Genomic DNA, 132,552 nt, shown 5'->3' with positions numbered 1-132,552 from the left:
CTCTACTTTCATCTTCCATTCCCCTTGCACAAGATGCTCAAGTTCCATTTCCAACCCAGAAACCTGCTTTAGCTGCACACTAACATTTGCAATTCAAGTACCATGATACCCAAATCCCTTTGTACCACTGAAATCCACACAATCTCGCCAATTAAATAGTATGTTGCTTTTTACTCTTTGGGCCAAAGTGAAAATGTTCACATTTTCCTGTATTATTCTTTTTTTGCCAGATTTCGGGCCACTCACATAAGCTATATGTATTCCTATGTAATATCCCTGCCTCCCTTTTTACAGTGTACTTTTTTACTTGATGGCAGCTGAAAATGTAGCTACCATACATTTAGTCAAAGTCTGGTTGAAGATTTGTAGCTCGGGTGTCCGTTGTTGTGGTTCTGTTCGCCGAGCTGGAAGTTTTTGCTGCAAACGTTTCGTTCCCTGGCTAGGGAACATCATCAGTGCTATTGGAGCCTCCTGTGAAGCGCTGCTTTGATGTTTCTTCCGGTATTTATAGTGGTTTGTTCTTGCCGCTTCCGGGTGTCAGTTTCAGCTGTAGTAGTTTGTATGTGGGGTCCAGGTCGATGTGTCTGTTGATGGATGTTCTTGCCGCTTCCGGGTGTCAGTTTCAGCTGTAGTGGTTTGTATATGGGGTCCAGGTCTATGTGTCTGTTAATGGAGTTTGTGGATGAATGCCATGCCTCTAGGAATTCCCTGGCTGTTCTCTGTCTGGCTTGTCCTATGATGGTAGTGTTTTCCCAGTCAAATTCATGTTCCTGGTTGTCTGAGTGTATGGCTACTAGGGATAGCTGGTCGTGTCGTTTTGTGGCTAGCTGATGTTCATGGATGCGGATTGTTAGCTGTCTTCCTGTTTGTTCTATACAAGGACTGCACAAAACACTATATAGGACAAACAGGAAGACAGCTAACAATCCGCATCCATGAACATCAGCTAGCCACAAAACGACACGACCAGCTATCCCTAGTAGCCATACACTCAGACAACCAGGAACATGAATTTGACTGGGAAAACACTACCATCATAGGACAAGCCAGACAGAGAACAGCCAGGGAATTCCTAGAGGCATGGCATTCATCCACAAACTCCATTAACAGACACATAGACCTGGACCCCATATACAAACCACTACAGCTGAAACTGACACCCGGAAGCGGCAAGAACATCCATCAACAGACACATCGACCTGGACCCCACATACAAACTACTACAGCTGAAACTGACACCCGGAAGCGGCAAGAACAAACCACCATAAATACCGGAAGAAACATCAAAGCAGCGCTTCACAGGAGGCTCCAATAGCACTGATGATGTTCCCTAGCCAGGGAACGAAACGTTTGCAGCAAAAACTTCCAGCTCGGCGAACAGAACCACAACATACATTTAGTCACTTTATCCAAATCATTCATACAGATTGTAAATCAAATCATAGAGATGTACAGCATGGAAACAGACCCTTTGGTCCAATTTGTCCATGCCAAACAGATATCCTAACCAACTCTAGTTCCATTTACCAGCAATTGGTCCATATCCCTTTAACCCCTTCTTATTCATATAGGTAAAAAACAAGGACTGCAGATGCTGGAAACCAGAGTCTAGATTAGAGTGGTGCTGGAAAAGCACAACAGGTCAGGCAGCATCCGAGGAGCAGGAAAATTGATGTTTTGAGCAAAAGCCTTTCATCAGGAATAGAGGCAGAGTGCCTGCTGAGTGGAGAGATAAATGAGAGAGAGGTGGGGGTAGGGAGAAAGTAGCAGAGAGTGCTATAGGTGAATGGGGGTGGGAATGGAGGTGATAGGTCAGAGAGGAGAATGGGAAAAGGTAGCAAAGAGTACAATGGGTGAATGGGAGTGGGAATGAAGGTGATAGGTCAGAGAGGAGGGTGGAGTGGATCGGTGGAAAGGAAGGTAGGCAGGTTACAGGCACCCTGCCTCTATTCCTGGTGAAGGGCTTTTGCCCGAAACGTCAATTTTCCTGCTCCTCAGATGCTGCCTGACCTGCTGTGCTTTTCCAGCACCACTCTAATCTAGACCCTTTCTTATTCATAGACCCATCCAGATGCCATTTATATGTTGTAATTGTACCAGCCTCCACCACTTCCTCTGGCAGCTCATTCCATACACACGCCACTCTCTGTGTGAAAAAGTTGCCCCTTATTTCCATTTTAAATTTTTCCCCTCTCAACATTGATCTCTGTCATTAATGACTGCTTATCCACCAGAAAAAAAACATTTATCCGTGGTATAAAAACAGAAAATGCAAGAGAAACTCAATCGGTCTAGCAGTATCTGTGAAGAGAGAAAATTAACTAATGTGTCCAAGTGTTCTGAAACATTCCAAAGAACAGTCATTGGGCTTGACATGTTTGGCAGTATTGCCAGTGCCTCGTGAAGCAAAACCCATTTCTTCCATATGAGGCTTTGAGCCACATCTTCATTTCTCGAATCTTAATTATCCTATGCCATTATGCCCGCAGCTTTGGTAATAATTCAGAAATTATTACTTTTATGGTTCTGCTTTTCAATTTAGCTCCTAGCTACTCATCAAGACTACTTCCTTAATCCTGATGTGTCACTGTTACCATGACAACCAAATCCTTCCCTTCCCACACCAAGTTTCTCCACCCTGGAGGAGATATCCTTAACCCTGGTACTAGCCGGGCAGATGCTCTCACTCTCTCTCTCTCCCCCCCTATCCTTCCCCTTTCACACTTTTTTAAGTGAAGTCTCCAGCATTTTCTTTTTCCCATTGCAAACTATTTTAAATGAACTCCGGGTTTTCGGCATTGATATAATTTAATGTTTCTCTCAGCTTGGGCACCTGAAACAATTTAAAGCCACAGAATTGATTGGCAGAATGTCAAATGCTGGCAGCAACAAGAAAAGTTGTCAATCTTGCTGCCATTCTTTTTATGGATCAAGCTGGACCCATTCCATTTGCAAATATTAAATGTTTGTTGAGCGAAAGTTATAAGAACTTGTATTTTTGCTTTTTTTAGATAAAAAATAAGATAGAAACTGTTGAAAAGCAGGATTGCATTTCGAAATGCACAGTTTACCAATCACCATCTTTTTTCTTCCCAATTCCCACTCCGCACTTGCCACCCAGGACGTACATCAGGGCTGCTGGCAAGGTTATTAGCATAATTCATGCAAATTGTGACAATATGGACATATTGGATTTGCTTTTCATGCAGTGAGTGATACCATACTCCGTCATTAATTGTTGCAACACTTTCAGTCACAGGAAGAAACAACAAACTCATTTTTCCATAATCATTGCACTATTCGCAGGATTGCAACTAAAAGAAAAGTTGTGTGATTAAAATATTATTGCCGAATATCATCTACAGTCAGATTCCCCCGTTCATTATTTGAAAATTTGCTTGCCCACTCAAAGCATTCTATGCACCACATCACCCATTACAGCATAATTTGTCATGGGATACAATATTCTATACTAAGAGATTTTACCCATCTTTATCATCGTAAAGGATGTCTAAGGTTGCTCTTGTTTTGGTTAGAGGCATGGTATCATTTGATCATTGTTGCCAGATCAGAACACACCATAAAGTCATACCTTACCGAGTGTCATTTTTAAATCGACATACTATCACCACACAAGTGCTTGGTTCTTCCAGGCAATATTGGCCATGTGTCAATCCCCATATTACAACCAGTTTTTCCACTAACACCAACCTTTTCTGCCAGGATTCATTGCTTTTTCACCAAAATTACTATTTCATATGTGAACAGACGTTCTCGGACTGAACAAATTTACTTTTCCACAGTAATTGACAATCAGTTTGTTGCATACTACTAATAGCTGAACAGATCACTAAAGAAAAATGTTACTGTCCAGAGAGAATGAGGAAAGTAAATATTTACTTAGCCTTTACTGCATTCTGTTAAAACAGCTAATTTGTTGTCTGCTTCAAAGTGAGGCTATCCAGTCAGTCTAGTGTTCATGAGTAGCAGTTTTCATTGAACCTACATCAGAGATCTATTTTGGGGGTTGTTAATGTGCTCCTTAAAGGACACTTTTATTTACTGAAGCAACAGAAATAACTCCACAAAGGCCAGTATCCCATCACCAAGTCATCCTTTAATTACCCAAGTGCATGGTAGTTGACACTAGTCTGGCTCTTTCTGAGCCGGGTACCAGAGTGAGCAGAACCTTTGGCACACCTGTCAGCCAGGACTCCCTGATTGGACCAGATTAACAATCCCGATCAGGAAACTCATTTTATGAGGTCCACCTGACTGACCTCATTACAATCACAATACAACATGTATAGACATGTTCAGCTTGAAACCTATACAAATGAATCCAATTATAAAACACATTCACTATTTGTAAGGTTTTTTCCAGACATATTTCCTGTGTGAAAGGCAGCTCTTTGCGATAAATTGTAATATATTTGTGCCAAGACTAGAAATAATATTGAAGATAAAGCATTGAAATGTCAACTGACCAGAGTTGACGATGATTTCCTTTTTCCAAGAAGCTTGTTTGAATGCCAGAATAGAGTTACATGTGAAACAATACCTTTATTTAATGAAAATTTATTTTATTAATATCTGTATGTTGTGTCATTACATATTCATCAATGAGAACAAGTTCCAAATTATTGTTGAGGTTCACCATAGTTATGGGGCATTTCAGGTATGACATGAGTTAATCTGAAGGATTTGAGCTATAGAGAGAGGTTTAATAGGCTGGGGTTGTTTTCCCTGGAGCATCAGAGGCTGAGAGGTGACCTTATTGAGGTTTATAAAATCATGAGGGACATGGATAGATTGAATTCACAAAGTCTTTTCCCTGGGGTGTGGTGTCCAGAACTAGAGGGCATAGGTTTAGGGTGACAGGGGAAAAATATAAAAGAGACCTAAGAGGTAACTTTTTCATGCAGAGGGTGGTACGTGTATGGAATGAGCTGCCAGAGGAAGTGGTGGAGGCTAGTACAATTGCAACCTTTAAAAGGTATCTGATGAGTATATTAACAGAAAGCGGTTGGAGGGATATGGAACAGGTGCTAACAGGTGGGACCAGATTGGGTTGATATATCTGGTTGGCATGAACAACTTGGACAGAAGGGCCTGTTTCTATACTTACATCTCTATGACTCTATAAAGTTCCAGCTGGGGACTAGGTTGATTAAGAGTAAGATAGACCATTTCAGTTAACTTCATAAACAATGATCATATCAGTCATTTAAGATTCATTTCATTTATTCCTATTCATGAAAGTAGTCAGGTTAAAGAAAAGTTAGGTAAATTACAGAAACATAGATGCTGATACAATAGTGAGAGAGACTTTCTATGAAAATGCAACGTGGCCGAACCAGCATTAACCCTGAGGCCTGATTTGGAAATGGAATTTGAGAGTGGCTCTATTTCCAGGGAAACAAACAAAGCAATGGGCTTTAATCAAAGAGGGGATCAGAGAGGGGATAGCATGGCACCTGAGAAGATAGGGAGTGGTGAGACCAAGGGTAAAAGGCACCCCCTCACTTTTGGAATCTGGGAAAAACAAAACATTTGTCTAAAACAGAACATTTTATAAGGCAAATAACATACTGGCTTTCATAATGTACTGACTTAGAACATATAAATATCTGATGAATCCTCAATGAGTTAGAGTGCTGATCATTTTTGTGAATATTGACTGGTGTGGACTATCCCAACATTGGCTCAATAAATGATCGTTGACCTGTACCTCAACACTCCTGTGATTAGTTTGCAAGATAATCTATCGCAACACCACCTTTCAAGCAAGGTATTTTCTAATTAACAATATAGACATACTCCATTAGTTAAGTTATAGTGAAGCTGCTTTTCAATGTAGGCTTTTCCAGTGTTAAAATACAATGTTACACTTGTATTATATTAAATAACTCAAATGACACTGTCCAATCCTAGTAATACATTTCCATTATCTCATTCTTTGGTTTGGTTTGTCCTTTTTCTTCTGGTAATTATCCATCAGCAAATATTTCACATTTTAGCGTCAGAGGTAACTGCAAAGCAATTGTATTTTGCATTATACTGAAACTAAATTTTACTATGTCCCGATCCCTCCAATGCAATAATCATTCATCTTATTGGTATATTTTATCCATGCTAGATCATTGATTGGATGTACAAAGACCCAGATATTGTGATCAGCAATAAACAAACATCACCACCTATTCAATACACTTACATTAGTCAAAGAATGTTCGATGGATTTTGGAACTTTCAATGATTAAAGATCCATGACAGTCTATCTCCCTACCTAATATTCTTACTATGTTACATGGACCATAAAATTATTTAACACCCAAAGAAGGGTGCCAGGAGCATATTGGAGGATTTCCAACTCCTTCTAGATCCAATGAAGACAGTATGCAAAATTTCATGCTGCCTGCTTATTCAAATGGTTTAAATGTAAGTATCTGCACCTTGGAAAGGATGCAAAATCATGAAAGACTAGTGCAACATAAAACTAGTTACTGATTGATTAACATGAGATACATTGAAAAGATGACAGGCTAGCCTCATGATGGATCGATGCCTTTTGAAAATTAATTCACTGATTTGGAGCACTCCTGTTGAGTTATTAGGTCTATCATAATACTGCTGCCAAATTCTCTGGTCCGGATGCTGAGGGCTGACCACCTGTGGCCATCTGCTGTCAGTTCCTCTGGTTGTCAATAGTAACATTCTGGTCTCCTGGGGAAACACAGTATTTCTCCTCTAGCCAATAATGCTATCAGCACTGCACATCTTACTCTAAAGTCCTCTCTGCCCTGTTGCCCCATTGTCCTTGTTTTAAATGGTATTAATGTTTTCTTTCAAGAAGTGTAGGCTGACTCAATATCATTGAAAACACAAAAACCAAAGAACTACATTTCCTGGAAATAATTCTGAATGTTAACGTTGTTTTCTCTCTACAGATGCTGCCAGACCTGCTGAGTTTTCCAGCAATTTTTATTTTTCATTAAAACCTTCTTCTCAGTAAAAAGGTAGAGCCAATGCCATAAAGAGAAAGCCAGCAGGCAGAAATCTGTTCAGTGCCAGCTACAATCAAATAAGTGAGGTGAGAACATTATGTTCGCATGCCACCCATTTCAAAAGGAACGGTAAGGGTAGGTCACAAATCACAAAGACCAAGCAACAGGGCAGACAGATTTTAACTCTGTATCTTTAGTCATCCAGAGAATGCTATATTTAAATGCATTTCCTTTTTCCTCATTGGAATACCTCTAAGGTCATTTGAATACTCCACATTGTTCAGTTACAGCTTATGCGCAAAATTTTTATTCAAGTCCACCAAGTCTAGATCCTTCAACTTGTTGAAGTTAGTATTCTTCCAGTTTATTATTTCCACATTTGATTGCTTCGTGCCCTTTTCCAAAGGGAATGTTAACCTAACAGTATTGTAGTCATTGTTTCCATAATACAACTCTACGCAAACTCTGCCTTGCCCTAAAACCAACCCAACATTGTTTTGTTCTTCATTGAGCTTGAAAATATTCTCATAAAAACAAATTTAAAAAGCTAACCTCTCCAAATTTCTGGAATTGCTTTTTTTTGCTTTAACATTGTTATTTTTCCAATGTGTGTTTGAACAATGTTAATAATAACATTGATTATTAATAACATTAATAATCTCTAGTTCTATATTTCTACAATTTGGTGAAATTGGGCCCCACAAGCTCCTTCCTTTCTGATTCCAGGAATGAGATACTTTAGGTACACTGGTAGACTGGAGAAGATGCGATTGTTTTTCTTTGGACAAGAAAAGATTGAGATAACAATTCAGATTATGAGAAGCGTTAATGTCTTAAATGTAAATAAATGTAAATAAAAGAAAGCAGAGTTGGCCAAGATGAACTGGGAAAGTCAATTAACAGACAGGATAAGAAGGGAGCAGTAGCAGATATTTAAAGAGATATTTCAAACCTTTCAGCAAATAAGTGTTCCTTTAAGAAGAAACACTGTGGCTAACAAACCACTGTTATGACATGGCAGTGAACCCCTCTTAATTAAACCAAACATCCAGAAGAACTCACCTTGCCTCGTAATCTGTTAAAATATGAGAGATAGAGAACTTCCAAATTCCACTATAGAAAATAATATCAATGTATTCAATAACTCTAAAAGTGACCATTAACAAACAACTATTCACAACTCTAAGTCGCCCCTTTCTCTTATTATCTGCCTCCAACTCTACAACAATATACTGTTCCAATAAAACACTCATTAAAATTACGTCAGCTTAATTTCAAAACTATGCAGTGGCTGCCATCTCTGGTATCTTTCTTCTTTCAGCTGAGATCTCCCAGGGTCGTATTCTTTCTTTTAATGTGAAGATGTTTCATACAAAAAGGTACCTTTAATGGAGAGTGTTTCAATGCCAAGTGCTATCAATGGCAGTTCCTCTGTCTGACTTTCAAAATGCCTGTCTTTTTTGTCCTTCCAATATTGGATTGTCTCATTGGTTCAAGGTTGGCAAAACAATAAATTCAAACTCGATTGGGATTTAGTATCCTGAGGCATAGTTCAAACTGATTGGTTAAATTTGAGTTGTTGTTAAAACAGCAACTAACTCAGCTATCAACTTCACAGCAAAATGTTACATATTTTCAATTTTCAGTACACTCTGAGACTACTGACAGGTGCTTGTCAGCTCTAGGTGCAAAACAGCATTCACTCTCTCTTAAAGGTACAGTACATGCCTTCAATTTCATAACACAACATTAAAGGTAATTTCAAATGGAAAGAAAAACTAGACAGGATTGTAAAAATAGTGGTCAGAAGATTGGACTGATTTTAGAATCCAGCAAAGGAGAACAAAAAATAAGAAGAAAGGATAAATTAGAATAGGAGAGGAAGTTAACAAGAAAAATAAAAACAGTTGGTAAGAGATTCCTTAAGTGCTTAAAAAAAAGAGTAAAGTGAGAGTGGATAATTTAGAGGGTGAGAATTGGAAATTAATAGTAGGAAATAATTAAACAGTAGCAGCATAGTCATATTTTGACTTCACAGTAAAAAAAGACAAAAAAATTCCAATAATGCTAAAAGATGCAGAGCGAGAGTGAACGGGCCAAAAAGGGAGGAGAGAGAGAGAGAGAGGGAAGAAAGAGAAAGAAAGAGAGAGAGAGAAAAATGACCACAATGCTAATGTAAAGTTACAAAAAAAAACTGTTACATCTATAAGGTAGCAAGTCCCTTGGCTGCCCAAGTAATGAGATAGCTATGATCTTCCAAAATTCCCCAGATTCACAAAATATCCCAGTAGAATCCCGAACTATAGGCTAATGAGCTTAAAATTATTCATAGGAAAATGATAGAAGCCATTATTAAGGACATAATAGTATGATATTTAAAAGTTCAACATGGTTTTGTGGAGGGGAAATCATGTTTGACAAATGTATGAGTATTCTTTAAGGAACTAATAAGCAAGGTAGATAAAGAGGAGCCTAAAAAGGCACATAAACAGTAAAAAGATGGTAAAACTAGGAATGAGGCCAATTACGGGCCATAATGAGAATATCAACATTGATTTGTGGGGGCACCACAGAGCGATTAAATGAATACTTTGCATCTACCTTTACCAAGGAAACATATATTAACCCAACCCTTTAACAGAGAAAGATATTCGGTCACTAGAAGGTTTTGAAATTTGTAAGTGGAAGGTTTTGGATACACTGTCTGTGTTCAAAGTTGACAAGGCATCAGCATTGGATGAGATTCTGTATTCTTCAGTACAAGGGTACTAAAGAAAGAGAAAGTGGAATTACAGAGACACAGGTCCAAATTTTTCAGTCTTCTTTCGAGTTTGTGGCTAGGAGACTTCAGAATTGCAAACTTTGTGCTCTTGCTTTAAAAATGGTGTAAAGATAAATCCAGCTTACACACCAGTCAGTTTAACTTTGGTGGCAGAGAAACAATGGTTGGAATCTTATTGGGGCATAGATGATGTGGACTATGGTAGGATCTTAAGAGAAATCCAGCAACGCTAATCTCAATGTTGAGAAAAATTTGCTGCATCTTTTAAAGAAATTCCAGTCACGTACTCCTGTATATTTACTATATATACTCGTGTAAAAGTCATATTTTTTCAGCTATTTTTAAAAGGTTCAGTTTATAATACCCAGATACTAGTTTTGAGGGGCTGAAATTCATGCTGCAGTTCAAAATATCGTATTATGAGCAGAAGATCATTTGATCGCACAACTAATCCTAACTAAAGAAGAAAAGCAAAATGAATTATGGTAAAGGTAATTACCAGACAAACGCAAGAGAAACAAGAATGAATTACTGGTAGTAAATTTTATTCATATATACTGGTTCACAAATTTAGCATGTCAAAAATTAATTGAAATCCTTCAAAATCACACTGTTCAACATCGTCATGGCCTGGTTTAATGGCACACTTAAAATGAAATATTTATTAAAATCTGAATGTGTAAGTTCCTTGAACTTTCCCGCCAAATTCTTCAGTTTCCCTCTCATTTACTCCCATATGTTATGAACCTCAGCAACATTAACAAGTTTGTCAAAGAATTAAAGATATATGTAGCTAATAATTTTCATTTTTATTCAGATATAGTGGCACAATTAAAATGATTAACTTTTTAACGATATTAATTGTCAAAGTGCAATAAGTACTAATAGACTTAGTACTGGTCTGGATGAATGAATGAATCAATCAATCAAGCAAAAAGTGCCAAGTGGACTAAGTAAAGTTATGAATGAATGAATGAATAGGGACACAATATAGTAAACAAAGAGTAACGAGTACAGTTACCAGTATGAATGAGTGAATGTGATTTATTTTAGGTGGGTTAATGGGAACATGCCATTTCCTTTGTAAGAGGTTTATAATGCGATATAGTAGGGTCAACTTTTACAGGCATTATATGAAAAATACAAAGTTTTTGGCTAAAGATAAGGGGTCGACTTAGACATAAGATCAATTTTTACACTACTATTTACACAGTAGTTCCCAAATTAATCTCCTTGTAACGATGTTTTTATAAGATCATATCTATGAACTTGTTAATTCATTTTGTGTCTTCTGAATACTATGTGCCTTTAAATAAAGAGCCATTAATGTCACATTTCTGGAATCATTTTTCCACTTCTGACCCTATATGTTGCTGTTTCTTATGCTTGTACACTTTATCCCTTTCTGTCCTACTCTGGTTATCCATATCAAAACAGATGTGTTGCTGGAAAAGCGCAGCAGGTCAGGCAACATCCAAGGAGCAGGAGAATCGACGTTTCGGGCATAAGCCCTTCTTCAGGAATCGGGCTTATGCCCAAAATGTTGATTCTCCTGCTCCTTGGATGCTGCCTGACCTGCTGCGCTTTTTCAGTAACACATTTTTCAGCTCTGATCTCCAGCATCTGCAGTCCTCACTTTCTCCTATATCAAAACAGATGCCCAGTAATACACCATATTATTTTCCTTTGTAAGCTAATATATCCTTTACCACAACCCGTCCCCCACCAAAAACCTCAACTGGTTTAAGGCCCTCCCCTACCACACTAATGTTTGCTCAATTGGACAATGGTCCAACTGTTCTGAGTTTAGCAAGGACAGGCTGATTTGGCATGGTAAGCACATTACCCACTGCTGACAGTCAAAGGGGTGTAATGTTTAACATGGTCTATCAGTCACTGAGTTGTGTATCCTATCCATCTGGCATCATAATGTCACTCAGTCATATACTTCATTAATCAATTGGGTGGTAGGTAGAATATACATTTGGCTTGAGGACAGATCCAGTTAACGGAGAGTAGTTAACAGTCCTCACTAACAGGATGCCATTATAGCACATGCTCTAAGTTATTTAACTGACAAAACCACCACATAATATAATGCCTGATAGCCTACTCTTGCAGAAGAAGTTGGCATACAACAGGAGACAACAGGTACTAAAAGGAGGGTGCAGGTTGGGGTGGGGGGTGGTTGCATGTAAATGTTCCTGAATATTTTAGCCCCATTTTGGATGCAGTGTTGACCATCTTGGGGAAGGACATCAGTGAGACCATAATCACCAATAGGATTAAAAAGATTGATAGTAAGGGTATTAGTATGACTAATTCTCCAATAGTATTTCCATCAACCATGAATTAATGGACTGAGAAATTCCAAAGTTAAAATTCACACAACACCAGATTATAATCCAACAGCCTTATTTGGAAGCACAAGCTTTAGGAGCATTGCTCCTTCGTCAAGACAAACAGAGAGGACTTATACACTTAATGGTGAGGTCCTAAGGAGTGTTGCTGAACAAAGAGACCTTAGAGTGCAGGTTCATAATTTATTGAAAGTAGAGTTGCAGGTAGATAGAATAGTAAAGAAGGTGTTTGGTATGCTTTCCTTTATTGGTCAGAGCATTGAGTATAGGAGTTGGGAGGTCATGTTGTAACTGTACACATCATTGATTAGGCCACTTTGGGAATACCACATGCAATTTTGGTCTCCTTCCTATCAGAAGGATGTTGTGAAACTTGAAAAGGTTCAGAAAAGATTTACAAGGATGTGTCAGGGTTGGAGGGTTTGAGCCAAAGAGAGAGACGGAATAGGCTGTGGCTGTTTTCCCTGGAGCATCAGAGGTTGAGGGGTGACCTTTTGAGGTTTATAAAATCATGAGGGGTATGGATAAGATAAATAAACAAAGTCTTTTCCCTGGGGTGGGGAGTCCAGAACTAGAGGGCTCCATTCCTGATGAAGGCCTTTTGCCCGAAACATCGATTTTCCTGCTCCTTGGATGCTGCCTGACCTGCTGTGCTTTTCCAGCACCACTCGAGTCTAAACTCTGGTTTCCAGCATCTGCAGTCCTCACTTTTGCCTTAAAAGGCATCTGGATAAGTATGTGAATTGAAAGGGTTTAGAGATTTATGGGCCAAGTGGTGGCAAATGGAACTAGATTAGTTTAGGATATCTGGTCGTTATGGACAAGTTGGACCAAAGGGTCTGGTTCTGTGCTGTATGTCTCTATGACTCTCTGACTCTAAGTAGCTAAGTGACTTAGCTACCTAATAAAGGAGCAGGAGTCCAGAACTAGAGTGCATAAGTTTAGGGTGAGAGGAGAAAGATATAAAAAAGACCTAAGGGGCAACTTTTTCACGCAGAGGGTGGTACATGTATGGAATGAGCTGCCAGAGGATGTGGTGGAGGCCGGTACAATTGCAACATTTAAGAGGCATTTGGATGGGTAGATGAATAGGAAGGGTTTGGAGGGAGATGGGCCGGGTGCTGGCAGGTGGGACTAGATTGGGTTGGGATATCTGGTTGGCATGGATAGGTTGGACCGAAGGGTCTGTTTCCATGCTGTAGATCTCTATGACTCTATGTCTCTTCTAAATAAACCTGTTGAACTATAACCTGGTGTTGTCTGATTTTTAATTTTGTTCACCCCAATCCAGCACCAGCACCTCCACATCATGAGAAATTCTAGAGAGTGTAAATATATTCTTCTTACTTTCTCTTCTCCCCTCACCTTTAACCATTCCTTGTTCATTTTGTAAAAATTTCTGATACACAAGAGCTGGAATTTGCAAGGATGGTCAAAGAAGTGGAAGAAGTCAAGTCACCAACATCTGGCATTACAGTCACAGTTCCACTATGATCTCACTAGAGATCACTAACACTTCATTTTGGAATTTGAAAATCCAAATACTTATTTAAAGAATGAAGCCACAAGATTCACAGTTTAAAACAGAGATTTACTCTACTAAAATAAAAGAACATTACTCCTAATCACTACATGTGCTTTTTAAATTATGATAAATAATAACTGTTAATAAATCATACTGAAAATAAAAATCCATTTTTAATGGCATTGGTAGCAGAATGTTCTCAGTTAACCAAACTCCTTACATCCGTTATTAATAGTTCCAAAGTAACCTGGTCAAATGATCATTTACTGGAAATCAGTTACTGTTTACTAGAAATCAGTTCCTCGAGTAATCTGATTCTTAAAGGGATAAAATATACATATTTCCCCGCCATAAAAACACATGTTATCACACCAGCAACTGACACTCTAGATTAGGATGGAGGAGGTATTTGCATACATATAACAGGGGGTGAAGAGAAAAGGGAACATGCAGGTTCCCTAAAACCAACTCAAACTGCTACATGTAAAAAGTAGACAAACACCATCCAAAGATTCTACATCAGAAAGCAGCACTTTCTTTTTTCTCACCCTTTTCATTGCATTGTGAAATTCTTAGGAAAAAATAGTGAAATTCATTAAAAAGAATTCAAAGTCAGAAATACAAATGTTGTTCAAAATGCATTCCTTTATTCTCTTTGTAAATTCCCTTTGCTGCTATTGGGGCATATTAGTCTTTAGTGGACAAATTTAAAACACAACTTTCGAGAGCTATTAATTGTAGTTAAAGGAATACCTGATAGAATGACATCTTCACATGTGCGTCACAAAGGGTGTCACCAGTCCAGCTCTCTAACACTTTAAAATAATGGAAGCTGAATCTTAAAAGTCAGGAAATGTTGGCACAAGTTACTCAATTTTCATATTTCATTCTTAGAATACAGCATCTCCGATTTGGCCAGCATTTATTGCCCATCCTACTTCCCTTGAACTGGATGGTTTCTCAAGCAATTTCAGAGGGCAGTAAACAGTCAAACATATTGCTAGGGGTCTAGAGTCACAGGTAAGCCAGACCAGGAAAAGACAGCAGATTTCCTTTTCTAAAAGGCATTGTTGAACCAGATCAGTATTTACAACAATGGCTTCATGATCTTCATTGGACTTTTAGTTCGAGTTTTGTTTTCAATTCAAATTCCACCATTTGCTGTGATTGGAATTGACCTGGGTCCTTGGAATAATTTCTAGGTTGCTGGATTACTAGCCCAGTGATAATATCTTTAGGGCATCACTTATCCCTTGAATATAAACAGATATGCATAATATTTTTCATCAGAGGCTTAAATTGATGATGAATAACAAAAACAGAGGCAAGTCACAATCTATTTACTTTGATTTGATTTCAGTTAGATTAAGAATTACTGAAGAAGTACAAAGAAGTACTTTCGTGCTCAGCAATGAGCTAGGACAGGTCTCAGATCCTGTGGTGGGAGAACAGTTTGGTGACAGTGACCACAACTGCCTCAGATTTGCCATAGCCATATAGAGGGAAAAGAGCAGTTACCATGGGAAGCTAGTTAATTGGGGAAATAGAAATTATGACGAGATCAGACAGGAGCTGGGAACTACAGATTGGGAGCAATTGTTCCACAGAAAGGGCACAACAGACATGTGGAAACTGTTTAAGGAGCAATTGTTGTGAGTGATGCATAAATTTGTTCCTCTGAGACAGGCAAGAAGGGTTAAAATGAAGGAGCCTTGGATGACGAGAACAGAGGAGCTTCTCGGCAAAAGGAAGAAGGCAGCTTACATAAGGTGGAGCAAGCAAGGGTCCAGTACAGCTTTAGACGATTACAAGATTACTAGAAAGGAGATCAAAAATGGACTGAGGAGTGCCAGGAGGGGATATGAAAAAGACTGGGCAGGAAGACTTAGGGAGAACCCAAAGGCATTTTACTCATACGTGAGGAATAAGAGAATGATCAGGGAGAAGTTAGGGTCAGTCAGGGATAACGTACGGAACTTGTGCATTGAATCTGAGCAGATAGGAGGAGTCCTAAATGAGTTTTTTGCTTCAGTTTTTAGTAAGGAAAGTGACATTGTTGTGAATGAGAATTTTGAGGAGCCAGGAAGCAGGTTTGAACAGATCAAGATTGAGGAAATTGGTGTGCTGGAACTTTTGGCAAACATTAAATTGATAAGTCCCCAGGGGCAGACCAGATTTATCCTAGGCCACTCTGGGAAGCAAGAAAGGAAGATGCTAAGCCACTGCTGAAGATAGTTGCTTCCTCACTCTCCACGGAAATTGTACTGGAGGATTGGAGGGAAGCGGATGTTGTTCCTCTTTTCAAGAAGGGCAAACTTGATTGAGATTTTTGAAGAAGTAACAAAGAGGATTGATGAGGACAGAGCAGTAGATGCAGTCTATATGGACTTCAGTAAGACTTTTGACAAGGTTCCTCATGGGAGACTGGTTAGGAAGGTTAGATCTCATGGAATAAAGGGAGACTTAGCCATTTGGATACATAACTGGCTGAAAAGTAGGAGACAGAGGGTGGTGGTGGAGGGTTGTTTTTCAGAATGGAGGCCTGTAACCAGTGGAGTGCCACAAGGATTGATGCTGGGTCCCCTATATTTCATCATTTATATAAATGATTTGGATGCGAGCATAAGAGATATAGTTAGTAAGTTTGCAGATGACACCAAAATTGGCGGTGTGGTGGACATTGAAGAAGGTTACTTCAGATTACAACAGGATCTTGATCAGATGGTCCAATGGGCTGAGGAGTGGCAGTTAGAGTTTAATTCAGATAAATGCGTGGTGCTGCATTTTGGGAAAGCAAATCTTAGCAGGACTTGTACACTTAATGATAAGGTCCTAGGGAGTGTTGCTGAACAAAGAGACCTTGGAGTGCAGGCTCCTTGAAAGTGAAGTAGCAGGTAGACAGGATAGTGAAGAAGGCGTTTGATATGCTTTCCTTTATTGGTCAGAGTATTGTGTTACAGTAGTTGGGAAGTCATATTGCGGCCGTACAGGACATTGGTTAGGCCACTATTGGAATATTGCATGCAATTCTGATCTCCTTCCTATCCGAAAGATGTTGTGAAACTTGAAACCGTTCAGAAAAGATTTACAAGGATGTTGCCAGGGTTGGAGAATTTGAGCTCCAGGGAGAGGCTTAGCAGGCTGGGGCTGTTTTCCATGAAGCGTCGGAGGCTGAGGGGGTGACTTTATAGAGGTTTACAAAATTATGAGGGGCATGGATAGGATGAATAGACAAAGTATTTCCCCTGGGGGAGGGCATAGGTTCAAGGTGAGAGGGCAAAGATATAATAGAGAACTAAGCGGCAACCTTTTCATGCAGAGGGTCTATGGAATGAACTGCCAGAGGAAGTACTGGAGGCTGGTACAATTGCAACATTTAAAAGGCATTTGGATGGGTTTATGAAAAGGAAGGGTTTGGAGGGACATGGGCTGGGTGCTGGCAGGTGGGACTAGATTGGGTTGGGATATTTGGTCGGCATGGACAGGTTTGACCAAAGGGTCTGTTTCCATGTTGTATATCTCTATGATTGAATGACTCTAAGGATAATAGAGAAATCCCTGGCAAATACAGACCAGTTAATCTTGCATCTGTAGTCAGCAGTGTGGAGGAACAATGGGATCATGGTGTTCAAGCGCATTGACCCTCAAAGCTGCCACCCAAGTGGACAGGGTTGTTAAGAAAGCATATGGTATTTTGGTTTTCATTAACAGGGGGATCGAGTTTAAGAGTCATAAGATTTTTCTGCAGCTCTGCAAAACTTTGGTGAGACCACACTTGGAACATTGTGTCCAGTTCTGGTTGTCCTATTATAGGAAAGTTGCAGAGGCTTTGGAGAGGGTGTAAAGAATGTTTACCAGGATGCTGCCTGGACTGGAGGGCTTGTCTAAGCTAGAACATTTCTCTCTGGAAAGAAGAATGAAGAGAAGTGACCTGATTGAGGTGTACAAGATAATGAGAGGCATGGATAGAGTCAATAGCCAGAGACTTTTCCCCAGGGCAGGATTGACTGCCACGAGTGGTCATAGATTTAAGATGTTAGGAGAAAGGTATAGAGGAGATGTCAGAGGTAGGTTCTTTACGCAGAGAGTTGTGAACGCTTGGAATGCGTTGCCAGCTGTGGTGGTGGAAGCAGAGTCATTAAGGACATTTAAGCAACTGCTGGACATGCACATGGACAGTGGTGAATTGAGGGCTGCGTATTTTAGGTTATTTTATTTTAGATTAGGATTACTCCTCAGCACACTATTGTAGGCCGAAGGGCCTGTTCTGTGCTGTAATTTTCTATGTTTCATGTCCTTCAAGGGGAAAATGCAACCCAAAATTATACATCATCTCCAAAGTATTACAGTTTTGCAGAGTTAGGAATCTGGGTGACCTATGTGAAGTTCCAGCACTGCAGCCATTGTGAAAAAGCATATTGTAGACTATGGACCAGCAAGCCTTCTGCATTCATTGTTATAACGTCATAGAGTCAGACAGATGTGCAGCACAGAAACAGACCCTTAGGTCCAACTCGTCCATGCTTTCTGCAAAGTTGCTGTTTATTGTCACAAGGTACAGTGTGGGCTTTCACATAAACAAGTGTAATTATTTAAAATAATAATTAATCACATTTTCTAGAAAATAGCTATTTGATTAATTTGTTGAGAACTCACAGAAGTTAAACTTTGTACTTCATATGTCATGATTAATAGAATGGATGGAATGGAAGCATGTTGCTAATCACATTTCCTGCTACAATATAACAGGAAGAAAACTTATTCTTATGGTTCCTTCCATGCCTTATCAGATGACATCCTAAAACGTTCTACAACACCAACTTTGCAATATTGATATGTCTACAGATGTGAAAGTCAAGTTCCATAGAACAAGCTTTCACAAAAATTAAAATAAATTAGCAGTTAGTCTGTTTTTGATGATTGGTTGAGAGTTAGTGATTAACTAGAACACTTGGAAGATTCCCACGTGCTACGGCAATTTATGTCATGGTCTTTCTTATCTTCATTTGAGACAGTAGAAATGGACTTGCTTGAGGAATACAGAAATAGGAGAAGGCCATTAGCACTTGACCCTGTTCCACCATTCAGATAAATTTGGGTGCTCTCTACTTAAGGCCATTCATCTGCTTTTGTTCTACATTTCTTGACACTTTTACCCCTAAACTCAAAATCTATTGCTCTTGCTCTTAAAAAAATTAACTTGACTGAACAGCTACAGATCTTTGAGCAGTGAAATCCCATTTGTCTAGTACTATGTGAAAAAAAACAAATTTCATTAATCTATCTCTAATGTTGCCTTACTGAGGATTTCCCTATGAAAAGAAATAAAGTCTCTTTCCACATTATCAAAATTTCTTAATTATATTGCGTCACATAATTAGATGAAAAACCATCCAAGACTTTGGAACCGGTCCTCACAATAGAAGTCTTTATACGTGGTTAACATTAGCATCCAAAATTCAACCCTTCAAATAATCTTCCAATCACTATTGCACAGATATTTTAGTCAAGATTATGTGCAGAATGTGGCCTGAGTCAATGATCCATTGCCACTGAAACAAGGATTCTACCATTAAGTCATTCTTAGTCATTATTGGCCATTTGTTACAAATTCTGGTTCCTGCACTGGAGATCACAGTGGGTCGGACAGCATCCATGGAGAGAGAGAAAGTTAATATTTTGAGTCTAGATGTCTCTTCATCAGAGCTGATGTGAAGTGTGGAGTGGGCAGCATTTATACAATGGTGGAGGGATGGAGTACTGGGGGAGAAAGGATGTAGTTAGTCTAGATAAAGTACTTGGAATGTGAGAATGGCAGAACAATGGTGTGTCTAATTGCCAAACTGGAAAGAACAAACAGTTGTAAAGTGCCTAGTCTGAAAATGAAATGTTGTTCTTCCAGTTTGTGTTGTGATTCACTGGAGCATTGCAGCATACTGAGCGTAGACAAGTGGGCATGTGAGCAGGACACTGTGTTAAAATGACCGGCTACAGGAAGGTTAGGGTCATGCTTGGGCAAGGACCAGAGGTGTGCTGCAAAGCGGTCACCCAATCTACATTTGGTGTCTCCAATGTATGGTAGGCCACATTAGATGTAGTGAATGCAATATACCAGACTGGGGGTGGAGGTGGAGGGGGGGGTTGTGGGTGAGTGGGGGTACAGCCTAAATGCTGTTTCACCTGGAAAGACTGTTACTGCCCTTGGATAGTGTGCAGGGAGCAAGTGAAGGGGCAGGCATTGTATCTTCTGCGGTGACATGCGAAGGTGCCGTAGGAAGGGGATGTGGTGTTGGCAGTCAAGAAATGGACTAGGTGTTCCTGTGTTGTAATAGAGGAAATGACTAGTGAGGCTGAACGTTTTGAACTCATTCTCTTTTGCTTAATTGCAGTGAGATTCTGATTTGTCACTGGATTGATCAAGGACGCTTACCCATTTCAAAGTGAATATGTTAAGCCTCAGCGGTGACATAATTTACACAGGTGCTGATGAGCGTGATGATGAAATTCAAACAAAATGCCGATATAATTCACAAGAGCTGGTACAACTGTATGTCAGGTGACTGCACAAAAACTAAAATCAAAAATTTAACATATTATAACCACAAGAAGGTTATCTTCCAGAAATGAAAATAAATCAGTCATTCAATAATATTAATTTGTAGAAGGCCCACTGATCTTCTGAATCTGACCACCAACCACATTACATGGAATTAAAAGCATTTTTACTAATAATAGCTGGTCGGCATAATTTCTTGATCTTGGACAGAACTTGCTGGCAGCATGCCTGCTATGCTATTTCCTGTGAATCAGACTCCTTAAATGCCTGCCTTTGCTGTACGTTATCAAATTGACTGCAACCCTACAACCTGAGGGGATCTCCTACTGTGATTTGTGCTGTGTTGAATCCATTAGTGATGATTCCAATGAACCTACATGGGAAATGTGAGACACTGAACAGTCTGCTAATAAGGCGAGTACCACAATAGGAGCACACATGAATGGCAGTTGGCATTGTTCTTCTTACAATGGGACAGGCGGGTCTCCCACAAGGATAGATGTGGGATGCTTCAACATAGATCTTTGACATTGTAAAGTTTAATCAGCCAGATATTGCAAATACTGTAGACAATTATAATCTTATACAATTGCTGAAACCTTGAGCTTTCTATCCCAAGTCCCCATGATATTCAAGGAAAGCGGTATTGCATATAAGAACATGTTAAGGAACAGGTACAGTTCATATTGAGGACAAAGCAGCTCTGAGGCCCTTGTGCTGCCTATGAATGTTGGAATGTGTTTGAGATTTATGGAACGCAGGTTGTTTTTGTGGGTTGTCTGTCATTACTTCCAATTCAGAGAGATGGCTATAATTAATTTGTAATGGCATGGTCAAGATTGCTTCTGGCCAGGAGTTTAATTCCATACATTTAGTCACTGCATGAGATTCATGTGCAGAATTCTACAATCACAGATGTCTTAAACGTGTTTGGAGAAGTGCCTGATAAATGCAATTGTGTTTGAAGACCTCATATCATTTTGAAGTAGAGTCTGTTCCCCCAGACACAAAAGAAAACACTGCTCCACCAAAGCAGTGGATGTAGTGGCAGCCAACTTCCATTTCTAACATAACATTTGTCTTTCTGCAACTGCATGTTAGTTTTCAGTGGCTTTTGAAAAAGGATTCCCAAATCCCTTTGTATATCAACACACTCCTCTCATGCCATGTAACAAATACACTGCACCTCCATCCCTCGTACCAAAGTCAAGACCCTCACATCATATTCCATCTGCCACATTCTCATTCACTCAGTCTGTCAAATCCTATTGAAGCATCTTTGCATTTCCCCTCACAACTCCCATTCCCACCAATTATGTGTTAATGTGCAAACTTGGAACTATTGCAATTGGTCCTCATATTCAAATATAATAATTTTCGAACACATCTGTTCAATGATGTTATTGTGCACCCCTGAAGCAGGAGGGTTTGAACCTAGGTATTCTGGCCCTGATGTAGCAATACAGCTCCCACACTACAAGAACCCATTTCTCCATGCATTAAATTTATTTTTATTCAGGTGAAGCTTGATCGAGGCCTCAACCAATCTCCCCTCTCTTTAAAAAAATGTTGCCTAATGAACCTGCTTGATGTTGTACATTTCTGCAGCAGGTGGGATCTTGAGGCGGAAGACACTGCTGCTGTTCCATAAGAGCCCCTTTGTCTCCACATCCAGGTATTATTAATCAACCTGTTCAGAGATGTTATTACATACCTCTGGAGTAGGTGGGACTTGAAGCCAGGTCTCCTGGTTCAGAGAACACTACCGATGCACCAGAAGAGCATTTTTTGGAACACTCATTTCCTTTCTTTTCACTTAGTTTTCATTTTTATAGCCAGAAGTGCTCTTAAAGTCATAGAATCATAGAGATGTGCAGTGTGGAAACAGACCCTTCTGTCCCACCTGTCCATTCTGACCAGCTATCCCAACCCAATCTAGTCCTACGGGCCAGCACCCAGCCCCATATCCATCCAAACCCTTCCTATTCATATACCCATCCAAGTGTCTCTTAAATGTTGCAATTATACCAGCCTCCATCACATCCTCAAGCAGCTTATTCCATACACGCACCACCCTCTGCGTGAAAACGTTGCCCCTTAGGTCTCTTTTATATCTTTCCACTCTCAGCCTAAACCTATGCCCTCTAGTTTTGGACTCCCCAACCCCAGGGAAAAGACTTTGTCTATTTATTCTATCTATGCCCCTCATAATTTTGTAAACCTCCATAAGGTCACCCCTCAGCCTCCGACACTCCAGGGAAAACAGCCCCAGCCTTTTCAGTCTCTCCCTATAGCTCAAATCCTCCAACCCTGGCAACATACTTGTAAATCTTTTCTGAACCCTTTCAAGTTTCACAACATCGTTCCGATAGGAAGGAGACCAGAATTGCATGCAATATTCCAACAGTGGCCCAACCAATGTCCTGTACAGCCTCAACATGACCTCCCAATTCCTGTACTCAATACTCTGACCTATAAAGGAAAGCATACCAAATGTCTTCTTCACTATCCTATCTACCTGCGACTCCACTTTCAAGGAGCTATGAACCTGCACTCCAAGGTCTCTTTGTTCAGCAACACTCCCTAGGAACTTATCATTAAGCGTATAAGTCATGCTAAGATTTGCTTTCCCAAAATGCAGCTCCTCGCATTTATCTGAATTAAACTCCATCTGCCACTTCTCAGCCCATTAGTCCATCTGGTCAAGATCCTGTTGTAATCTGAGGTAATCCTCTTTGCTGTCCGCTACAACTCCAATTTTCGTCTCATCTGCAAACTTACTAACTGTACCTCTTATGCTTGCATCCAAATCATTTATGTAAATGGCAAAACGTAAAGGACCCAGCACCGATCCTTGTGACACTTCACTGGTCACAGGCCTCCAGTCTGAAAAACATCCCTCCACCACCACCTTCTACCTTTCAGCCAGTTCTCTATCCAAATGGCTAGGTCTCCCTTTATTCCATGAGATCTAACCTTGCTCACCAGTCTCCCATGGGGAACCTTGTTGAACGCCTTAGTGAAGTCCATATAGATCACATCTTACCACTCTGCCGTCATCAATCTTCTTTGCTACTTCCTCAAAAAACCCAATCAAGTTTGTGAGACATGATTTACCATGCACAAAGCCATGTTGAATATCCCGAATCAGACCCTGCCTTTCCAAATACAAGTACATCCTGTCCTTCAGGATTCCATCCAACAACTTGCCCACGACCGACTTCAGGCTCACTGGTTTGTAGTTCCCTGGCTTGTCCTTACCACTCTTCTTAAACAGAGGCACCACATTAGCCAACCTCCAGTCTTCCGGCACCTTACCTGTGACTATCGATGATACAAATATCTCAGCAACAGGCCCAGAAATAACTTCTCTAGCTTCCCACAGAAGTTTAGGGTCACCTGATCAGGTCCTGGGGATTCATCCACTTTTATGCATTTCAAGACATCTAGCACTTCCTCCTCTGCAATATGAACATTTTACAAGATTTCACCAACTATTTCCCTACAGTCTATATCTTCCATATCCCCTTCCATAGTAAATACTGATGCAAAATACTTATTTAGAATCTCCCCCATTTTCTGCGGCTCCACAGAAAGGCTGCCTTGCTGATCTTTGAGGGGCCCAATCTCTAGGAGAAAGTGAGGACTGCAGATGCTGGAGATCAGAGCTGAAAATGTGCTGCTGGAAAAGTGCTGGGGCACTATTCTCTCCCTAGTTATCCTTTTGTCCTTTATGTATTTGTAAAAACTCTTTGGATTCTCCTTAATTTTATTTGCCAAAGCTATTTCATGTCCCCTTTTTGCCCTCCTGATTTCCCACTTAAGTATACTCCTACTTCCTTTATAGTCTTCTAAGGATGCACTCGATCTATCCTGTCTATTCCTTACATATGCTTCCTTCTTTTTCTTAACCAAACCCTCAATTTCTTTCGTCATCCAGCATTCGCTATACCTACCAGCCTTCCCTTCCTAACAGGAATATACTTTCTCTGGATTCTCGTTATCTCATTTCTGAGGCTTCCCATTTTCCAGCCATCCCTTTACCTGCAAACATCTGCCCCCAATCAGCTTTCGAATGTTCTTGTCTAATACCGTCAACACTGGCCTTTCTCTGATTTAGAACTTCAACTTTTAGATCTGGTCTATTCTTTTCCGTCATTATTTTAAATCTAATAGAATTATGCTCGCTGGCCCCAAAGTGCTCCCCCACTGACACCTCAGTCACCTGCCCTGCCTTAGTTCCCAAGACGACGTCAAGTTTTGCACTTTCTCTCGTAGGTACATCCACATACTGAATCAGAAGATTGTCTTGTACACACTTAACAAATTCCTCCCCATCTAAATCTTTAACACTATGGCAGTGCCAGTCTGTGTTTGGAAAGTTAAAATCCCAACCATAACCATCCTATTATTCTTACAGATAACTGAGATCTCCTTACAAGTTTGTTTCTCAATTTCTCTCTGACTATTAGGGGGTCTATAATACAATCCCAATAAGGTTATCATCCCTTTCTTATTTCTCAGTTCCACCCAAATAACTTCCCTGGATGTATTTCCAGGAATATTCTCCCTCAGCACAGCTGTTATGCTATCCCTTATCAAAAATGCCATGCCCCCTCCTCTCTTGCCTCCCTTTCTATCCTTCCTGTAGCATTTGTGTACTGGAACATTAAGCTTCCAGTCCTGCCCATCCCTGAGCCATGTTTCTGTAATTGCTATGATATCCCAGTCCCATGTTCCTAACCATGTCCTGAGTTCATCTGCCTTCCCTGTTAGGCTCCTTGCATTGAAATAAATGCAATTTAATTTTTTAGTCCTACCTTATTCTGCCTGCCCGAACTGCTTGACTCACTTCTGTTCTCAACTGTACCAGTCTCAAATTGATCTCTTTCCTCACTATCTCCGTGGGTTCCAACCCTCGCCTTACTCGTTTAAATCCTCCTGAGCAGCTCTAGCAAATTTCCCTGCCTGTATATTGGTCCCCTTCCAATTTACGTGCAATCTGTCCTTCTTGTACAGGTCACTTCTACCCCAAAAGAGATTCCAATGATCCAAAAATGTGAATCCTTCTCCCTTACACAAGTTCCTCGGCCATGCATTCATCTGCTCTATCCTCTTATTCCTGTCCTCACTAGCTCTCTGCACTGGGAACAATCCAGATGTTACTACTCTCGAGGACCTCCTTTTTAAATTTCTGCCTAAGTCTCTGTAATCTCCCTTCAGAATCTCAACCTTTTCCCTTCCTATGGTTCCAATGTGGACAATGACCTCTTGCTCGCCCCTCTTCCCCATGAGAACATTCTGCACTCTCTCTGAGATATCCTTGATTCTGGAACCAGGGGAACAACACACCATTCTGCTTTTTCGCTGCTGGCCACAGTAATGTCTGTCCGTGCCTCTGACTAGAGAATTCCCAAGCACAATTGATCTCTTGGACACCGACGTACCCCTCGTTGCATTAGAGCCAGTCTCAATACCAGAAACTTGGCTGTTCGTGCCCCTGAGAATCCATCACCCCCTATGTTTTCCAAAACAGCATACCTGCTTGAAATGGGTATATCCACAAAAGACTCCTATACTAGCTGCCTATCTCTCTTACCTTTCCTGGAGTTAACCCATCTATATGACTGTATCTGCGACTTTTCCCCCTTCCTATAACTACCATCCATCATATACTGTTGCTTTTGCAAATTCCTCATTGCTTCTAACTGTCTCTCTAACTGATCCATTTAATCTGATAAGATTCACAGTATAATCCGCAGTAACCCTTTAACTCTCTTTAAACTCCCACATCTGACAAGAAGTACATATCACTCTATTAAAGACCATTTTTGCTCCTTCACAATCTACATATCCAGAAAATAACCCCGTCTTATTCCCTCTACAAACTCTGCCCCAGCTTAAACTAATAGGTATGGCTTATATTTTAAGCTTAATCAAGAGATATATCTCCAAAAACATATAATCAACAAAGAACCCACTCTACTTACTACTGCAGATTCTCTGTAGGCCACACTTAAAACAACAACTAACTTATCTGATTCTGTGCTGTGAACTTCGCCCAACAATTCCTCCAAGATCAGTTGTGAATTTCACTGTTTGTTAATTTTCCCAGATGCACTCCAATGTCCAGCGATACATGAATTCAAACAGCAAAGTCAGTAACTGTACAGGTTCTCTCTCTCTCTCTCTTTCTCTCCTGCACTGACCGCACCCTGTGCTTCCTTTGTCTTTTCTTATTTTTAAAACTGCTGTTGTTTTGGCTTTTTTTTCCCCGAAGTTCCAAAACACTGCATCAGCATAAAAAACAGTAATTGCTGCTCCTGGAATTTGTGGAAATCACCTCCAGCACCTAAAATACGGTTTGTGACTTACTGGTGTATCCTACATTGTCATAATGCAGTTTAATTTTTGTAAAACGCTTTGGAATGTTATGAAATGCACTAGACCTGCCTCCTCTCCAGGCTGACTGTTGCCTTCAATCTGAGACCAAGCCGCTGAGGCCAGAAAACCTTTGCTGATATCTCCAATGGAACAGGAAAGATGTCATCTCGGAAAGGTTTTACACACAACTGAACTATTTTTTTTCCAATCACAAAATCACCCATGGTATTTTTTTCACCTAGTAACCAAGACAAAAGGATAAGGCAGCTCTGAAGCAAATACCCAGAAGAGGCAAAGTATTCAAGCATAAAAATGGTGACAAATAGAGACAAAGGGAGAACAAAAGGTAATAAGGAAAAATAATTGATTTTTACTTGAATATATGTTGTATACAGATTAAGATAGACAAATCAATAGGACAAGTAGGAGTTAATGGATTTATAATTTATTGCCATTAAAGAGATATGGTTACAAGGAAATCAAAGCAGTAAGATGAACATTCAGAAGTATGGGACCTTTCAAAAGGCTAAACAAGAAGGGAAGGGTGATGGAATGGCTTTGTTACTACAAGGTGGAATTAATAAACTAGCAAGAAATAATTTTATATCAGATGATGTCAAATCCACATGGTTGGAAGTAAGAAATAACAAGGAAGGAAGGCACTAGTAGGTGTAGTCTTTAAACTCCTAACAGTAACTTCCATGTGAAGTGGTGGAAGCTAATACAATCGTAACATTTAAAAGGTGTCTGAATAGGTATATGAACAGGAAAGGTTTGGAGGGATATGGGGCATGTGCTGGCAGGTGTGACTAGATTGGGTTGGGATATCTGGTCAGCATTGACAAGTTGGACAGAAGGGTCTGTTTTTGTGCTGTTCATCTCTATGACTCCATGACTGTGACAGAGAATTAATCAGAAAGACTGAGGGTAAGGTAAATGAGTTTGTAGCACAGTTTGAAATTGCTGGCTAAAATTTTGTGAGTAAAACAGAGACATGGCTGCAAAAGGATCAGGATTGGGAAATAAATATCCAAGGATACATATCCTGTTGATATAGTAGCAGATGATTCCAGGGTCCCGTGCTCATTCCAGAAAAGTAAGTCAGGACTCGCTGTACGCCAGCATTTGGCCCACTCTCCCCTGCTTTGGGCTCACTTTCTGCACACATTGGGCTTGCTGACCCTCGCATTGGTCCCACACTCTCCCTACGCTGGGACAACTCTTCCCCTGAGCTGGGTTTGCTCTCCCTCACTTTCCTTGTTAGTAAGAAATAAAACTAAATCAATACTAAGAAGCATTGAATCTGTAGGTGAAAATTTGAGGAAACTCAAAGGAGCCAAGACCCTGATGAGAAATATGTACAGCTTCCTAGCAATAGCCAGGATGTGGGGAAGAAAATAAATAGGACATAAAAAAGGCATGTAAGAAAGACACTATTATAATAACAACGGGGAGCTCCAATATGCTAGTAGACTGGGAAAATCAGGTTGGCAGCAGATCTCAAGAAAACAAATATATGGAATGTCTCAGTTTTTTTTAAGAGCAGCTTGTGGTAGAACACACAAGGGAACAGGCAATTCTAGATTTGGTGATATGTAATGAAGCAGATTTGATTAAGGTGCTTAATGAGAATGAAATTCTAGGGTACAGTGACCATAATGCAATCATTTGAATCAAGATGGCGGCAGAGATGAAGGTTCCTGAGATGAAGGTTCATCCATTTTTATTTTAATTCTCTTTTGTTGTTTCTCATTTTTTTCCTTTTTTCCTTACCTCCTTACTTTACTTGCTTACTATGAAGAGTTTGGATAACATTAGTGAGGTGCTTTCTCCAAGCACAGCCACATGGCAGAGGAAAGTGAAGGAAAGCGAGCCCAGCATGGAGGGAGTTGAGCCCAACGCAGGAGAGAGCCAACCCAGCACTAGGAGAGAGTCAATCATTACATACTTTTCCAGAGTGAGCACAGGATCCCACAATTAACTGTTGCTCCAGTAGCAAATTCAATATCGGCGATTTAGGTCCAGTGAAGAAATTTCTAACCAACAGTTTAATCAATCTGTTTAACATGAAGTGTAAGAACTATCATGCATAGCAGAATGATAAGAGTTATAAGATGTGACTAACACATTCATGACAGTGTAATTTGTTCATGTTTATCATAATTTTTATCTCCTCTTCAGAACTTACTTCATTCCAGAAAACCATAAGATATAGGAGCAAAATTAGCTAATCAGCTATCAAGATTGCAATTCGATCATGGTTGATATGTTTCTCAATCCCATTCTCCTGCCTTCTCCCTGTAACCCTTGATTCCCTTACCAATCAAGACCATGCCTCTTTTCTTTGGGCAGTTCACCGTGTAATGACATTCAATTTACTTTTGAAGCACCTTATGATTTATCCTTAAGATTCTTGATTTAATTCATCTATTATTGCTGTTCCAAATTTGTCTTCTGCTGTCGTGACCATATCTACTAAAGGTGCTTTCATCGTCATTCTGCTAATCTTCAAGTTTTCATTCTAGTTTTTGCTTCTATTCAATACCTGGACTATTTCAAAATCTGGCAATTATTGGGCAGTCAATTCTTTGTGACATGGTACAGTAAACTCTCATCCACTATAAGAAGATAAAAGATTTAGATGACACAAATGAAAATCTCTTGCTGGCTTAATTTTAAAAATAAATTGTTAGATAATATGCTTTTTAATCACTCTACTTAAATTAATTTCAATATCACCTAGGATGCAACAAACATATAATTTTGCATTGAGTTTAGGTATCTCAACATTATAAAAGTGTGCTTGAAGGTTCTTGTCATAAATAAAAAGAGTTGAAGAAATCAACTGCTAAGCAGTTAATTAGACAATAATAGGACTGCTTTGACTTAATCTTATTTCAGTAGAAACTTTGTTTTGTAATTAAATAGAGTGCTTTGAATATTTATGCTAACCCTGTCTATCATATATGCCTGGTGTGTGCATTCATTGTACAATTAATATTAACTAAAATTATGAAGATAAGATTAGTAAACTTGCCTTATCACCAATCCCAAAATGCTACTAAAGTGCTACAGATTGTTACAATTTGTTACATCAAGTAAATGTACAAGATAATATATTCCCATATTTCAAAAAGTTAAAAAAAACTTTTTTTTCTATTCCTGAAAACACTCTTCCATGACATCTTCCATACACCCTAATCCATAAGTAGCCACAAACAGAACCACCAGACTATTTGATATTGAGCATATATCAACCCAATTCAGTCAAAATGCAACATCCATACTGTTGCATTATCACAGGATTTGCACAACAATCAGAAATAGGTAACTTGACTGATTGTCACACCCCCTTGGCAAGTGACACTGACGTCAACTGTTGTGATCCAATAATGCTGATGCTGAAATTTGCTAGTCATAGAATTGTTCTGGCACGGAAAGAGGTCATTCAGCCTATTGGATTTATTCCAGCACTTTTCATATGTACTTCCAAACACAAGACTGCGACAATGGAAATTTTGAATCATGACAAAAGTGAGAACTGATTTATGCTTGTGCACTCTGATCCAATTATTTCCCAGCATATAAATAAATCATAAATTGATGGAATAATTTAAATATACAATGAAGATTATTGCTATAAAACACATTCTGTCTAAAATATTTTGTTAGTTTCTGTGGTGCTCCTTACTTTCCGTGGTTACTTTTCAGAACTTGTTGGTATTACCCAATATGTAATTCATGTAATGCCATTAAAAGAGGTGCAATAGCAGCACCTCTTGGAAATATTAACTAAATATTTTTTAAAAACAGGCAAAAAACTGAGGTTGAAATCTAACTTGTACTCTAAACTAAGACTGGGCTTTATACTGAAATCTCAATAAGAGAGCTAAATGTGTGCAAGATTAATCCAGAGTAAGCCATGATTACAGATGTAATCCTATTCAATTTCTTTAAACTAAGCCAGCAAAGTACCTTGAGATTGTTTTTGTTGGTGCTGCAAAAGCATCGCCACAAAATGTTTTCTAAACTATGCGTTCGAAAAGTAACACCAAAACAGGAAGTGCTGGAAGACATTCAAAAGGTTACATCTCAGCAAAAAGACCAAAGATCAAAGGAACAGGTCAGTATATAACTAATTGATTTTTTCAATGGGTCCTGTTATCGCATAAATTATATTTCATTTTCTACCCCTTGTTTAACTCATTTTTTTGTAGGAAACTAAAGTAAGAGAAAATGATTCCTGGAAGGCTGAGGAAAAAGACACAGAATTCAAGTCAGTTTCTACGAACACTCAAGGTATAGACTGAACAGTAGATACATTGCAGTGTTAAAAGTATTATCATAAATACTGTTAATGTATTTAGGTCATTTGGCCAAATTTTACAAGCTCAGTACTGTGTTTGAAAAAGTACATGAAAGCAGTCAAACTAAATCCATGGGGAGAAATGTTCTGATTTGCAGTTGAAGTGTTTTGTTGATTGAGGTTGAAGATGTCTGATCTACTCAGGCTCACAGCGACTTTTCTCACACAACCTTCCTTTCTTCACCTGACTAATTATCCAAAACACCTGGACTGCATTCTTCCAGTGCAATCATGTGGCCAGAGAGATCAGTGCATTCACCATTGCCAGGATCTTCCTGTGTTCACATTGCTCCCGCCATGTTTAAAAACTAGCCACACATTACTTCAGGTGCTGCTGGCCAGGACCTGGTCCTAAACTGTGGTCCTCCCAGAAAGGTAAGTTCACTCCCCACTTTGTGAATGGCGAATTGAAACTGCTGGGAATGGTAGAGAGGAAGGTCATCCTTCTTCCTGTGGACTGCCAAAGAAGGCTACACCACCAGACAGAGCCAGTCTGAGCACAGATAGTGGTGCTATATGCTGAGTTAAACAGAATGCAACACCACTTGCAAGTTCCTTTCCAAACTATTCACCATCCAAACTTGGAAATACATTGTCATCCCTTTAGTGTCACTGGATCAAAATTCTGGAATTCCCTCCCTAAGAGCACAGTGGTCCACATACAGCTCATGGACTGCAGTGATTTAAAAAGGCTAGTCACCATCATATTCTCAAATGCAATCATGGATGGATAATAAATCCTGGCCAGGCCAGCAACACCCACATCTCATGAGCAAACAAAAAAACAGTTTTAAAAAATAAACAGAAGCAATATCCAGATTTAAATCATCACAGAATTACAAAGAAACTAAGATGTTTCCAATAGATGTGCATAGTTCCATCATCTTGTGGATCATATAACCTCTTTATGCAAGTAAGCTTGAGGAAGTTATCACCTTTCAGCAAACACCATTGGATGAAAACACCAGATTATCTTCATTAGAACACATATCATTATGTGAACACACATGGTAGTTGGTTGTTCTTCTAAACTTAGATGTGATAAAGATTATAGTGGTTAATGGTTATTCATCAAGTTCAAATTTAATTTCAGGGCAAATGTTACTGTGTTATCTGAAACCACACCTTGATTCAAGAGAAGTAAATTACAACTTGTTGACAGATATCTGCAGGGTGCAAGCAGGATACTGCTGAAAATCAAAAGAATGTTAACAGAAATCACAAAATTTAGAAATTGATGCAATGTGATACTGGTATGCATCATTAAAAACATATATCTCTCATGCCTGAGCACTCTTAAGACCTACAACACGTTGAAGAAATTTGAGCCATTAGAAGCCAAATGCTAGTGAACAACATAATATTTCCAAACAAGGGGAAGACTTCATAGGTCTCAGAAAAATGCCACTGACCCCAAGAAAAATGTTTGCACCTAACCAATGCCATCAAATATGATCTGTCTGTCAGACCTAAAGTTCTGTTCCATTGAGGAGCTGACTAGTGTTGTGATATTTTGGAAATTTGCTGAATTACTGCTTAAAATGTTAAATTCCATCTGACTAATGATAGAGTACAATTGTTTTTTAGTCAAGCTTGATGTTGCAGAAGAGAATATCATGAAACGTATACACAAAGTAATCAACTATTAATTACTATTTAACAAATCTATGCTATTTATTCAAGAATGTTTTTCTACCAAAGACTTTGTGTGGGACCCTTCTCCACTTGATCTCAGTACTCAGACTCATACCAATAGGAAAGATTCATAGTGGTGAATCTACTCAAGGCACCTGAGGTGGTTCCAGTAGACAAGACTAGAATGTATACTATGCTCACCATACTTCACTATAAATATCATATATAGGATTCTGAGGGGTTTGATTAGGTAGATGCTAAGAGAATTCTTCCCCACAAGGCAGAATCTGGAACTAAGGGACACAATTTTAAAAGAAGGGATTCAATATTTAAGATAGACATGAGGAATTATTTCTTCTCTCAGAGGGTTGTTAATTTTGGAATTCTCTTCTCTAGACAAAACATAGACTGACTAATTGATTATATTCAAGGCTAAGAGTTGTGGTCCCAGCAGACATGATTACCAGACAAGTAGATCCCAGACAGGAACCCAGCTTGATAGATCATGACCTTATTTGTTTTACTTTTAATTAAATTATCTCGTGCTGAAACATAAGTTCGCAACACTTAACAAGAAAATGGGAACACATTACAAAGGAACTAAGAAAAATAAAATAATCCAAACTGTCTACTTATAATACAATTCTAAAAGATTTTGAAACACACAGTAAAACAATAATCCTATTAATCACACAGCACCCCTCCATAAATCAAAAAGAAACAAAACAGTCATGGTACAGTTCTTAAAGCACCATTCGTATAATATTCATACCAATATTCCTGCATCTGGCAGCTCAGTAGGTTTAAGTCACTTGGACTTTAGGTGTTAAACAGAAACTATGATAGCTTCTCCTCAAGCTTCACTGCACTTATCGAACTAATCATTTTCAGGTCTTTATCTGAAACAACATTAACTCTTCACTCTAAGGACCTAACTCACTATAACCTTCTCTTCTCAGGAACATTACTCAATATAGTCCTATTGTTACAAGACCTTCCTAGCACTAAAATAAACTACCCAAACATTAATGGTCTCTCAGTAAAGGGGGTTTCCTTTATGCTTAAAAGAAGCAGATTCCAAAACTCCCCAAAAAACCTTTGAGGCTCCATTAGTTACCATGCTGAGTCACAAACAATTCAAAATAAACAGAAGCCCATTAGTGCACAAATTCATTCACTCTACAGCCAAACATTAACTTTTTCAAACCATTACATCCTTGTAGAACAAAAATTCTTCAAAGCTGCCCAGTTTTGAGCTGCCGGATCTGTTCAGCACAATGGTATTGACATACAATATATTAATGAGTATCTTGAATGTAAACTTGAAACTTTGGCTCCATAAGAACTGAGTGATGGTAGCTCCTCAAATTCTGTTGTGGACACTTGCATCTACAGCAGGTAGGTTAATGATGATGAAGTCGGATAGGTTTCTTTTCCCTCTCACTGTTTCTATATCTTTCACATGGCCCAATCCAGCAGATGTGTTCTTCAGGACTTGGCCTTTCAAGTCAATGGTGGTGCTACCAAGCTACTCTTGGTAATTAACTTTGAAGTAACCCAATCAGAGTGCATTCTGAGTCTTTGCTACCCACAGTGCTTCTTCAAATGATGTTTGATGCAGAGGAACACTCAATTATTTGAGTATGCCAGTTTTCACTTTCTTATGACACTTTATTAAATAATTAATCTTACAATATTGTCACTGGAGGGAAAACCATGCAATTAATATCAAATTCACCATATGGAACCAATTTGGAACAAGAGCAGTTACTATTTACGGATTTAACTGTTGGTATATTTAATACGTCCACTGCTGCAAGGCTTGGAAGCACTGATAGCTTTCAAAAGCTGTTTTACATTTAAAGGTTATAGCTGAATGTTCACAAAATTCCATAATTAGATTTTATTCTGTCTTTACGGATGCTTGAATGCTTGTCCACATTCTCTGTTCAAAAATAACCAAAGTGTGATGAGGTGTATTCCGAGCAGAATGTCTGTAAAACGTGACAGGAGTTCAATAAATTTAATGCATGACTGAAGCACAGAAAAGTGACTACAGCCAGAGGGCAGTGCTATTTAACCACTAACAGAATTGGTTTCTACATGATTATAAATCATTCTGAATCACAATGCTTTAAAAATATTGAGAAAAGAGGCCCATGTTGAGGGTATTTGCTGTATTTCACATCTGACTATCAAGTCAGAGGTCACATGACACTAGGTCATAGTCCAATAGGTTTATTTGAAATCACAAGCTTTCAGAGCACTGCTGCTTCGTCAGGTGAAGTCACTCCTGGTGCCATGTGAATTCTGACTTTGTCCACCCCAGGAGAAAGTGAGGAAGACAGATACTGGAGATCAGAGTCGAAAAGTGAGGTGCTGGAAAAGCACAGCAGGTGAGGCAGCATCCGAGAGCAGGAGAATCGACATTTCGGGCATAGGCCTTTCATCAGGAATGTGGGGAGAGGGAGGGGTGGAAGGGGGCTGAGAGATAGATAGGGGGATGGGGATGGGGGGAAGGTAGCTGGGAAGGCAATAGGTAGATACAGGTGGGGGGATGATGGTGATCGTTTGAAGCGGAGGGTGGAGATATTCTCTGAAGTGGTCCGCGAGTTGATGGAGACCATTTCTTCCATGACTCCCTCGTTATGTCCACACACCCCCACCAACCCACCCTCCACTCCCAGCACCTTCACTTGCCACCACAAGAAATGTAAAACATGTGATGACACCTCTCCCTGCACCTCCATCCAAGACCCCAAAGGATCCTTCCACATATGGCAGAGATTTTCCTGCACTTCCAAACACCTCATTTACTGTGCCCGTTGCTTTCGATTAGGTCTCCTCTACATTGAAGAGACAGGATGTCAATTGTCGAATATTTCAGAGAACATCTCTGGGACACACACCAAACAACCCCACTGCCCTGTGACCAACCACTTCAACACCCCCTCCCATTCCGCCAAGGACATGCAAGTTCTGGGCCTCTTCCATCGCCAAATCCTAGCCACCCGACACCTAGAGGAAGAGCACTTCATCTTCCACCTTGAGACCCTCCGACCACATGGATCAACATTGGTTTCACTAATTTCCTCATCTCCCCTCCACCTCATCCCAGCTCCAACCATCCAACATGGCATCGCCCTCTTGATCTGTCCCACCTGTCCATCTTCCTTCCCACCTATCCGTTCGAGCCTCCACTCTGACCTATTATCATCATTCACTGCCTGAAGCTACCCATCGCTTTCCCAACTACCTTACCCCCAACCCTGCCCCACTTCCTATTTATCTCTCAGACCTCTTCCTCTGCCCCCTGATGAAAGACTTAAGCTCCAAAATGTTGATTGTCCTGTTCCACAGTTGCTGCCTGACCTGTTGTGCTTTTCCATCGCCACACGTTTTGACTTTTTCCATCCCAGTCCAACATCTGACTACCAAGACTGGCATGGTCAAGTTAACAGTGGTCAGTTCTTCAGCTTTCATTCAAAACAAAGAGCTGAGTCTTTCAGAGAGGGAAAGATTACAACTAATGTGATCAGGCAAGAGAAGAAAGCTACAGGTTCTCTGGAAATTTTGTGGCAGAATATGGCAGGAGGACTATCTCCAAGGCAAATCCAGTGGTGATCCAAAGAACATTTATCCTGGTTATTTCCGGAAGGAGAAATCTTTGGAACAATCATTTAAGAAAGTTTTCAAAAACTGAAGGATGCACCTTACACTTGAAAGCATGACTCAAAACGATGGGGAAATTTGAAGTCATTGTAAGTCATGAATGGCTCTGGAATGTTTCTTATGTTCCTATAAGCCTGTGGGAGAGTTGTTTTGATATATACATATGAGCTGTGTGGTTATTAGCCATTTTAACATAATAATAATAAGTGTTGTGTTTTGATATTGATAGCATTGGAGAATGGGCCAGAATCTGACAGATAAAGCTTAATGCAGATTGTCCATTTTGGCCAGAAAAATATTCTTTAACTGGAAAGAGATTCAAAGTGCATCAGTGCAAAGGGAACTGGGTGTCCTGCATCAATCACACGAACTAGGTATACAAGTGCAATGTACAGTGAGAAAGGAATTCAAGCATTTAATGCAAAAGGACTGGATCATAAAAGTGTGGTTACAATTACATAAGGCATTGGTGAGACCGTACCTGAGGTATTGTGTTCAGTTGGTCTCTACTTGAGGAAGGATGTGGCAACATTGGAGGCAGTTTGAAGGAGGTTCACCAGGTTGATTACAAGGCTGAATGAACTGTTGCATGACGAGCAGGTGAATAGCTTGGGCTTGTACTCACTGGAGTTTAGAAGAATGAGGGGTTATCTGATTGAAGTGTATTAAATGTTAAAGGAGATTGAAAAGGTAGATGTTAAATAGATGTTTCCCTTGTGGGACAGTCTCAATCAAGAGCTCATGGATATAGAGTTAGAGGAGGTAGGTTCAAAACTAAGATGAGGAGAAACTAATTCTCTCAGGGGATTGTGAATCTGTGAAATTCACTGCCCCAGAGTACAGTGGAGGCAAAATCAATCAACAGATTCAAGAAATAAATAGATATGTATCTGAAAAGCAGGATAAAGAGCGATGGGGAGCTGGCTGAAGAGTGGACTAGAGACTAGGATAAGATTAGTCATGATCATGTTAAATGGCAGAATGGGCTTAAAGGGCTGAATTGCCTACTCCTGCTCCTAATTCCTATGTTCCTATGCTTTCTGTATATTAGAATATCAGTTGCTTACTTAATAATGGTTAGTCAATGTTGCTTTTCATTGCTTTTTTAAAGTAATGGCCTTAAAATTTGAAATGTTGTCATTCAATTTCTTTAAATTAGTTACTGAGAATTCAGATCTCTTGTTTAAAGTTACTTGACTCTATGAGGATCATATCAATATTCATATCAGAAATGTTATGTTTTAATTGAAACAAATTGCTTTTAATATTGTACATTTTTGAAACAATAATTTAAAATGATACATGTTGCACTGTATTATTTATTAACAAATATAAATGCTTTAATGAAAAAGGTTATATATTCCTGAGATGCTGCCTAACCTGCTGTGCTTTGACCAGCAACACATTTGCAGCTATATTTTTCAGCAGCAATGTCCCAGCCTCCTCCATGCTGGAATCGTACTAAAGAACCAAAGTCTCAGACAACAATTGCAACTGTCTCCAAACAAGGAGTTGAAACAAGCTTACAAATAGAACCTGCATCAATGGAAAAAGAAGTTGGACTTCAGTAAGTAGCATTCAATGAGAACAAATTAACACCTTATAATGCACAAACATTGAAATTGACATTAATACTCTAGTCTTATTCTTTAAAAAAATTTATTAAAATGTGAAACAGGACCATATAAAACTAAACTGACACCTTTACATTCTTCTCCCTTCATCATAAAAACCATTTTAAAACCGAATTCTAAAATATTAAACAAAAGGAACAACCTTGTTTTGCTTCAGAAGTAATTAAGTACAGGTTATGGGTTTACTGAAAGTTAAGAGTAAAAAGTGAGGTCTGCAGATGCTGGAGATCAGAGCTGAAAATTTGTTGCTGGTTAAAGCACAGCAGGTCAGGCAGCATCCAAGGAACAGGAAATTCGACATTTCGGGCCAGAGCCTTCATCAGGAATGAGGAGAATGTGCCAAGCAGGCTAAGATAAAAGGTAGGGAGGAGGGACTTGGGAGAGGGGCGATGGAGATGTGATAGGTGGAAGGAGGTCAAGGTGAGGGTGATAGGTTGGAGTGGGGTGGGGGCGGAGAGGTCAGGAAGAAGATTGCAGGTTAGGAGGGCGGTGCTGAGTTGAGGGAACCGACTGAGACAAGGTGGGGGGAGGGGAAATGAGGAAACTGGAGAAATCTGAGTTCATTCCTTGTGGTTGGAGGGTTCCCAGGCAGAAGATGAGGCACTCCTCCTCCAGCTGTCGTGTTGTTATGTTCTGCCGATGGAGGAGTTCAAGGACCTGCATGTCCTCGGTGGAGTGGGAGGGAGAGTTAAAGTGTTGAGCCATGGGGTGGTTGGGTTGGTTGGTCCGGGCGTCCCAGAGGTGTTCTCTGAAGCGTTCCGCAAGTAGGCGACCTGTCTCCCCAATGTAGAGGAGGTCACATCGGGTGCAGCGGATGCAATAGATGATGTGTGTGGAGGTGCAGGTGAACTTGTGGTGGATATGGAAGGATCCCTTGGGGCCTTGGAGGGAAGTGAGGGAGGAGGTGTGGGCGCAAGTTTTACATTTCCTGCGGTTGCAGGGGAAGGTGCCGGGAGTGGCACCCGCATGGGCACCAGCTATGCCTGTCTCTTCGTAGGATATGTGGAACAGTCCATCTTCCACAACTACACTGGCACCACCCCCCACCTTTTCCTCCGCTACATCGATGACTGTATCGGCACTGTCTCGTGTTCCCATGAGGAGGTTGAACAGTTCATCAACTTTACCAACACCTTCCATCCCGACCTCAAATTCACCTGGACTGTCTCAGACTCCTCCCTCCCCTTCCAGACCTTTCCATTTCTATCTCGGGCGACCGACTCAACACAGATATCTGGCTGACTGACTGACTCCCACCCTGCCCCCTGTAAAAACTCCATCCCATATTCCCAATTCCTTCGTCTCCGCCGCATCTGCTCCCAGGAGGACCAGTTCCAATACCGTACAGCCCAGATGGCCTCCTTCTTCAAGGACCGCAGATTCCCCCCAGACGTGATCGACGATGCCCTCCGCCGCATCTCCTCCACTTCCCGCTCCTCCGCCCTTGAGCCCCGCTCCTCCAACCGCCACCAAGACAGAACCCCACTGGTCCTCACCTACCACCCCACCAACCTCCGCATAGAGCGTATCATCCGCCGTCATTTCCGCCACCTCCAAACGGACCCCACCACCAGGGATATATTTCCCTCCCCTCCCCTATCAGCATTCCGCAAAGACCACTCCCTTCGTGACTCCCTCGTCAGGTCCACACCCCCCACCAACCCAACCTCCACTCCCGGCACCTTCCCCTGCAACCGCAGGAAATGTAAAACTTGCGCCCACACCTCCTCCCTCACTTCCCTCCAAGGCCCCATGGGATCCTTCCATATCCGCCACAAGTTCACCTGCACCTCCACACACATCATCTATTGCATCCGCTGCACCCGATGTGGCCTCCTCTACATTGGGGAGACGGGCCGCCTACTTGCGGAACGCTTCAGAGAACACCTCTGGGACGCCCGGACCAACCAACCCAACCACCCCGTGGCTCAACACTTTAACTCTCCCTCCCACTCCACCGAGGACATGCAGGTCCTTGGACTCCTCCATCGGCAGAACATAACAACACGACGGCTGGAGGAGGAGCGCCTCATCTTCCGCCTGGGAACCCTCCAACCACAAGGAATGAACTTAGATTTCTCCAGTTTCCTCATTTCCCCTCCCCTCACCTTGTCTCAGTCGGTTCCCTCAACTCAGCACCGCCCTCCTAACCTGCAATCTTCTTCCTGACCTCTCCGCCCCCACCCCACTCCAACCCCCCTCACCTTGACCTCCTTCCACCTATCACATCTCCATCGCCCCTCCCCCAAGTCCCTCCTCCCTACCTTTTATCTTAGCCTGCTTGGCACATTCTCCTCATTCCTGATGACGGCCTCTGGCCCGAAACTTCGAATTTCCTGTTCCTTGGATGCTGCCTTACTGAAAGCTAAGTAATATGTTGACTGTGATGAAACGCTCCACATTTCTAACACTTACAATGAATGCTCAAAATTCATTTGTGTCCTTGGATGTAAGATTTAAGGATGGTCTTGTTTCAGTAAACCAACTAAACCTAAACTCAGTTGTCGATTCATGATTTTTATCCTCTGAATATTCAGATTTGATAGATGTTGGGGGGGGGGGGGGAAGCAAAAGCTTTAAATGCAAACTGTCACAATAGTAACAGCTGACCCTGATTACATCGTGGTTAAGGATAATAATAATTCTAACGGGGAAATTCTGCAGTAGCAAGGGAATGTGCCAATGGGCTGTGGTCAGGGGATGTTGGGAATGAAAGAGGAGTGAACCACCATAACCCAAAATGAACAGCCTCTGTGGAAGGCTGACATGAGAGGGAAGGAGAATTTGTGTCTGGTGGTGGCATCTTGCTGGAGATGGCAGAAATAGTGGCTGATGATCCTCTGGATGTGGATGCTGGTGGGATGGTAGGTAATGGTTAAGACCATTACTTTAAAAAGTCAATAAAAACCCACATGACTAACCATTATTAAGTAAACAATGATATCACTGCTGTGAGAAAGAAAAGATGGGTGAAGACCAAAATGCAGGAGACATGTCAGACCCAACTGAGGGACCTGTCAACTATGATGCTGGGGAATCCTAAGTTGAGGAAGAAGGTGGACATTTCAGAGGCCTCTTTGTTGAAGTTGGCATTATCAGAATGGATGCAATGGTGAAAGAGGAACTGGGAGAATGGATTAGTCTTGACAGGAAGCAGGATATATTGTCAAGATAACTGTGGGATTCAGTTGGTTTTCAGTGGATATTGGTGGCCAATTTATCTCCAGTAATGTTTAGATTTGATTAGATTCCCTACAGTGTGGAAACAGGCCCTTCAGCCCAACCAGTCCATACCGTCCTTCCAAAGAGTAACCCACCCAGACCCATTTCCTTCTGACTAATGCACCTAACAGTATGGGCAATTTAACATGGCCAATTCACCTGAATTGCACATCTTTGTGGACTGTGGGAAGAAACCCGAGCACCTGGAGGAAACCCACACAGACACGGAGAGAACGTGCAAACTCCACACAGACAGTTGCCCGAGGCTGGAATCAAACCTGGAACCCTCATGCTGTGAGGCAGCAGTGCTAACCACTGAGTCAACATGCCGCCCTAATTTGTGGAAACAGAAATGTTGAGGAAGGGAAGTGAGGAGTCAGAGATGGTGAAGGTGAAGGTGAGAGCGGGGTGGATTTTGGAAGCAAAATTGTTATCACATGATCTTCTATTACACACAATTCATTGTTAGCCACTAATACACCCCACTAGTATCTACTTATTCTCGTGGGTTGGTCATTATCTATTCCTTCGTCTGTCCAGCTTTTCTCTGTCTTTGGGCTCTAACTTCACCTATCATTTACTCCTTATCCCCTCCACCACCCTATTCTCTGCATAAAAAATAATGTTTTCCTAGCTACCATCAGTCCTGAAGAAGAGTCACTGAACCCGAAATGTTAACTCTGATTCCTCTTTACAGATGTTGCCAGATGTGCTGAGCTTTTCCAGCAACTTCTAATTTTGTTTCAGATTAAAACTCCTTTTTAGAGGTTAACAAACACACAGCTTTCAAACAATATTCAGCACATTGAGCTGCTCCTTTTCAATTGGGAATTGTATCAGTGTACTTGTTGTCTGTTTCATTTTATTTTGTTGCAATTCTCTGCCAATGCAATTAGTTTGCTTTATGCATCTTCTCCTGTTCTTTTTCGATGCAGTGTTGAACTAAGGAAACTATTTTTGTGTGTTTGTGTAGAATCAAAGGAAGATCATTTAGTCTAATTATATTACATCATAACACAAAGCATCCTCCAAATATTGGGACCTATTTAATACTAATACTGCTGATTTCAAAGTTAGAGCCATCTACCAGAAGTATGTGCTGTCATCTGGATTGATGAATTGCTATTTTACTTGGCAGAGTGTAGTTATTTACATTCTTTATAAAAAGCTGCGAAACTCACATCTGGAGGGCCCATCATTCTGTTTGATTCTAAATTGACATCACAGAGTGAAAACAATTTTTGGTGCAAGCCACTCTCCACACCAACTTGGATCGTACATTAATGTAGACACGGAGTGTGCACTGAAAGTCTACAGAGGAGGAAGGTCATAGAACATAGAACATAGAAGGATACAGCGCAGTACAGGCCCTTCGGCCCTCGATGTTGCGCCGACCGAATCCTACCTAACCTATACTAGCCCAATAACTTCCAAATGCCTATCCAATGCCCGCTTAAATGACCATAAAGAAGGAGAGTTCACCACTGATACGGGCAGGGCATTCCATGAACTCACAACCCGCTGTGTGAAGAATCTACCCCTAACATCTGTCCTATACCTACCACCCCTTAATTTAAAGCTATGTCCCCTAGTAACACCTGACTCCATTAGCGGTAAAAGGTTCTTAGTATCTACCCTATCTAAACCCCTAATCATCTTATACACTTCTATCAGATCTCCCCTAAACCTTCTCTTCTCCAATGAGAACAGCCCCAAGTGCCTCAGCCTTTCCTCATAAGATTTTCCTACCATTCCAGGCAACATCCTGGTAAACCTCCTCTGCACTCGTTCTAAAGCTTCCACATCCTTCCTATAGTATGGCGACCAAAACTGCACACAATACTCCAGATGAGGCCGCACCAGAGTCTTATACAACTGCAACATGACCTCAGGACTCCGGAACTCAATTCCTCTGCCAATAAAGCCCAGTACACCATATGCCTTCCTCACAGCACTATTTACCTGGGTGGCAACTTTCAGAGATCTGTGTACATGGACACCAAGATCCCTCTGCTCATCCACACTACCAAGTAGCCTACCATTAGCCCAGTAATCCATCATCTTGTTATTCCTACCAAAGTGAACGACTTCGCACTTAGCTACATTGAATTCCATTTGCCACATTTCCGCCCAGCTCTGCAACTTATCTATATCCCGCTGTAACCTACCACTTCCTTCCTCACTATCCACAACTCCACCGACTTTTGTGTCATCCGCAAACTTGCTTACCCAGCTTTCAAGTCCTTCCTCTAGATCATTTATAAAGATAACAAAAAGCAATGGTCCCAAAACAGATCCTTGTGGTACACCGCTAGTAACTGCGCTCCAAGATGAACATAATCCATCAACTACTACCCTCTGTCTCCTTCCAGCCAGCCAATTCCTAATCCAAACCTCTAATGTATCCTCAATGCCATACCTCCGAAGTTTTAGCATTAGCCTACCATGGGGAACCTTATCGAACGCCTTACTAAAATCCATATACACAACATCTACTGCTTTACCCTCATCCACTTCCTTGGTCACCTTCTCAAAGAACTCAATAAGGTTTGTGAGGCACGACCTGCCCTTCACAAAACCATGCTGGCTATCCCTGATCACGTTATTCCTACCCAGATGTTCATAAATCTTATCCCTTACCATTCTCTCTAAGACTTTGCCCACCACTGAAGTCAGACTCACTGGCCTATAGTTGCTAGGGCTATCCCTACTCCCTTTCTTGAACAATGGGACCACATTCGCTATCCTCCAGTCCTCTGGTACTATTCCTGTTGACAACGACGACATAAAAATCCAGGCCAATGGCTCTGCTATCTCCTCCCTAGCTTCCCATAGGATCCTGGGGTAAATGCCATCAGGCCCAGGAGACTTATCTATATTCATCCTTTCCAATATTCCCAAAACCTCTTCCCTGCATATTTCCAGGGCATCCATTCTAATTATTTGTGATTCCATATTCACATCAGCAACAGTGTCCTGTTCCTGAGTGAATACTGAGGAAAAGTACTGATTTAATGTCTCTCCAATCTCCTCCGCCTCCACACACAACTTCCCACTACTATCCTTGACTGGACCGATACCTACCCTAGTCATCCTTTTATTCTTGACATACCTATAGAAAGCCTTTGGGTTTTCCCTAATCCTACCAGCTAAAGACTTTTCATGTCCCCTTCTCGCTTCTCTTAGCTCCCTCTTTAGCTCCTTCCTGGCTACCTTATAACACTCAATCGCCCCTACTGAACCTTCACGCCTCATCTTTACATATGCCGCCTTCTTCCCTTTCACAAGGGACTCCAATTCCTTACTAAACCACGGCTGCCTCACAAGGCCCTTTACACCATGCCTGACTGGTACATACCTATCGAGGACACGCAGTAGCTGCTCCTTGAACACTCCCCACATCTCATTAGTGTTCTTCTCTTGAAGCCTGTTTTTCCAATCCACACATCCTAAGTCATGCCTCACTGCATCATAATTTCCCTGCCCCCAGCTATAGCTCTTGCCCTGCGGCACACGATTATCCCTCTCCATCACTAAAGTAAAAGTCACCGAGTTGTGGTCACTGTCCCGAAGTGCTCACCTACCTCCAAGTCTAACACCTGGCCTGGTTCATTACCTAGAACCAAATCCAATATAGCCTCCCCTCTTGTTGGCCTGTCGACATATTGTGTCAGGAAACCCTCCTGCACACATTGTACAAACACCGACCCATCTAATGAACTCGAGCTATAGCTCTCCCAGTCAATATCTGGGAAGTTAAAGTCCCCCATAACAACCACCCTGCTACCTTCACTCTTTTCCTGAATCATCCTCGCAATATTATCCTCTACTTCTCTAGGACTATTAGGAGGCCTGTAGAAAACACCTAACAGGGTGACCTCACCTTTCCTATTTCTAACCTCAGCCCAAACTACCTCAGATGGCAAGTCCTCTTCCATCGTCCATTCCACTGCTGTGATACTGTCTTTGACAAGTAATGCCACGCCTCCCCCTTTTTTACCCCCATGTCTGATCCTACTAAAACATTTGAACCCTGGAACGTGCAACAGCCATTCTTGTCCCTGTTCTACCCACGATGTCAATCAGTGCATAATTTTGACTCTAGTTCTGCAACTTTAGTATTCAACAGTTCAGCAAAGGTTTTCCTTAAACATGCATAACTAAGTACGTATTTAACATTATGAAGGACTATTCACCAAGAATAGTTTATACAATCATTACTTCTAATTAATTAACTATCAGGTTAGTTGCTGATTGAATTCTATAGGCCACTGTTGAATTTAGAAGAATGAGTGTAGACCTTAGTGAAAGTTGTAAGAATCTTAGGGGATTTGACTGGATAAATATAGAGAGGTTGTTTCTGCTTGCAGGATAATTGGACCAAAGGGCATAATTCCAGAATAAGGGGTCACCTTTTTAAGACATCGGAGGATAGTGAATCTGTGGAATTTATTACCACGGAGAACTGTTGAAGCTGTGTCATTAAGTATATTCAAGATTGAGATAGACAGAGATTTAATCAGTAAGGGAATCAAGAATTTTCGGGATAAAGCAGGAAACTAGAGTTGAGGATTATCAGCTCAGCCATGATCTCAATGAACGGTAGAACAAATTTAATGGGCCAAATGGCTACTTCTGCTCCAACATCTTATGGCTTTATGATCACCTTCTTAAACCATCTGAAGTCCACAGCACTAATAGGGAGGTTGCTTCAGAATTTTCAACAAACAATTGTGAAGGAATAACAAAATACCTCCAAATTAAGATGGTGCTTGACTTGGAGAAGAACATAGAGATATAGTGATCTTATGTATCTTGAGCCCTTGACAACAGTGTAAAGCTCCTTAAGAACTATTCTTTCATGTCTGGAAAGGAGTGTAGCATTGGAACATCAACACTCCTAAAATTAACAGGCCCTGTTTGAATTGAGAGGTGGAGGGAGTGAACACATTCTGAACTATTTGACTGGGTTTCTGTTATCAAGAATGGCAAACTCCTGACAGGGAGGAGAAAGTGAGGACAGCAGATGCTGGAGATCAGAGTCGAGAGTGTGGTGCTGGAAAAGCACAGCAGGTCAGGCAGCATCCGAGGAGCAGGAGAATCGACATTTCCGGCATTAGCCCTTCATCAGGAAAGAGGATGAAGAACTTATGCCCAAAATGTCAATTTTCCTGCTTCTCGGATGCTGCCTGACCTGCTATGCTTTTCCAAGACCACACTCTCAACATGGATTCCTTATAGCAAAGTCTCATACGTTTCCTCTAAATTAGTTCCATGTCAAATGGAGATGTCATGTTTTCCTATCTGTGATTCACTCTTGTCAAGCCCAGGTGTCTTATAAGAACACTATGTCAATGTAGAACAAATGATGATAACTGCCAAGGATTCTTATAATCTTCAACAGAAAGTGTTGTCAACATCTGATTTCAGAACAAGAAACATGGCCATTGAAATTATAAGCTTGGTATACTGAATATGTATTCCACATCCCTGCCACAACTTGATGAACATAGCCACTAAGTTTTTAATTAAACAGTAAAAAGCCTGATAATACATTTTCGATATAGTTTAATGAATTGGTTCAGGATTGAACAATAAAGTGTTGATTTCAATTTCTACATTTATATTTTGCAGCAACACATCCTCTAGTGAATGCGAGCAAGAGCAACGAGTATTTCTCAGTGATAGAGCTGATGCACAGCTTCAAAGCTTAGTGTCACGTGTGCGGGAAAGGACATCATTATACAAAGAAAAGTTGATTAGTGAGGATGGTTCTTCATCAGATGAAACTCCACCAGCTTGTAAGTTCAATCCTTAGAGCCAAAAGGCTGATACCCAATGAATCACACAGCACTTGGTAATTAACATGCTGGGACTTTGGTCAACTGATGAGTAACATATCCAGAGCTAACGTAACTAATAACATACACTTGATTTCACAGACCAATGTTATTTTCATTATATTAATCAATTTAACATTACTTAGAAACATAAATATCTCAGAATATATCACAATGTTGGATTTTCAACATTAAGGAATGAGGTTCAAAAATGAAATAACATTCCTTTTGAATCTGTCTTGGGAATTAAATGATTCCAGTGGAGTACATGCTAGAGTAGATCCTTTAGATAAAACAGGCTTAATGATCTAAATAGACTTTTCTTATTCCATGAGCTTTTCCTTTCCTCAGAAAATGACTGGAGGATATGCAGCTTCACAACAACACAAAGCAAACTATCACCTATATTCAGAAATGTGATGGTTGCAATCAGATGTTTATTTGGGGTTCAGTATTGACATATACTAAAACATATTATATGCAAAAACATTCCTCTTCTTCTTAGTGCCTCAAAGTGAGGAAGCTGCTTACATTAGGAGCATTCATCCAAAAAAAAATCAGTATGACTTAAATATTAAAAGTCAGTGATTACCAGAAATGACAGGTAATTTCCTGAGTCTCCCTGTTTCACACTCCAGATTTCTGTGGTCGTGATGTTGTTATGTTATGTGACATTGACAATGTTTCTGTGACATTTATTACTACATTAAGGATAACAGTAATATCTGTTTCTATTTCTTTTAATATGTTACACAGTAACACCTGTATTAAATTCTCCCACTGGCATTGTGGCTTGAATTGCTAAACTCCACCTGTCAATTTCTTTTCTGCTTATTCTTCCATGATGAGCACAATAATTATAGCTCAAAGTCATACTAATTCCCGTGACTAACTTCTGAACAACATCACTGGAGATTCGCCGACAGCATTAAAATATTTCATACTTACAACTTGCCAAGAAATGTTTGCATCAAATTCCAAAATCACATTTGATAACAGAACAACCTCAGTCCTGGCTCCCTTACTTTGCACATGGTGCATCTCACACCTCAGATAACACCTAACAGAGTAACACCAAACAGCTCAATTTTCCCTTTCCATACCCAACCTATTTTATTTTAATGTGCCAAGTTTTAAGTCTGTTGTCTGTGAAACTGTGAATAAATTCAGCATATGCAATAACCAATTTAACAGAGAGAATTCAAGTATGGAAATCACATCAGCAAGGACTGTAACAGGACATCCATGGTAAACATTATGAATGTTTGTGTTCAAATCTGGGCAGAGAGCACTTGGGATATTCCAAGGAGCACTTCACGCAGAGCAACAAGTAGCAAGTGTACAAAGAGGCCAGGTGGATGACAGAGAACAATTTCTTGAGGCAGTCTCATTTGAAGCAGAAAAGTAAGAGGCTGGAGCTTTTTTGGAATTTGATTTATTGTTGTCACATGTAACGAGATACGGTGGAAAGTGTTGTTTCGTATGCTATATAGGCAGATTGTACCATATCAAGTGTATTAGGATAGCAGAACAGAGTGCAGATTACAGCTTATTGTCAATTTGGAAGGTTAGGCTCAAACAAGGAGATTAAACTGAAAATATACAAGGAAGGTAGCTGGGAGCAAATTGGTGTTTTAATATGAATCAAGTTCACATATTTGATCCAAAGGTCTGTAAAAAACATTAAAACATAAGACCTAGGGGCGGGCATTGGAAATTCAGCAATCAGATGCTTTTTTGGGATCATTTGATATGATCATAGCTAATCTCATTTCAACATCAACTCCACTATCCCGCCTACTCTCCGTAAAGCTTCAACCCATTACTAATTAAAAATCTGGCTATCTCCATCCTAAATTTACTCAATATCTCAGCGTCAACCATACTCTAGGGTAGTGTGTTCCATAGATTCATGACCCTTTGAGACAAATCATTTCTCCTCATCTCTATTTTAAATCTGCTGTCCCTTTATCCTAAAATGATGACATCTCCTTCTCAAAGTCTTCACCTGACTTTTAATTGTTGACTTGCTGCTCATTACAAAAGAAAATATATTTTTAAAAAGTAACTGCTACTCGCAAATTTCCTGTTCTTTGTCATTTATCCATTGCAAATATGCTTTATTCCTTTTATCTTCTATCTTCCTTAAGAATTTTAAAAATATTTTACCTTGTTTAGTATTTGACACTATCACAATAGTTACTTGTAGCACAACTCAAAGTCCTCTATGAATCTTTTACTATAGTTCCTGCTCTAGCCGCTTATTTCAGATTTACCCTTCCTTCCTATATTGTTTTTGCTGTCAATTTTTTGTTGATGATGGTGAAGTACCATGGAATGCTTTATTTGTTAAAAGCATTGTATAAATTTAGATCCATTCTCTGAAACTCTCCCCCTAACATTATGCAAAGGTTTAATTACTTTTCGAGTTCAATGATTCATTGTTCAATTAATTATTCAATTTGAATCTACCAATTGATTATTGTCAAAGTTCATTTAACTGATTTCCATTCCTGTTAATTCTTCATGCATGATGGCATTTAGTGAAACCCAATTCACCATGTCCCAAGCACAAGCAAGTGTATTTATTGCACTTCACACATTTCATTGATGTCACTTTTTTTAAATAACAGACCAATAACTTAAAGGAAATCCATATCTAAAACTTGCAATCTCTCATCTTTGCGTCTTTATAAAGCAAAGTATGAAAATAGTCCTTTTTGGACATTATAGAATGTATAAACCAAAACCAAATTTATCATTTAAATTGAATAATGGAATGTTACTGAAGACTTTTAAAATATCTTCTCAAGTTTTAATCAAGTTGCTTCTTAGTCTTCTAACTCCAATGGATATAAGCCTAGCATGTCCAGTCATTCCTCAAAAGATTCCATGTATTGGTTTAGTAAGCCTTCTCTGAACTGTTGCTACTTTATTTACATCCTTCCTTAAAGAAGATCAGTGTGGTGTCTTTAATGCCCTTTATAACTGAAACATAACCTTTCAACTTTTATAATCACCTCCCATCTGAATAAAAGATAACATTTCATTCTGTTAGCTTTTGTAATTTCTTGCTGCACCAGCACACTAACGTTTTGTTAATAATTCCCTCGGGTATCCAGATCCTCTGCATCTCAGAATTTAATTTCTCATTGTTAAATAATATGTTTTGATCTTACTCTTCTCACCAACTGGACAATTCTACACTTTATTATACTCTATTTTAAGAACATAGAGCAGAGAACAGAATAGCACATTACAGGCTCTTTGACTCTCCATGTTGTGCTGGCCTTTTATCCTACTCTAAGATCAGACTAACCTACATACACTTCATTATACTATCTTCCATGTGCCTATCCAAGAGTCACTTAAATGCCCCTACTGTATCTGAGTCTACTACCACTGCTGGCAGTGCATTCCACGCACCCACTGCACTCTGCGTAAAGAACCTACCACTGATACCTCCCTTTAACCTTCCTCTAATCACTTTAAAATTTTGCCCCTTTGTGATAGACATTTCCGCCATGGGATAAAGTCTCTGGCTATCCACTCTAACTGTACCTCTCATCATCTTATAAACCTCTATCAAGTCATCTCTCTCTCTTCTTTGCTCCAATGAGAAAAGCCCTAGCTGCCTCAACCTTTCTTCATAAGACATGCCCTCTAGTACAGGCAGCATTCTAGTAAATCTCCTCTGCACCCTCTCTAAAGCTTCCAAATCTTTCCTATAATGAGGTAACCAGAACTGAGTACGGAATTCCAAATGTGGTTTAACTAGGGCTCTATAGAGTTGCAGCATAACCTCACAGCTGTTAAATTTAATCCCCTGCTAATGAAAGCCAACACACCTATCAACTTAGGTGGCAACTTTGAGGGATCAATGGACATGGACCCAAGATCTCGCTGTTCCTCCACACTGCCAAGAATCCTGCTTTTAACCCTGTATTTTGCATTCACATTTGACCTTCTAAGGTTAATGACTTCACACTTTTCCAAGTTGAACTCCAACTGCCACACATCAGCCCAGTTCTGCATCCTATCAATGTCCCATTGCAACCTACAACAGCCCTCCACACTATCCACAATTCCAACAACCTTTGTGTCATTGGCAAACGTAATACCCACCATTCCACATCCTCATCCTCATTTATAAAAATCACAAAAATTATCCAGATTTTTTTCCTCTCATTTAACCTATCTATGACCATGTGTAGCCAACTTATGTCTATTCACTTTCCTACCTATTTTTATGTCATCAGCAAATTTAGCAATGATACTTTTAGTCCCTTCATTCAAGTAAAAACCTTGAGTCCCAGCACTGATCCCTGTGAGACATGATTGGTTACATCTTGCCAGTCAAAAATGATCCACTTATGCCTACTCTTTTTCCAATCTTCTATAGTCAATATGGTACCAACTGCACCATGAACTTTTCTGAGATGACACCTTATCAAATACCTTCTAGAAATCTAAGAACAGTATATCCACCAGATCCCTTTATCCATTGTACATGTTATTTTCTCAAAGAACTCAAATAAACTTGCCAATGTAATTTTTCTTTCAAAACATTATTTTGATTCTGCCTCAATGCCTTGAACTTTCTAGTATTTTAATGACATCTTCCATATTATATCTTCCATATGACAGATAAAACCAAAATAACTGCAGATACTGTAAATCAGAAACAAATGTAGAAATTGCTGGAAAAGCTAAGCAGTTCTGAGGAATGGTCATCAGATCCAAGATGTTAACTTTGATTTCTCTTCCCAGATGCTGCAAGATCTGCTGAGCTTTTCCAGCTATTTCTGTTTTTGTTTCCATATGACAGATATGAAGCTAACTACCTATAGTTTCCTATTTCCTGTCTTCTTTGAGTAAAAGAGTTATACTTGCTATGTCCCATTCTAATGAAACCTTCACTGAATCTAAGAAACTTCGAAAACTTAGAACTATTGCATCAACTATCTAAGTTATTTTAAGATCTTAGGATGAAGTCCATCAGGAGCTAGAGACTTGCTGGACCAAAATTCCAACAGAGTGTTTATAGAATCATCATACAATCATAGATTCCCGACAGTATGGAAACAGGACATTCGGCTCATCGAGTCCACACCAACACTCAAAAAAGCATCCCACCCAGATCCAACCCATACCCTGCATTTCCCATGACTAATCCACTTAAGCTGCACATCTTTGGACTGTGGAAACAAACCTGAACACCAGGAGGAAACCCACACAGACACAGGGAGAATATGTAAACTCCACACAGACAGTCATTCAAGGCTGGTATCAGTCCCAGGTTCTTGGTGCTGTGAGGCAGCAGTGCTAGCCACAAAGCCACCGTGCCACCATCCCACCCCATATTGCTTGCTATTGCTTAATACTGCTGTCCCAAATTACACCCTCACTTCCATTTATTGATTTCCAATCATTTCAGGGTTGTTACTTGTATCTTCTACAGTAAAGACTGATAAAAAGTTTCAATTTCTTTATTTTCTGTTATTAGGAGCTACATTCATTTTGTTAACTTTCTTTAATGTGTAAATATCCAAACAAACTCTTACTATATGTATTTACATTTCTGGCTAGCTTTCTCTAATGCTTTAATTTTTCTGTCATGAATTTTAAAATAATTCTTTGCTGTTTATTATATTCAGTCTAGTCTTTTGAACTGTCAACAATTTTTGCACAATGATATCCTTTCTCTTTCAGTTTGATGATGTATTCCTCCCAGAGAAATATTATTGCTTGTTGGAATATAATTATTCTTATATTCTAAAGTATTCCCTTGAATATCTTACACTGTATCCCTATTCACCTATCCGTTATTTAGATTGGCAGTTTACTCTAGCTAGCTCTGCTGTCATGCTTTCATAATTGCCTCACTTCAAGTTTAAAAATATTATTCTTAGATCCACTGATCTCAGTCACAAACTGAATCTAAAATTCAATCATATGTGATCACTGTTACCTAGAGGCATCTTCATGAGTTCATTAATTAATCCTATCTTGTTAGATAATACCCATTCTAGTGTAACCGTCTCCCTTGTTTCATGCACCCTTTCTAATTTAATATTATCCTCTCTGTAGAAGGGCTACCAGAACTGAGTTTTCACAGGACTACAGGCCTCAACACAATTCAAGTGTAGACCATCCTGAAAGTACAGATTCAATTTTCTGATGCCAATGCCCCAAAAGCCCACACCTACTTCTCGCACACCAACCTTAAAACATGAATTCATTTCTGTTTCAGTTGGTTGATACCAATTTGCTTGTGGCTCAAGTAATCATCCAGAGATTGTTATTTTTGAAAATCTTCTTCTTAAATTGATGTCTAGCTCCTCAAACAGTCTGTGCAGATTCTCTTTCCTTATTCTGCCTTTGTTGTTGGCACCTACATGAACCACAATGACACGGTCCTCTCCATGTCACTCCAAATTCCTTTCCAGCCTTGAGCAGATGGCCTGAGCCCTGGTATTAGACAGTCAATACAATTTCCTGGTCTCTCACTCTTTACTGAAAAGAACACTATCAATACCCCTCACTACAGCCTCCACTACAACTACCGTATCTATTTTGACTCGTCCCACTTGAATGGCTACCGTTAGGTAGCTCTTCCATCCTGAAGATTATTTGACTTTCAGTCGAAACTTTCTGTAATATCTATCCCATCTCAATACTCATTTTCTTTAAATTAGATTCCAGCTCAAACAATTTTGGTAATTTCATGAGATAATATAAAAACTGTTTCATATTGAAATATGTTTCTCTTTTGCTTAGCTCCAATCAAAAAGGTTCCTGCACCAAAGGATGATGAAGAAAAACAACAACAAGAAATAAGTCATGATGAGACCAAAACCGAAGAGGCATATTACTGTGACATGGTTTGCTTTGAATTCAAGAGACTTTCAATTAAAAAGATCATTCACAAGTTAAGAATCCCTGAAAGCATTGAAAACTCAGGTACTTTATTATCATTAAATAATTTTTATCATTATAGTTTGAAAGATGAACCAAATTTAGAATAGGTGTCCTATGTTCTTTGATGTTTAAAAAGTGTATAGTGCTGAAATTTACATCCTCCAATGGGCTTCATTGATTGTTGCATTTTGATGGAGGCATTAATATTTGATATTCAAGTGAAGAGTTTTGGTATACTTCAGTCTAGTGTTAGCCTAAGGAAAATCATAACAAGAAGGCAATTCATTATCACCTTCTCAAAGACAGTTAGACTTGGAAAATAGATATTGGTCTTGTCAGTGACATCTCTATCCCAGGAATTAATCAGGCCCAGATCTTCCAGCCTCCATACTCTAACCTGGTGAGTTAACTAACCTTACCCATTGATCACCATACCATCCTATCCAGCTGCCACCCCACCCCCCTCACCACACCCAACTTAATGTCTTATTGTTGGAGCAATGAAATGAAGATGGTAGGCTATTGCTAATGTCAATGGATAGCTGATCTAGAGGCCAAAGACAATGCTTTGCAGACATGAGTTCAAATCCAAATAATAAATCTGGAATTGACAGGTAGTCTCACTAACAGTTATCATGAAGTAACTATTGAATGTCATGATTAAAAAAAAGTCTGGATCACTGTTGAACTTTAGTAATGGAGATCTGTCATCCTTACCTGGTCTGGTCTGCATGTGACAATAGTTGACACTTATCTCACCTCTGAAATAGCAAAGAAATCCATACAGTCCACAGGCAATTAGAGATAGGAAACAAATGTTTGCCAATGACATCCTCATCCCATGAAAGAATTAAAATATTCATTTACATCACTCACCCCAATGTCCCAAAACCTTTCTATGTGATATGAACATAACAGACAATGTTAAAAATCACACAACACCAGGTTATAATCCAACAGGTTTAATTGGAAGCACACTAGCTTTCGGAGCAGCACTCCTTCATCAGGTGATTGTGGAAGGCTCGATTGTAACACAGAATTTACAGCATCGATCGAGCCCTCCACAATCACCTGATGAAGGAGCGTCGCTCCGAAAGCTAGTGTGCTTCCAATTAAACCTGTTGGACTATAACCTGGTGTTGTGTGATTTTTAACTTTGTACATCCCAGTCCAACACCGGCATCACCAAATCATGACAATAGACTACGTCAGCTAGTGCCACCTAAAGGTGATATGACCTCCACACAGATTCCTTTCACTGATGACTCAAAGGTTTCCTTTGTCGGCTTAGGATCTTCCATCAGAAGATTGGTCAATTAAATGGGAGAAAGGTCATATTTAATGTTTTGACTGATCAGGATCAAAAATTGGTGTTTTGATGCTGGTCATAAGATTTCTTGCTGAGATCTTTGTATTATTGATAGTCACAGGTGAGGTGCTGGAAGACTGGAGGTTGGCAAACGTGGTGCCACCGTTTAAGAAGGGTGGTAATGACAAGCCAGGGAACTATAGACCAGTGAGCCTGACCTCGGTGGTGGGCAAGTTGTTGGAGGGAATCCTGAGGGATAGGACACCCATGTATTTGGAAAGGCAGGGACTGATTGGGGATAGTCAACATGGCTTTGTGTGTGGGAAACCATGTCTCACAAACTTGATTGAATTTTTTGAAGTAACAAAGAAGATTGATGAGGGCAGAGCAGTAGATGTGATCTATATGGACTTCAGTAAGGCATTCAACAAGGTTCCCCATGGGAGACTGATTAGCAAGGTTAGATCTCATGGAATACAGGGAGAACTAGCCATTTGGATACAGATTGGCTGAAAGGTAGAAGTCAGAGGGTGGTGGTGGAGGGTTGTTTTTAAGACTGGAGGACTGTGACCAGTGGAGTGCCACAAGGATCGGTGCTGGGCCCTCTACTTTTTGTCATTTACATAAATGTTTTGGATGCAAGCATAAGAGGTACAGTTAGTAAGTTTGCAGATGACACCATAATTGGAGATGTAGTGAACAGCAAAGAGGGTTACCTCAGATTACAACAGGATCTGGACTAGATGGGCCAATGGGCTGAGAAGTGGCAGATGGAGTTTAATTCAGATAAATGCGAGGTGTTGTATTTTGGGAAAGCAAATCTTAGCAGGACTTATCCACTTAATGGTAAGGTCTAGGAAGTGTTGCTGAACAAAGACACCTTGGAGTGCAGGTTCATAGCTCCTTGAAAGTGGAGTCGCAGATACATAAGATAGTGAAGAAAGCGTTTGGTATGCTTTTCTTTATTGGTCAGAGTATTGAATACAGGAGTTGGGAGGTCATGTTGCGGCTGTACAGGACATTGGTTAGGCCACTGTTGGAATATTGCATGCAATTCTGGTCTCCTCCCTATCAGAAAGATGTTGTGAAACTTGAAAGGGTTCAGAAAAGATTTACAAGGATGTTGCCAGGGTTAAAGGACCTGAGCTACAGGGAGAGGCTGAACAGGCTGGGGCTGTTTTCCCTGGAGCGTCGGAGACTGAGGGGTGACCTTATAGAGGTTTACAAAATTATGAGGGGCATGGATAGGATAAATAGACAAAGTCTTTTCCCTGGGGTCGGGCAGTCCAGACTAGAGGGCATAGCTTTAGGGTGAGAGGGGAAAGATAACAAAGAGACCTAAGGGGCAACTTTTTCACGCAGAGGGTGTTACATGTATGGAATGAGCTGCCAGAGGATGTGGTGGAGGCTGGTACATTTGCAACATTTAAGAGGCATCTGGATGGGTATATGAATAGGAAGGGTTTGGCGGGATATGGGCCGGGTGCTGGCAGGTGGGACTAGATTGGGTTGGGATATCTGGTTGGCATGGATGGGTTAGTCTGTTTCCATGCTGTACATCTCTATGACTCTATGATTCTACTTGAGCCAATTTGTAGCTGCTAAGTGCCAGAGCAAGTAATTATGTTAGATACTTTATTATACTGTGCTGTTTTAATCCAAACTGTGTCATACTACTTCTTTTGTAATCATCTACAAATACAAAAGCAGATATATCTACCAGTACATAAGTGAACATTACCAATTTAGTATTACCTTTTGAAGTAATGGTATGGAAAATGATTAAGCCATTCATGTTTATTGACCCCCACATCAAGAGAGATAAGCACGAACATCCTCTTTCCTCTTACTTGGATGTATTTTTGCTGAGGACCATGAATTACCTCCTTAATGTCTGCCACTGCTTACTTACTGTACACATGCATCTCTCACTCAACTCCTCAAGAGCCTTTAATGGGCTCCTATTCATTTTTGCCTTTAACTTTTGATCAAAAATTGTTTGAAGTTAATTTGTGTTACAAACCATGTTTTGCATCACTGACCAGTCCACACCGCCCCGCCGAAGCGCAACCCACCCATACCCCTTTACCTAACACTACGGGCAATTTAGCATGGCCAATTCACCTGACCTGCACATCTTTGGACTGTGGGAGGAAACTGGAGCACCCGGAGGAAACCCATGCAGACACGGGGAGAATGTGCAAACTCCACACAGTCAGTCGCCTGAGTCGGGAATTGAACCCTGGTCTCTGGCGCTGTGAGGCAGCAGTGCTAACCACTGTGCCACCGTGCCGCCCACTCACTTGTTTCCAACCTAAGTTTCTCACTCTCAAAAAAGATATTACATTCTATCATGTTATGATCACTACTTCCTCGGGTGTCTTTTACTCAGAGGTCATTTATTAAACCTGTCTCATTACTCATTACCGAATCCAAGATACCCTGCTCACTGGTTGGGTCCATGACATTTTGTAATGGATATAGAATTCCAGAAGGCTTTTGATGAGATGCTGTATAAAAGGCTACTATGAAAAGAGTTCTCATACAGAAATTAACATATTATCATGGATAGAAGACTGGTCAGCTTGCAGAAAGTAGAATATGCATAAATGTATCATTTTTAAATTATCAGGATATGATGAGTACATTGGCTCAGACGTTAGTGCTGGAACCTTTGTTTTTTACAATTTATGTATGTAACTTAGATGAGGGAGTGAAGGAAAGGAGCTAAATTTTCAGATAACATTGAAGTATGTGCGAGAGGACTTAAGGAGATTGCAGCTGGATATATATAGGTTGAGTGAGTGACAAAAATCTGGCAGCTGGAGCATAATATGAGAAAATGTGATAAAAGTAGAACATTACTTTAAGAAAGAACCACTGCAGAATTTTGAGATGCAAAGAGATCAAAGTGGTCTGGTTCACAAGCCACAATTTGTTAATTATAGCAGGCAATGGACCCATCTTCTTTATTACGAGAGGAAAATAGCATGAAAATAAGGGCATTCTGTTTCAGTTATACAGACAATTGGTAAAATCATACAAGTTTCCTGACTGGTGTAAAAGGTCGTCCAACTTTGGAACTGTACTTTGGAAGACAATGGAAGTAAGGTCATTGACATGTTTTTAAGGTTGGGGTAAGTAGATTTTTATTCGGCAAAGGAATAAAAACTGTGGTGGGTACCTGGAAATGTGGAATTCAACACAAACAGATCAACTATGGTCTTGACGAATGACAATGCATTGTGGAGTGGCAAATGACTTACTTCTACTTGTATTTCTTATGTTTGGATGTTCATACATTCCGGGAAAGCTGTGTCAATACTGGTTTGTGTGGCAAAGTGAACATGTGGGGAATTTTCATTGGAATTTCACCCCTACCCTTAGCAATAATAATCCATTTCTGTATCATTTCTGATGAAAATGTCTTCTTTTAAGCTTTAAGAGTTTTAAAACAGTAATAAATAGATTAGAAATAATGTCTTCCATTTATTTTCATAATCACCAGATAGTTTCACTTCGCAGTCAATAAAGTACTTTTTGAAGTGTAGCCGTTGTAATGTAGGGACCACAGCCAATAATTTGTGCACGCTGAATGCCCTCAGACATCAATGTGATAATGATCAGATTTGTCACTGTCATTGTAGCATATTTATTGGGCAGGACACTGGGGATAGCACCCTGCACTTTTTAGAAATAGTGCCACAGGATATTTTATATCCAACTGAGCAGACAGATGGGGCCTCAGTTTCATGTATCATCTGAAAGGCAGCACCTCTGACAGTGCAATGCTCCTTCAGTGCTGCAATAAAATGTCAGCTTTGATTTTGTGCTCAAGACTTTGACTTTCAGAGACATGTGAGTGAAAGTACGCTGAACCATTACTGGCCTGCACATGCTAAAATGTGATGGTTACGGGTCTATTTCCACATTTCTTTGGTGATTATTTCTTATAAACATCCAGGCAATTCTAAACCATAAACCCCAGAAATGTCCACCATTCTGTTTATCCCCAACCATGTGAGGTAAGTAATACTCATTTAAGTTGTCTTCCCAAAGCTTGACAATATGGCTCTGTAAACTGCTTATTTATCCTGTTGTAAACATACCTGCCACAGACTGGATTAAAGAATAGGGATTAAATTGAGAACAAAAGTCTGTAGGTTTACCAAACCTAAGACATATAAGTATCGTCGCATGAGACATCTCACCATCGCAGCTTCAAGATTAATGTTAACCAAGATGTTGATACAGTATTGTGCAGAAATATTTCTTCCTTGTAATATTCTCTAAGTAATACACATTATGTTTCAGATTGGCGCTACGTGTTGTGGTTGTTTTTGGTGGCACTTGCATGGAACTGGAGTTGCTGGTTTATTCCTGTGCGCTGGGCTTTCAACTTTCAGACACTGGACACTCTTCCCTATTGGTTAACCATTGATTATATCTGTGATTTCATCTATCTACTCGATATGTTAGTATTCCAGACCCGACTGCAGTTCATTAAACAAGGAGACATAATAGTAAGTTTATTATTCATCAACCAATTTCAAGCAATCAAGCAAAAATTTTGTTGACCTGGACATGTGTTAATGATGAATGAGCTGTCACTGTAAATGCATTAGATATGCCATATTGAAATGGAAGGTCCCTTTATTTGAATCAGTTGCTCCTATTTTATGTAGAAATGGAGGTGCTTCAATCGGTTTTCATCTTCCTGAGGTGGGGAAGAAAAATTAAACTGGAATTCCTGGTCCTGATCACCATCTAGTGATAAATGCTGGAATATCTTTGAATTTCCGCTGCTGCATTTGCTCAGTAAAGGATTACAGCGCTTAAAGAAGAACATTTGCCATCACTTTCTCAAGGGTAACTAGGGATCAGTAATCAATGCTATCTTTGTCAGCAAAGTCCTGACAATGAATTTGCAAAAATGACATCGAAAAATTGAGAAATTAATGTAATAGATCGATCTAATTTTCCATTCATTTAGGAGAAAAATCTGGCTTCAAAATCATTAACAGTTGGCCAATATTCATTGCCAAATTTAACACAAACTTTAAGGGAGTTCCTGGAAGATTTCCAATACACATCGAGCTATATTTCAACTTTAATTATCAGCTTTATAGAAGGGAGACAATTAGGTATAGAAGTGAGGAAAGAATGAAAGAAAGATAATGGCCTTAATATCTTTCATTGAATAGCTGCTGAATGTGGAAAGTGTTCAGGGGCATCACTGCTGGAACACTTTCCTGTTTTGCTCGAATTGAATTAATTACAAGTTCAGAGATGTCTCCCAGTCATATTCCTTTCAAATCTTCCGTTCTGAAGGGTTTGATTGTTTTCACCTTTGGTGTCATATTTGACATTGAGATGTGTTTCTGTCAATACATCCACCTCCATGATATTGTTCTCTTCAGTTCCTGCCTCAATTTGTCTGCAACTGAGACCCTCATGCTTCCCTTTCTAAGATCATAAGAGCATAAAATTGAGGAGCAGAACCATGCCATTCAGTCATTGAATCTGCTCTACCATTCAATCATTGTTAATATGTTTCTCAATCCCATTCTCCTGCCTTCTCCCTATAACCCTTGATCCTCTTACCAATCAATAATCTATCTATCTATCTCTATATTCAACACATTCAATGACTTGGCCTCCAGGGCCCTCTGCAGAATGAGTTTGACAAATTTATCAGCCATTAGCTGAAGGAATTCTGCCTCATCTCAATTCCAAAGAGTTGTCCCTTCACTCTGTGTCTGTGCCATCGGGTCCTAGTCTTTCCTACTAATAGAAATATATTCTCAATTTCCACTCTATCCAGGCCTCTCAGTATTTTGTAAGCTTCATTCAGATCCCTCTTCGTCCTTAGAAACTCCAATGACTGCAGACCCAGAGTCCTGAACTGCTTCTCAGATGGCAAGCCCCTCATCCCTAGGATCACTCTTGTAAATCTCCTCTGAACTCCTCCAATGCCAATGCATCCTTCTTTGATATGGGGCACAAAATCGCTCACAATATTCCAAATATGGTCTGACCAATGTCTTTTACAATCTCAGCAGTACATCTCTGCTCTTATATTCCAGCCCTCTTGAAATGAATTCTAGCATTGCATTTGCCTTCCAAACTGTTAATTGAACCTACTTGTTAATTGTAAGAGAACCCTGAATCACAACCCTCAAGTTGGATTTTGTGCTTCAGATTTCCAAAATCCCTCCCCATTTAGAAAATAGTCTATTCTTCTATTCTTCCTACCTTGCATAACTTTCCAACATTGGATGCCACCTGATGCCTTTTATTCAACTCCACTGATTAATTTTAGCCTCCCACACTACACCCTTCATAAACTTGAGATCACTAAAACTCTGCAATCTATGACCTTATTCACACCAAATCCAGCTCACTGACCACCAGGCATCCTTTTAAGCAACACGCCCAATTCATTATCATCATAGAATCCCTAACAATATGGAAACAGGTCATTTAGCCCAACAAGTCCACACCAACCTTCCAAAGAGTATCCCGCCCAGACCCATTTCCCCTACGCTATTACTTTACATTTCCTCTGACTAATGCACCTAACCTACACATCCCTGAACATAATGGGCAATTTCCATGGCCAATTCACCTAACCTGCAAAACTTTGGACTGTGGGGAAAACCAGAGCACCCAAAGGAAACCCGCACAGACATGGGGAGAATGTGCAAACTCCACACAGTCACCCAAAGCTGAAGACATGGTTATGCCCGAATCGTCGATTCTCCTCCTCTTCGGATGCTGCCTGACCTGCTGTGCTTTTCCAGCACTACACAGATGTCACTGTCTGTGGACATGAGGTGCATGGGGCTGGTGCCCATCAAATGTGTCCTGAGATTTTAGTGACTGGTTGGCAACATGGAAATCCTTCAGAGCAAGAGGTGACTTGCAGTCATCAGGACCTGCTCTAACTTGCATGACGAGGATTCTTGGCTTCTCGTTTGTTTGCAGAGTCTGTAGTGTCAAAAAAAGCTGTGTATTAATGAGTTGAGTTGTGCAGTTAATAAGGTTGTTAGCAGGCAATAATTCCCCTGAATTGACAATTGTCACTGCTTAGCAAGAATCTCACTTCAATGCCTGAAATTTATTTGAAAGAAATAACAAGTTGTTTCTGACATCAAGAAAAACGTCATTGGAATCCTTATATGATTCTGCCACATTTCTCACCATCACCCATATTTTTCAGGTCCCTGTAAGCTCCTGTAGGATGCATACATTCTCTATGAAATTTTAGCTCTTATTGCAAAAAGTTCAGGTTTATCCATCTACTGTGTTGCTTCCTTTAAATTTTCTTACTAAATATCCTTTAATACCAGAACTCCCTTTCACTGTGAGTATTGCACTACACACTGTATCATGACCCACTTGGAAAAATGCAATGATACATAAGTCTCACTTCTCCTGGAATAGTCCCAGAAGTGCTGTGTTTACTGGTTTGCTGAACTAAGGTTAACAGAAATTATTGACCATGTTTTGTACTTCACTATTATTTATGACAAAAAAATCCTAACAACTGGCAAATAAAACTATGAATTATCAACATTAGCTTTACGATGTAAAACTCTAACCTTCTTCCTAAACTCCTACGTGCACTTACAGAAAAACAGACAGACAAGCAAGCATAAATGTTACAGGTGGAGAAAAATACTGGGAAAACATAGTTCAACAGATCAATCCACAGAATTTCATGAAGCATGCCTTTTGCATCTTCCAAATATTTCTGATCTGTGAGCTTCTTATACTTTCCAAGTTCTTTTTGTTTCTTACTGGAAGCGCAGGAGAATTGGCTCATAAATTGTTGAGTTTTCCCATCACTGGTTAGAGGCAACAGCTTATAGCAAATAGTGGTGGAGACTAGGTTTTGGTTACTTCACAGCAAAGAAAGAGAGAAAGAGAGAGAGAGAGAGATGTTTTTTCCGTCACATTTTGGAGGCTTCTGCCTCTGTATTATTCACACACACTCTTTTTACCTGACAGTCACAGGCATGTTATTGTTTAATGAGTCCTGGCCTCTGCAATTAATCCTAACTGCACTACTCAATCATCAATCTGTCTCTGGGTAAAGCTCACTCAGCTTGAATAAAGCAACAGTGTAAACACAACTCACACTGAGTTCCAGAAACTTGTTTTTAAGAATGCAGCAACTCCTTCCACAATCCTTAGTTTAAAATAGTCTTTTTCCTATTTTTGGTCCACAATCCTAAATAAAAAGATGAAGTCTTTCTGACTGCTTCCTCAATCTTCAGAGCAATCAAGTGTTCCAGCCTCCATTAACTTCTGACAAACTAGTCTTCAAATTGTATTAAATATTCCCTTAGTTCTGTATTGTGAATGATAGAGTCAGCATTTCCTCTGATTAAAATGTTAGCTTGCTAGTTCTATCTCTTCATATCTCTATTCTCAGTTGGCTACATACCATAATATGTAAAAAATTGAAACAACTTTCTATTTGTGATATCCTTGGGTTTAAAGGGAAGCCTTTAACCTGGTCTGAAAGTAGATTCCACAATGCTCTTCCCAATGGCAACAGAAATACATTAGATCAAGTAACAATGCTAATCAGTTACCCTTGTTTCCATGTTCCTTTCATGTATAAACAGTGGGGCTCAGTTTGCTCAGTTGACTGGGTTACAATGCAGAGTGATGCTAACATCTTGGGTTGAGTTCCCACACTGCTGAGGTTACCATGAAAGACTTTCTTTCTTACCCTGAGGTATAGTGACACTCAAGGTAAGCCAACAACAAATGTCTATCTCTCTTTCTAACAAAAGAGTAGGAATATGGTGACTTTACCTATGAAGGCATAGTAAATTACAATGTTGTAAATTAGCTATATTGCATTTCAGGGATTTGAGGAAACTCGGTGTTTATTTTTGAATTTGGAAACTGCTTTCATTATTGTCAAAAATAAATGCCTTGCACTTCCCTCTCAATCGAACACCAAGTCTTCCTCAGCTCTCTAACAATTAAACTACCCAGTTTACTCTCAGACGGAATCCAGCACAGATCACCTGACCCATTTCATATATATCAGAATTAAAGCTTTGATAGCAACATATTGTAATCTTAGAGGCAGAGTTAGGGTAATGATGAAAGAAGACAACCCAGCAGATATAACCCCATCTTCTTACGGTTGTTAACTTGTGATAGAGTGAACTAATAACCACTGGATTCCTCCACTCCAAAAGACCTGTGATAAATTTGAAGAAAAAAATTTTGACAGCTTTTCCATCCTAATTTACCTCTAATTTCTTCCTCTGCACCAGTCAGAAACAATCCAGTCCCATGACTTAATATTTTCAAATTTAAAATAGTTCACTTTTGTGATAAGTTAAGATAGTTGAATTGTAAGAAAGTATTTGCTTTTCAGAATGCAATTTGAACAGAACTGAAAAGTCTAAACTGTTCTAATACTTAATTCTATTTTTCTGTTAAGCTGTTCATTTTTTTTCTTACCTCCCCACTTGACAGAGTGGGGAACATTCAGGAGAGCCATTCAGTAATTGGTTTACAATTCCAGTAAGTAATACTGAGGGTTAACCGAAAGCAGTTGACGAACAAACTTTCCCTTCCCACAAACCACATCATTGAGGGGCTGTGAAGTTAGTGGTCAGATGAATTCTCTATTCCTGAGATGCTGCCTAACCTGCTGTGCTTTGACCAGCAACACATTTGCAGCTGTGATCTCCAGCATCTGCAGACCTCATTTTTTACTGAAATAATTACATTTCAATCTTAGCAATAGATTAAAGTCCAGGAAACAATATCTCATCTACAGCAAACTGCTGGAGTACTCAGTAAATCTGGCAGCATCTGTGGAGAGAGAAACAGAGTTTTGAATCCTACATGATCCGTATGAAGTTCAGTTCTGAAGAAAAGTCAGATTGACTGGAAACATTAGCTCTGTTTCTCTCTTCTTAAATGCTGCCAGTCCTGCTGAGCATTTTCAGCTTTAGTTTCAGGTTTCCAATATCTACAAGTACTTTGCTTATAATTCATCCAGAGCCATGTGATTGCAAGCTTGTTTTCATAATGCGGGTTCACAAAATAAAAGTAAGTTTTACTGGTCTTTTCCTTCCTATGGGTACAAAGTAACAATTGTATGAAATATGCAAAGAAGAGAGCTTGTGCAAGTTTAATGACCTGATAGAAATGAAAATATTTTGTTAGTAATAAACTTCAGCAATATCCTTAACATTTATACAAATATATTTATACAGAGACTCTTTACAACACACAGACCCTATCCATACCTTTTACTTTGTTGAAACATTTAACAGCTAAATTGTTTTAAGCTGAAGTCTCCAAAGTGCACGTCACTCAAACCTATCTGTCAAGACATAAATTTTGTTTTGTTTTGGGCCAGCTAACTAAATTGAGAGCTTTTACTACGTGGGCAACTTTATCAAGGGAAAGAAAGAACTAAAGACACTTACTCAGCTCTAAATGCATCTGGTCTCAATGAATCATACAACAACAATGACAGCTATGGGACAAAAACAGAAATTCCATAAAAAGAAGTACACATCAATCAGTTCCAATTCAGTAACGAGTCACAGTATGGAACAAGCAAGTTTAATAACTCATTCACTTCAGATCACCACTAAGCTATTATGACAACCCACAGCCATTATGTGCAGCTTCACAACTGCTGCTATTTGGTGCACTCTTAGTTCCATGGTCCATATTGAGAATGATGTGACACAGTCCCTTCAGCAGATATGAGACAACAGTAAAAAGAAATATCAGATACAGCTTTACAATAAATAGACAATGCAGCATAACTAAAGATCAAAAAATGAGGTATTAAATGTGTTAACTCTTTTTGAATAATATAAGCTATCTGGCCACTAAAATCTAGGGAGTAATTATTTGCACCAACCACTTCATTGTTTCCTCCAAAATGTGTTGTGTCATAATAACATGTGATAATAACCACTGCCTCCATCCTTCTTTTCTGACTGGACCTATCATACCTACTCAATCTAAAGTAGTAAAGAAAAACTACAAGGTGGTCGAATAAGAACAGGTTCTTGTCTTGAACAAGATACAGCTTATCACTTGATAGCAATTAGGTAGAAATTACATTAGTGAGAGAACCAATGTACTTACTAAGACTACTGGGCAGGATAATAGGTGTGTTATAGAGTTACAGAAACCTACAGCACAGAGGAAAAGCTGTCCAGCCCATCACAGCAATCAAAAACAACCACCTGATTAGTCTATTCTCATTTTGTAGTATTTGGCCCATAGTCCTGTAAGTTTTGACATCACAAATGCACATCTAATTACTTCTTAAATGTTTGAGGGTTTCTGCCTCCATTACCCTTACAGGCAGATTTTCAACAAGCTTTGGGTGACAAGGTTTTTACTCACATCACCTCTAAAGTTCTGCCCCTTACCTTAAATCTATGCCCTTGGTCATTGGTCCTTCCACCAAGGGGAAAAGTTTCTTTCTGTCTACCTTACCAGTAACTCTCATAATTTTATACATCTCAATCTTGTCCCCTGTCAGTCTCCTCTGCTCTAAGGAAAACAACCTCAGTCTGTCCAATCCTCCTTCATATCCAAAACTTTCTAGGCCAGACAATATCCTTTACATCCTCTCCAGTGCTATTACATTCTTCATATAATATGTGTTTCAAAACTGCACACAGTAACCCTTCAAGACCAAAGATGTTCTGTCTTTCCCAACCAATTCCTTATGACATCATATCAACAGTTTCAGCATTAACCCTTTTTAAAATCATTACCTTATACTGTACAACATGTTGGGTCAAGATATCAGATCTCCAGTAGTGAGATGTTTGCAGTTCGGATACAATGTTGCTCAATTGCAACAAACATCCGGGAAATGAAATGATTACACTGTGACCTTCATGAAGGAGAAAGTGAGGACTGCAGATGCTGGAGATCAGAGCTGAAAATGTGTTGCTGGAAAAGCACAGCAGGTCAGGCAGCATCCAAGGAGCAGGAGATTCGAGGTTTCGGGCATGAGCCCTTCTTCCTGAAGAAGGGCTCATGCCCGAAATGTCGATTCTCCTGCTCCTTGGATGCTGCCTGACCTGCTGTGCTTTTCCAGCAACACATTTTCAACCTTAATGAAGGAATCTTAGATTAAAAATGAAAAATGTTAAAAGTCCTCCACAATATTTGGTGTTCATGCCCTCTTGGCCTGTTCACTTCAAAGGCTAGTTTTAGCTCATTTAACTCAGAATTCCAACCTACCACATGATAGCATCATAGAGTTTCACAGCACAGCCTTAGCCTATTGTGTCCATGCTAATCATCAAATAGCCATCTACTCTAATCATATTTTATAGCACTTGACCCATAACTTTGCGTGCTTCAATCAAGATAGTTCAATCAAGAGGGCGTGCACCTAAATATTCTTACATGTCTTCAGGGTTCCCACCCCTACCAGCCTTTCAGGCAGTGAGTTCCAAATGTGTACAACTCTCTGGAGGAAATACCTTTTCCTCAAATCTCCTCCAAACCTTCAGCTCCTCCCATTAAATCTGTGCCCTCAGGTTATTGACACACCACCCCCCCCCACCCCATTTAGAAAAAGTATTTCTCCCTATCTACAATGTTGATGCCCCTAAGAACTTTGTAAACCTCAATCACATCAACCAGCGCCCCCCTCCCCAACCACCTTCTCTGCTCAAAGGAAAACAGCTCTAACCTATTTAGTCTCTCTTAATCACTGAATCACTTCAGCCCGGGGAGCATCTTGGTGAATCTCTTTTGCATCCTGTCTAGTATAACCACATCCTTCATATAATGTGGCAACCAGAACTATACACGATAGCAATGTGCTAACTAACATTATTTAGAGCGCCATGATAACCTCCCCTGTTCATGCATTCAGCGTCGTGACTGATAAAGCAAACATCCCATCTCTTTAAGTACATTAGCCCACTGTTTACGTTAATAGATTATTAATCTGGAGGCCTGAGCTAATGATCTGAAGGTGTGGCTTTAAATTCCACTGTAATAGCTCATAAATTTAAACTCGGTTGATTTTTTGCTTACTCATACAGATGATTCTGCGATAACATGTATTCTTCAATGCGAATTGGCTTTAACACAATTGAAGAATTTGGACCGTTATTTGAAGAATGCAAACTTTCCTAACCTTATTGGTTATAGTATGATTCTGGTCCAAATAGTTAAAAGGGACACCCGTTGTGCGGTTTTCTTATAATGTGAGATTGGATGAGAATGGAACTATTGTATCATATCAAAACCGACTGTATGGTGGGGTGAGTAGTTATAGTTCAACGTCAAGATTAATATTCTATTCAACAGCCTCATCTACCGTGATGTAAATGGTTGCAATGCCACCATGACTGGCCTTTTCAGAGCAGAGGTTCAGTATATGGGATTAGTCTGACTTGGATGGACATAGTCATAACTTGTTAATTGCTCCTCACATTTCGCCTGTGAAGCAAATAGCTTCATCATGTTTTCAACTGACCTATAATTCAGATTATGGTTGGATCCGTCGAGATTTTCCAGAGCCAGTATCAAAATACTGTCTATGATTTGAGTAGACAGTGGTGACTTTATTTTCCTGAAATTACCAGTATGTTCTACTGCTTTATTTAAACATGTTGAATGGTTTAAATATTCAGCTCCATGCTTTGAACAAAATTGAACAGGGTAATCACAAAATTCCAAAAGGCCAGCCTGACTGTGAGTTAACAACAGGCCATGTGTGGAATGAGCTGCCAGAGGAAGTGGTGGAGGCTGGTACAATTGCAACATTTAAGAGGCATCTGGCTGGGGTAGATGAATAGGATGGATTTAGAGGGATATGGGCCAAGTACTGGCAAATGGGACTAGATTAGGTTGGGATATCTGGTCAGCATGAACGAGTTGGACCGAAGGTTTGTTTCCGTGCTGTACATCTCTGTGACTCTATGTTCTTGTCAGATACATTTTACAGAATGCTAAAGCTTATGGTCAGAATATTCAGTATTAAATAATAGCAAATTGCTGTGTTTCCTAGATGTCTAAAATAAAAACAAGAAATATGAGAAATGCCGAAGAAGTTAGGCATCTGCAGAAATAGAAACAGAGGTGTTCTGATGTCAGGCCATTTATGTGAATCATAATTTTAGCACGACCTATCCTTTTTCTTGAGCTAATAGATAATACATTTTCTTTGAACAATTACATCAATGTGAATTCAAATCACTTGTTCATACAAGAATGACATGAATAACTGATTTTCTTTTATTTCTGATTTACATGGTGCGACTCTTGCAACAAACTTTCTCATTTCATTTTCTTTTGTTACAGTACATGTTCCTTCTCTAATTATCTTTAGACTTATATAACCTACATAAAAATATAAAACAACAATGTCCTCTCAGGCGTTACAAACCAATAAACAAAATGCTTAACTATTCATTATGTATTTGCAGAAGAGGTGTGACTGCTGTTGCTTTGACAACGAACTTGTCAATGAGACCTGCTTATTCACAGCATCCAATTTTTCCACTGAGATAGGGCTTTCCCAGTTTGCATGTCATCTCAAAGCATTCAGAACAAGAAAAACAACTGATATTTATATGATGCCTTTCTTCACAGAACCTCACAAGAGTGAAGTTCTCTTTCATTGAATTGTAGGTGTAGGAAACACAACAGGGAGCCAACTTGGATTGAATAACACTTTTGTCATTATGACTTAATGTCTCTTTGGGTTGTTGTGACAATGCTGTCACTTTAAGAAGGTTATTTTGTCCTGGGTTTTTTATTGAAGAGATCATAAAGGCAGAGGTGCCAAAGAGTCTGCTTTAATAATGGAAGGAGAGTGGCCAGTTCTCCCAGTTCAGTTTTTTTCTAGTTTGATTTTAGCTGTAGCAGTTTCAAGATGTGTGAGTCCAGGGGAGTTGCAAGCTTCAGTAAAGAATACCTCTGACTTTCTTCTGAAATCTCTCACTTGAAAGTTGTTCCCTCCTGCCTATAAGAATCTGTGTTTGAATTTACCTTTTTGCCAAAGGGTGTGTTTATGGGATGTTACTATATTGGAACAGTTAATTAGTCAAGTTGCTATGTCAGGCTTGTTAAGTTTTCCAATAGTTCAGTTTTTTCTAAATTCTGTTTTCTTTTGTTCATGGTTCAACTGTACTGTTTAAGTAAATTTTGTTTTGCTTAAAGCCAAATGGTTTGACCAGCTGCATCACACCTGGAACACCCACTCACATCTACCTTTAAAACAAGATAACGTTAGGGTCTAGACTACCTTCTTAAAATATTTTGAGGGGGTCTAGCCTAGTCCATTACAGCTGGTGAAAGTGGCCTTGCTACTCAGACCAAAAGCCTGGTTAGGAGTGAGTACAGATCATCCATAATCAGGGTCTGGGCTACGTCTATTTGAGAAAGCCAATTAATTAGCTGCCAGTGGGGCAGGTCTTCCTTTGTAGGGATGGTGGCATGCCCCATAAGCTGCCAGTCCAATCAGATAATTCTCAGCAAATTAAAGTGGTGGCAAAGAAAGTGGTGGCACTGTTGAAGCTGCATCTGGAAGATAAGGGTGCACCAACAGATGTGCAGCTTCAGGGTCAGGTGTAACAAGTGTAAGAATACCGAGATCAGTCAGACAGTCTGGGCCAATGGGAGCCCAAAACATAGAGCCACCTTCCCCAGATTCTACTGGGAGGCCACTCGGGTTATACCTGGTGCTCTTCCCACAAGTAAGCTGGACCTTCCAATCGTGGGTAAAAAGCCTTATGGGGGCAGGAAGAGTACTCAAGCAGTTCAATTCGATTATGGGTGGGTCATGAACTGTCTTTTCTTGTGGACAAAATGGTAGGCAGGATGATAATGGGAATGCAACCTATCACCTTCTTGCATCATAGATTCAGTGATTATGGTGTATTGCACTCAAGCACTCATGGATTCACAGTTTTGTACTGTGAAATATATCTTCAGCCTATTCCAAACTGTGAAGATGAAGTGCCAGACCATCTAATGGAAGATGTCTTCATTGTCAAAACAAAACTTCACAAGCATCTTTGCCAGTCACTCCTGCCAATTCTATCATTGATAGATGTGTCTGCAATATGTAAGTCAATAACAATGAGATCAAGTAAATTACACCCTTAGTTTGATTTATTGATAACTTGAAGTGGGCCTAATGTGGCAATATTGTCCTTCAGGATTCATTCAGACTGGCATTTCACAGGAACATTTCAATTAACAGTATCAAGCAGAATTTGACACGAAGCCACACAAGGAGATAATAGGATGGTTAACCAAAAGCTTGGTTAAAAGGTAGTTTTTAAATAGTTGGCTTAAATAAGAAGAGAATATTAACTATCCAGACTGGACTTGATAGTCTGGCAGCTGTGCATTCTGAAACGGTGCTTCCTCTGTTTGTTATTAAGGATGAAAATGATGATGAATCATCCTTTTGAAGTGGGAGAGCAGTGGTGATTGAGGGATGTGTCTTTCACTGTGTTTGACTTGAAAGCAGGAGTTCAATAGCATTCAGAGTCACAATGAGTACTCCCTTCTGGGATACTACCCTTGTCTCACTTCCAGTTGACCCAACATCCTAATGATGTATTACACACCCAGTTATCATCAGGAAGAACAATGTGAGGTTGGCTAATTAATGTAAAAATCTTGTATGCTTCAAGAGCAGTTCGCCTAATTTGGACAGCAGCCCTCTGATGTTAATAAGAAGAATTGATATGGAGGGGCAGGTGTTGAACTGCACAAAGTCAGAAGTCACATGACACCAGGCATGATATGTCGGTGAGACCTTGGAGGTGCTACAACAGTGGATGATCGGCGACGAAGCAACAATCGCGAGGCAGGAATGTTCCGTCCCAGTCAGGGAACATTGCAGTGGTCAAGTACATTCAGCCTCCGGTCTTTGAGTAGGTGTCATTTAAGGCGGACTTCAAGATACACAAGAAAGCAGAATCACCAAGCAGAAACTGGTGGCTAAGTTCCCTAGCCATGAGGAAGGCCTCAACTGTGACCTTAGGTTCATGTCATGCTTGTGTACATGTAACCCCACCAAATTGGTCTGTGTTTGTAAAATCTTCCTTACTGTGCTATTTTGACATAATCACCATGATAAAGATTAGATTAGACTTACAGTGTGGAAACAGGCCCTTCGGCCCAACAAGCCCACACCGACCCGCCGAAGCGCAACCCACCCATACCCCTACATTTACCCCTTACCTAACACTACGGGCAATTTTAGCTTGACCAATTCACCTGACCCGCACATCTTTGTGACTGTGGGAGGAAACCGGAGCACCCGGAGGAAACCCACGCAGACACGGGGAGAACGTGCAAACTCCACACAGTCAGTCGCCTGAGTCGGGAATTGAACCCGGGTCTACAGGCGCTGTGAGGCAGCAGTGCTAACCACTGTGCCACCATGCCACCCACTTAAGTTTTAGTATATCTGGCAAGCCAATGTGGGAGGATCTTAGATTAGATGAGATTCCATACAGTGTGGAAATAGGCCCTTTGGCACAACCCACCTATTCTCCTACATTTACCCCTTTACCTAATACTACAGGCAATTTAGTATGGCCAATTCACCTGACCTGCACATCTTTAGACTGTGGGATGAAACTGGAGCACACAGAGGAAACCCACACAGATACAGGGAGAATGTGCAAACTCCATACAGTCAGTCGCCTGAGTCAGGAATTGAACCCAGGTCTCTGGCGCTGTGAGGCAGCAGTGTTAACCACTGTGCCACCGTGCCGACTAAACTGAACACAAACTCCACGATCGACCCTGAACCATTTGCTTGGCAGATCATATCACAAACTCCACCTAAAGAGGGACAGCACAATCAGTCAATGCTCAACAGCCAACACTAACCTACAGCACCCCAGGTTGGACTCGAGCCCACAATCCCTGGCTCTGGAGGCCAATGCCTTATCCATTAGGCCACTGGGGCTGTCCTTATCTCTACCTTAATTAATTTGAATTGTTCTGGATTACTTCATCATGCGACCCTGTTACCTATCATGTTATTCCAACCATTTGGTTTGTCTCTAGCACAATCTTATTTTTGATTCTTTTGTAATTATCTCTCTGACTGAATTAATCAGTTCATAGGTCATCCCTTCCCTTGCTACTCAGACACTTTGATGCTTTTGATCACCTGCAAAGACTTGTTATTCAGGTTGAGCATGTGATGCTGGAAAAGCACAGCATCCAAGCAGCAGGAGAGTCAACGTTTTGGGCAAAAGCCCTTCATCAGGAACATTCCTGATGAGGCAGTAGTGCAGAGGCTCAAAAAAATAGCTCTGCAAACAATCCAACCAAACTTTGGGTCCACTACATGGATGGCATCTTTGTCATCACTAAACAAAACAAATTAGAGGAAATCTTCAAGACTATCAATAATACCCTTACTGGCATAAAATTCATTAAAGAGGAGGAAAACAACAACAAACTGCCATTCCTAGATGTCGCAGTAGAGCGAACAGCCAATGGGGAACTTCAAACCAGCATCTACAGGAAAACAACACATATGGACCAAATACTGAACTACGGAAGCAATCAACCCAACACCCACAAAAAAAGCTGCATTAGAACATTATTTCAATGAGCCACCCCACACTGCAGCACAGAAGAACTACACAGAGCAAAGGAAAGTCAACTATACAGCATATTCAAAAAGAATGGGTACCCAATGAATACAGTCCACCAATTTCTCATCAACAAACCCCTGCAAGCAGACAAAACACGTCCAGAAACTCTAGCCACTCTCCCCTACATCAAAGACATCTCAGAAATGGCTGCCAGACTACTCAGACCTCTTAACATCATGGTAGCCCACAAACAAACCAACACACTAAAACAACAGCTAATGAACTTGAAAGACCCTATACAGACAACAAGCAAAGCTAATGCCATTTACAAAATACCGTGCAAGAACTGTAACAAACACTACATTGTGCATATATGCAGGAAACTAGCCACCAGGATACATGAACATCAACTAGCCACAAAAAGACATGACCCACTCTCACTAGTATCTTTACACATGGATGATGGAGGACACCACTTTGACTGGGACAACACATCCATCCTAGGACAAGCCAAACAGAGGCACGCACAAGAATTCCTAGAAGCATGGCATTCCAACTGGATCTCTATCAACAAGCACATTGACTTCGATCCCATTTACCATCCCCTGAGAAAAAGAACAGGAAATGATGTCATCACAGGAAATGGTGTAACCACAGGACATGACATCACCAAGGAGGAGAAAGTGAGGACTGCAGATGCTGGAGATCCGAGCTGAAAAATGCGTTGCTGGAAAAGCGCAGCAGGTCAGGCAGCATCAAAGGAGCAGGAGAATCAACGTTTCGGGCATAAGCCCTTCTTCAGGAATCACCAACCCAATAAAACCTAAACACATAAATAGAAAGCGTGCCAAGCCACCAGTGCTTCATCAGGAGGCTCACAGATGATGTTACCTAGTATGGTGACGAAATGTCTGAAAACAAACCTTCCAGCTCAGTGAGCAAACCTACATCCAGAACCCATTCCTACTTCTATGTGTTGGTGTCTTACAAGTTTTCATAAGGAGTCACCGTCCAATAAGTTTATAGTTGATCTTCTCACTTTGTTAGCAGATTCCATCATAGATATCTTAGATTGAAATCAGTATGCTTGACACATTCACACTTAATACAAATTTAACACAGGAAGTGCAAAATGCTTGCATGATATTCCCAAATCATGACCTAATGAATTTTTAATGTTTAAATCAAATCAGACTAAAAAATGACTCAAAATATTTGAAGAATAACATATGTATTTATGCACAGTCAAAACAAGTAACTAACTTATGACAAGACATGTTTGTAGAAAAGGTATTGATTAAAATACTCAGAACATAACCTTCAAAGACAAAAGATCATAGGGCTAAACTACTTCTAGTTGCAACACTCATAGGTACACAAGCATCGATCTATATATTCACACTTTTTAAACTCTCCTGTAATTCATAGCTGCCTTTGACAGTTTAAATATGGGCCTCGGGTGTCTTTACTGTTTTGCCAGTTTCCCAGGTGCTGTTTCATAACCCTGTAGAAGGCATTGCTTAGCTCTTCCATCTATTTTTATTTTCAAGTTGAAATATCTTCCTCTCTTGGTTTTACACTTTTTCACCACGTCTGGATTGTAGAGGATATCCCAGCTGTGCATTTATTTTGATTCTGTTTTGAATCTAAGAAACCACTATCTGCCCAACTTAGACTTGAAAGCTCCTAATGAGTTAGCCACATATCACAAAATCATGAAGAGTTAGACCATAGAAGAAGGTAATTTGGCTCACGATATCTGCACTACCTCTCTGCAAGAGCATTTCAGCTTATTCTATTGCAGTTCGTCCCATTAGTTCTATCCAATGTATAAAGCCTAGGATTCGAATAGCCTTATTCTCAGTTTGCTCAATCACTTTCATTCCCTTTGCTCCTGCACCTCTTTTAGAAGTATCTCTTTTCCTTTACTTTGCCTTCTCATTGCTAACAAATCATAATTTGAATTCATCCTTTCTTTTCCTATATTAGACTTCAACTTAGCCCAACTTCCATTGTAAACCAGTCAAACTATGAGGTCATCTTCACAACGAAGCCCACTCAGGAGAGACCAGGATTGATAGATTATATCATAGCTACCAGTGTAGCAAGAGATCATTCAACTAGAGACAATAACTCTTCCTATGATTGATGGACAACAAATCAGCATAAATATTGTGAGCAATTTGGGCCCCATATCTCAGGAAGGATGTATTGGCCCTGAAGCGGGTCCAGAGGTTTACGAGAATGCTTCCAAGAATGAAAGACTTAATGTCTGAGGAATGTTTGAGGACACTGGAACTATACTCAATGGAGGTTAAAAGGAGGAGGGAGGATCCGATTGAAACTTACAGAATTCTGAACAACCCGGACAGAGTGGGATGTTGGGAAGATGTTTTCATTGGCAGGAGAGCTGAGGACCCGAGGGCACAGCCTTAGAATAAAGGGAAGACTGTTACAGAGATAAGGAGAAACGTCTTTAGCCAGAGTGTGGTGAAACTGAGGATTTCATTGCCACAGAGTGCTGTGGAGGCCAGGTCATTTAATACATTTAAAACAGAGATAGATAACTTCTTGATTGCCAAGGGGATCAAAGATTATGGCAGGAAAGCGGGAAAATGGGGTTGGAAAACCTATCAGCCGTGATCAAATACCAGAACAACCCCGATAGGTCGAATGACCTTATTTCTGCTCCTTTGTCTTATGATCTTATAACATTGATTGAATTTGTCTTCCATTTATACTAATTGGTATGCAACAGATGTGACACCCACATTCTAGAATGTTTGTAAGGATGCTGCTGCTAGTTACACACTAGCCATGTAAACATTAACAATAAGATTTTAGACATGATAATCAGGGAAACAAAACAGTTTAGTTTGTTAAGAATTTGTAAAAAGTAGATCATGCTTAACTAATCTTATTGTTTTATTTTTGTTGAAGTAATACAAGGTTAACGAGAGAATGTAATGTGTGCCATATATATGGATTTTTAGAACAAGCTGACAAAGTACTGCATAAAAAGCTGGTTAACAATATTGTTGTCAATATTGTGGACTAGGAGAATCAATGGGTACAAGAATTGACTTAAGGACAGAGAACAGCGAAGTATGGAAAATGGTGTTTTTCAAATTGGAGGATGGAAAACCATTGTGTTCCCCATGGTTCAGTGCTTGGCCAGCTCTAAACATTCTGATGGTGTGTGGTGTTCATCAGCATTGACCTTTGACAATGGTTAGAGCATATCAGAGAGAATGCAAACAATGCCAGAAGGTGGGTAAAGCCAGTGAAACAAAGGAAATTTGCATTGGATAGGTACTTGATGCTGCACTACTATTAGGGAACTTTACAGATGACAGAGCTGATTTCCAATGAATCTTCTATCTCAAGGAGGTAAGGACCAAATTTAAACATGGAGATTGTAATTTTACCACATCATCAACAGTTTGCTAACAGCAAATCGACCTCCATCTGGTGGTGAGGCTTCCAGCACATTGTAGGCAATTGTTAACAGTCTGGATGAGGGAAGTAGTTTTTATTTCAAAGAGGGAGCCATGTGTAAACACAGCACTTAATCCAAAAGGACTTTGCTCCAAAGATTAAATTTTACTCAATTTTAAATGGTCTGTTATGGTATGGAATTTGCTGACAAAACACCCAATTTGTTAATGCTTTGGTTTTTGCATTCAACAGGACAATTCACAAGAATGACAATCTAGGGCAAAAAACATTGCCAAAGAGAAAGTAAGCAATGCTGATTGAGAGCTAGTTTCCAGAATTTATTTAAATTTTAAACCAGGCAGGTTGACTCTGATTAGTCAAGGCCATCACTCTAAGAAATAAATCAGCAAATGACTGTCATCCAGTTTCATAGAATCATATAGTACAGCAGACGCTGTTTGGCCAATCAAATTTGTACCAGTAAAAATACACAGAACCTGCATTTGTCCCAGTTGCTGAGTTGAGACAGACAAAGAACAAGGCCCTGTGTATTAATATATGTAGGTGCAAAACAGTTCAAGTCATAGAGTCATAGAGATGTACAGCATGGAAATAGACCCTTCAGTCCAACTCATCCATGCTGACCAGAGTCCAGTAGGCAATCTGAATGTCAGCATAATTCATCACACATTCAAGATTGTCCTGCAAATGTTATCAATTGTGGAATCACTTCTAATGTTAGACATGGTGGTGTGAGTTTTGCAAGGATGCACTGGGTAGATATGGTGAGCACCTGACTTGATGTGTCCATCTGAAAGGATATGCTCAATATATTATATATATTGTGAAAGTGAGCAATGGGATATACATCCGAAAGGCTGGAAGATCATAACAAGCATAGCCCTCCTGACTACAGCTCAATTCACAAAATTCTGTCCCTTGAACTAGGCCAGAACTAGAACATTGCATTGTTTGTGGTCACTGCACTTCTGAAAAGAAGTGAAGAGGAAGCAAGGGAAGTTTATAGTGGACAGTGGTAATCAGAAGTGAAATACTCTAGTCATCTAAATTCACTGCATCCAGGACTTTAGGCAAAGGTTTACTTAACTAAACAAAACAAAGTACTTCACAGCAATCAAACCAAAAATAGTAATTGCACAAATAGATTATTTATTTTAGGCTGTTATATTGTGACAGTCATCATAAGTCATAATTCTAGAGTTATGTATATTGGACTGTGTTTGAATATCCTCATTTGACATCATTAGTCCTAGTGATATTATCATACTGATGAATGTAACAAACCATAATTTATACAGCAGCAGTACCTTTGAAAATGCCAGTTCTCATTTGGTTGATGATTGCACTCTTTTCCCCTAGTAAGCAGAAGTTGTATTTTTTTAAAGATTGTGCCTTAATAAAGTTATATTAATATTTACAGCAGTGTTTCTGTTTGTGCATAAATATTAAACCGACATATATTTGAATACATCTAAAAAAGGTTCATCCGTAATAGTGTTGCACATTTCAATGTGACAATCAATTAATTGAGCACAGCTGACTAAGGACTTGTTTTGCTGTTGTCTTACAAGAGAAAAGTATGTTGTCACTCTATTTGCCCACTATCTCTGACATTTATAAGAAACAAATAAAATCATTGTTTGCATTTGACTACATTTCCCTGAAGAGCAGTGGCATTGATTAACAAATGTATATATGTAAAAACAATCAAAGCTATCTTTGCAAATTGTACTGATGGAAATGGGTTACTCGCTGTAGAAGATTGTTGACATGCGTGACTTTATTCAACTGGCACAAATCCTTACTGTATTTCTGTAGGCTTATCTTATCCACTCTTTTTTGGATCATTGAACATTTTTGCTGATCGCTTTCCATATCTAGGAGCTGCAAACAGTCTCCGCATGCACCCTGCCTGTGGGCTTTGTCGTTCTGAGTGCTGACCAGCAAAATACAGCTGTCTTTCTTTCCACAGTCGCATGCATCACCTCCTTTATGGCATAAGATCTGAAATACAATTCATGAGAAAGCTGCTAAATGATTACTATGCCTTGTTTCCGCAAAGCATACCTTCCTGGAAAACCCAAGGCATTGTTTAATATATTGTGCAATCATTGTAGACATTGAAAAGATACAAAATTAGCATTAACAACACTGATTCCTGACTGGCCAGTTTTCTGTAAGTAGCAATGAAGGACAAATCCTGGTGTGTATATCACAGACTGGCATTAGAACCTAGTTCCTTACAGTCAAAAGGAATTCATCCATACATTGAATCGGTTTAATTCAGAAAGGGGTCATGGAGTTTGCTGCTGCAATCCCTAAGGCAACACATTGACCAATCAGATTCTCTGTGCTTGGGACGGAATTTTCGCTTCCTTGTTTGGTGTGGCATGAGCAATGATGAGAAGGTTGGGTGAGTACGGAAAGAATTAGAAAGTCAGAATTTCAACATGACAAAAAATGTCCTTTTAAGCCATAAATGGTGATTTCAGAATTCACATCCGGTAAGATGACAGTGAAGTAGGGCTTCTGTTATATCCACTTTTCTTTTCATTCCTTTTCTTTCTTTTTTCTCTTTTCTCATTTTTAAATCTTGTCTATCTCTTTTATTTTACTTACTTTGTCTTGAAGAGCTTAGTTGCAGTGAGGTAATCAGCAATGGTGAGTGAGCCTAGCGTGGACTCGCGTGGGCCCAGCGTGGATCCACAGCAGCAGCAGCAGAGATGAGTTTGGGTTCCCAGGTTCTGCATCAATAAGGCTGTCCTAACAACTACTCAGAGCTGCTGTGACATAGGCATGTTAGGGTAAACAATACGACCTCTGTTGAGCGTTGATTCATGGAGTTAGTGGCAGAAGTGGCCTTAGGCCCAATACAAGAACCGGTGGCATCGACATGGCTGCATTGGTGAGGTAGGCCACAAGCAGACTCATGGCAGAGGTGGAGTTGTGTTTGGGCTAGTTCAGTACCTGGCAGCATTAGTGGCATCTGTATTGGCGAGAACCCATAGTGGCGAAGGCTTCAGTGGAGACAAGATGGCACTGAAGAGTGGCGACCTTGGTTCCAGCGGCAATGGCGGGGCATTAAAGGAGACATGTCCCTGGCCACCAGGCCCATGGCCAATAGCAGAGCACTTAAAATTAATCACTTTTTTATTTTTCTGTGCTTGTCTTCTATGTTTTGGTTTTATTTGTGTTTAAGGTAGCACTGGACAGTGGCGACACTATACAGCACTTTTCACTGTATTTTGTAACAAAATGCATGTGACAATAAATAAATGAAATAAAATCAGAATCTCATTTATTTCAACATATTTTTATCTTGTTAACACCCCAACTTACCTTATTTATGTGACACTTCCAATTCTCTTCTCCTCCCCTATAAACTAGACAATGCAAACTCCCAACTTGCAAATCAGTATTGGTATGTAACAGCTGCAGCTCATCTATTTCTTGTTCTGACCATAATCCAACCGTGTCTTCAATGTAATGTCAGAACATGCTCCTTGGATACCATCCTTCTCAATCCTTTGTCCACACAAGTCAGCATCAGCAAAGCTACCCGCCTCACTTCATCATCATGCCTGCTCTTGGAGTAATTCTCACACCACTTCAGGCCTTTAATACTTTACTTCAGAATTTAGGGATGCATGCTTCAGTCAGGTTGTTTTGGCTGCAGTAACACACACAAATAATGATGCCAGAGGGGGAGAAGCGATGAGGTGACTCCAGTGAGTGAGTAGGAAGCTCAGAGGGAAGAAGAGTTAGTACTTTGGGAGAATGAGGTGCCTAAGACCAATTGAGTGGGATATGATGCAAGTCCTAGTGAGAGCTGTAGTCCATGAGCCTTGGTAAAAAGAATATATATTGGCATAGCTTGAGTGAGTGGCCATCTTTGTGTGTGAAATAGCACTTTGTTGGGCACAGAAGAGTTGTGTTATTTTTCTGCACCACTGGGTGTCTCACTTTCTCCTGGACACAGCATGAACTCATGATGTAAATTGTGTACAGGCTGGCTGTGTCTGGTGGCAAGACCTTTTATGGCAGACTGCTAGACAATGGATGAACCTCCTCTCCACCACCCCACTCACCAGCAACTCTGTGTACCTGTCCACAGAGCAGGATATGAGCTGCCCTTTTTGCACCAATAATGTTCCAGAACTTTAGTGAGGGGAGGCGTTCCTGACTTGCAGCATCTGAAATGTTGTGCAGTTGGCCTCTAAATATGATGCCAGCAGCATTATCACTGGAAGATGTTGGCAGTGGCAAATACTTCTACCTCTCCTGCCATGCAATTGCACAAGAATTTCACCAAAGCATCATTGATGAGGTGAGGAACAGATTTTTGTGAGAAAAATTGTTATGAGCAAATGAGTAAAAAGCTAATAAAAAGAGATCAAACTGATTATGAGCATAAATTGACAAGAAATGTAAAATTTGCTCTGAGCAGACCAGATGCCTTGAATCTCACTGAACAAAACACTTTCAACTGCAAATATGAAATTATTCAATATCTTTTTTAATCAGCTAACTAAGTTTGACAGTTAACAGTTCCAGCTATATCTCCACATGAACCATTGCTGAACCAGTCAGCACCCTCTTCACATACTGTACAAATTGATATTCATATATTTGGCTTCTTGCATCTAAGTCCTAAAGAGATCCAAAGGAAAAGCTTTCACATTGTGTTCCTTGCTAGCAGGGTTTTAGCTCTGAACTACCAAGAACTTTGATGATCATATTATAAAAGCATGCATTCCCCGACGACAAATTAAAGCTAATGGATCTAGTATTACATGTGATTTGATCCTCCAGTACTTTGCAAAGATGGGATTTCCACTTGATCCTTGCATTGCAACTCATTAATTCCCCAACTTAGCTTGTGGAGTACATCAAAGATATTGCAGGGAGCAATGTTTTGCACAACCAACCTGGAGACAGACTATTTTAAATCTAGTAGTGTGTAATGAGATAGGATTAATAGGAGATCTTATAGCTGAGCGTCCTCTTGGGGTTGTAGTCACAGATGATAGGATTTCAAATTCAGTTTGAGAGAGAGCAAGTTTAGTCTCAAAATGGTCCCCTCAACTAAAATAAGGGAAATGAAAGTTATGATAAAAAAAGTTTTCTAAAGCTGAATGGGAAAAATGACTAAGGGGAAGGTGAGTGGATGAGCAGTATCAGACATTAAGCTAATATTTCATAACACTAAGTAAAAATTTACTTCAATTGCAGTGAAGGACTTGATGAGAAAGGTTTAGCACTCATTATTAACAAAGGTAGTTGAGGAGAGTATCAAATCTCAAACTAAGGCTGACAAAGTGACGAAATCTCATATACATCAAAGTACTGTGGGTGCTGGAGATCTGAAACATAAACCAAAATTGCTAGAGAAACTCAGCAAGTCTGGCAGCATCTATCAAGAGAAAGCAAAGCGAATGTTTTGAGTCTGGTTACTCTTCTTCAGAATCCTTCATCAGAGTCAACATCAGCAGTTTCTCCAGCAATTTGAGTTTTTGTGACAAAATCTAATAATAGATCAGCGAGGTCAGAATTGTTTAGGATCCAGCAGAGAATGACTAAAAAGCTAACAAAAAGAGAGAAAGCTGATTATGAACATAAATTTGCAAGAAATAGAAAAACAAGAGCTTCTGTGACTGTAGAACAGAGTGGCTAAAGTGAGTGTGGGACCTTTGGAGGATATGACTGCAGAACTGATAATGAGGAACAAGGAAATAGCTGACAATTTAAATCAATATTTTACGTCGCTTTTCTCAGTGGAGGATATTATAAATATCTCAGGGATTACAGATATGTAAGCTGCTAATGGAAGGAAAGATCTTATACAGTCTAGTGGCATGGTGGCTCAGTGGTTAGCACTGCTGCCTCATTGCTGGGTTCAATTCCTAGCTTGGGTGACTGTCTGTGCGGATGTGTGGAGCTTACACATTGTCCTCATGTCTATGTGGGTTTCCTCTGGGTGCTCCCATTTCCTCCCACGGTTCAAAGATGTGCAGGTTAGGTGGACTGGTCATGGGAAATGCAGGGTTACAGGGATAGTAGAGGGGTGTATCTAGATGGGATGTTCTTCAGATAATGAGAATCCCCAAGAAGGTTGGTATTAACTCAATGGGCTGAATGGTCTGCTTCCACACTGTAGGGAATCCATGAGTCTCCATCATGAGTTCCAGTTATTGCACTAACTGCGTTAGAAAGTGTTTATTCACAATCCAGCCTAAATCTACTACGTAAAACCTTCAATTTGTGGCCCTTAGTCATTGTATTATCAGCTAATGGCAATAGCTTTTCTTTATATTGCTTACCAAAACCTGTCATAATCTCATAGACATCTATCAAATCTCTTTTGCTCCAAGGAGAATAAGCTCAGCTTCTCTAACCTAACTTTGTAACTAAACTCATTCATTGCCTCTGCATTCCCATGTGGAGCCTCACTTCCTTCAAAAAAACTGAAAGAACTGCAGATGCTAGAAATCTGAAACAAAACCAGAAATGGCTAGAAAATCTCAGCAGGTCTAGAAACATCAGTGGAGAGAAATCAGAGTTAACCTTTCAGATCCAATGATCATTCTTCAGAACTTCCCTCAATTGTGGTGATCAGAAATGAATGCAATCGGTTCAAGTATGGCTTCTTCCTCATTGCTATTAGACTTCTGAATGGACCGCTCAAATTTCAAATCTAATGTTGATTTTGTTTTTTTGTGCACCTTCTTTGAGGCCTTAACCTTGTATTCCCCACTTTGTTCAATCACCCTACGATCTTTATGTCCTTGCATGTGATGCTTTCTTGTACTGCAGACAAAATAAACATTTTAACTGTAACCAGGTACATATGACAAATCAATAACCAAATCAAATCAATATTCCAATTGCAGCTTAATCACAATCAGTTCAGCAGCATTTTACTGCATTTCTACTGAACAACTTCATTTAAGAAATCAAAATAATATTCTTTATTATATACATTTAGCTATGGAAATGCCACCAATATTATGAAATTCTTTAATAACTGCTCCCGCAAGTCCTGCCATCTCCAAGTTTTGACCTGTCCCGAACTCCTGAGAAAATAATTGGGATGAATACTAACAAAACCAAATTGTATTTCATAGGAACAGAATAAGGATTTTTACACAAATAAGCTAATTGCAAATTATTACAGTAACTTAGACTGCACTTTCTAAATTCAAACCACTACCGTCGAGAATGTCAAGTGAAACAGACACATGGGAACATGCAAGGTCACCTCCAGGCCACTCACCATCCTGGCTTTGAAATAAATTGCCACTCCTTCAGAATCGCTGAGTCAAAATCCTGGCACTCCCTCCTCAACAGCATTGTTGGTGCCTTGCAGTTCAAGAAGGCAATTCAGTACTACCTTCTCAAGAGCAGTTAGAGATGGCCAATAAATGTTGGCCCAGCCAGCAAATCTCAAGTCTGCTGAGTGAATAATATAAAAAGCATGTCAATCTATCTGTCATATATTTTCAATATTTTCACTTGATGCTATACTAATCCAGTAATTAGTAATGTTCCAAAGAGGAGTCATATCAGACTCATAGGGCTTTCCAATCTCTGTTTATTTTTCAGCTAAAATCGATCCATGATAATTTTACTTCAAAGTAAGCTAATGTCTTTTAATCTTTTCTTTCTTGTGTCTTAAACATCCACAACATAAAATAAAACTTCCATTAACACTTCAGGATGCCTTGCAGTCATCTACTTTCTGACAAAAACTGGTATAAAATCATGGCTCTAGGTAGGAAGACAGATCTAGGTAATTATTATACCCCTTCATAAAAATTAGGCCTAAATTATATGTCACTAGTTTGAAATCCAAACTCTTAAAAAAACAATATTAACATATAAATCACACACCACCCAACACAAATATACATTAAACTTGCACCAAAACATGAATGTGAGGGACTTTGGATGGAAAATCATGGGAAGAAAATTAAATGAGCATTTGTGGCACACCAGGACTTGGAACACTTCAACAATACCAGCCAATTGTATTATTACTCACAATGGGAAACACAAAATCTCAGTGTTATTTTCATTCACATTTAATACTCCAGAAAGTAGAAAATGCTAACTCTTATTTGAACAAAAAATGCAAAGGGTAACAATTTTACCCTGTATCTGGGTAAACCTAATCAATAAAAGTGGAAAGTGTTCTATTTCCAAATGATATCCTTACTCATTCGATGTACAAACCAACAAATAAAAAATCAAAAGTTAAAAAATATTTTAATTGTATGATATTGATCTTTTATTTTACACTTTATCTTGTTTAGAATAATAAAGAAGAAATGAAAAAGAATTACATGCAATCATTGAAATTCAAGGTAAGCACACATTTAGCTATGAATATCCAGCAATTAGCAAATATATTTTTTGACAGTTACGTTTGGTGTTTAAGAGTGTGCTTTCAGATTTAAATTCTGTTTTCTTAGCTTGATCTGGCATCAGTAATTCCATTTGATTTATTCTACTTGGTGTTTGAGTGCAATCCCCTGTTTCGACTGAATCGTTTACTTAAGGTAAGTACACTTTGGTTATTGGCTTCATAGTGGTCAGGGTTCAATTTAACTCATGCTGTAAATCTCATCCTTTCTCTATTTTATGAGTCTGTAGAATGTGTATGAATTACAAGGTTTGGTAAGATCTACAAATCATATTCGTGACGGGTAAAGTTTAACTACCTATTGACTAAATTGGAATACACAATCTTAGATCATTGGGCAGGCAAGTGAAAATATTGGTTTACACATGGGAGTGATATGATGTAACCATTTATTTCAATTAATGTATTCATATAAAATCTCCATTCTGATCCATTAAATTACAATTTTCATAATATACAAAAATATACATAATATACTCATATTTTATAGGTATATATCACCAAGACAAATATAAGCTCCTAAGGCTCCTCTTTTTATTGTTTTCTCAACATGTCAAACCTATTACGAACCTATTTATAAAAGGGAAATCATGCTTGACAAAACTACTGGAATCCTTTCTGGATGTGACTCATAGAATTGATGAGTGGGAGCCAGATGATGTAGTTTATTTGGACTTTCAGAAATCTTTCAAAAGCATGGAAATAATAGCATGTAAAATTAAAGCAAATGAAACAGGGGATAATATATTAAGATGGACCGAGAATTGTCTGGCAGACAGGAAACAAAGAGGAAGAGTCAACAGGTCTTTCTTTGGATGGTAGGCAGTAAAAGTGAGGTACCGCAGAGATCATTGCTGGGGCTCCAGCTGTTCACAATATATATTTTAATGACTCTGACGTGGGAAATGTACTACAATGTCTTCAAATTTGCAGGTGAAACAAAGATGGGTGGAGGGGTGAGTTGTGCAGAGGATGCAGAGTTGCTTCATTGTGATTTAGACAAACTGAGTGAATGGGAAAATGCATGGCAGATGCAGTATAATATGGATAACTGAGGAGTAAATACAGAAAGGCAGATTATTATCTGAATGGCTATAATTTGAGAGAGGGGAACATACAACAAAACCTTGGTGTCTTTGTACATTAGTCATTGAAGGTAAACATGTAAGTAAAGCAAGTGGTTAAGAAGGCCAATCATAGCAAAATAATTTGAGGACAAGAGTAGGGATGCCTTGCTGCAATTATAAAAGAACATAGTGAGGCCACACATGTAATATTGTGTACAGTTTAGGTTTCCTTATCTGAGGAAGGATGTTCTTGCTATGGAGGGAATGCAGCAGTAGTTTACCAGACTGTTCTGGAATGGTAGGACTGATGTAAGAGGAGAGATTGAATTAGTTAGGATTTTATTCGCTGGCGTTCATAAAAATGAGGAGTAGCTCATAAAAATGCATAAAATTCTAACAGGACTAGACAAGGTAGGTGCAGGAAGAATGTTCCAATGACTGGGAAGTCCAGAACTGGGGGTCACAGTCTCAAGATATGGGGTTGACCACTTAAGACTAAGTTGAGGAGAATTTTTTTTCACCCAGAGAGTGATGAGTCTGGTGAATTTCCTATTTCAGAAAGCAGTCAAGGCCAAAATATTGAATGATTTGAAGATGTTAGATCGAGCACTTCAGGCTAAAGGGATCAAAGGATAAGATGGAAAAGCAGACACAATCTAGTGAATTGATTGCTCAGCCATGATCATAATGAATGGTAGAGCAAGCTTGAAGGGCTGAATGGCCTATTACTGCTCCTGTTTTCTAGGTTTCGATGTTTATATTAATTGGAAGTAAAGTGATAGATCTTTTTTGCTGTCCTTTTTCCTTGTGTCATACTGTGGTGGGGCTGCAAGCTATGTACATATCAGCATACATTCAATCACTACTGTACTAAAATTGGCTGAAAGGGATTATCTGCATCAAATTTTCCTTTGGTTTGTGAAGTGTTTGAACTCATTGATAAAGTTGGCAGTGAAGGAATGCTAAAACTAGCCAATGATTTGAACTCACAGGAAGAGAAGTTTAACTACATTTGTCCAAATCTCAGTCATAAAATCATTATTGGAGCCTCCAGATTTGTTGGCAAACTGTGAATTAATGTTATGAGAAAAACTGACAGCTCACCAATTTTAATCACATGAGCCACAGGTCCCAATTTTGCACATGCCTCTGCCAACACCATTGAACACATTTTGCACTGTTGGCGCTGGCTGAATTTTTCCCCATAATGTCAAGTCAATCAAAAGTTCTGTATTCAGGTTGATTGGAAATTATAAATCAATTTTAATTATCTAATGCATTGAACATTATTGCACCAATACAACATACCCACTAACAATACTCATTGCTTGACATTGGCAAATAGGGTCATGATTTAGTCATCTTCCTTTGACAACAAAGCACAGTTCAGTTCTGTGGAACATTTTGAATAGCTGGAAGCAAAATAAAAGTAGTCTTGTCCCTTGCTGAGCACTCTAGAATCACAAGAACCATAACTAATATCTTCAATGCATCCTGCAATAGGAAGCAAAACATAAATATTATAGAGATTTAAATTGGAGCCCCAGAGAGGCAGAATGGAACTGTGGGTATTAAATATTTAAAACTATAAAATCTTATCTTTGCCCAATCTTTAACTAAGCTACTTCTGGTTTGACCCTAGTTGAGTTGATGTTGAGTTGAGTCGATGATAACTAACTTGATCTTAGGAAGCAGGCATGTCATTAAAATATAATAATGAATTTGCATCCTTTCACCTTAAACTTTGTACCGCACACGGTCTGGGTGGCATGGGGCACAATTGTTAGCACAACTGCCTCACAGCACCCGGGACCCAGATTTACTTTCAACTTCAGACGACGGTCTGTGTGGGGTTTACACGTTCTCCCTGCATCTGTGTGGATTTCCTCTGGGTGCTCCAGTTTCGTCCCACAGTCCAAAGATGTGGAAGTTAGATGGATTGGCCATGCTAAATTACCCATAGCATCCTGGGATGTGTAGGGTAGGTGGAATAGCTAATGAATATGCAGGGTTATAAGGATATGGTTGACAGAGGGGTGAGTGGTTCTGGGTGGGTTGCTTTTTGGAGGGTCAGTGTGTACTTAACGGGCCAAATGGCCTGCTTGCACACTTGGGGATTCTATGATTCTGTTTAAGATGGATATGAGGAGAAATTCCTTCTCAGGTAGCATTAGTCTGGCAAGTCACTTCCTCAGAAGGAAAGGCCAAATATATATTGAATATATTAATTGCGTTTGAAAGATTTTGAATCAACATGGAAGGCAAGCTTTCCCAAATAGAAAATGATGGTACTGTTTGATTCATTTTGATGGTACTCCAAATGTATCAGTAATTCATTTGAAAACATGTTGCATAATTTGGAACCACTCTTGATCACAGATATTCATGATCCAGGATTAAAGCATTCAAAAGTAATCCCAGCTTGTTAGGGCTGTGGGAGCAATCATAAGCATTTTTAACTCACCCATCCCATTCCAATTGGCTTGCTATCTTTCCTTCTGGTGCTTCTGTGCCCACTCCACCAGACTGACCTCTCTGCCATTCCACCAGGTTGACCAATTCTGTGGAAAAACAAGGAATATTTTCCCAACGGAGCAGGGATGTCATAGGTTCTAATGGCACAGTGCAGAAGTATCCTGACAAAATAAAAGGATGGTACTGACAAACCTGGAGGACCTTGGTTATGCAGAAGCATACCAGTTAAGATAAAGATGTTGGGAAACTTGAAAGGGTTCAGAAAAGATTTACAAGGATGTTGCCAGGGTTGGAGGATTTGAGCTACAGGGAGACGCTGAACAGACTGGGGCTGTTTTCCCTGGAGTGTCGGAGGCTGAGGGGTGACCTTATAGAGGTTTACAAAATTATGAGGGGCATGGATAGGATAAATAGACAAAGTCTTTTCCCTGGGGTCGGGGAGTCCAGAACTAGAGGGCATAGGTTTAGGGTGAGAAGGGAAAGATATAAAAGAGACTTAGGGGGCAACGATTTCACGCAGAGGGTGGTACGTGTATGGAATGAGCTGCTAAAGGATGTGGTGGAGGCTGGTACAATTGCAACATTTTAAGAGGTATTTGGATGGGTATATGAATAGGAAGGGTTTGGAAGGATATGGGCCGGGCACTGGCAGGTGGGACGAGATTGGGTTGGGATATCTGGTCAGCATGGACGGGTTGGACCGAAGGGTCTGTTTCCATGCTGTACATCTCTAAGACTCTATGACTCTATAAAATGCAGCTTATTGGCAATTTCAGGAAAAGTAATACTTTAGGAAGCTCAAATACTTATGAAATGTACAGAGGTGAACTGAGAGATTGAAATTAGGAAATCAAAGACAAGATATGAAATTGTATTGTCAGGTAAAATTGAGGAAAATCCAAATGTATTAAGAGTAAGAGAATGACTTGGGACAGGGCAGTAAAATTATACCTGTAACTATATCATAAAAAATTAAAACTCGCAACTCACCAAGGGTACTCACAGAACAACTTCGAAACCAACATTGTCCACCATATGGAAAGATTATGGTAGCAAATACCACTGTTATCTTCCCCTCCAAGATCCTGACTTGGAAATATAGCACTGTAACTTCAGTGTTGATGGGTCACAAATATGGAATTCACTTCCTCATTGCTCCTATCTACTTTGCTACATTGAGTCCTTATAGGGCAGAAGCAGACCATTTGGCCCATAGAGTCCGTGCTAACCATCCAAAGGGCAGCCCACTCAGATTAACCCCCCTACCTTATCCCTATAACCCTGCATTTCCCATGGCCAATCCACCTGTTGGAGGAAACCAGAGCACCTGAGACTAGAATTGAACCCAGATCCCTGGCACTGTGAAGCAGAAGTGCTAACCACTGAGTCACTGTGCCTCATATCTTACGGACCTGACCATCAGTGTTTTGGGATTATAGGGACAACATAACTCAGGATGACAATGATAGATGCATTGACCCACCACTTTAGCTCATCATCTGCAGTGATAAGGGGCTAAACAGACTTGATTGAGTAATGATAAAAAGATGGAAAAAGAAGGAAAAATAAAAGACTGAACTATGAACATTTATTATGTAATTTAAAAAATGGAAAAGAAAACAATGAGCCTCATACCCTCCTGCATTTCAGGGACCCCTCGATCATAGGCTGGTCTAGAGGCTTAGGTTTGTTCCTGGAACCATTCGCGATTCCAAGATGAAGTTCAACAACTTAGAATGAAACTCTCTCTCTCTCTTATAGTGTTCCAAACATCCAGCCCAGAGGAAAAACAGATACAGAAGACAAAATTATTTGCTAGTACTGAAAACAAGTTTTGATTGTGCTGCCTGTGGCAAGTTCATTAAGGTCATGCAGCTTGTTGAGTGTCATCAACAATTTCAGCCCTTCAGCCCATCCAATGCAATCTATTTTCTCATGCAGCTGTCAAATAGGATCACTAACTTTTAGCCATTTGGCCCATCCTACACAGTGGGCAGTAATGATATTGTAAGGCAAGTGTTTTCCAATGTGAATGGAGGTTGGGGTCAGTCGCTGTGCCAACATGAATACGAGGAATCTAGCAAGCTGCAGCTGCAAGGTAACTACTCAGACATTCAACTGGCACCTTTTAATTTTTCACTGGTACCTGGGCAAATCACAAACTGCATAGAAATAGGCAAAATTAGCTAGTAGTGAGATGCTAATGAATGCAACCGGGGTCTTCATTCATTTACTAGTGAGGTTCTGATCTAGTTATTGATACTTTAAGGAGAAATTCTCCCAAATTTCTCACTATTTCCCTGCCACTCGAGGACTGGGAAAATACTATTAGTCAAAACAGAATACACCCTGCTCTAGAAAACAGTCTACTTTATAGCTCCATGATGCTATGATACAGAGATTCATAGAATCATAACATTATCAAATAATAAAGTCATAGTAGCTTAAAAGAAAAATATTCAGCTCACAGACTCCAGGCTGGCTCTCTGTAAAGCAATCTAATCAATCCCATTCCCCAGCTATAGCCTCTTTATCCTGTAAGGTTATCTTCCTCAAGTTCTGATCTGATTTACTTTAAGACCATATCCCCCGATGCTCTTGCAAAGTTGACACTGCGTATGCAGCAGGTTCCGCACATACACACTTAGTGAAACACCCTGACAGTAAAAATAAAATGGCTGCACCAAAATAAGCATCGCCAATATAAGCAAATGAGATTGACTAACATTACTAGCTCTATTGACAGAGGTACTCCACAGGCCTGCTTTTCATATATAAATTGTGAGAGCATTTTGGGGATATCAGCAGACATGCTCTCATTTTAAAATCACTCATTGCTGCTGTTCCATTACCCTCATAGGAAGTGAGCACCACATATTGGCGCTAGTTATTTTTAAAAAGTTTGTATTTACATCCCCTTGATATCTATTGTATGAGACCTTAAATCTGTGTCCCCTGGTCCTTGTACTTTCAATAATACTACTATATCTAAACCTGTCACAATGTTGTAAACCTTTATCAAATCCTCCTCAACATTTGCTCCAAGGAGAATAAATTCTCTAACCTTACTTTGCAACCAAAATCACCTATCCCTGAAAACACTTTGGAATTGCCTTTGTATCCTCACAATGAACCTCACTTCCTTCCTGGAGTGAGGTGACCAGAAAAGAATGCAATATTCTACTTATGGCTACAGCACAGCTTTATATCAGTTCAGCATAACTTTCCTAGATTTCTACTGAATAGCTCTATTTATAAATAGAGGTCCCACATGCTTGAATAGTTTACTTACCTACTGCAGATATGATGGGCTGAATGGCCTTTTTCTGTGGTCCTAGGTGAAAACTAAATAGCCAACAATATAAGTGACAATGTAAAGGCAGTAACCTTGGAAGAATCTCAGGACTGCATCTTTCCAGCCCTGTGTCTCTTCCACCTTTCCCGAAGTACATGTTCATGTCATTTCAGGAAAACTAAGCTATACTTCCATAGTCAAGAAAACAATAAGACAAGGGTGTACTCAATGAATGGAGGACGCTAGAAATGTAGAGGAATAGAAGGATTTTAGGGTATTTGTCCACATATCCCTGAAGGTGACAGGACGGGTTAATAGGGTAATTGAGAAGGCATATTAAGAAGCCAGATACACTTGTCTTTGTCAGTCTTGGCATAGATTAAATCAGGGAGTCATTGAGTCATACAATTTTACAGGATGGAAATAGGTCATTCGGTGCAACTCATCTATGCTGACTAGATATCCTAAACTGATCTTGTCCCATTTACCAGCATTTAGCCCATATCCCTCTCAACTCTGCCTCTTCATATACCCAAGCAGATGCCTTTTAAATGTTGTATTTGTACCAATCTCCACCACTTCCTCTGGCAGCTCATTCCATAAACGCACCACCCTCTGCGTGAAAAGGTTGTCCCTTAGGTCTCTTTTACATCATTTCCCTCTTAAATATATGCCCTCTACTTTTGGAATTCTCTGGGAAAAAGACCTTGGCTATTCATCCTATCACGAGTTTATAAACCTCTATAAGGTCACCCCTAAGCTTCTGACATTCCAGGGAAAATAGTCCCAGCCTATTCACCCTCTCCCTATAGTTCAAATTCTCCAATCCCAACAATGTCCTTGTAAATCGTTTCTGAAGCCTTTCAAGTTGAACAACATCATTCATATAGCAGGGAGACAAGAACTGAACACAGTATTGTAAAAATGGCCTAACCAAACTCTGTACTCAATGCGGAGACCAATAAAGGGAAGCATGCAAATACCTTCTTCACCAGCCTATCTACTTACAACTCCACTTTCAAGGAACTATGCATCTGCACCTCTATGTCTCTATGTTCAGCAATACTCTCCAGGGCCCAACTATTAACTATATAAGTCCTGTCCTGATTTGCCTTACCAAAATGCAACACCTCACATTTATCTAAAAGAAACTCCACTTGCCACCCCTCAGCCCATTGGCCCATGCTCAATACAAGGCAACATCTTTGTGAATATATTCTGGACCCCATGTCATGTAAACACATCAATCCCATAATGAGGCAACAGAACTGCACACGATACTCCTGCTGCAGATTAAGATCCCATTGTACTCTGAGATAACCTGCTGCACTGTCCACTACTCCACCAATTTTGGTGTCATCTGCAAACTTGCGAACCATGCTTCCCATATGCACATCCAAATCATTCATATAAATGACAAAAAGCAGTGGGCCCAGCACCAATCTTGTGGCACACCACTGGTCACAGACCTCCAGTCCAACAAACAACCATCTACCACCATCCTCTGCATGCTATCTTCAAGCCAATTTTAGAGCCGAACAAAACTTTGATACATCTGCAGCAGGAGTATTGTGTGCAGTTCTGTCGCCTCACTATGGGATTGATGTGTTTACGTGACATGGGGTGCAGAAGAGATTCACAAAGATGTTGCCTTGGATTGAGCATGTTAACAATGAAGAGAAACTGAATAGGTTCCATTTTTGTTTGAAGCAGAAAAGGCTGACTGGGGATCTACTTGGAGTCATTGCCCATATGTTACAGTTTGATGTATAAATATAGACAATGAATAATGATAATTGATCTGTCCACTGTAAACGAGGGCCTGTCTTCATCTAAAACCCACTTGTGCACACCATTCAGCAAAATTAATTTTCATCATTAGGAATATTTATTCTTCCTAATTTTCTTCACCCCAGGCCAACATTCTTCAGCCAAAATATCATTTACATGGAAGTAATGAATAGTGTTCAAAATGAATTCAAACTGAAAAGGCCTGGTGCATATTTGACTGATGCACCACAGTCATAAAGCCTAACTTTTGTCTGAGATGTTCAGGACTTGTTTTCTTGGTGCAATTATTAACCAGTAAAGCAATAATTGGACTATGCAGCAGTCACAAATTTATTGTGATATTCACGAGACTTGGGTTACTGTCAATTAGTTGCAAATGGACAGTCCATTCTTTCAGTTGGGTAACCAGAAATCACTGAATTGCAAACCAGACAACAATGGTTAATTCGTCCATTTTATACTCCCAGCAAGTATAGGGACTGCAAATCAAGAATTGGGTGTGGAGTTCAGCACATTTGGTTTTCCAGGAATTAATTTTAATCTACTCCCATTAAGAGAGAGTGTAAACCAGCTGGGTAGAGTCATTCAAGTTACCTTCAGATATCCTTGTATTTTGTACAACAGTGATTTACTTCATCCATCCTTTTGTGTCTCAGGATGAAGTGATTTCAATTTTTAATTGCTAATGTTTCCAAGTAATTTTCTTGTTAACAGCAAATAAAATATTGCATGGTGCAATTCATCTATAAGCTATTTTAAACACATTTCCGGGCATTTGGACTTCATTCTGTGCACAAAACTTTGATAAATTAAGAACTTTTTTTTAAATGTGTCACTGTAAAATTCACAAATGCTTACACTTAATGCCAACTCAATGTGCAAGCTCTTCCTAGACCATGTGTAGTTTTGGATATGGCAAAGGGTGATATAAACTTAAGCAATAGTACTCATTCCTTTTGCTGCTGATTTCAGTTGTTAAACTCTTTTTCATGGTGAGATCAATTAGCCATCTGGAATGAGCAGTCTTCACAACCTTTAAAGAGAAGTGGCAGGGGATAGAATATTTTATCTCCCCTTTCTGTGATGATTGTAATGAGGTCAGTCAGGGGGACCTAATAGAATATGAGTTATCTGATTGGGGCTCTTAATCTGGTCCAATTAGGGACCCCTGGCTGAAAGACAAGAACAGGAGTGTCACTCTGTTCATTCTGTTCATCCTGTTCACTCTGAGAGCTGTGATTTGGAGATGTTGGTGTTGGACTGGGGTGTACAACCACCTGATGAAGGAGCAGTGCTCTGTAAGCTAGTGCTTCCAAATAAACTTGGTGGACTATAACCTGGTGTTTTGTGATTGTTTTCTGACAGCTGCTGTGGGGAAGCTGGGTCAGTGTCAAGGACTGCCCACATGTAAATAAAGGGTCACTCGGTTTTTGGGATATCGATCTCTGTGGAGTTAGTTCACCTTCCAACTCCATTTTAATTTAGCCCCCTCCTTTTTTCCCTACCTCTCCCTCACATTGTATGGTCCCCATTGTCCTTAATAGGCTTTGCATGTAAATTAATCCATTAGAAAACACAGTGGTGCTTAATAGATGAACAAATACCATATGTGATGGAAAAAGCTATTCAGTTATGTGTAAGAGCACTTCTAGATATAAAAGTAAACAGCCTTCACTCAACCAAGGGTTTATCCACTCTCATATGGTGTTTTTTTTTCAGTATAACTAATTTAATGCATAACAATAATGATTGCACATCAACAGTATCTAATTAAATTTGGAGTACTTGGAATCTCTTGGAGACATAATAAGGTGCATTAAAATATCAATATTGTAGATAAATAACAACACCAACAATGAAACTTCTACATAGCTAAACACTGCAGCTACCAGAAAATGTTTGAATAGAAATAATCAATAGCATTGTTCTGATTTCTTCACTTTTTATTGGTCCAGTATTTAGCATTCTTCGAATTTAATTATCGATTGGAGACGATAATGGAAAAAGCCTATATATACAGGTAAGCAACCATCTAAATGACAAATAAATATACATTTTTTGTGAAAGTCTTTGGTAATAAAATGCCATGTTTATTGAATCAATATTAAAAAATGCAGTAGATTTTGGCACGAAAGACGTAATTGAAATTTGCCTCTCTTTTAAATCAAAATAAATTGTGTTAATATATTTTTGCAGTGAAACTAGCAGTTTGCATTGGAGTATAATTTACTAGGTATATCTCATACTCTAAGATTATGTCTCCTCCTTGGTTTTCACTAGCAGTGGAATCATTTTACCCACTCTTGCTAAGCTTTACATGATGTCATTTTCCAGAAACTTTCAGGGCAATAGTTCTGCCCATATCCTCTGGAATATGTCCAACCAGAGTTAGCAATCCCTATTACTTTAATACCAAGTTCATCATGGTTCAATATGCTGCTGCCATAGTGTGATATATACTTCTGTGTATCCCAGGCATTGGGTGTCTACCCATATAGGTTGTACCTCGCTAATCTGGCGCTCTCTGTTCTGGCAATCTTGGTGCTCTGGCACCTCCAATCCGGTATTCTGAAGAACCCTCTGTGTCTCCAGTTTCTGACATCCTGAAATGTTTCAGATTTTCTAAAGAAGACACATTTTACAGGCAGCACTGAAAATTTCAAGGTATTTAACTGCTGTAAAGGTGATTTGATGGACAGAAAACAAAGTTCCCCTCATTTAAATGTCATCATTCCCAGCATTGAAGAACGTAAGAACTAAGAGTGGGAGTAGGCAATTCAGCTCCTCCAAGCCTGCTTTGTCATTTATTACAATCATGGCTGATCTCATCTTGGTCTCAATACCATTTTTTCTGCCCACTCGCTTCAAACTTCCAACCTATTACTAATTAAAAACATATGTCCTCCTTAAATTTAGTCAATGTACCAACATTCATCACCCTCTGAGTTGTGAATTCCACAGATTTATAACCTTTTGAGAGAAGAAATTCACTCTCATCTCTGTTTTAAATCTTCCACCTTGAGTCTAAAACTATGACATCTTGTTAGAAAGTGCTTCACATGAGAAAACACCCTGTCTACGGCTACATTGACAATCCCATTTAGTATCTTGTATAACTCAACTGGATCTTCTCTCATTCTTGTAAACTTTGCAAATAACGGCCAAAACTGCTCAACCTCTCCTCAGGACAAGCCTTTCATCTCTGGACTTAATCTGGTGAACATTCTCTGAACTGCCTCCAATGCAGTTACATCAAGTGAGGGGTCCAAAACTGTACACCACACTCCAGATTGAAGGGCTGAAAAGGGACTTCAAAACACAGAAAGGTGATAGATCCCAGAAATCACACTTTAAAGAGCAGGCAGCAAATAAATATTTCCAGCAGTTAATACCTGTCACACTTCTTGGCTTTTCACCATTGAAGAGTTTGAAACAGCATTAAAGAGACTAGCAAAGCATAGACATAGCCTGATCAACACAGCAATAGAATCATTGACAAAGTTAGATCGAGACTCATCGGTATCGGCACTGTGTGAGGCTTATAATGTCAGATTAGCCATACTGCATGAATTAAAGACCCAAAAGGATCAAATCATTTATTTTTTTGACAAAGTGGAAGTGAGAAAGTTACAGCAGTTCATAAGACATTAAAGGAAGGAGAGTTTAATAATTTAAATAATTAACTCATGCATTGGCTCAGGATTTGTCAAAATCATGGAATGAGCACTTCTGGTGAGATGTTAACTGCCCAAACAAAAATATTCATTTAGGTAATGGGGGTGGCACGGTGGCTCAGTGGTTAGCACTGCTGCTTCACAGCACCAGGGATCCAGGTTCGATTCCAGCCTCAAGCAACTGGCTGCGTGGAGCTTGCACACTCTCCCTGTGTCTGTGTGGGTTTCCTCTGGGTGCTCCGGTTTCCTCCCACAGTCCAAACATGTGCAGATCAGATGAATTGGCCATGCTAAATTGCCCATAGTGTTAGGTGCATTAGTCAGAGGGAGATGGGTCTGGGTGGGTTACTGTTCGGAGGGTTGGTGTGGACTTGTTGGGCCAAAGTGCATGTTTCCACACTGTAGGGAATCTAATCAATCTAATCTAATAAATTGCCCTTCTTTAAGCATTAAATGGTAGATCAGAACAATGTAAAGGCTTCCCTAATAGTAAATTATAGATCAGAGTGATCTCTCCTGTTCTTTATCAACATTAGAGCCAGATGATATTATCCATTGCTAATATTGAGTATTACATTACCATTCTCTTCAATATTGTGTGGAATGTTAAGTGACAAACCTGGCATTACAGGATGATGAATTCCAGTACCTAGGGAATCATAACATTTATCCCTAAAAGGTTGTCAAAGATTTATTGAGACATTATGATACAATTATGAAGGTAAAGCAAAATAGAAAATTATAACAATATGCAAATCATTAAATAAATATTGAAAAAGCAGGTTCATAGTGTAACCAAATGGCATTTGAAACTGACAAGTAAGAAAGCTGTTTATGATGCTCTTATAAGCATGAGGTTTTCTCTAGTCATCAGAACGTCATGGTCGGACATGATTATTGTTTTGTAATCCATTTCCTAATCAAAGGCAGCCAATAGAAAGATAGTTTGGATGTCAGGCTGGTGACTCAAGGAGCGTGAAGGATGTTTGGATGGAAATATTGTGGAGTCATCAGTGGAGGAGGAGTTTCTGGGGAGCTCAAAGGCCAATTAGAAGATGCAAGTTGACAGGAGGGAGGAGGGAGGATATCTAGGAAAGTGATCATGGGGTGGGGTGTACCAGCCAAAAGTCAAGGGCCCTAGAGCATATTGGAGAAGACTAGTTTACAGAGTAAAAAGATTGATTGCAGAGTGTGGTCCAATAGATGGTGCAGTTAAAACGTTCCTGCTCCTTCTGGTACACAAGCAATGAGAAAAGCTATCCTCATGTCCCTTTTCGTGCTGACCAGTTCTACAGCTGAACCAGAGATCCTGAGTGAGGTTTTATCGCACTCAGAACCCATTCACTTTTACAGAGTTAAAACTGAGCCCAAACTTTGAAACAAACAGCCCAATTAAAAAACATAAATAAAAGATACATCTCCTGAGAGCATGTTGGTCACCCACCCCTTTGATAATAATGGAAGTGAATGGATTTGACATTGCTGGAGTTCTCAGATTTGAAATTTTTAACACTTTCACTTAACACACAAATTAAACTTAGTCCCAATCTGGGTTATAATATTTATCCTTTGTATATGCTTGTATGTATAATATTTAAATAAAAGGTGCTCAGTATAATTGCTCCTCAGTGCTGTCCCAGTGATTTTACTATAATGAGAATACTCAGATAAATAAATAGCAAATCAGAAAACCAATGCTGCAGCTAATTTGTTGCAAAGCAAGTGATTCATTAACTAGCTAACTAGCACACTAATTTCATTCTGCTTACAGAATTGCACGAACAACAGGATACCTGCTTTACCTTTTGCATATAAATGCTTGCATTTATTACTGGGCATCAGTGTATGAAGGTATTAGCAGCACTAAATGGGTCTACAATGGCAAAGGAAATAGGTAAAAAAAATTTTCATTTTGAGTTAGCTGCAAAATTGGAAAAGAGTAAGGTGTGTTTTAAAATTCAAACCTATTCATGTTTAATATTTGCTACCTTTCTCTCTTCCTTGTTTCACTTGCTCATAGATCCTGGAATTATCTTCCAGAGATAGAAAAAGAGAGTGGCGAGGGGACCCTGACAAACAAAAATATTGAAGTCCACTGTACAAGAACAATTTATAATGTTTTTGGCTGCATTACATTACTTCACTGAGCTTGAAACCATCGCTTCTGTGTACAATTATAACTTGTTCATTTTTTAACACTGAAGATTTTACTGTTTCAATTCTGCAGTTAAAATCTAGAATGCAAACATTATATTAATACTCCATGTTAAAAAGAAGGCTGGACAAATTTAAACAATTATCTGACTTTGTAGATTAATAAAACCGTTTTCCAGTTTTGGGGTCCAGGTGATCTCTGTTTCAGAGCTGCTAATTGCAGTTTCAATTCAGTACATTGCCTCATAATCACACTGAGAGATTCATGGGCAGAATGTAGAAATGCAATTCAATAATTTATTAAAATCATTACAATCAGGATCAAGTTCAAATCATATATTATTTATTTTTCAAAATCTGACTGTCAATTGGCTTTTATTTTCAATTAAGTTCTGATTGTTTCATCTCTGCGTATCGAATTGTTTCTTCTCTTTAACCATGCAGAGTGCTTAAAGCTTATTAAGAACAGTGTTTATATATTTTCTTCACATTTTAACATGGAACTTTGACGGTAACTTAGTTTGAAATATTGACATCCATTTAGATTTATACTAGAAGCTGAAAATTTTTTACTGTTTTCCTTTTTCAATTATTTATTTTTTCCTTCTTGGCCTGTTGGTTTTTTTTTGAAGACATCAGCTGTTTTCTTTATACCCAGAAATCCCTTCTGAGGCTTGCTAAGATTCCAAATGGATTTGAGCAAGTATTGTACATGTGCAATTATATTTTGGGGTTAGCTGCACTTAATAACTTTGGCACTTTATTCAAATTACAGAATTTGTTTTCTTTAAACTGCTTATTATTTGATGAACAAAGTCCTTTTGGAACTGATTTTTATTTGTTGTTTGTGTTCTTAGTTCTTTATAAGTTGGCAGATCTCCAGTTTAGTTTCAACCAACTCAGCTAAAAATCAGCAACTGATGAGGGATAGAGATCAACTGCAGATATGTGGAGAAATAGCAGATGGAGTTTAATCTATGTATGTGTGAGGTGCTGTACTTTGGGAGACCAAATATTAAGGAAAAGTATACAGTTAATGGCAGGATCCTGAACAGCGTTGATGTACAGAGAGATCTTGGGATTCAAGTCCGAAGTTCTCTCAAAGTGGCCATGCAAGTAGATAGGGTAGCAACGAAAGCATATTTTGCACGTTCTGGAAGGATCTGCATGGGTTTCCTCTTGGTGCTCTGGTCTCCTCCCACAGTATGAAGATGTGCAAGTTAGGTGGATTGATCATGCTAAATTGCCCATTGTGTCTAGGGATGTGAAGACTAGCCATGGGAAATGCAACATGACAGGGATGAAGTGGGTCTGATTGGGATGATCTTTGGAGGTTCGGTGTGGACTTAGTGGGCTGAATGGCCAGCTCCTGCACACTGTAGGGATTCTACGATTATGTGAATATCTCACGAAAAATTCACTGAATAATTATTATAGGGATAAACTGATTCTTGTTACACAATCAAGTGGATATTGCCCAAACAACACTGTGAATGACTTTATAGAGTCATATAAAATGCACAGCATGGAAATAAACCCTTCTGTCCAACTCATCAATGCTAACTAGATGTTATAACTTAATCTTGTCCCATTTGCCAGCACGTGGCTCATATTCCTCTAAACCCTTACTATTCATATACCTATCCTGATGCCTTTTAAATGTAGTAATTGTGCCAGCTTCCACCTCTTCCTTTGACAGCTCATTCCATACATTTACCACCCTCTGTGTGAAAAAGTTGCTCCTTGGGTCTCTTTTAAAATTTTCCCCCTCTCACCCTAAACCTATGCCCTCTAGTTCTGGACTCTCCCACCCCAGGGAAAAAACCTTGTCTATTTACTATATCCATGCCCCTCATGATTTTATAAACCTCTATAAGGTCACCCTTCAAACTCATAATTGATCTGGTTTTTTAAGTTATGTATTGTATTTTGCTCAATGGAAATGAGGAAGGGTTTTTTTGCGCCTATATTTAGTTATCTTGACATGGTGGCCTCTCTTTTGTACTTTTGCAGTTCTTTAGTGTGGGTACTTCTGTACTTTAATTATGTAAAATGCCAACTTAAGTAATTAAGTGCTTATAATGTGCAATGAACATCTGAGAGAATGAGGAAGGCATGATGTAAAAGCAACATTTTTTTTAATCCTTCTTGTTTCTAGAAATACTGTTGTTCTAACCAACAACTTTCATTCCAAAATTTTCCCTTAATTTAAGCAAAGTTTCAACTACTAAAACATATTTGTGTTCTCCAGGTACCTGAGATGTTACTATTGGGCAGTCCGCTCTTTGATCACTATTGGTGGTATTTCCGAACCCGTCACCCTCTTTGAAATAATCTTTCAGGGGTGCAATTATTTCATAGGTGTCTTTGTTTTCTCCAGCTTACTTGGTCAGGTAAATGGACACACCTCAAAATGAATCACTGTTCACTACAGTGTATTCATTGTATCATTTATCAGTTATGGATTAGGATAAAGAATGAAAGTTATGGATTAGGATAAAGAATGAAAGAAGGAAAGATTTGAAGCTAATGATCCCTTAGTCAAAGACTATGAAGTAATTTGTTTTCAAAACTTTATTGCACTATATTAGAAAACTTTGTTTCAGAAGTTTGACATGAGGCAGAATTGTTTTCCAACAAACTAGTGTGCCTTTGAACTTACATAGCAAAATTACAATGGATTTTTCAATGTTGAATCGATATATTCAACAAAATTAAAAGACTTTTTTTAGTTGGAAGGGGTATCTCACCCAAAATATGTTAGTAAACGCCTCAACTATTTGACAGTTAAAAGAACAGATGGGAAATAGGATTATTTCTTCTGTTTTTTTTTATAATCTGTGACACATTTTCTGAAATGGTGTTGAAATGGAGTCAACAAAACTTTCAAAAAGAAAGTGAATATATAAATAAAACAAAAACATTTGTAAGGAGGCATGGAAGGACAGAACTGTGTGACTAATATTAAAGAGCTGTTACACGCAGAATGGGCCAATTGACCTCCTTCAGTGCTGTGTGCTTCTCAGTGCAAAGACCTCACAGGAGGTTAAATGGTAAGATTGGAGCCACATAGTCTTGGAGATAGTATATTGGCACGAATAGAGAAGTAGCAAATCTGCAGGAAACAGCGAGTTGGGATAGGGGGTACTTTTTCAGGCTTGTAACCTATAACCAGCGGAGTTCCACAGGGATCAGTGTTGGTACTGCAACTGTTAACAATATATATTAATGACTTGGAGGAAGGAAGCAAATGTATTGTAGCCAAATTTGCAAACAACACAATAAGAAGTAGAAAGGCACGTTGCAAGAGGGATATAGATGTTTAACAGAGAGATGTTGATAGGTCAAGTAAGTGACCAATAAGTTGACAAATGGAATATAATCTGGAAAAATGTGAAGTTTTTCATTTTGGAGGGATAACAAATGGGCAGAATATTATTGAAATGGAGAAAAATTGCAGAAAGCTGCAATACAAAGTCACGTGAATATACTTATACAAGAAACAGGTGCAGCTGGTAATCAGGAAGGCTAATGGAATGTTGGACTATATTTCAAGGATGTTGGATGATAAGAGTAGGGAAGTCTTACTGCAACTTTACGAGGTGCTATTTGAGACCACAACTGGAGTACTGAGAGCAGTTTAGTCATTTTACTTAAGGAAAGGTATTTCATTGGAGGCAGTTCAGACAAGGTTCACTAAGATGATGCCTGTTTTGGAGGGATTGCCTTGGGAGCACAGGCTAAACAGGTTTGGATTCAACTCACCGGAGTTTAGAAGAATGAGAGGTGATCTTATTGAAACATGTAGGACTCTTCAAGGGTTTGATAGGGTAAATGCTGAAAGCATGTTTCACCTCATAGGGAAGTCTAGAACCAGATGGCATACTCTCAGAGAAAAGGGGTGCCAATTTCAGACTGAGATTCGAAGAAATTTCTTCACTCAGAGGGTTGAGAGTCTTCAGAATTTTTTGCCACAGAGAGCTGATGGGGGAGAGATTTTTGATCAGTAGGGAAATCTAGGGTCATTAGGCATGAAGAATGTTGGATCAGCCATGATCCTATTGAATGATGGAGCAAGCTCTCGGGGTTATTTCTATTTCTATTTCTTATGGTCTTATGACCTTATGACCTTATGATCTTATTTTTTTCCTATCTTTGACACTTTTTGCTGCATTCCATCCAAATCCAAATTCATGTTAAAAGTCAACCCTGCAATATAATCCACTATAAAGTAGACTTGCTGGACTCCTCACACCTGCAAAGTTCAATTATACTTTTCTAAAGTGAACCTTCTTATTGGATGCACAGAACTGGGAAGAAAATGTTCATTCTGTATTTTCCTTTTCAAACAATCATTTGATTATTCTTTTAACCATAGGTAAATTATCTGATCTAAATTACTTGAGTAAATCATCCAAATTTATCAAAGTGATTTCAATTTCAGAAGAACTGATGGCTAGTTTTGATGGCCTTACATAAGCAAATGCTTAGCATTTATCGAAAATGTGGCCATCAGAACATTTTTCCACATTTCCATAATAGAGATAGCATGTGATCTTACATCAATCCCACCACACCACCCCACAGCCACCCCTCCATCCACTGATCAGTGTGAGCAATAAAAATTAAAATAGAGAGACACTGAACAGGTAACATCCATTTTCCAACATTGCTCAAAGTCAAAATTACCCTATTGCATGTGGGCTGAAAAATACAAAATATTTGCTTTTAACAATATTGACAAGTTCATATAGACAGAGCAAACAATATAGTAATTATTAAGTAGTCTCTGAGATATTCTGTTGAAGAGTAAAATGGGCTATCCTGACAACAGAGAATGTAGCAAGCTCACCGTAGCAATTAATGGAAATGTTTAATGAATTGCTTTTTTTCCCCCATTTTCAGATGCGTGATATCATTGGCAAAGCCACTACGGAATTTAGTTATTACCAAAGTTCAATTGACAACACAATGAATTACATGAATGCATATTCAGTTTCAAAATGTGTGCAAAATCGTGTGCGTAAGTGGTATGAATACACTTGGGAATCACAAGGCCTGCTGGGTATGTAAACTAAGCTTACCCCTTGCTTGTTTTTTGGAAATTTCTCTGGTACCTTCTTCAACATTAAAAATGAACTCTATTTCCTTCAGCATCATCTGAGCTATTGGAAAATTTGCCAGTAAAGATGCAACTATCAATTGCTATTGATCAAAACTATGCAATAGTCAGCAAAGTTGACCTGTTTAAGGTATGTATATTTTAATTAAGTAAGCTATTGACAATGTGCTTTGAAATTCACCAGTGTTATTTTTAAGAACTGTTTTACATGTTTGCTTTAGTTTCCTTGCTGTGTCTTTTTCATCTATTTCTTAACTCAGTTAAAATAATAGAGTATACAAAAGTTTGATGCAAACATTTTAACAAGTCTGTTAAAAATCAGCATTTGTATATGACAGGTACCTCTAAAGTTAATATGTTTCAAGAGACAGAACCTTGCCAACTGTGACTGATGATTCAGTTGGCATTGGTGACACAGTTGAGAAAATAGAGAGAGAAATTGAATTCGCAGTGTTAAAAAAGACTGATTCTCCAACCAAATTTTGATCGGCGAGATGAAAAGGACCCTTAATCCTGACTGTCTTCTGTGTGTTAACCAGTCACAAGCCATTCTAATAGATTACCCCCAATACCATGAGCTTAGATCTTGTGCAATATCAATTCTGCTTGTACATCCTCAATGAACTCTAGCAAATTTGTCGATCATGATTTCCCTTGCACAAATCCATGTTGACCCTGTTTGACTGTGATAAACTTTTCTAAATTTTCTACCATTTTATCCATAATAATAGATAGATTATGACAGATGTTAAATAAACTTGCTTATAGTTTTCTGTATCACATTAACAGTTTTCCAAACCACTGGTACCCTTCCAGAATCCAGTGAGTTCTGGAATATTTCAACCAATGCTTCTACTATCTCTCCAGCCACTTGCTTTAAAACTCTGGAATGCAGACCATTAGGCCCTGGTGATTTGTCTGCCTTTAGACCCATGACATTGTCCCTCGTGATAGAGACTGATATAAGATTATTTTGTCCCATTAACACCTTGCTTATCTGATATCTTTGGAGTGTTTATAGGATCCTGCTACATGAAGGTTGAAGCAAAATATTGGCTAAAATTATCTGCCATTTCCCTGTTTCCCATTATCAATTCCCCAGTTGCATCCATAGGTCCTATGCTTATGTTAGCTCCTGTTTTTCTTTTTCTATTCATATAGACACTTGCAATCTGTTTTTATATATCTTGCCAATTTACATTTATAATCAATTTTATCTTTTGTTATTAGCTTTTCAGTCACCACTGTTAACTCCGACAAAAAACACAATCCTTTGACCTTGATTTTAATTGATCTCCTGGGATAAATTAGGAATGAGTGATTTTACGTGTCATCTATCCCCACTGGGGTGATATTAGGCAATGAAGAAGGTAAAAAGGGAATGACGAACCTACCCAATCTATTCCCACTAACCAATTGCAACTTTATAGTTTTACCTTCCCCACACTGTCACGTTTCTCCTTAAACATGAAGATCCATCTCTGATAGCCATTATCAGGGCATGAATCACAGAATTATAGAACGGTGATCAAGATGATGATGATCATGAAAGGTTTGTGCTCGAAACGTCGACTCTCCTGCTCTTTGGATGCTACCTGACCTGCTGTGCTTTTCCAATGCCATACTTTTCAACTCCTATATTTTATGGTCTTGTATCACTCCCTCTGTTTTATGCTATATACTACTAGTAAAGCCACAGACATTGCATGCTTTCTGAATTGCACTCTCCACTTGTCTGCCACCTTCAATGATCTGTGTTCATATGTACCCAGGTTCCTCTGCTCCTGCAATACCTTTAGAATTGTAGCCCCTGTTTTATATTGTTTTTCAATGTTCTTCCTCCCAAACTGTGTCACCTCACACTCCTCTGCATTAATCCAGATCCACCACCTATCAACACACTCCACCAACTTAGTAATATCCTTTTAAAGTTTTCCGTACAGTTTACAATTCTTCCAAGGTTCATATCAATTGAAAACTTTAAAATTGTCCCCTGCACACCAAATCCAGATCATTAGTATATAACAGGCAAAGCAAAGGTTCAAACATCAATCCTTGGAAACTCCACTATAAACTTTCTTCCTGTCCAAAATAATATCCATTGGCCATTGGTCTTGCTTCCCTGTCACTTAGTCAATTTAATTTGAGATGTTGGCAGAGAAACAGAGCAGTCCATCAAACCAAAACTGTCAAAAACATTAGCAAGGCTCTCAATTGTTCATTAATCATTAATTACATTGTTTAATTTCCCTTAAGGATCACAAACGGTGCACAGAATCCCACAATAACCTTTAATCTTCTCTCATACTGATTATCTCTTCCACTCGATCTATCCACATAGCTTTGTTCCACATCTTTAGTGCTGGTCTCCAGTAACCTCCACTTCATCATCCAGACAGCTGCTCACAAACAGTTAGTTGGGTAAGTAGTATCCAGTTGAAGTTCAGCTACTAAAATCAACTGAGCATCCTGGGCAGACATGCAGTTCACGTTGCTGTGCATAAATTTGGAAAACACGGGTTCACGCGGTTGGTAACGGAAGTAAAGACAAATCACAGCATTCAGTTAATACAAAGACATGTGAAAGCCTAAATGGAAAGAAATAATGGAACACAAAAAAGTTAGAAAATCAATGCCTAAATATGCAAAAAACTTTTCACTTAAAGATGCTTTGCACTTAAACTAATTCCTACTTGTTGCTAATCCCCTTAGCAACAATAAATGAGCAATACATCTGGTACTTGTTGTGGTTCTGTTCGCCGAGCTGGGAATTTGTGTTGCAGACGTTTCATCCCCTGTCTAGGTGACATCCTTAGTGCTTGGGAGCCTCCTGTGATCTTTCCTCCGGCATTTATAGTGGTTTGTCTCTGCCACTTCCGGTTTCAGTTCCAGCTGTCCGCTGCAGTGGCTGACAGCTGGAACTGACAACCGGAAGCAGCAGAGACAAGCCACTATAAATGCCAGAGGAAACATCATAGAAGCGCTTCACAGGAGGCTCCCAAGCACTGAGGTTGTCATCTCGACAGGGGACGAAACGTCTGCACACAAATTCTCAGCTTGGCGAATGGAACCACAACAATGAGCACTCAAGCTACAAATCTTCTCACAAACTTTGAACATCTGGTACAATACTGACGTAGGAGTAAGAAAGGTGTATTTCAATTTCATTGAAAGGCATTACGATGTCTCTAATCTTCTGATTCAATCAATGAAGCTCTACCCTAGCTCCACACCATTTCAGATTGTATTATGATCAACAAATCAGGAAGCACCATAATGAGTTATGTGACAAGGTTAGTTAAGGTACTGTCCTGGATTTGACTCCTGTGGCGACTGTTGGGTTTAAAATGTTATTATGTAAACATGAGTTTCTCACCTATAGGCCAAATCAGGGACTAATTAAGGGCCACCTAGGGGCCTGATCCTGTCACGTGGGAAGTCCTTGCCATGTGGTTAGACCAGCTATATCCTGGCAGCCTGCACTTGGGGTAAAGGAGGGGAGCCCTCCTAGTCAGGCATCCTGTGTTTCCTGAAGGGTTCAGCTGGTGGAAAGTGCTCTTCATGCTCTACGAAAGCACCAAGTGATAAGCCAGCAGCTCTCAAAGTAGAGCATTTTATTTCCAAAATAGCAAGCACCAGATTGAGCTTACATGGCAAACAGGCATTCAAGCTCAGAGGAGTGACTGAAGTGGCATGACAAGAATGCACATAATTTGATGGAAATTAACTATGACTCAGAGATCCCCATTAAGATGGTTACCGTGAGAAAAAGAATAAAAATCTATTTGCACAACAAAATTATTTTAATTATTATTATTAAGTTGACTGCAAGACAGATTAATGAGACTGAGTTGAGTAAGCTCTTCTCTGCTTCTAAAATTGCGCAGCACTTATGTGAGTATCTATTACCAACGTGAACAATTATCACTTTAAAGGCCAACAAAAAAATTGAAAATATAATTCCTCTTTCTGAAACCCATACTCAGTTTACTGTTAATGGTATGCTGCAGAGAAATTAACTTACTCCCTGCCGTGAAACAATCACACTCAATACATAGGTCTTTAATGAAATATGCATCAGCCTCCAGCTGTACATGAGCATTTATTGCGGACGGTTAGATTTGGAGAGCAATTATAAGAAACATGGTAACCTCGGCTGTATCTTCTTCTTTTCAATGTGGACTGACTTTGTGCTTTTGCCAAGAGAATCTGAAATTAATCATTACAAATAATATGCTCTGCACTGTATCCTATCTAAAATATTTTAAACATGCTTGTTTTGTACTTTGGTGAAATTACAACAGACAGTACACTTGTTTGACCTAGACAAGATCTAGATTCAGTGGACCCAGGCCATTGTTTCAGGGTTTGAAAGCCTGCCAAAGTCCAGAAGTCAAAGAAACAGTTTTCATGTAACTAACTCAACTCCAATAGTAGCACCTGACTTCCTGGTTTCCCAAGTAAATACAGAATGAAAAGAAGGATTTATGTTTCAAAGTCACCAACAGGGGTTGTAGAATCATAGAATCCCTACAGTGTGGAAGCAGGCCATCAAGTCTACATCGACCCTCTGAACGACATCCTAACGAGACCCAAGCCATCCCTGCAATCCTGCATTTCCCACGGTTAATCCACCTAGCCTGAACATCCCTAGACACTATGGGAAATTTAGCACAGCCAATCCACCTAACCTGCACATCTTTGGACTGTGGGAGGAAACCGGAGCACCCAGAGGAAACCCATGCAGGTACAAGGAAAACATGCAAACTCCACACAGATAGTTGCCTGAGGAGTTAGAAAGACTTCATTTCAGATGGATTCCAGAAATTTCAGAATTCCTGCAGTGGGATTTCCTGGCAATCAGATAATTAATCTCTAACAAACACAACCATCCTCCTTTACCCTGGGTATGAATCTAACTAGCTGTTTCCCATTGATTCCAATTCTACTGGAATGCCTTGATGCCACACTCAGTGAAATCATGCCTTGTTTCCCAGGTTGGTGTGTCTCACCTCAGCTCTGGAATTTAGTTATTTTGGTGATTTTTGGACCAAGTCTAGAATGAGTTCAGGAGCTGAGTGGCCCTGTCAGAATCTAGACTCAGCCTCAGTTAGTAGGTTATTGTTGTTAATGATGCCTTCCAGCACTGTTTGAGTGAATACTGATGTGATGATAAATGACTAAGTTGGATTTGTCCTTTTTTTTAATGGACTGGTGTACTGGACAATTGTTCAGATTGTTGCGTAGATGCCAGTGTTATGGACTAGATGTGGCTAACGTTGGATCACAAATCTTTGGTGCTATTGCCAGAATGTTGCCCAGGCCATGGCCTTTGCAATATCCACTGCCTTCAGCCATTTCTTGATATCACGTGAGTGAATCGAATTGGCTAAAGAATGACATCTGTGATGCTGGGAACCTTAAGAGAAAGTATCACCTACTCAAGTCTTTTCAGGATCAACCAGACTGGGTTTTATTTGAAGTGAAAAGGATCATGTATGGTTTCAATGCCTCAACATGTGTTGAATATTTAATTCCCTACCTCCCTACCTGTACACATCATGTCCAAAGCACAGCAGGCCAGGCAGCATCTCAGGAATAGGGAATTCGACATTTCGAGCATAAGCCCTTCATCAGGAATGAGAGAGAGTAGCCAAGCAAGCTAAGATAAAAGGTAGGGAGGAGGGACTTGGGGGAGGGGCGATGGAGGTGGGATAGGTGGAAGGAGGTCAAGGTGAGGGTGATAGGCCGGAGTGGGGTGGGGGCGGAGAGGTCAGGAAGGAGATTGCAGGTTAGGAGGGCGGTGCTGAGTTGAGGGAACCGACTGAGACAAGGTGGGGGGAGGGGAAATGAGGAAACTGGAGAAATCTGAATTCATACCTTGTGGTTGGAGGGTTCCCAGGCGGAAGATGAGGCGCTCCTCCTCCAGCCGTCGTGTTGTTATGTTCTGCCGGTGGAGGAGTCCAAGGACCTGCATGTCCTCGGTGGAGTGGGAGGGAGAGTTAAAGTGTTGAGCCACGGGGTGGTTGGGTTGGTTGGTCCGGGTGGCCCAGAGGTGTTCTCTGAAGCGTTCCGCAAGTAAGCGGCCTGTCTCCCCAATATAGAGGAGGCCACATCGGGTGCAGCGGATGCAATAGATGATGTGAGTGGAGGTACAGGTGAACTTGTGGCGGATATGGAAGGATCCCTTGGGGCCTTGGAGGGAAGTGAGTGTGGAGGTGTGGGCGCAAGTTTTACATTTCCTGCGGTTGCAGGGGAAAGTGCCGGGGGTGGAGGTTGGGTTGGTGGGGGGTGTGGATCTGACGAGGGAGTCACAAAGGGAGTGGTCCTTGCAGAACACTGATAGGGGAGGGGAGGGAAATATATCCTTGGTGGTGGGGTCCGTTTGGAGGTGGCGGAAATGACGGCGGATGATACGTTGTATGCGGGGGTTGGTGGGGTGGTAGGTGAGAACCAGTGGGGTTCTGTCTTGGTGGTGGTTGGAGGAGCGGGGCTCAAGGGCGGAGGAGCGGGAAGTGGAGGAGATGCGGTGGAGGGCATCGTCGATCACGTCTGGGGGGAATCTGCGGTCCTTGAAGAAGGAGGCCATCTGGGCTGTGATGTGTTGGAACTGGTCCTCCTGGGAGCAGATGCGGTGGAGACGAAGGAATTGGGAATATGGGATGGAGTTTTTGCAGGGGGCAGGGTGGGAGGAGGTGTAGTCCAGGTAGCTGTGGGAGTCAGTCGGTTTATAGTAGATGTCTGTGTTGAGTCGGTCGTCCGAGATAGAGATGGAAAGGTCTAGGAAGGGGAGGGAGGAGTCTGAGACAGTCCAGGTGAATTTAAGGTCGGGATGGAAGGTATTAGTAAAGTTGATGAACTGTTCAACCTCCTCGTAGCCCAGATGGCCTCCTCCTTCAAGCATGAGGAGGTTGAACAGTTCATCAACTTTACTAACACCTTCCATCCCGACCTGAAATTCACCTGGACTGTCTCAGACTCCTCCCTCCCCTTCCTAGACCTTTCCATCTCTATCTCGGGCGACCGACTCAACACAGACATCTACTATAAACCGACTGACTCCCACAGCTACCTGGACTACACCTCCTCCCACCCTGCCCCTGCAAAAACTCCATCCCATATTCCCAATTCCTTCGTCTCCACCGCATCTGCTCCCAGGAGGACCAGTTCCAACACCGCACAGCCCAGATGGCCTCCTTCTTCAAGGACCGCAGATTCCCCCCAGACGTGATCGACGATGCCCTCCACCGCATCTCCTCCACTTCCCGCTCCTCCGCCCTTGAGCCCCACTCCTCCAACCGCCACCAAGATAGAACCCCACTGGTTCTCACCTACCACCCCACCAACCTCCGCATACAACGTATCATCCGCCGTCATTTCCGCCACCTCCAAACGGACCCCACCACCAAGGATATATTTCCCTCCCCTCCCCTATCAGCGTTCCGCAAGGACCACTCCCTTCGTGACTCCCTCGTCAGATCCACAACCCCACCAACCCAACCTCCACCCCCGGCACTTTCCCCTGCAACTGCAGGAAATGTAAAACTTGCGCCCACACCTCCACACTCACTTCCCTCCAAGGCCCCAAGGGATCCTTCCATATCCGCCACAAGTTCACCTGTACCTCCACACACATCATCTATTGCATCCACTGCACCCGATGTGGCCTCCTCTATATTGGGGAGACAGGCCGCTTTCTTGCGGAACGCTTCAGAGAACACCTCTGGGCCGCCCGGACCAACCAACCCAACCACCCCGTGGCTCAACACTTTAACTCTCCCTCCCACTCCACCGAGGACATGCAGGTCCTTGGACTCCTCCACCGGCAGAACATAACACGACGGCTGGAGGAGGAGCGCCTCATCTTCTGCCTGGGAACCCTCCAACCACAAGGTATGAATTCAGATTTCTCCAGTTTCCTCATTTCCCCTCCCCCCCACCTTGTCTCAGTCGGTTCCCTCAACTCAGCACCGCCCTCCTAACCTGCAATCTCCTTCCTGACCTCTCCGCCCCCACCCCACTCCGGCCTATCACCCTCACCTTGACCTCCTTCCACCTATCCCACCTCCATCGCCCCTCCCCCAAGTCCCTCCTCCCTACCTTTTATCTTAGCCTGCTTGGCTACTCTCTCTCATTCCTGATGAAGGGCTTATGCTCGAAACGTCGAATTCCCTATTCCTGAGATGCTGCCTGGCCTGCTGTGCTTTGACCAGCAACACATTTTCAGCTGTGATCTCCAGCATCTGCAGACCTCATTTTTTACTCACATCATGTCCACCAAAGCCCCATCTGTTAAAACTCAACCCAAACATTCAGCTTCAAAAATTCCTGAATCAATCCAACTTCTGAATTCATGCGATACTTTGAAAGAACAGCATCAAAATGAAGGATTTGTCGTAGCAACCTCCAGCTACATACATAATTCAGTAAATAAGAAATAAGCTCCATTTCCTTTGTCATTGTCGCTGTCTAAAAGCTACTAAAATACTCACCTGATTGGTCTTTAATCAATATTGTATTTCCTTGCATCTCTCTAGGAGTGTGACAAACAAATGACATATGACATTCTGCTCAAGCTAAAATCAGTTGTGTATTTGCCTGGTGATTTTGTATGCAAGAAGGTAATTTTAATTATTTTTAAGTTCATCGTTGTCAAATGTGCCTAACTAAATACAGTCATACAGTTCACTCATGGATAAAAATTATTTTTCTCAGAAGTCGCACTGATGTGAAATTACAAATGTATCAAGAAATGAGGCTTACAAGTCTCACTTTACAAAAATGTTTGCAAGTTGCAATTATGGAAACATGGTAATTTAATTACTTTTTAGTCATGTCCTAAAAAAGTATAAAGACTGTCAGAAGCTTTCACTATTAATACAAATTATTATTGGGATGTTTAATGATATATTATTAGCAAAGTGGCTTTGAGATAAAAATTCCCAAGCAACCAAAAATAATTCAAGCATTGAAATCCTTCTTCCTTTTCATTATTATTTGTAACATAGCGTTCATCTGTTTTTCCTGTCATATTGCTGGTTACACTTCCAAACCTGCATATGAAAACTGTGGTTGCCATTCATGACTAAAATCTGAACTTTATTTTCTAATTGTTTGATTTACTGTGTTCTCTTGTGAGAGAATATTTGTTTGTTCACTTATAATTATGATAAAACTATTGTTAAAAACCAAACCTCAGCTGCTTGTCTGAAAAGACTTCTGATAAATCCTTTTTTGATTCAGGGAGGGATATGTGTTATGTATCACTTCACTCATGATGGTATCACATCTTAATGAAATTTATCTAAACAAACCAAGCTTTTCCAAACAAGCTAAACAGCATTAGCCTTGGGTCAGTGAGAATACTTTTGCCCATGCATTAGAAAATTGTTAACACAAATCCCGTTTCAGTGAATTGAGCAAGTAATCAAAGCTTACATTTAAGTACCAAGTTGAGGGAGGGCTACACTATTGAAGGCATATCTTTTCAGCTGAGACATTAAATAAAGCCCATTTTACCCTCTCATGTGAAAGTAAAAGATTTCATGTTAATAGTCAAAAAAGAGTAGAGGAGTCTATCCAGTATCCTGGCCAAAATATATCTCTCTTCTAGCACCTTAAATGGATGATCAGGTCATGAATTTCATTTTTTGATGGAGCTGCACTCATGCATGCAAATAGGGAACATCTAATCAAGCTTTCGGAGACAAGAGGTGAGTTACCTGCTGTAGTATTCCTAGCATCTGACCTGCTCTTATAGGCTGTATGGCTGGTCCAGTTCAGTTTCTGATCAATGGTGAACCCTAGGATGGGGATAGTTGGGGATTCATTAATGGTAATACCATTGAATGTCAAGGGAAAGTGGTTAGTTTCTCTCTTTTTAGAGATGGTCATTGTCTGGCATTTGTGTGGCATGAATGTTACTTGCCACTTCTCAGCCCAGATCTGTATATTGTACAAGACCTGCTGTATGGAATGCTTCAGTATTTGAGGAGTCACAAATGTTGCTGAACATCGTGCAATCACCAGTGAACCTCCTCGCTTCTGACCTTATTCTGGATTGAAAATCATTGATGAAGAAGCTGAAGCTGTCTGGTCCTAGGACATTCCCCTGAGGAACTCCTACAGAGATGTTCTGGAGATGAAATAACTCACCTCCAACAACCATAACCATCTTCTTTTGTTCCAGGTATGAGTCCAACCAATGAGATTCTGTTTGTGGGGCTAGATCAGGCTGTTCCTTGACTAGTCTGTGGAACCAATTTTGTCACACACCCCAAGTTCTGAAAACTTTGCAACGTTAACAGATCTGGATTTGCAGTTATTGTTTCCAGTACAAATGTGTGATCCATCAAGTTTCATTCCTTATTATTTTGCAGCTGTTTAAGTAGTTAACTAAGCCATTTGTGGCTACAACAACAAGTCAGAGGCTAGGAATCCTGCAGTGAGTAAATCACCTTCTGATTCCCCAATACCTGTCGATGATCTATAAGGCACATGTCAGTACTTTCCACTTGCCTTGATTGTGCTGCTCTTACAATACTCAAGAAGCCAGACACCATTCAAGACAAAGCAGCCCACTTGATTGGCAATGTATCCACTAGCATCCATTCCCTCCATCACCAGTGCACCATAGTAGCAGCGAGTAACATTTACAGGATGTACTACAAAAATTAATCAAGAGCCTTTAGACAGCACCTTCCAAATTCATAACCATTATCACCTGAAAGAAAAAGAGCAGCTGTTAATTAGGAATATTACCAACTGCAACTTTCCCTCCAAACCACTTCCCACCCATATCTGAACATATATTGCCATTCTTTTACTGTTATTGGGTCCAACCCAAGAACCTCCTTCCCTAACAGCATTGTGGGTGTGTGTAGACGAAATGGACTGCAGCAGTTCAAGAAGGCAGCTCACCACAACCTTCTAAAAGGCAAGTAGGGATGATCATATAATTTTCACCTCTAGCAAGAGTCTCTTTACTACCAATGTGTCAAAATCACAGAGCTCCCTTCTTATGTGCACACTGGGTCTTGATGACATGGACCACATAGGTGGTAATAGTTCAAAGAAGCAGCTCAACACCACATTGTTAAGGGCACCTAGGGATGGAGAAAATATTGCTGCACTGACCAGTTGTGTTCAGATACTGTAAAAGATGAATGACAAAATGATTGTGTGAGCATGACATTATATTGATGAAGATCTTTGAGTGACATATTTCAGATTTGCATTTACAACAGTTGGCTAGAAGGAGGCATCGGGTGTAAAATATTTCTACTGTGGCTTCGGCAAGATTTTTCAGATTTTGAAGTTTCCTGCTTGACTATAACAGAAGCAATAAGTATGCAATCCTCCTGCACTACCATTGCCACCACCCAACTCAGCACATGTCCTAATCAAAGATGCAGCTCTAATCTGCTCATTTTCTAACATTCACTCACTCGAATCCTACTTGGATGTTCACAGCACCCTGCCTGCATTGTTTTGCCTTCCCTTTCTGTGCTTTGGCCCCTCAGTCAGGGATGCCAACCTTAAGGTACAGCTGTTTTAGCATTGTGCCTCACACAGACCCAAATACAAGAAGTGTGTCATGTTTGTCACCAGTCTTTCATTAAGTGAAGAGAGAGATGTGGGTGGCACGGTGGCTCAGCAGTTAGCACTGCTGCCTCACACTGCCAGGGACCCAAGTTCGATTCAATCTTCGGGTGACCATCTGTGTGGAGTTTGCACATTCTCCCCATGTCTGTGCGCGTTTCCTCAGGATGCACCGGTTTCCTCCCCCAATCCAAAGATGTGCAGCTTAGGTGAATTGGCCATGCTAAATTGCCCATAGTGTTCAGGGATGCCAAGGTTAGGTGCATTAGTCAGGTGTAAATATAGGGGAATGGGTCTGGGTGGGTTATTCTTCGAAGGGTCGGTGTGGACTGGCTGGGCTGAAGGGCCTGTTTTCACACTGTAGGAATTCTATCAAAAAAAACTTCAGGCAGGGTGTCCTAGCATGGTATGTAGAGGGTAGCTTCCAGTCCAGGATTTGGACAGTCAGTTAGATTTAGGTGGTCAGAATCAGGAGGCTCTCCACATGAGAGGCGAGGAATCAACTGTTGTGTAGCCTGTCACCTGTATTTCTGCCCTACCTGAGGGCCAATTTCCTCCTGGAATGAGAAAGATACAAGTGGTAAGGGAAGTTAAAGTGGGTGGCATGGTTGTTACTTCTGTGCAAATGAGAAAGTGTCCAAAGCAAGTGTGTGAGGCAGCACAGAGACCATGCAAGGTTAGTAGTGTTGGGGTTAGAGTCAGTGACGATGTGAGGGAAGATGTTGCAAGCAATAGTGAGAGTGGTGGGGTTTGGATCTTGCCAGGGGGAGGTGGGTACAGCAGTGGAGATAGAATGCGAGTAAGACATCGAAGGAAAGATGGTGGCATTTACACTGGCAGAGTGGTGAATTTCAAAGACTTTCTCATGACAATTTAATGCATACTTCCAGATGACTAAGACTGCACTGACCCAAGTGCCAACCAAGTATGAGGCTGGCATAGTCTGTGATCATGGCCTCTTCTGTTGATCCTGGGGAAAGAAGACATCCCATCTGTGCACCACCCCAAACAGCATGGTCTTTAGATCTCTGCACACAAAGCAGGATGTCAAATTTCCCCCTTATCTGCCATGTTCAGGGCAAATATCAGAAACAATATAGGGCAGCTCCAAGCTGACAGTGATTGTTTGGGTTCACAACAGAATATTAAAAATGGTGCCAATGTCAAGGATACCAGTCAATTTAGGGATATATATAAAACAAGTCATGTTACAAACTTTGTTACATGAGTTTTAGAACATGTATATGAGTAAAATCCTATTTACAACAAAGCATGTGTGTTAGCCTAAATTTAAATTAGGTTGAGGCATAAAATAGTCTTAAAACCATCAATGTTTCTTTTCACCTGGCCATATGATCTCTTCTTTACAGAAACTGTTTAACAACCAACCACAATTAAATAGAATATTCTGTGATCCCTCAATTGCTAAATCAACTCAAAAGTATTCATTGTTGAAAATAACTCAATCCTTAAAGCGGGCTGTGGGAGTTGAATCATTGGATAGGTTCAAGACAAAAATCAATCGACTTCTGGAAAACAATGAAATTAAAAGATTTTGGAGACATCCAGAAAATTAGCAATGTGGAAGTAATCACCCATGATCTAGAATGGTGAGGCAGGCCCGATGGGCTGAATGGCCTACTCCTGTTGCTACTTCCCAACAAGGATTTGTTCCCTAATGCCCAGAACTCCATATTGATAATGTGTCTGCAACCACTTTTTATGCCTCAAAATAAATAGCTATATTACAGTAACAGTCACAGAAATGGTCTATAATTCTAACCTTTATGACTTGATGATAAGTAGTGACCCAAAAATTAGGTGTATCAAAAGTAAGAATACCCATCTATTGACCATGATTGGCTGACTGTGGGTCATTAACTGGATGTGCATGATAAATTCAACAAGGAAATTCTGCCACTTGCACCTACAACCATCCATGAACCAGCCATTGTCTTTTCCACACAATCAGTAAATCTTGTGGCTCTTTCACACAAGCCACAGCCTTAAGTTACCAATGAGCATTTGATCTGTCTTGACAGCATACTAATGGCTTAATGGTTCATCTTAAAGTTCCATTTCCATGTTTCCAGATTGAAATTGTTTTCATTTCATGGATGCATCCTTGAGATTTAATTTGCACATGAATTCTATGTTAACGTGTTGACAAAAGCTACCTTAATTGAGAAAACCAAATGCTCCAAACCCTGCTTGCTACATGTTCCCAGCTCTGGTTTTAGATTTACATACATTAAATAATATTAATATAGACACAAAATTCATTATGTTTCTATTTATATTCAGTCAATATTGTGGATTTTTGGCAATAAATTAAATGGTTTATTTCTCTTCATTTTTATGTTTTCCCATTATTTTTATTGGCTAATCAGGTTACTTGGCCAATATATTACTTCTTGGGACAAGAGCTGTTTTTGTAGATAAATATGGTGGCCAATGAGAACATAGTAAAGTCTCACAAACAGCAATGAGTTAAACAACTAATTATTGTTTTTATATTGTTATTGGGTAATGGATGAATTTTGGCCGAATACCGATAGAGAACTGGGGTCTACTTTAAAGATATGCAGAACCCACGGAAAGTGCAGCATTCTCTAAATAGTACACAGCAGCATTATGTGCTCTCAACCTGTAATCAATATTAAATTCACAAACCTCTGACTCAGAGATCAGTGTGAAGGCTCAGCTGACTATAATTTCAGGACTGCAATAAGAGAGAATGTGGCACAAATTCATGACAGTTTTAACCTCATATTTTACATTTTAGGGAGATGTAGGCAAGGAAATGTATATCATCAAGACAGGACAAGTCCAGGTGCTTGGTGGACCTGATGACAAAGAAGTTTTGGTTACCTTGAAGGCTGGATCTGTATTTGGAGAAATCAGGTAATTGTGTTTCGATTTAGGAGTGGACTTAAGGAACAATGCTAAGTTGGAAAATAAAACACATTGTATGCATAAAATTGTAGAATTTTAAACTATCCAAAAAGGTTCAGGAGAAACCTTTGAAATATTGCTGAAGATCATACAATATTGAAACAATGGAAGTTGAATATATTGGTGCAAGTTTTCAGGGGAAGCCATTGAGGCCATTTGGAAACAGGACAGAATTGTCTTGTGGTTGTGTCTCTCATCATGGCCAGTATTCCTAGGTCGATGATATTTACTATTACTGTTCGGAAAATTCTGTTGGACTAAATGTAGGAAATTCCTTGAAGCTGCTTCCACAGCCTAAGACTGTCTGCAGGCTGCTTGGCAGCAATTTTTAAATCCCCACCCTCTTTTTCTGAAAGTTCTGGTAATGCAACATAATTGACACAGGATATGTTCTCTTATCAGTTAAATCCGTCATCTAAGTGTGAACTGATATTTAGAATTCACCAGAAAATGCAGAACTTTTGTCTGTTCAATATGAAGCAAAGCTTGTTTAGGGTGATATTAGCACTGATGAACACATGGGTTCAGCTCAATGGGTGTTTAAAGCAGTAAAGTACATGCAATATTTCAATTGGATTGATATTTCAACATTTTTTACTTTAAAATCTCATCCGCGGTGTTTGCACAGGAAACTTGCCATTGAAAGCCATGGAAGAACACAATTGCATGATGCAAAAACTAATTAAAACACAATCCATGTTTCTTACTCACAGCTACTTTCTTGTTTACTAGTGAAAAAGGGCTTGTTCACATTACTCTTGCAGAGAATTTACTTTTACACGTTGAATCTTTTTTGAATCACGTTAAGGTAGATGTTGTCTTTGCTCCATTGCACTGGACCTCAGGCAATGAGCAATATAGTGGCAGTGGCTTGATGTTAAAAGATGTGCAACTGGACAGAGAGTAGAGCAGTGAATTGGGGAGCAACAAATAGGAGCCTGTTCACAGGGGACATGACTATGTCACAGGGTGTACTGGGCTGTACTTCTATGAGATGTCGAGGCTGCCGTGTTTTTAGGAAGCTCAGATTGCCATGTTAGGCAATAACAGATATCTGCAGCATCATTGAAGAGGCCCTGCATGTTACTGACTCAGTGGTCATTACCAGTGGCTGTCAAAGCTAACACACCATTTTCAACTTTTGTTGGAAATGTAGCCAATGTATAAGCATTGTATCAGGGAAAAGACTGATGGGTTGTTTGTCAAAGCTGCCACTGATCTGACCTTCACCTGATGTTACCAGTCAGAAAGAGGAGGCATTCAGATGAATTGCTTGCAGAGTATCACCAATTGCACAATTGTATGGCAATCTACACACCTCCAGATGAAGCAGGTATATTGGAAAGCCAGAAGGACTTCCAATCAATAAATGGAAGCACAGGAAGCTATTTCTGCTGACTGGAGGGTTACCAAGATGCTTTCATCCACGATGCTTTAGCTTTTCAAACTGTAAGTAGACTTAAGAACTGCCTGCAAAAGGACACAGAATATGCCCTTCTAACTTTGATGACAGTTGTCAGAAACCCATGAATGCTACATGACCACCAAAGTTATGATTAAACAAGTCATCAGCACACTAAAGTTATGCTTCAAATTATGCTGAAATGAAACAGGAGCTGCTGCCAGTCAGTGTTCATGCACCAAAGTCTCCAGAATTGTCATGTTGGTTGCACATGACACAATATTTTACCGCAGTGAAGTTTGGTCTTGCAGGAAGAACAAACTGCAGATTGCCTGCAGATAAACCCAAGGTGCAGGAGAGAAAACAAGGATAACAAGGCGTAGGAAAGCAAATAGAAATGTAGTAGCAGCTACATACTAATGTAGGACCATATGATATAGAAGTAAAAGTATCCTATTCAGCCCCTCGTGCCTAGGTACACTTGGTTCCCTTGGCAACAAGAAACTATCAACCTATATCTTAAAAATATCCAATGATCCCAATTCAGCCACATTCTGTCAGCTGATAGTGGAGACAGTTTTGATACAAACTATCCACTTGCACTGCTTGTTGACCCCTATAATGCTTGAGCTGAAGTCATTATCAACATGATCAACAAACAGCACATTTCGGCAAACAGCTTTACCATCAGGAAACTTCTCTCACATCCCCTTCCAAACTCTTGACGTCCACCACTTTTAAGAATGAAGGTGGTTCAGGTATAGGAGTATACCACCTGCAAGCTCACAAGTCACATATGTATCTTTCTTGAAACTATATTGCCATTCCTTCGTTGCTGCTGATCAAAACCTGGGAACTGCCTCCCAAATGGCATTAGGATTTTCCTAGACCACAGTGACATCAGTAGTTCAAGAAAACAACTCACCATCCCTTTCTCAAGGGCAGTTAGCAATGGGAACCAAATTCAGGCCATAACCATCCCACATTGAATAAAACAATGACCGTGATTTCTTGAAGGGCAAGAGCAAGTTAAACTGTCTTCCTATTAGAAATGCCAGGTACATTAGCATCCAAGACAGGTTGGATTTGAACCCAGTTCTTCGGGGGGGTTTAAAAGTAGGGAGACCACCAAAGCACCAGAAGACCTTTTGTATATGAGTGTATGTTTGTTTTTGTTAACAGATAGCTGAGATGTAAGGGTGGGTTGGGTGAGGGAACACATCTTTCTTCCCTCTTTCTCCCTGTAAACTAGAAATCCTGGAACAGTGTACTGCCTTCTCTGCAGTTCTCAATTCTATGATGTGTTGAGAGTGACCTCGTGTTCTTTCTCCCTCTCCTTTGCAACTTGTGTCTTTTACTTCTCTAATGAGTGAGTATAATGGCATGTGTTCCTCTATGGCACGGCAGCTCAGCAATTAGCCCTGCTGCCTCACAGTGCCAGGCACCAAGGTTCAATTGTGTGGAGTTTTCACACTCTCCCTGTGTCTCTGTGGGTTTCCTCTGGGTGTTCCGGTTTCCTCCCATCGACCAAGGATGTGCAGGTTAGGTGGATTGGGCATGGGAAATGCAGGGTTACAGGGATAGAGTAGGGGGAGTAGATCTGGGTAGGCTGTTCATAGGAGGGTCAAAGTACTCGATAGTCCAAATGACCTGCTTCCATGCTGTTGGGATTCTTCAATTCTATATATGCAATGCTGCAGTGAGATTGCCAATCTGGGATAAGCTTGTTACAGGCAGAGTTAATGGATGGGGTGATGTAGACAACGGGATTTATGTGAATATGCAGCTGTACTCACCTTTCCTACCTGCTTAGATCATAACATCCTTCACGCACTGAATTTGTGTGTGGCTCCAGTGCTTCAAATGCTGACCTTCTGGGTTCCTCATTGGCCCCAGAAGTACATCAAGGGAGACATCATTAAGGCAAGGGTGAGAATTTGACTTTCCAGAATCCATTCTTAAAATTTGTCTTCTCTTGTTCCAACTCTCAATTCCATCTTTGGATTGTCACGTTAAATAGTGGAGATGAGGCAATTTCTTACAAATCCTCATGATGCCACCTACCACACAATCAAAAGCAACACCAGAAGTAAAATGATGATAAAAAGACAGCATTAAAATGCCAAATGACCACCTAATTGCCTTCTGAATGGTTCAATTGAAATTGTCTCCACCTCACACCAAGGCTTAGCCAGGCCCAAACTATTCATTACATGAAAAGCCTTTTCTTTCACTCAATTCTGCTTCTTTTATGAATTAGTTTGACTCTTTTATCAATCCTTTCACGAGTAGGAACATTTTCACTCTACTTACTCTATCCAAACCCCTCATAATTTTAAATACTTTAATCAGATCTCCACTCCATCTTCTCTTCAAGAAACTGAGAAAGGTGCCTGTTGTCTTTTGCTGGCTATGTCTAATTATGGATTAATGAGAAATGAAAACCTCAAAATGATAATAACAAAGGTCAGTTCATGACATCTAAATCTGTCACTGTTCTCCAAATTCTCTATTATTTGGAGGAGATTTGTCCTATTTAGGCAATTATTCATGCCATAAATCTAATTTTAAAATTCCTGAGTAAATCTTGAGGGCAGTTTGACCATAGGTATGTGTCACTTCACATTAAATGGGCATTTAATCAAATATAACTCTATAGAAGTTGATAAATGTTCCATTGTAACTTATAATCTGCAGCACCTGATGAAAAATGAGCTACTCTAATGCTGCAGCTATGCAACTTATGATCTTTATTTTGCACATCACACAAGGGCCTTCCAGCTGCTGGAAGGATTTCAATGGAATAGTGTGTGTGTTGTATAAGTCATGGTTCTGGAGGAGTTAATGTTGATGCCACATAGACTTTGTATGAAAACAGCTGAGATCTGCAAAGAGTTGATGAAAGGAGCAGGTATGTGCTGTACAGCTCAGTAATTATGCCGAGTAAGTTAATGTGAAGTGTGACTAGAGTTACTTCAATGAACTACCTTAGTAAAGTTGACAAATGTCTTTTCTGTTAAAACTCATCAGTGGTCTACTCTCCACCATAATGAGACAATTCCTAGACTCAGCATAGAGAAAGGAGGACCGTTGGCAGCAATAGGATATGGTAGTCAGCAGTGGACAGACAGAATCTCCTTTGATGCGGAAGGAAGATTTTTTGAAGGAACATTACTGCTTTATAAAGGCACAGTCAGCAACTGAAATATGAAGATCGACAGTCAGCAGTAACTGTGCGAGTAACAATTGAGTAATTTCAACATTCCGGAGACAAATCTTCAGTAAGAAACTGATAAGGGGTGCCGGGAGAACAGGATGGGTTAGGGGGAAAATAGCCAAACTGAGAAAAAGTTAAAGCTTTAGTGAAGTTTAGTGAATGAAGGTTTCCAAAAATAAGGTTAGATATCTCTAAAAGTAAGGAGAAAAAAAACTTCAGAAAAGTAGCACAAAGACCAGGAAACAAAAGCTCTCAAGTAAATTTTCATCTCACAAGAATTATCATTGTCACCGTCGTGAATAGCTTCCATGAGGTACATCTGCAAAGAGTCATGAATGAGGCAGAAAAGTAATTGTAATAGAGCTGCAGCATCAGGAAGACCTCAGAACTTATTTAAGATAGAAAAGAAAAATGTAGATAGAGTTGGAGAAAGTCAGAATCAACTGAAGCTTTGAAAGAATCAGGTTACTCACAAGTAACTGTAATTTCAGTGGGAAGATTTATAAAGCCAGATTTATTCAGCCAGAGAACTTCATTTAAACATTTGTGCTGCAGAAAATGCATTGTGTTTTGAGCCGTGAAAGGCAGAATGATATTGTAAAAATGAAAATGCTTATTCAATTTAAAAGGTAATTGCCTGGTCCAGTCATCCTGACTACAGTATGGAAGAAAGTATTTGTTTGAACAGAGCAACCATCTCCCATGATAGATAGTCATGAAATTAAAAATAGTATTGTTCTGCTCTCTTTTAGAGAGAGACGACTTGTGGCCGTTTAACCTGGGGCTCACCCTGCCTGAGGCGAGAGACCAGGTCAAAAAATCAGAACTTTCATGCTAACCTTAATCAGTGTGAAAATTGAACCTATGCTGTAAGCATCACTCTGCATTACAAACCAGTTGTTCAGCCAACTGAGCCCATAATCATGAAATTATCGGAGGCCCAGAAGATATTTTAGGGAAGCTCATTGAGTTGGCATAGAAGAGAGGTTGTTCTACAAAGGAAATTAAGGAGTTTACAAATCCTCCATTGATGATAATGGACTAATTCCATTAGTCGAACAGGAACACAATTCATCAGAAAGGATATCCAAGAAGTAAAAGACTCTTCAGAGGAGAAGTAATTCAGAATCAAGGTCAACAGTTCTCAAGCAAAGACTTAGCATTCTTAGAAGACAGTGCCTTCTGGAAGAATTATAAAATGTCCAGACTACTTGCATTTGTGAAACCAGAGACTTGAGGTGAGATGGAATGTGATAAACATAAAAGCAGTTATATGCATAAAGGTATAATGCAATGGAAAAAGTGAGGAGACACTGTATAAAGTAATATGGAAATTGTCCTAAGGTCTACCCAATCTGATAATGTAACTTTTTTTTATGCAGAAGCAGTTAAGATCTGCATCTGTTCCAAAAACAGCAGATGTGTTCTGCTTTTCTTCACTGATAATTAGACATGCCTTAGACTTAGCATAGAGAAAAAAAGGATTCATGAGAGTAAACAATTGAAACCAGTTAGCAACACTTTATGAATCAAATATCTATTCAGTTTCAGAAACAAATCCAATGTCAGGTCTCAATATAATTCATGTTCTGCTCCAAAGCTATAGAATGTAATTCTTTATTATTGCCATGGATAAGGGAATTTTAAATCTTGAGGGGTTTTTTTGTTATTTGTTATTATTGTTCTAAGTATAGCTCAGTTTCTTGTTGCTTGCACAGCTGGCCTACAATTCACGAAACGCATAGAGTTCCAGTTATACTTTGAATTCGATTCATAACTGTGGTTGAATTTCTTAAATTTTTAATTTTTAATTTGTGGTGTCATGAAAAAAAAACCATTTCTGTCTGTGACAAGATAGGCTAATAACTTCTGAACAGGACAAGATCTATTGGTTCAGCAAACTAGTTCCCCCAAATTAATGTAATGGTTCATCCACTCTAATACATAGGGTCCATACCAACTCCACCTAAAAGCCAAGTAACCATAATCCTGGATTTCATGCTGGGAGCAGCATTGATTGCTTTAAGGGAAACATTCCTCCATTTTCATTGGCATCACTGGAGTTCAGAGAGTGAGGGATACACAGACTTTAACAGTCTTGATAAAGCATAAGTGGATGACCTTTCCTCTTGAGCCAAGGAGAACTGTTTTAAAATTAGGGGTCACCCTTTAGGACAGATAGTCGAAGAATTTTTTCATAGAGGGGTGAGTGATTTTTGAATTCTCTGCCTCAGAAGGCAGTGGCTAGGAATTAGTGAATTAGTCTAAGACAGACGTAGATCATTCTTGTTAGGCAAGGAATCTAATGTTCAATGGGGTAGATGAAAATGTAGAAGGTGAAATAAAAATAGTTCAGAGCCATATCTTATTTAACCGCACAGCAGCCTCAAGGGGCCGAATGGTCTATTTCTCTTAGTACTCTTTATGTTTATATGTGTGAATTAAAGTACTATTGGCCTATGGAATAGACTAGCAGCACTGTATATTCAGCAGCAGATTGATGGCCACCACTGAGATTTCAAGCAGCTCCAACCCTCACCAAGGACCCCAGCTAAGTCTGAGGTATGACAAGCTGGTGACTAGATTCAAAAGACCAGGGCAAAGTTAAACAGACAAATAATTAATAGGCACAGGGAAACCATATAGGAGTTGCCCTCGCCCACACTGCTCCAACCCAACACCAATCCGCACTGCGAAAGCTGGCAGGTTTCCCAATGGTCTATCCCATAAGCGTTCCCTTGACACTATTTGACCAACAAAGCCGTCAGTAATTAAATTTCAGACAGATACAGTGAGGGTAGGTAAGTGGATTATACTTGTTACTGTTGAGTAAGGTCAATTCATAGCTGGAATCATCTTCAATAGCATTGCTGAAGATGGAGAGTGGTCTGATAGGATGGTAATTTGTTGAGTTGGATTTTATTCTGCTCTTTACTAGATTTGGTCCTGCATATCTGGTCAATGTTCCACTTTGCTGGATAGATACAAGGAAATCTATCCTGGAACAGCTTAACTAGTTCTGGAGTACAAGTTTTCATTACTACAGCCAGGACATTATGAAGACACAGAGACTTTGCAATTTTCAGTGACGTCAATTGTCTCTTGATATCACAGGAGTGAATTAAATCACTGAAGTGTTGATCTGTAATGTTTGGAATCCTAAGAGAAGCTCGAGAATGACATGAGAAAGAAGTACCAGCAACAATGAGTGTTCTCTATTCAAGAAGAAATTGTTCATTTTCTCAATCCTATCAGAGCCCTTAATCTTTTAACATACACTTCAACTATACTTCAACATTCCTGAAGAATGGCTTATACCCGAAATGTTGATTCTCCTGTTCCTTTGATGCTGCCTGACCTGCTGCGCTTTTCCAGCAACACATTTTTAAGCAATGATCTCCAGCATCTGCAGTCCTCACTTTCAACATTCTCAAGTCAAGTTTATGCAACCTATCCCCATTTAGCTCTGGTATTAGTTTGCTGAATCAGGTTTTGTACGTCTCCAATTCCAATGGGGATAAAAACCTGTTCACATCGTGCCTAACAGACCACATCAATTCTGACAGATGGCATTGCACATCACTCCTTGTATGACCTGTGCAGTGTTCTACAATTTGCCATTCAGGGCAAATTGGCTGTGACTTTGTTGCTGGGAAATCAGTCTAATTCTGCACAACACAACTTAAAGTGGCACCAGCGCACATATATTTTTCCCCAATATAGCTTTGTCAAGCTTGAATGGATATTATATTTTTCTGTTCATCACTAAGGATTACCTATGCAACAGTCAAATAAAAACATAGCTAATATAAATTATATGGGCACAATTATGAATTCAAATACATTATTAATGCAAACATTTTCTGACTTATTTAGAGCAGTGATCTTTGGAATTGGCAACACGGTACAATAATCCGTGTTAAAACCAATTATGTTAGATGCAAATATCTCAGTAGTAGAGGTCACATACAGTCCTAGTAATTGATTTTTGTTGTACCATTGTTGAAAAAAAAATCAACAAGTAGATTTAAACTCTGAAATCAAGATTTATGATGTCTGTCTCCAAACACAGCAAATTAATAAACTTCCATCTGTTAATCTGTTCATGGTTATCATAGAATCCCTATAGTGTGGAAACAGATCCTTCGGCCCAACAAATCCACACCAACCCTCCGAAGAGTAACCCACCCAGACCCATTCCCCTAAACTATTACCCTATATTTACCCCTGAACAATGCAGCTAACCCAGGCAAAAGTGCATACTGCAGATGCTGGAGATTAAAGTCAAGAGCGTGGTGCTGGAAAAGCACAGCAGGTCAGGCAGCATCCACAGAGCAGAAACATCAAAGTTTCGGGCAAAGGCCCTTCATCAGTAAGAGTAGAGGTCGAGAAGAAGAGTCCTTAACAATACACTCATCTGCTGTCAGAACTGAAACAGCACTGTTGGTATCATTTTGGATTACAAGCCAGCAGTCTAGCCAACTGAGCTAACAATCTATACTTTATCTGTAGCTTTGCCTATGGCCCTGAATGAACAAACAAAACAGGAAATATGATTTATGATTTGTCTGTCTCTCCTTTTAGACCTTAAAGTTATACTCAAAGTATCACACTTGCATTGCATTGGATTTTATCTGTCAACCAACTTCAATGGCAATAGAGCATTAAAGATCATATCACCCATGTTCCTAACTTAGAACTTCTAACCTTTATGTGCAATTATGGAATAGTGTAGGATTTACATTCTTCCATTAAAACACAACACAATTCACCCCATTCCCTGCTACACCCTACTTGGGCCAGATTTTTCTTCCTTTTGAAGTCTACTATTGAATCTGTATCCACCAACCTATCAAGTGATGCATTCCAACCCTAACCATTCAGTACATTAAAAAAAATTCTTCATTGGTTCTTTGTGGCAATCACCTTTAATCTATACTCCACTACAGAGGGTTCCAGATGCAGAGGGTATGCTCATTAAAAGTTTGAATTTCCTAGGCAATTCCTATAGTGTCTACATTGCTGGTGTATCTCTATTGGCCTGATGTGCACCTCTAGTCTATGCTGCTCCAACAACTCTCTGGTATTCACAATATCTGGGCCATCATGTGGTACTTTATCAAGAGACTTTTGAAAGTCCACTTCCAGAATATCAACTGCTTTATCCTCATCCAGTATTTTTGTTAGCTCATCAAAAAGCTCAGTCAAGTTTGATAAACATCTTTTGTCTCTAATCACTCAATCTTCACTCTGTTCATTAGTTTACCCTTGCCAGGAAGCTTCCCAATAATCTCTAGATTATTAGGTTGAATTTTATGGGGATCGTCTCCCCTCCGTGTGATCCAGTCCATGATCCTAAGACCATTCTACAGCAATGTAATGCTATTTTATTTAAGTCTATTTTCTTTCACAAAATGATATTGACCTTTTACTAAATGCCCTGCTATTTCTTCCATAATATTGGACTCCAGCATTTTTCCAGTGATAGGTGTTGGGCTAACTGGCCACAGATTCAAAATTTATGTATCCCTCCCTTCTTGAACAGGGAAATCACATTAGCAATTTTTCAATCCAATGAAACCTTCCCAGATACCAGTGAGATCTGGAATATTCCACCTAATGTTTCCACAAATCCTTCATCCACTTTCTTTAAAATCCTTGGCAATCCTTGGATTTTAAAGTCATCAAATCCTGGTGACTTGTCTGTCTTTAATCCTTTTAGTTTATCAGATACTTATCCTTCATTATAAAGACTGTTACAAGATCTTTCCTCCCATTAACAACTTGTTTATCTGTTATATTTGGGACGGTTATAGTGTCCTCAGCCATGAGCAAAATATTGCTTTAAATTATCTGCCATTTCCCTCTTCCCCGTTATCAATTCCCCAGCTGTAACTTCCAAAGATCCTGTACTTACATTAGCTACTGTCTTCTTAAAAACCCATAGAAGCACTTGCTATATAGTTTTCTACTTCTGGCCAATTTACTTTCATTACCTTTTTATTAGCTTCCTCACCATCTGCTACTGGTTCCTAAAGTATTCACAATCTTCTGTTCTACCACTAGTTTCTGCTGTGTTGTAAGCTTTAGTTTTTAATAAATTCTCTCCTTGGCCACCATGAGTGACTCATCCTCCTTATTAAGTCTTTTTTTTACCAGACTATATTATCTTATTGTTTCAGTCTTCTGGCTGGAGTTGGAGGGAATCGGCGAACTACTAATGTGATTGCAAGCGGATTTACAAACTTATTTATTTTGGACAAGACGACTCTGAATGAAATTCTTATGAATTATCCAGATTCACAAAAGGTTCTTAAAAGGAAGGCCAGGTAAGTAAACAATATTTAAAGCAGTAAGTATATTTAAAAATTATATTGCTGAATAAACAAACCATCATCTACATCCCTTAATCTAAGGACCACAGTATTCTGTTAAGATGTAAATAAAAGTGATCTCTTCACAGTCACAGTTCATTTTTCCACTCCCCTCTTTCATTTAGATAGAACATTAAATACATATTTATAAATCAAAAACATTCAGGAAATCATCAATTTCGTCTATTATGGGTATTTCACAAGCCATGTTTCAGCTAACGTAGATATGGAAGTTACATATAGTATTCTGGCACATACACACTTCATGGTTAAGCATGACCCAAGGTGGAGGAGATGAGAGTGATTTGCTTCATGACACATGGTCATAATTTTTCAGTCACTATTACACACAAGGATGGTTCCAGAGGATTGGAGAAATGCAAACATTGTTCCAAAAAGGGCTGAAGCATAACTTTGGCAATTATCCCAGACCAATCAGTTTAGTTTAAGTGATGAGCAAAATCTACACATGATCATTCACCATAGGTTTTATAATCACATGGACAACTGTGGGTTAGTTAAGAAGAGCCAGCATGGATTCCTTAAGGAAATATTCTATTTAACTATTTTGCTGGAGATTTCTAGAAGCATAATCTAGACAGTTGATAAGAGTAACACAATTAACGTTGTATGGATTTCCAAAGGTGTTTGATACAGTGTTACACTACAGAACTATGAGCCAAGTTAGACCTCAAAAAAGCATTGTTTTCCTTGATATATACTATCAATTGAACCTTGGTCTATGAAGCATTATCAAAGTTTGCAGATAATGATAACTTTGAAGCTTTTTAAACTGTGAGGAAGGCAATGTAGAACTTTGTAAGATATTGACAAGTTGGTGGAGTAGCTGAATAGGTGGCAAATAAAGTTCATTGCTGACAAGTGTTAGGTTATACATTTTGGTAAAAAGCCTGCATAATATAAATGCTACTATTATAAGGGATATGCAGGAGCAGAGGGGCCTGGGAGTATATGTGCAAAGGTCGTCAAGGTGACAAGGTGGGTGGCAACAGCAATAAATAAACCATACAGTATCCTGGGCTTTATTATTTTGAATATAGAGTACAAGAGCAAGGAGCTGATGCTGAATTTGTATAAGACACTGGGCTAGATCTTAGCTGGAGAATTGTGTACATTCTTGAGAACAACACTTCAGATAGGATGTGAACTCTTTAGAGTGAGTTCAGAAGAGGTTTACAAGAACGGTTCCAGGGATGGGAAACTGTAGTTGTGAGTAGATTGGAGGAGTTGGGACTGCTCTTCTTGAATGAAGACTAAGAGGACATGTTAGTGAAGTTTTCAAATCATGAGGAGTATGAACAAAATAGATATAGAGAAAGTATCCACGCTCATAAAAGGATTGTAAATAAGGGGGCGAGAATTTGAAGTAACTTTCAAAAGAAGCAAATCTAATGTAAGCAATATCTTTTTTTCACAGCAAGTCATTGGAGTCTGAAATACAGTGCCCAGAAGTGTGTTAGTGGTAGATTCAATCAAGGTATTTCAGAGGATATTGGGTCATTATTTAAATAGAAGCAATGTGCTGAGTTACAGGGAAAAGGCAGGAGAATGGAACTAAGTTATGGTGTTCAGCAAGCTGGTGCAGACATATTGAATGAAGTGACCTTCTGCATCATAATGATTCTGTCCATCTTTGAGGCCAGGACTAACTGACATAATGATCTAGCCACCATCTCAAAGTTTATCGGCCTTT

General features: G+C 39.8%; 1 protein-coding gene across 1 annotated transcript; it reads left to right on the top strand.

The window, feature by feature from the left end:
• Positions 1-37,717: 37,717 nt before the first annotated feature.
• LOC132815224 (cyclic nucleotide-gated cation channel beta-3-like) lies at positions 37,718-132,319 on the top strand. The gene is made up of 15 exons (XM_060824038.1): positions 37,718-37,854; positions 46,778-46,944; positions 53,764-53,946; positions 59,528-59,736; positions 85,602-85,652; positions 85,761-85,847; positions 96,295-96,359; positions 99,785-99,907; positions 102,419-102,560; positions 105,073-105,232; positions 105,322-105,419; positions 113,827-113,910; positions 119,676-119,794; positions 130,647-130,793; positions 132,277-132,319. The coding sequence occupies exons 1-15, from the start codon at positions 37,718-37,720 to the stop codon at positions 132,317-132,319; spliced, it is 1,815 nt and encodes a 604-aa protein (XP_060680021.1).
• Positions 132,320-132,552: the final 233 nt, after the last annotated feature.

The sequence above is a fragment of the Hemiscyllium ocellatum genome, chromosome 4, assembly GCF_020745735.1.
Source record: "Hemiscyllium ocellatum isolate sHemOce1 chromosome 4, sHemOce1.pat.X.cur, whole genome shotgun sequence".
Classification (NCBI taxonomy): Eukaryota; Metazoa; Chordata; class Chondrichthyes; order Orectolobiformes; family Hemiscylliidae; genus Hemiscyllium; species Hemiscyllium ocellatum.
The sequence above is the reverse complement of the archived record's forward strand: the minus strand, read 5'-3'. Positions and strand labels throughout refer to the sequence as shown.

What these genes read in the sequence shown, in the direction of transcription:
- LOC132815224 (XM_060824038.1), top strand. Translation starts at nt 37,718, where the DNA reads ATGTCCCAGCCTCCTCCATGCTGGAATCGTACTAAAGAACCAAAGTCT. An exon ending in AGATGAAACTCCACCAGCTT is followed by an intron (nt 46,945 to 53,763) that starts GTAAGTTCAATC and finishes TCTTTTGCTTAG; the next exon opens with CTCCAATCAAAAAGGTTCCT. An exon ending in GCAAAGTTGACCTGTTTAAG is followed by an intron (nt 105,420 to 113,826) that starts GTATGTATATTT and finishes GCATCTCTCTAG; the next exon opens with GAGTGTGACAAACAAATGAC.